Below are 144,179 nucleotides of genomic sequence, written 5' to 3'. Positions count from 1 at the left end.
TGTCATGTTCCTCGTGTCAGAAAAGATAAAGTTCTAGCTTTACCACTGACTGGTACAAGCACAGACACTGCAGACTCCTTCCAAAGGAGGACTTCACAAATCAACAATTACACATTTAAAAAAAAAATAAATAAATCTGTAGAAACGATCACATGTTAGAACAAGCACATTAATGCAAACTTTGAAGAAGGAGTTATTATCAAAGCTACTGTTATTGGAAATTAATCAGCACCTTCTGTCTGATCAGAATCGAGAATTTATGAGCTGTGGTATAATCTAGCACAATAAAATGTATATTACACAATATTCTACAATGCATTACAAGTACTGCTCTGCCCCATATCTGTCAGGCACAACCTAACCTAATCTAACCACATTAATCATATTATATGCTGGTTATAAACCAGTGAGAAGCTCTCTGTGTCAAGGGCATATTTTTATTTCCACAGATCCTTGTCTGGATTTACAGACTGTAACTTGTCACTTCAGCACATTCCTTCATCCTCCCATTCCCCCCTGATCGTCTCATGATATTCATATTTCATCCATCAGCTTCTTTTTTTAGCTGGGTCTGTTTACAGTGCCTGGCTCTGAGGATGCACGGGAAGTAGGACCACAGACAAAAGTGAAACAAGAGACAAACTGTACTCTAGTGTACTCATGAATATGGCCTATGTTATTTGATGTGTCAATGGGTCATATGTAGCTAAGCATTCAAATGATTATTTCTAGAAAATTAGGGCCTGTAGTCAATTAGCAGTTATAGATTTGGAACTCAAATTTGTGCTAATCCTGTAAGGTAAAATAATATTAATAATTTAATTTAATAAAAAAATAATAATAATTCACTTGTGTAAAACAGTATGAGAAAAAATGTTAGCCCATTTCTCTTTAGAAATGCACCACATCACACCACATCACACTGAAGTTGACTCAGAGGATTCAGAGCATTCAAGCACATACAAATGAACCCTGATTCACACACCCATAATCATATACAATACACCCTCACTCACGCTTTTCAGTCAGCAGACATTCAGCTTCACATTCTCGACATAATGATTTCAGTGTACTATTACAGTTCTCCGCACTTCTTTTCCTCCCTCAACCCCCCAGTGTTGCTACTATTTCCTGATGAAGTGTATCGACTTTTTACTTTTTAGAGATTTTTGCTGTATCAGCACTTCAGGTTAGTCTGTTATATCTGTGGGGTTGTTGATTAATGTGAGAAAGGCGGAGAAAAAACTACATTAATTATAAATTTTGTAGCTAGGCCACCAGGCAAGTGGGCGCTCCTGTATGCTGTTTTGGTTGCCTGGAAACCCAAATTACTATGTTAAAAAGTGGTGGCTAACACAATGTAATAACAAAATGGCAAGGTAGATAACTAAGTGGCTTATTAAAGACCAAGAGACACAAATGAATAAATAAATTCCTGACAAAGTTTCTAATTTAGCATATTGTGTTTGCGACCCGACAAATAGTTCAACAAGTCATACAACAGAGCTATTAGCTGTAGTGTTCTGTCCGCACCTTGTACCTAAAAACATTGGGTATGTCTCAATCTGGCATTTTAAGGGCTGTCTCAATCACAAAATCCTTCCAGTGCACTGGAACGTTCGCTCCTTAAAAAATCCCACAATGCACCCAGGGAGCAACAACCAGAGAGCATCGATGCTCACTATGCTCCCTTACTGGAAATGACATCATGTTTTCTGATGTTTTCTCCAACACAATGGGGGAAGAACTCTCAGTCAACTTCCGGCTAAAAATGGTAACTGGTGTGCACTTATATAGTGCTTTTTAACCTTAGCTCTTTTTAAGCATTAGCTTGGAGTGCTTGTTGTTTCTTCTCTCTTATTTTTCCGTGCCACCCTTTCTCTTCCTCTTCATTTCGTTGGAGAAGAAACAAATATGTAATAGAAAGAGTTCAATGGGCCTCGGTTGCTCACGACTTGACTGTAAAAACTCTGCATTGTTTCACTTGGACTCATTCCACTCACTCTCGCTCACTCCACTCCCACTCTGAACCCGGAAGAAGGATGTATTGGCCAATCAGTTGTCTGTAAAACGGATGTACAAATGCACTGTTCAAGTTTTCACGGGTATCCTTCCAGTACAATGGTTGTATGGTATTCAGGCCATGCTCAAAGTGAACACAGCCGATGAAACTATTTTATATATATATATATATATATATATATATATATATATATATATATATATATATATATATATATATATATATTGTATATATATATATACATAATATATAATTTTTTTTGCATAGTGCTGCGGCCATTACTTTGACTGGCCATTCAGGAAATCTCCTGATTCTCCCGACGACCAGTCTGACCCTGTCACAAACTAGATTTAAACTTTAAATTCTCTTGGATCTGCTTTGCAAAATTTTTCAAAATCTAGATTTGAAAAAAGTGAAGGAAAAAAAAGCCCTTTCTTTACTTTCTATAATTTCTGTGAAGTTTAATATTTGAAAAGATTTAGACATAAAAGGTTATGTAATTATATTAAAATATATATATATTTTTGAAATTGCATTGTGAAGCACTTTAAAGCCACTGAAATTTCTTTCACCTTGAAATTTCAAGCAGTTTTCCGTATCAATTCTCTGTGGTTATTAGACCTTGGAATGTATTCCACACACAGTCTTTACTTCTAATTTAAAAAATTTTCAAAGTACCTTTGCACACTTTTTCTATTTCAAATTTTTTATCCTTCAATCCGACTCCAATCTGAGAGCAGGAATGAACTGTTCATCTGTGCCCACCTTGTTTTCACTGCAGCATGACCTCGACTTGAGCTGTAAACACAGGGAGTGTGTATTCATGTAGTTCCTCTGTGGTAAACACTGTACAAAAAGAAAAAAAAACCCACATACAATCCAATTACAAAGAAGAAGCTGAGATTCAGATCTACAGGAGAACACATTATGTACATGCAAACATAATTATTGTACATTTGGCAGTTTGTGAACTCTAGGGATATTTGAATGCCTCCTCACTGTGGTTTAGAGGTCATTAATGAGATCTGTTGGGGGGGGGATTGTGATTCTCTCACTGCTCTGCTCTCCTCTGATAGCAGATAACAGAGCATATTATAACAGAAATGTTATGCTTTGGCACCAAGGAATGACTGGTTCCAAGAATGTTCAGTTTATCAGGTTCTCCTGGTGCATTTATGAACGTCACTGCAATGTTCCTGCAACATTTTACTTGTAGGAATGATTTCCCTTGCGTAGTAATCTCCAGTGGTATCCAAGACTTAGTTTGTAATGAAATTATGAATCGATGTTTTACTTTAAACCTCTTTCATCAACATATTGGTCTGTTTTCACTTTGGTTAATATTTACCTACATTACCCATAATGCCGTTCTACTACTTGCTGATAACGGTCTCCACTAAAATTGAAAAATTTAGGTAATCTCTACCTAAAGAGAGTGATGCAGCATAACTTTAGTCCTTTAGTCTGTCCAGCTCTAACACCTCCTCATCTGTATACTCTGCTCAAACAGGGCTGGGTTTCCTGATAACGAGGAATCTTAGCGAATAATCTTACCTTGGAAAAAAAAAACACATGAGTCAATAAAGAATCAGTTCACAATCCGGAGTTAAATTCAATAAATGAATCAGTGACTTAATTCATCTCTTACATTTAACTTCTTGTTGTTTTCATGTGAATTGATTTATTTGGACACAGTTTTAAAAATGACCTGTAACCCCACACAAACAGTCACTCGAGCTGATGTTCGTGCCTAATACACAAGCACTGCGAAGCGGCCAAACGACACACTACACCACTATATAAAGTACAATCCTGCAGCTAAAGTTAACACTAAGGCAGTGACTCACACTCATGTTATATAACTGTGAGGGTTTTTGTATAGAAATTAACAAAGTACTTAGTGAATAACGAATGGGTTAGGTTACTCACTAATTTACAGAACTAGTTAACATAGTACATTTGTTATGAAGGGTTTTGGGAAACACTCCTTAATTAAAGGATGTTCTTACAGACAGGATGACAAAGTAATTGGAACGGGGAACCCACCTCAGATCAGCTTTCAAAGCGTCAACTTTCATGGTAATACCTCCGTCATCTCCATCACGCTCGTCATCTCATAGACTAGCCACGACGAGTCTCTGGTATAAATCAGCACAACTGTGTCAGCTAGATTGGATTCTGGAACTTTGAGTCCAAAGTTTGCTGTTTTCACTACTTTTACACCGAATTTCTCTTTATTAATATCACGTGGCTAAGAAATGGTGAGTGATTATTCACTTGTGTCTCTTCTGTAAGGGAACACTTACTGAACATTTGAATAGTGTTTCCTGTTAGTGGAGATGAAAAAGCTGCTCCTTTCTCTCTCTCACACTCCCCATGAGTCCTGTTGCCATTTGCCAGATGGCATCTTTCCCTCGCCAAATAATTACCACTCCCCTCTGTGCTGATCCAGGCACATCCTCACTCAGTCAGCCTGTAATCTGATTCACTCAAACACAAACCACATTATTTATCCCAAACCCATGCTGACTCTTCCCACATCTGTAGCTACATTATTTACATTCACATTCCGCCCATTTAATTACTATTGCTAAGACCTGCTGCTGATTCTTTACTAAATATTCAGGCTCATAGATGTGTGCAATTATGGTGGATATCTGTCATCAATGATAACACTTTTGGCTCACTCTGAACATCTGCATTTATATTCTACTGTACTGGGGTGTAACGCAATGGCACTATCTGTATCTGTATCTGAAGCTGAAGTGGGTGTGGCCTAAACCAGAAGTTATTCAACCTCAGCTACATCACTCCAGTTCATAATTCCTCTCAATTACAGATTTGTACAAGACTGTTTTTTTAAAATCCCACTTGTGCAGTTATTATATGTCTTTGTACATGCCGATGATATTTTCGAATAAATTTTGTATGTTTTATTTACATTTATTCATTTAGCAGATGCTTTTATCCAAAGCGACTTACAAAGGAGAAAATACAAGCAAAGCGATATATCAAGCAGAGAACAATACAAGTAGAGCTACCATACAAGATCCATTAATTAATCCATTATTTCCCAAAAATATAAGGATGCAGTAAATGCATTGTGCAATGCCACACCTCAGTGTTACTGAATGTGGTCTTTCTTTGTCCCACAAGGCTTCATATCTGACTGCTTGCTCACTCCAGTATGAAAGTAAAAACCCCCTGCTCGCGGACCTTTTATGTTGCATTCCATTAAATCCCAGTCGCAATGCATACATATAGACTCAAAGAAATTTCCTGTAAACCTTTCTGGCATGCTTTCAAAAGAAAAGAAAAGAAAAGAAAAAAACTAATCGTGCATGTGTGAGTGCAGCTTCTATTCATATCTACAAACGGTGTCCCAAAAGTCTCCCGACATAGGGGAAATTAACAATTTTTAGCAAAATATCTTCCAAAAATTTCGCATACTTAGTTTATATTATAAATATGTATTTTCATATATCCTTTAAGAATGCCTTTGAGAAAAGAAGAATGTATTGAAATCATTCTCATGGCTGGATCAGGAAGCTGTCACAAGGTTGTAATGGACACGCAATTACTTGCATAACAACAGTGTTAACACGAGTTTATCATGAGTGGGAGTGACGATTCCATGTGTGTTTACAAAGAAATAGATCAAGTGTTAATTTCTCCTACGTATGGAGATGTTGGTACACCCAGTATATACGTACTCATTTAAAACACATTATCTGTTTATTCCAAATGACATATTCATAGCCAGTTATACTGTACTGAGAATAAATAGATGCTAAGAAAGTGGGGTTTTTTTCTACTGAGCTAACCTTGCTGTACTGATGATTCAGACATGAACGAAAGACAACACAATACACTGATCTTTCATGTTCGTCTGCTTCACTCTGGCAGCTTTGTCAGACTTTGAGCAATGGATCAAGGTTCCTTGGTATGCACTATGTAAAGAATGACACAATCACTATAAATGTACAGATGCCACCATTAAAAACAAGCTGTCATGTCAGAATATCACATATGAACCTGTCACAAAGCACAGACAAAATCAGGGCTTCTCATCATAATGGGAAATTTAAGTAGAAAAGCAATATATTCCCAAAAGGGCTTTGTAAATAAGACCTTAATAAGTACTAATAATAAATGGATAAGAAAAAAGACACAAAAAAGTATAGACATTAGGTCATTATGAGTATTGTTGACGAACTATGAGGTACTCAGAAGGGTAATCAATTTAAAAAGCCTTTAATATCTCTTGGCTATTCAGTCATAGTTACAGTTAAAACACATGACTATGCGTTTCAGCCATTAAGGCCTTCATCAGGACAAGGCTAAATGGGTGCTCTTGGGCTGTTTCTTCTACATGTTAACAAACACTCACATGATCAGTATGAACATGAGATATAGTCACATTATTAATGTAGAAAGGTGAAGTCATGTGACAGACCATGTTTTCAAACCATATTAAATAGAAGAAACCACACATTAAAATATACGCATACTATCAGAGTAAAACAGAAATAAACTGACAAGCAAAAGAGTATGGATACAAACATCTTAATATTAGTTTCAATACATATTGGAAAAACTTGCATATGATGTGAAACATAGTACCCAGAAGGCTAAATTAGAGACAATTACAAAAGCAAACTGCATTAAAATGCTCTCTATCTATTTATCTATCTATCTATCTATCTATCTATCTCACCACTTGATCACTTGTAAAAGTTGTCTTTATGCACATTCTTTTGCTTTCTTCGCTGTAATATTTAAAAAAATAAAAATAAAAAAATAAAATAAAAAAAAAACCCTGGATATCTAATAACCCAGAAATACAATAATGTGATATCCCATGTCTTGTTATTATCACAAACACATGAAGCAATCTATTTTTCCAGCCTAAAATGCATTCAAATAAGCTTCTGCGGGTGAAAGTGCATTGCCTTATAAAACCTCTGGGCCACTTATTATGCATGATTGTATACAGAAAAGACAAAACAACACAATCCTTATTTCAGCCCAATTAAAGGAGTATAATGAATGCATTCTCGTCTCATAAAAGCTTTGCAGTAATTTTCTTCCCAACATCACAGCAATAAACCAAGTTGCTCCTGCGTAAGCTGAACAAAACAAATATTAAGTCTGATCTATGTGGATTTTGACTGACTGTCTTAGTGGAATATTCTTGGGGAATCCAAACACATTTGAAGCGTTCTCTACAATCTCTTCTCACACAAAACACTGTGGTGAAAAATTAATTTAGACTATTTACAGTCAACATGGGTGTAAATAAAGAGCATTCAGAAGGCGGAAAGGTGATATATTTAGTGCTGACTGGCTTTTTGAAGTAATGTTTGACGATATATGACATTGCTTCAAATTTCAATGAGCAAAAAGGTATGTATTCAGAGAGCCACTGTGTTTACACTGCAATAAAATGAAATCTTAATAAGTGAAGAATAAAGGAAAAGTGATGATATTTCTCAGTAAGAGACCATTAGGCCTTTTCCTAAACATATTTATTCAAACTTAAAATTATCTTATTCTATTGACAAATAATTTTGCTTCTTTCTAGAAATAAACAAATCAAAATTATCTGCCAACAGAATGAGCAAGTAAAAGCATTCGTACTCATTTCAAGCTGGAAATAAGTACTTATAGAAACAGGCTTAATCATCTTATATTTGTTTAGAAACAATCGAATAACGTGAAATATTAGACTCAAAAAAAAAAAGACATCTAAGCAAGTGAAAATATCTCTAATATATTCAAATCTATTTAGTATTTCTTATTATAAGATTACAATAAACCAAATATAAGATTACTAACATTATTTCCAGACATTTATACTCATTTCAAGCTGTAAATTGTCAAGCTGATAATTTAGCTTCTTTCGAATGAAATGAATGCTGAAAATTAGCAATACAGTCTAACAGTAGAACAAGACTGTTTCAAGCTTCAAATGAGTAGAAAAGTCTAGAAATAGGTTTAATAGTCTTATATTTGCTTTACTGTAATCTTCTTATACGAAATAATAGATTGATTTGAAGAGGTTTAAGATATTTCCACTTGCTAAGATATAATATTTTTTGCAGTGAAGTTGAATTTGAATATATTCAAGATATTTTTTACTTGCTCAGATATATATTTTTTTTTTTTGCAGTGTAAAGGCAGCGGTCAAGAGGCTATCGTAAAACCCTGTCTCAGACAACTCTATTCAAGAAAAATCTGGCAACCTCAGAGCTACACACAGGTCATTTTCATTTTGTGAACAGGGCTCATAATGGGTGTAAACTTCAGGCTTCCAAATGATACAATACATCTTTGATTGATTTTTAAGGAAGATTTTAAGTACCAGGGTTATGTGCAAATCACCTTGGTAGCCTATGTATACATCGGTTTAAAATATGAATTCCTTTTTACACACTGTTGTCTGTCCCTTTTCATTATTAACCTATTTATAATTGATTAGAAGCAATAATAATTTCATTACGATTCTTGTTTTGATGCATTTCAGTCGTTGCATTTTAAATCAATGTATTGAAACTAATCTGGCTCACATAGCCTACTGCATGGCCCACATATGGAATATGGCCCACAGTGATTAATAAGTAAAAAGAGGCATTAGTGGTTAGTCACTCAAGTGAAAGATTTAGAACAGTGTGTTCGATCTTATCTGCAACGCTCCGGTGTGACTACAAGGTTTTATTCCGATCAGGAAGGAGTTACACGTGATCCGAATTCTTTAATAGGTCTCAGTCTTTAAACGACTGATGAATTGTATCTGCTGTAGCTCCTGCTCTGTTCTTGGGAAGCTGAGCAGAATATTTATGACTTTTCACACAAGGTACTTCTAAGGGGTCCGCCCATGGCATCCATTTATGGTGTTATTCAAAAGTGAAGTAATGGAAATGTCACGATGGAGATATGGCGACGGATGCAAGTGCAATACGAAAGGCAGAATCAAGGTCAAAGCAGGCAAAAAGAGTCAAGCGATCAGCAAACAGGATCTCAGAGGAGAACCAGAATACAAAAACCAGAACACGAGCAAAGTCACTAAACCAGAACAGCAAAGAAATACAGCGGTTTTGGTAAGTTACAGTGAGAACAACTAAGCATTTCTTCGCAATGTGAATGAAGTTTTTTTTAAAGGGTGGTGTGTGCGTGTGTGTGTGATTGGTGACAGCTGATAGTCATTGGTACTCTGGAGACTGAGAGCATGTTGGTGCATGGAGTTGGGAGTTGTAGTCCATTTCCACCCTGTTTGTAGGTGGCAGTGCATTCTGAGGATTGGAGTTCAAAGTCGGTGAAAACCTGACAGGAAAGCATTTTCTTTCTGCTTCTAAATGATCATTTTTAAGTGAACAACTGAGGAACAGTTTGTTGTTGATTTTTTTCTGCTAAAAAATTCTATGTTATATATTATATTTTGTTGGGCGCACGGTGGCTTAGTGGTTAGCACGTTCGCCTCACGGTGAGTCCGATTCCCACCGTGGGCCTGTGTGTGCGAAGTTTTCATGTTCTCCCCGTGCTGCGGGGGTTTCCTCTGGGTACTCCGGTTTCCTCCACCAGTCAAAAGACATGCATGGTAGGCTGATTGGCATGTCCAAAGTGTCCTTAGTGTGTGAATGTGTATGTGATTTGCCCTGCGATGGATTGGCACCCTGTCCAGGGTGTACCCCGCCTTGTGCCCGATGCTCCCTGGGATAGGCTCCAGGTTTCCCCATGACCCTGAAGGAAGGATAAGTGGTATAGAAGTTGGATGGATACTATGTTTTGTATTATACCACAGCACTGCTGAATTCTCAAATTGGATTGGTCAGAAGGTGTTGTTAATTATCTTTCTTTATTCATTTACTTTATATTAATACACTTGTTTGAATGTTATAATTTCTATAGTAACAGCTAATTCACAGAGACTTATACAGCAGACACACCACATAAATTAAGCAGATTTTTTTTTTTGTTTGTTTGTTTGTTTTTTTTAAATGTGATGCTATGTAACGATGAAAAACATGTAGTCATTGATATGGTGAAGCTTTTTGTAAGAAAAATGCTTATTTAACAATGAAAGGAGTCTCCAGTAACAGTCAGTGTGTTTCCGATCACAGTCTACAGAACAGAGGATCCTTCCTGTTTCTTCTTAACATGACAAGCTGTGTTTTCTTAGTAACTTAACAGTAGAGAGAATATAGAGAGGCTGGCGAGATGCTGTTTATCATTGTTATTATGTATCCAAAGTATAACTTCGGACATACCACAACATGCAACATACATGCAACTACAAACAGTTAAACTGTATGGCGTGTCATTCTTTAATAAATATTCATTGGCATATTGCTGCGGTGTAATAGAAACAAAACACAATTCACATAATCGGTAATCAATTTCAGGGTGGTAACAGTAACTCTGATTCATGTTGAGCTTCATCACACCACCCCATCATATATTGTTTTCCTATAAGAGCATGCCCTGTCTTGTTTTATACATTAAAAAGTCAATTGTAATTGAAAGGGAACGATAAAACACAAGTAGTCCTGCAGATGACATCGAAAAGAATATAAGTGACCCTTCCTTAATTAGCCTACTTAATGACATGTCATTTCTCTTGTGGGGTTTGGGGTAGTGTTACTGGTCAGAGATCTTTAAGGTATTTTTAAGCAGTCTGTATAATATATTATAAAAATAGAACTTGCTGATGTTGTCTTTCTTTTTCAGTTTAAGTTAAAAAACAAAAACAAAATCATCTTCTGTTTAATTATTTTCAGTTATTCATCGTAAAACATATTATTCAGTAAATACAATGCTGCTATTTTGTAAATAAGGTGAAACTAATAGACTTGTAGTTGCAAGAGTGAGGAATGTGTCACTGTTTCCCTGTACTTGAAGCTGTTCCCATGGGAACAAACACCATGTATGTTTTGGTTTCTGTTCTGTCTCTGCCTCGTCCTGTCATTTGGTTTGTTACCCAGTTGTGTACACCTGTGTAGTGTTTGTAATCCTGTGTGTTTCTTTGTTTGTTGAGAAGTCCATTGCTGCTTTATATCTGAGCCTAATTATTTTTGGATTTGGATATTTGTGCACATAATGAGTTTACACATCACCATGCCTTACAGTAAATCTGAACCAGCCAGTGGGTACTGTCTGCTACTAAGTCAATTTAGGGACCCCTCTTATTTTGTTTTTCTCTAATTTTGTGAAATTTTATTCTGAATTTTATCCACCATTATTGCATCACAACATTCATAATCCTGCATAATTCATAATCCTTGTTGAATTTAAGTAGTCAACAAATCATGACATTTCATAGCTCATCCTGCATTATGCAGTTACTCTGCCTCTAGAAGTTCCTCCCTGTGTGCTGTGAATAAAAAAAAATAAAATAAATACTTGCCTTCAAATATCTGATTTTCTCCCACAGACTGACAGGTATTTTGTAGCTAAGATTGGACACCACTGATTTAGAAAATTTTATTTTTTTTCCCAATCCATTAGGTTCATCGATTAGTGAGTCAGGAAAATGATGTTTCTGGTCAGCTGGTTGTAGAAGCAAATCCCACTGTTTCCCCCATTCCCTTTAGTCATACTGTTTTATAGCTATATCATAATCATATCAAGATATTCTAGGTTGGGAGAACTGTTGAACATTATGCTCTAAAATCATCCTTTTTATGTTTGGTAATTTGAGACAGTATCTGGCTGAGACAAAAAAAATATTTTAAAAATTGTGCTCTCAAATACATACAACTACTCTACTGTAGGGTTTATTTCTTGATATTTTTGCTTTGAGGTTATAATAGTGTGTGTTCCAATGGTCTAACCTTTTGCAATGATAATAAGAGTAGTTTTAACTAGGCTTAACTTGTTGAATTCTGTGTTTTATACTGAATTTCGTAGTACAGCTGATTTGTATTCTGAAATTTATATTTCATATTATATGACATGTTAGAGTTTATTTTAGGATTCTTGAAGGTTCATTTCCTGATGAAAACTACAATGAAAAATGTTGCTCAGCGAAAACTATCTTGTTCTGGCGAAAACTATGCAATATGTAATGAAAATAATCAGTGATTTACTGTTACCACCCTGAATTTGACAATTTTCCTATAGCAGCACAACCTTTTATACCTCTTATACAACAGGAATTTGCCAACAATTACTGTTTTTTTATTATTATTATTATTGAAAAATAACATATTAAAGAATTGTAGCTTGTCATGTTACAGAGAAACCAGAAATCCTTCCATACAGAAGACTTTCCTGTGCCCGATAACTTAACATTACAGCTTTACCTATGTGCTTCTTCCCTGAACTGTTGCTATAAAGTTGTCCAATACACACAGTTATATAAGATGTCTTTGTATGCTGTAGCAGTACAGTTTCCCTTAACTGGAACTAAGGGGCCCAAACCTAAAGGTCATGACAGTGCCCCTGTGCACAAAGCGAGCTCCATGAAGACATAGTTTGTCAAGGATGGAGTCATGGATGTGGCCACTTGAGTGGCCTGCAGAGAATCCTGACCTCAACCCCATTGAACACCTTTGGGATGAACTAGAACACAGACTGCACACCAGGCCTCCTCACCCGACATCAGTGCCTGACATCACTTGTAGCTGAATGAACACAAATCCCTACAGCCATCCTCCAAAATGGAAAGCCTTCGCAGAAGAGTGGAGGTCATTATAACAGTAAAAGGGGGACTAAATCTGTAGTGGGATGTTCAAAAGGCAAATATAGGTGTGATGTTCAGGTGTTCTAAAACCTCTCCTCAAAAACTTTCAACTTATGTAGAAATTTTAATTTAGCTAATATACTACATTAAACACAAAAACTACATCCAAATGATGGCGGTGTTAAAATTAGTAAAAATTTTAAGTAAAATTAGAAGAAAGAGCCTGAATTATTATATAATTCTGAACCTAATTTTTCTCCAAATTATACCCTTCATAACGCAAATTATATTAATCACAGTCATTTAATTTAGTTATTTAGTTAATTAAGTCACAGTAATAACTAACAGAATGAATTAACGGGATGTGAATACTGAATTACCATCATTCATTTGTATTTATATACGACTCCATTGAGTGTTACAGTTCACACTTTGTTATTTCCTCATATGCTAAATATTAGTGATGCATGCATTAGTTGCATCATTACGATCAGAAGACAGGTACTGATTCCAGTTGTGTCAGACACAAGCTGTAAAACACTGCTCTAAATCATGCATATGGTGCTGATTAGTTCTGTAACAGCAGCTCTGGTTTTATTTCCAGCTGCAAGCCAAGTGAAAGTTTTATATGAATGCATTTGTTTTAATACATTCGCATTTCTTTCGTGTCTCTGTATTTACATAGGGATTTGTATGGCATATGTGAGGCAGAAGAGTTCTCTGAGGAGCTGTTTATTTAACATTTATGGAAGGAGTCTCCAGTGTCAGAGCTTTATAAAAGTCATAGATGAAGCAGTAATTTTAGGTTTACTGTCAGGGTTTCCTGGAGGGCTTCAGTTTCTCACTACCAATAACCAGCTGTGTCTTATAATCTTTAATAGAACTTAAAAAAAAGATGTTGTTAAGAGAATTACTATTTGTAGCTGTTATACTGTAAGTGATAACGGGAACTATCTGTAACACCTTATATTAAGGCGATATGTACAGTACGTACAGTACGTATTACTTATGAATACATGTTTATAACATGTTATAATGTGTTAAATACATCACTGTAATTACTTATGAAAATATATTACAGTTTGTAGCATTGTTTATGATGCCTTTATAAATTGTTAAAAGAATGCATTATAAGTAGTGCTTGTAACATATTATATCACTGTTATATCTTTTCAAAATGCACTAAGCAAATTGGGGCATGGTGATATAACATGCTATGATACATTATTTACTGTATAATCCATCATGTTAACAATGTACAATGCATAATAAAGCTAGCAATAAAGCGTAATGCATTTTCATAACTAATTACAACTATGTATACAGTGCAATGCCTTATGAATGTATTATGACATGATATGAATGGGTTGATGGTTTATTACACTTATGACTGTCATAGAAAGCGTTGCTGAACTTGTCTTGGAGGCATTCCACAACATTAAATGTAACTCTAAATGGATAAAAGTACAACATATCATTCATTAATAAATAAAAAGTTGTTAGCAGTCACAAATTGCTGTGGTGTAAGAGGAATAAAACACTTTAAGATGTGCTGTTAATGCAAAATAATCAACTACAAGGTAGTAACAGTAATTCTGCTTTATGTCTGGCCATATCACACCATCCTGTCGTTCATTATTTTCCTGTAACAGCATGTACCAACACTGTAAAACCGGATAGTTCATTGAACTCAAAAAAATTGAGGAAACTAATTACCTCAAGATTTTTAAGTTGATAAATCAATTTCTTTAAGCCACACGCACTTTAATATAACAAAAATTTTACTCAAACTTTGTAATTGAAAATATTTTTTTTGTTATATTTAAGTGTATTTGGCTTAAAGAAATTGATTTATCAACTTAAAAATCTTGAGGTAATTAGTTTCCTCGAATTTTTTGAGTTAAATGAACTATCCGGTTTTACAGTGAAAGTGTTTTATTCCTTACTTATCAAATGTCACTCTTCATATTATGATGTCAACATACAGTAGAATCCTGTATAAACTTCCTCATTTATAATTGGGGAGGATATACTATTATAAGAACTAACTAGTTAGCAGGAAGTGAAAAAATAAAAATAAATCCAGAAAAGGTAAAATGGTTCTGCTATTTTTTCCACATAGCAACCTTAATGCAGCAAACAGCTTTTATTTTGTAGTATAGTTCCTCAGGACCAGCTGGTAAATGATCACCATATTTCCTCTGCTGTGCCAAATTATTATTAGTGATTTTGGGGTATGTGATACATTAAAATGATCTTTGTTTTAATTTCCCTGTGTTAATTTTAAACGTAATTTGACAGACAAAACTCACACAACTTGTTTATGCATATTGTACATTTAGGAAAAGGAAAATTCATTTTATAAGCACAGTTTAGTATGTTTTCTCATTTAGCAGGAGGGGAATATTCTGTCAGTTGTTAACTGTGAAAAATGTGCTTAGATTGAATGGTGGATCAGCTTACTGATATAATGTCTGGAAAGGTGCACAGACAATGTGGTACAGCGAAGTGTTTTACCTTTTAGACAATGGCCTATATTTGGGTTGAAAATTGCTGGGGACAAGACAGACAAAAATCCAGGACAATTCCTGTTGTTTTTCTTACTGACTAACAAAGTCATGTGTTTCCTTTCTTACAAGGGTTTGAAACTTTATATTCACTCACCCCGTTACCATGATTGCACTTTTCTATAAATAAGGATACAATAACCATTTTGCTTTTTTGTGTGTGACACAAACATCCGTATTCCCAGGAAAAGAAACTCACTTGAAACTGTGGCGTGTTCATTTATAGTCACCTGGATACAACGCTAGACATTTTCTTAAAGAAGCTACATTAAGAAATGAACACCACAAGTAAGACTGATGTTTATAAAAATAACAATAAAAATTTTGCCACTGCCCTGCTCCGGGTTCTCAGTCATGGTGGTGTTGTTTAGACCAGTGTATGGCTTATGGAGAAGAATTTTCACACAATCTGGCTTGTTAAATGTAATTAGTTAAACTGCATTTCCCCTGAAAAAGCATTAAGGCTTTTAAATTATTACTTCTATATCTTTCTGAGGAAAGAGAGGGGAATGATGATTTTGGTCCATTTGGCATAATTATGTGTGATAATGACTCAAATCAAATTTAGGATTAAGAAAAATATATGTTTTTAGTTGATTGCCTGAAGAGGGTTTTAATATGATAATTTGACAATTTTGCGTCTGTCTAGAATAATAATAAAAAAAAGCTTAGATACACTTACATACTGTTATTTGTATGTTTTGTACCCTTTAACACCTTCCTTATGTTGTGTTGTTTTATTGTCCTTCAGGCTTTGGTCACGGTTTATCCGCTCCAGTGCTGCTGAGTTAAAGTGGCAGAGTTTCTTAGGCCTAAATCTTCCATTCAGGATGCGTGTTGCCGGTTTTGGATTGGATACAGCATCTGATCACTTTCAGCATGTCCACTAAAAGACAGGAAAGTTTGCCCTGCTCTGCTCCTTTCACTCTCAATATGTCATGTTTGGTGCCAATTTTGTTGCACTGTCAGTGATCAGTGTCACTGTGCCCAGCTGCACCACTGCGATTCGATCTCAGCAAACAAACTGGGCTAGCCTGTTTATTGTTTATTGTGTTTATTATTATTATTATTATTATTATTATTATTATTATTGTTATTATGTATATTTTTAAAAATTATTATTTTTTATATATATATATATATATATATATTTATTTATTATTTATTTTATTTTTTTTTAGCATTGCCGCATCACAGCTCAAGGATCCCAAGTTGTTTTTTTTTCTTTCAAATTCTGAGGCTGGGTTACTGTATATGCAGAGTTTCATGGGTATATGTTCTTCCTGTGTCCATGTAGGTTTCCTCTGGCTTCTCTGGTTTCTTCTCATTTCCCAAAAAAATGCTTTTAGGTGGATGGGTTAAAATATAGTAAATTCTCCAGATGTGAATGAGTGTGTGAGTGTGTGTGTGTGTGTGTGTGTATGTGTGCCCTGTGATGGACTGGCATCCTATTAAGAGTGTATTCCTGTGTTCCCAGGATAGAGACATCGGATCCATTGCACCCTTGAACAACCAGGATGAAGTGATTACTGAAAGTGAAATAATAATAATATTAACCATCATCATTATAATTATTATTATTAGTAGTAGTAGAACAAAAAGAAGAAATAGTACTTGTAATAGTAGTAGTTGTATGCCTTATGTTAAAATCACATACATGTCATATATGATTATTATCTAAACATGTTATAGGAGAGAAGGAAAGAGATAGAGTGTGAAGAAAAGAGGAAAAGAGGAAAATTTAAAGCATATATGACTGTGGGGGAATGAGAGAGAGAGAGAGAGAGAGAGAGAGAGAGAGAGAGAGAGAGAGAGAGAGAGAGAGAGAGAGAACCAGCGTATTTCGAGCACACAGTGTGGATAATGATCCAGTAACGATCAGACTGGCAGCTTCTAAGTGAATCACAGCCTTCACTTACTGGAGCTTTTAGCAAGTGCAAAAGTTTGAAACTCACTCAAGCCTAAAAAAAGGCAGGCATTGATAGACAGAAAGCATTGACAATGTTTCTTTATAAACATCTTCAAACATGCATTGATTTCTTTTAGTGAAGGCAGCTCTGAGGACCCTTTGGACATCAATGATGATTTTTCTTTTCCTTTTTTTTTTGCATTCTTTGCATTCGTTGTCATTTGACCTTTTTGTGAAAGACACCTTTAAAAAATATATACACTAGTAATGGCACACACAATGCACAACAAAATATAGATTTACTCAGCAAACTCATCTCAGACACCCACAGTACTGTTCAAAGGCCAACATTTTCTTCAGAACATAAATTCTGACTTGATTAAACTCCAAATGCAAGATTATATTTGTGCAGCATACACAAGGCCAGTGATCCAAGCTTTAAAGTCTCTGCTTCTTTCTGATGTGTCCAATATTTTCTTTATCTCACTCGGCAGCATATTTATTTCTCCCCTCCATTTCTGCCCAGTCATGCCACTCACGATTACATAAACCTTGGAGATTTGAGCACACAGACAGACAGATTGCTCATTATTAGTCTGAACAGGAAAGAGCAGAAACTTGCACAGGAACAAATCATTTCACAGGAAATGAAGCACCCGATCTATCTAATATGACTAAATCCAAGTAATCAAATGATAGTATCATTATTTGGAGCATCAACTTTTCCTTCAGTACATTAGTCTATTTAAGTACACAGCTAAATAAATGAGCTCAATGATAAATGAACCCCCCAAAATCAAAACAAAAATAATCTGGTGTCTTTATGGTGAAATTAATAACATAACTCCTGCTGTGAGCAAGTCATATTAACACTTTTAGTAGTAAATAATTGTTCAACAATCAATGTGGTAGGAATGCAGAAACCAATAGGAAACAATAAATCGTCTTCCTTTATATGGAATTGACACCTTTAGGTGTTGATTATCTTAGGGCTGTGACTGAACAGTGATTGCATTTCACTGTGGCATGGCTGATGAAAGTGAAATGCAATGCATTGGGCAATCGCATTTCCCTTCTGATGTGAACTCTGTGGTTAATTCTTGAATAAAGCAGATCGTTATTCTCTGAAGACATCGAGTGATGTAGCCGCAATGTAATGAAGATTTTGCATTTCAGTGTGTCACGAGTGCAATGACTAATGAAAGTGAAATGTGATACAATGGGGAACTGAATTCCCCTCTGATGTGAGTGTTTAATTCTTAAAAAAAAGCTGATTGTTTTATCACTTAAGGGATCAAGTGATGTAAGAGCAATGTAATGAAGCACTTGCCTTTCAGTGTGGCACGTTGTTCTCAAATGCAATAAACAATATCATCTATGTATTCATTTCACATTTTCCCCCAAGCGTGTTTGCGTTTCTGTTTGGCACAGAGTCTTCCCCATATGAATGTATCTTGGCCCTGTGGTCTGTTGCATATCTAGGGGAAATTGTGGACCATGTTAATGCTGTGTTTATGTTGTCAATATACAGATTGGTTGACTCATAAGCTCTAATCATGCTAATTAAATGCATTTGGGCAACATATTCAGCACAAATTGTACAATCAGACTCTGACAGGATGCATCATATGACATTTTAGAGAGAAAAATGACAGGCATTGCTGTGAAACCATAGTTGCTCTGAAACAGCAAGTGGAAACGGAGAGCTACAATATAAAGATATCCATCCGTGAACTCTGTAGAAGATCAGAAGTCTAGCTTTTAAGGGAGAAGTGTAAATTCATTACTGAACAATGATTGTAATAGGATATGCCAACGCTATGGTTTCCACCAGTCAGTGTGATAAATGTTGCTCATATATCCATGGAGGTGTAGTGGGTGGGTGAATGCAGGGAAGCACTCAGGCATAAAGGCTGGATTAGGCTTTAGACAAACTCTTCATTTTAGAGAAGAGTGTACTGTAGTGCAGTAGGGAGGAACTGAGAGTGTGTAGATCAACTGAAGCCAATGGCAGGAGCGGGGATGACTATATAAGCTCAAAAAAGGTTACTAGGGTAGAGCTTCCAGTACTGTACCAATGACAGTTCCCAAGTTTGGCATAACCTGTCTGGAGCAGTGGTTCTCAACTTTGTAAATTGTAGAATAAATTGCCCAGTTCCCCTCAGTACAGATGCATTTCCTATACAGCGTTCATGGATAATGGTGGGTTGACATTTCCTGTGCTTGAAATAAATTTAAAAAATCACAGACTACTTGGCTATGTTATACAGACCCCTGGGAGTACCTGGTCTCTGGACCCCACTTTAAGAACCATTGGTCTAGATAGTGACAAGGAACATGGAGCATTTTTCAAGTACAGTATCTCTAAGTACTGTCCAATCAAGTTTAGAGTGGATGAATATGCTCTGGCCCAATCTCAGTGCGGTGTGGCAATGTAGCTTAGAGCAAGTTATGGTCGCTGGATATCCTTGTGGTGCTCTGAAAACAACGTGGGCTTTACAGATAAATGGAGTAGTTTTGAAGGCAAGGCTGGCTTGTTAGGGCGGGACAGTATCCAGCCCAGTCAGGATGGTGCTGTTCTCATTTCTTGCAGCATAGCACATAGTCTCACAACAGGCCTAGTTAATCTGTGACAATCCCGAGGCAAGCTCAGGGAGCAGACAAACATGATAAAACATCACTGTTCCCCCGAGGTAAAAAAAAAAAAAAAATGTAGAAATACTAGAACTAGAACTAAATAATAAATATAATAACTTTTATAATGCTCCCTGGGATAGGCTCCAGGTTCCCCGTGACCCTGAAAAGGAGTAAGTGATTGAAGATGGATGGATGGATGGATAACTTTGATAATGTGGGTTGTCATTTCTTTATTTTAACTAAATAAAATTTTTAAAAAATCATAGACCCTTTGGCTATGCTATACAGATCCACCATGTGCAATGAGGACTGTCTCACTGCTACATTGTTGAAACCGATGTGATACACAGACATGGATGCCAGGTAGACGCAAACAGTGGCAAGTGTTACAATATTTCCACCTCTATGGCCTCATTTAGCTTTCTGAGAATCTGCAAACATGGGCAGAAATCATGCTCAGACATTTGCAGAGGTGTCTGTAGGCATGCTTACACATGATATGCAAAATGGAAGAAGAATGTGTAAAAATGAAGAAACTGTCTGATGTTCCATAGAATGTAAAAAAATTTAGTTGTGCTATACCTGAGGTTCATCTGCGGTGATAATCTGTTTATCCTTTCAGAGAAACACGTGCTTTCACATTTCATGTTATTTTTTCACATTTATATATTTGCAAAATGTGTGAAAAATTACACTCTACATTCATCTCTACAAAATTAATCTATAAAAATTCATCTCTACACCTTCTGAAGGTTTTCACTCCTTTCAAAAACTCATTATCGGATTTTGTAACACTTCGTATGATTTTCAAACTTGTCTGTTTAGATTTTGTGCCAGCTCAGGTATGAAACAAGAAGTGAGTATAGTTTGTGTCTTGTCCGAATCCTAACCCTATATGAAGAATTTCTGTAAATTCTTCAATAAAATATTGCACTCAAACCAGTGTGACACTTTAAATATGTTAAAATGTGTTAAAGTTTGATCCATTAACCTGTGTGGTATTCTGGGAAATAATGATACAGTTAAAACTACATCATCACTAACTTATTTTTAAGACCAGGCACCAGAAGCATTCATCTGAAATAGCAATGGAACCTGCCTAATTTGTCTTTTTTAAATCTCTTCTATTAATTGGAGCTTGTAAAGTTTTTATTTAAATAAATAAATAAATAAATAAATAAATAAAGCATAGGTTAATTATATGCTGAATATGTGCAGCAAGTTTAAACTGGAGGTAAAACTAAGCAATGCAAGGTAATGTTAGCTAGGTAGCTAATATTTGCTACCCTGGTATTTTAAGTAGATAACCCAAATTGCTTACTTTAGTTTTGTTTTTGATTTGATTTTTCATTATTGTGACTTACTGGTTCTGTCAATGTTCATTTTAGCAGTTTCTTATCCTCTATCTTGGGTCACATCTAAATCCAACATTAACATAACAACCACAATGAATGCACAATCCAATCCAGTCCAGACATTAGCTCACATTCACTCACCTGCCTATTGAACTCACTTGTTTCCTGTTTACTTCTGTGTTTTATAACAGGTCATTTAGCACCTTTGGAGAGTTTTGTTATTTCTGATCTCAAACAAATGACACAAAATGTATGGTTAGTGTAATGAAAGCACTACGGACTACAGCTGGGCAGATATGTATTTGCTTACTTAATAGCTAAGCTGACATGGGAGGCTAGCAGGCTCATAACCCCATACATTTCTTTAAACAATCATGGCCGGGAGAGGCTGATACTTCAGAGCGATTTTTTTTTTTTTTTAAGACTCCGCTGAGAAAATCGAAAACCATTTTATAACAGGAGAAATATTTCTTGATTAATAAACTAATAAGGATTTCTATTCCATTGCTTTGGCATGATGTGGTCCTGATGCCTTTGATAGGGTATTACAAGACAATCCTTATATGACTGGCTTTTATTTTGTGGTCTCTTTTTGCTGTGAAAGTGAAATCTAATCTGTTAAATTAGGTAATTGTCTACATTTATATGGCCAATGTCAGGCATGTAGTTAAGTTCTTAAGTTCTGGTCTTGATCTTGATATTGATCTGCTGATCTTGAACCCATCTTGTTTTTTGGGCTTATCTAAGGGCATTATGGGCACGTATGCTGTAGCATTACACTTTCCTTTCACTGGAATTAAGACACCCAATCCTGTTTCAGCATGACAATGCCCCTGTGCACAAAGCAAGTTCCATGAAGACATGGTTTGTCAAGGTTGGAGTGGAAAAACTTGAGTGTCCTGCACAGAGCCCTGACCACAACCCCATGACCTCCTCACCCAACATCAAGGCCTCACTAATGCCCTTGTGGTTGACTGAACAATTCCACATAGCAATGCCCCAAAATCTAGTGGAAAGCCTTCACAGAAAAGTAGAGGTATTATCACAGCAAAAGTGGACAGTCTCATATCACAGTAAGTTGCCAAAAAAAGACATTTATTAATAGTTAAGCTATACTTTTTTCAGTTACAGTTACATTTATTGTCTGGGAACATCTAAGACCAAACTTCACCATGTCAACAATTAGATATTTTAAATGTTGTTGTTACATAGCAACGGGTTTTATGTGTTTATTGCTCGGTTATGTGGGGTGTCATACGTGCCTCTATGAATTAGTCATTAGTACCTATAGAAATAATAAAGTATTAGAGCAAGCACATTTCCATAAACCTGTTAGATAAGTGTCAGAGTTGCTGCTATAGAAAATGAATCAACACCTTCTGACAGATTCTGATTCAAGAATTCAACAGTGCTGTGGTATAAGGATAACAGTAAACAGGCTGTTTAGGAAGTCACACAGGAGTTTTAAAGAAAATGTGAAAATTAACACACTGGCTACAACAGGTGAAAAACTACATTTTGTTATCATTGTATTGGTTGCAACTGATGCTGCAGACAAAAGATAAAAACCATAGTATAAGTGATAAGCAAGAATTAAGTGTCCATGCTTGAGCTGATTACATACAGGGTATCTGCAGGTATCAGCACTTCAAATTGAATATTTTTTATTACCATATTCAAAACCTGCAAGTCACTTCAATCGTGCTACACGATACATCAGCTGTAATGGATTGTGTTTATGCATATACGTCCATTTCTGGGTTTAAATAAACTATAGCAGGGTAAACGTCTATAGAGGTATATGGGAGACCATAGCAAATATGCTTTGTGCATTACCATTTGCTCAAACGGTGAAAGAAAAAAAGCATCCAGTATTTCCTGTCCATGATTTTCCAAGTGAGGGAAAAAATATAGAGAGAGATGGATTTCGGCAGTCGGAAAAGAAAAATATGTCGATTTTACCATCACTCCCTCAGCAGCTGTATTAGAAACCCCCTCGCAGCAGTGTGTTGACTGTTTTTTGTAATTTAATGCCAGGGTAATGTAACAAGTAGTGTTATAAATGTTTGTAAAGTAGAAAATATATATTTAACAAAAAACCTTTGCTATTTTGTAATATTACTATTGCACTGAATAATACTTAACAATAATAATACATTTGTATTTGGTGTACAAATAGTAATATAAGAATAGTAATACATTTCTGACTTTATTCACTTTTTTGTGTTAGGCCTTGGGGCATTTATTTTGGCCGAAAACCAGAGGCAACAGTTTTTTTTTTTAATTCACTTCTCATTACCAGTCAGGGGAATTGCTGTAAACCTCTGCCCACAAAAATGTTTGACGCTAAAGTAAATCCAAAGTGAATCTGCCATGTATTATGTTCTAACTGCAAGTTAAAAGAGACACAAACTCACAGACCGCACACACACTCTGATTGCGACACAGTCACACGGCTTTACCATTTCAAAAAGCAAAGAGCAAAAATGAAATCTAAATCTTCTTTACGGTGTCGGCTCGGTTGCATTTTTAAGACCTTTGAAACATGAATTTAAGACATATTAATGCTAATTAATGCGTTATTTGTACATTAAGGTGTTTAAGACATGTTAAGACTTTTTAAGGACCTGTGGACACGCAGAGATAGAACAGATTTCTAGCATCATTTGTTTACGCCACGTGTCTGTTTTGGTTCAAGTCTGTTTTTGTCTCTGCCCCTGTCCTGTCATTGATTCGTTCTCCTAATGTGTGCACCTGTCCTGTGTTTAACCCTTTTGTCGTTTTATACCATGTTATACCTAGTTTGTCTATGTATACCTTGCTCATTCTGTAATTGTAAGTATTATCATGCATTGAGTGTCATCCAAGTCCTGTTTTCGTTGTACTTCCTGGTGTTGACCTTTGCCTGTTTTGAACATTGAGTATGAAATATTTGATTGCTCCCTTACGTTAAATTCATCGCACCGAGTTGATTTTAATCTCTGAGAAGTACAGTTCAGCATATGCTGAGCTCATTATTCAGCCAATGATATTATTATATGAAGTACCTTGAAGTTGATCTGGAAGTGAATTTGAAGAAAATACTTAGCAGCTCTATTTAAATACAAGCCACATCAGAGCGCACTAATATTCTACTTAATTCATTTCCTAAGTCATTTCTCAAAAGGCTTTAGAATTTTGTAAGCATTATATAACAACAAATTCATGCAGTAGGGCAGATTTTAACACATGCTGTTGATGCGTTTTTCAATAGTTTTAAATTAATTGCGTGTTGGAGTTGTGTGAAAGATGATACATGTATGTGGTTTGGGGTTTTTTTTTTTTAGTTTGAAAGGGTTGTGTGCGGATCAGAGAAGGTACACAGCTGCCCTCGGGGCTGAAGTAACAGCAGGTGTCCGTCTTTCCGCCTGCACCACTAATTACGACAGGGTCCTCAATCCAAACGTCTGTGATCACACACACGTCTGCTCCTCTTCTGTTGCTGTTCTTTTTCAGTGCTTCTTTTCAGCACTTCTCTGGCATGATCTGAGAATTTTGCATGATTGTGGCCTAAGGTGCATGTTCTCTTGCCAGCAAAGTCAAGCTCAGTGGAAAATGTTTAATTTTTCAAAATAGTATCATATCACCTGAAGAGAATCTGTAGCTAGATTTACATGCTGTGCACTCTGAATATTAAGCGAGGTGCTTGAGTGTTTTTAATATGGGTCTATAGTAAATAATTATATGTGGGTAAGAAAGATGAGTCAAATTATCTGGGCACACATGAGCATGAATCATTCAAATGCGAGCCACAAAAGAAGTAAATGAATCCCAGGCGTAGTTTGAGCGTTTGCTGCTCACCCCAAGAGTTTGTGGGTGAAAATGACATTTCTGAAAGCAGTCTGCCAAAACATTCAGAAGTAGAGCTTCACACTTGTGTTTATGTTTAAGCTCAATGAGAATTCTAACCACAGTTAAAGATAAACTACACGTATTAACTACATTTAACTGAACAGTGATAAGATCTGAAAGCCTGAGGGTGTGATCCTGTTCTGATCTTCCACACCATTACAACATGTTCGCAGTATTAAATATTAAATATGTTGCAGACCCAACATACGAGCACACAGGAGCTTATTATTTGGCGTGGGAGTAAGTCGGTAATGTAAAACATTTTCAAAATAAATAACTCAGCTTTCCAGCTCACTTGTGCTCAACTTTGGGTTTGTTCTGCTTGCTGCAACACATACTGTATGCTCAGATCAGTGCTCAGGGACAGAAATGGAGAGAGAAATCTGGTAAATATACAATATGTGGAAAAACCAGACTCAGATGTTCAGTGTTAGGCTTTATTTACCCCCCGAAGTTAGTCTTGCCAATTCCTTCACAGTAGCTAACTCTCCTCCTATCACATGACAGCTAGCAACCAGGGAGCGTGAAGGCAAACATGTTCTCCCCACTAAGTCACATGAAGCCAGTCAAAGACATCTTTTAGAAAAGTTGCTCATGCTGCGTGATGGATGGAGGAAAGCACTATCTATCCTCTTCTGCACGACCTCACTGCTGTGATTGACGGGGGTGAAAGAGTACAAATTCCCAACTAATTTTCCTGTCTTAGCTCCCAGCCACAGATAGCTGCGGCATCATTTGGGTTTTTTTCTGTCACACTTTTCTGTTGGAAGCTTAGACTGATTGTTACCATTGTTCTTGCTGAACTGCATCTTTACACAACATTATATTTTCAGGAAGTAAATTACAAAATATATTAAAATTAAAATGATAAAATTTATTTCACATGTTATAAGCATAAAAGTCTCATTTTAGCCAAAAAATGTTTGGTTTTTGTCATTCTTTTTTGGCTATCTGCCAGAATTCAGCCACAGTGACGTCCAGCAGTCACTTATATTGAGCAGGTACTGTGTTTAAAAAAAAAAAAAGTTTGGAACCTTTAGTACTGGACCTGTGGCTAATGGACAAATCACAGTTATGTTTTTGTGGTACTAAAGGTTATGGTATTGAGTCCATCCATCCATCCATCCATCCTTCTTACCTTCCTTCCTTCCTGACTACCTTCTTATATCAGGTTGATGTTGACCCAAAAAATGAAGCAAAAAGGACTCTTATAGCAACAGTGAATGTGGTTACATAACACCAAAAGCATAACTACTCATAAGTACTCACTTCTAACCTTCTGTTTGAAAGTGTGCATGTGTTTTAGCCACATTATACATGTTATAATACTACTACCACTACTACTAATAATAATAACAATTATTATTATTTAAACACTAAAAATGTGAAAACATTGAAAAGGTAAGTAAAAATATAATAGGGGAGAAAAGGAATAAATAATAAAAAAGTGTGTAAAAATAGAATAAATATACAATAATTAAAATAATATAGAGGTAAAGTACATATAATGTGTCAGTTAAAGTTCGTAATAAAATCTAAGCTAGTTATAAAAGCTAAAATGAAAAAAAAATCTACATGTTATTTATATAATATGTTTTTGCAATCTGTAGTCATACTGCAGCCATTGTACATTAAGTAGAATATATGAGAGAAAGGATATTAGTCTGAGACATTATTTACAGAACACTGTGGCATTATTACATTGAATTTGGTTTCACAGTTCTGTCCAAACTTCACCCCTCTCTCCATCTGTTTTCATTTCTTTCCCAGAACATCAGGTGACATAAATGGCCTTCACCCCCGCTGTAGGTCCACTAGATATGAGGGAACCTCCATTGGGGAGGCCATCTGCACACGTGCTTCACTAGCTGTGTGGTTGTCCAGTATCATGTGCTCACAGGTGACAGGTAACACACACACACACACACACACACACACACACACACACACACACACACACACTCTTGCAGTCTTTTTCTGAAGTGCTCTCATGTGCAATTCATAAATGTTCTCTCTCACGGCTGTATACATTGCAGAGAACAGCAAATCCTCAGCCAAACAGTATTAAATGATTGTAAGGAAGCATCCATCCATGTGATCCTTTCTAATAAGTCTAAGCAAACATTATCAAAGCGGGAATCCAAGACAGCAGGCAGACATAATGTGGGCTATTAGAGCAGCCAACCAAATTTGAACTATAAATGACTTTTAAAATAGTGTGATTTGAAGATTTACAAAAAAAATGCAATATCTTCCTACAAGACAAATACTCCCAGGATTTCTTTTTTTTCCTAGTACATATCTTTTCCAGCTTCCATTTTAGGGCTACATCTCTATTGGCGGGCATTTGGATCACTCACTTGGCCATGTCTGATCCTTTTAAGCGGCTTTATCCAATTGGCAATAGACATGTGCCAGATTTGTCAACATTTGCACGGCAGTAAATTTGCATGAGAACATTTGTCTGTGCACGAATTCTGTTCATTTGTATGCACATGAGTAAATTAAAACCAATGAAAACATACTTGAGTGAGCATTCACTTTCCAGGGCCTCTCTGCATTTTCAAGTGGCAACAGAAAGTACAATGCAAAGATACTGACAGTTATAGAGCCTGGGGGAAATACAAACATTTTTAAAGCTTCCCCTTGAATACGTTATACTAGGCATTTAAAAAGCATACACTTTTAACAATTGCCTATTTGTTCTAGTTTTGACCCTCATTTATCCTTTAAGTGCCACCATAATGTTTAAAAAGTGGCATTTCTTATTAATAAAATAATTATAACCTGTAATTCAAATCACAGGTTTATGTGACAAGCTGTATTTTATCGATTAAATTCAAGACAAAAAAAGAGAGAGATCAACTGTTTAAATATGCTATAATATAAGTAATAACAGAAATGAACTTGTATTGCAGACTTTCCACAACATTAAATGTAATTATTGTAAAACGGAAAAATTTTTACGTGTTGTTCTACAATAAATAAACAATTGTTTGTGTTGGCAAATCGCTGTAGTAAAAGAGGAAACACTTTGAGACATCTGTTATAGGATAATAATCAACTTCAGAATGGTAACCAATCCCTCCAGAATTTCCACAGATTTGGGCCAATTGGGCCAAGTCACATCGTGTGACGTCATCAAAGGTGCCGTGTGACGTCATCACAAAGCACATTCAGCCAAAGCTGTCTTTGATGCGTCTTTGAGCACAGCTATAAGGTCTCATTTACCAACAAACATCACTGTGAAAGACCACACAAAACAATTCGTGCAATTGCGATATCGCCAAATTCAAGTAGTTTTCCACAAAAGAGCACAAACAACTCCACAAATTACATTGCAAATTTTTAAACAGCTGCAGCTATGAGAAAAAAATACCTCCTGTAAAATCCTGTTTGGACTGGGTAACAGTAACTCTGCTTCACACTGGGCCACATCATGTTATAATAACCTCCACTCTTCTGGAAAGTTTTTCCACTAGATTTTGGAGTGTGGAGTGTGCATTAGTGAGGCAAGTACTGATGTTGGGCGAGGAGGCCTTGTGGGCAGTCAAGGTTCCAGTTAATCCAAAGGTGTTCTCTGGGGTTGAGGTCAGGGCTCTGTGCAGGACACTTGAGTTCTTTCACTTCAACCTTGGCAAACCATGTTTTTATGGAGCTTGCTTTGTGCACAGGAGCATTGTCATGCTGGAAAATGTTTGAGCCAGGTTTAGGTCCAGTGAAGGGAAATTGTAATGCTACAGCTACAAACACATTCTATACAGTTGTTTGCTTCAAACTATAAGGCAAAATCTGGGTGTGATGGTCAAGCCTTCACATAAAGTGGCCAAATAGTGTATCTACAGTGTAGTGTATATCTGTTGGATTTTTGCAAATTTGAATGCCATGATAACACTAGTTCAGCTAGGACACCCAGTGGCAAAATCCTTTGCCTAATATCTTTTTCAGTGTGTGAACACAGTGTGAAGTCGCTGCTGGTGAACAGGTGTGCTGTAGGGATTTGATATGATCTACATGAACATATTCAGGTTACGGAGTTGCATGATAAAATTCACTGCTGCTAAATTGATGAAGCTAAACCTTGTCAACAAAACAGTATGGAAAAAGGGAGCAAGCAGGAACAGCATAATGCGTTAACACACCACACCAAAATACCCAAGCTCTGTTTTTGAATTCACCATCTTCTAGGGGTTTTTAATTCCCTGCAATTGTCCTGCTGATAGTCAAGCCATGATTTCATGCTGGACTTAAAGCCTCCCATTTAAAACATGCACATGTACTCATAACATGCACCATTTAACCTGAATACATTGTCTTACCTTTACTAGATGAATCAGGATGAAGTGCCTCTCCTCATACTGCTCTAAATGTCTCCAACATGTGAAGCTCTTTAGCAAGTGGTCATTACCATGAATGAAAACACACACTGCTTGATGTGTGCAGATATTAAAGCAGCCAAAAAGTCAATGTAGCTGTTGGTGCAGAAATTCCTAGCAGAAATAATTGCCTATTTACAAAACCACTGAAGTGTTTAGGCACAAATAGAGAATGAAACGTGCAGCCCACATCAGCCCTGTCAATGTGGCACTGAACCACTCTACCTCTAAAACCCATCATTCGCCTTCTGACCCCTACACTCCCTCATCTTATATGAGATTTCCATTACCTTGTCAGAATGCTGCCACACGCCACACTTTAGCTCTGTTTTTCCTGTTGGTACACAGGGAATATTACACCATGTGGAGTTATTTGTGTCACTGTGTTACCTCTTTAACCAGCACAGACCTGGGTTGTAATCTGGCCTGGGTATTCGGGGCTTCAAACCAAACGATTTTTTCTTTAGCCCTGAATAATTCTTCACTTGGAGCAGGTTACTACATCACTGAATGTCAGTCAAAGCAGAAGGTAATGTTGTAATTTTATATCTTCAGTGAACGGAGGCGAGACAAATCAGACATGGTTTACAGGAAAATATGTGGAAATACTTGTATCTTATTGGCTGACAGCTCCCAATTCTGCCAAACGCTAGCTCACACAATCAGTTATAGTGTGAGGGGGAAAATGAATATACGGCAAAAAATAAATAAATATAAATATATATGTATATATATATATGCTGAGCAGGAAAACAATGTGTGTAAATGTCCATATGAATTCCAAGTGACGAACATAATATGAGCAGAGCATAAGCACGGACAATGTACTCTGCATGGCACTGTAGCAGATAAACCCATCAATGATCGCTTAATTGTGTTGTGTTGAACTCCGTTTCTCCATCCAGGGCGCGTGCACAAAAAACTCGCCCCTGAAATATTGTGCTCGTACTGCTGAGGTAGTATGGAAAGTATTAACGTTTTTAATGACTTTCATCTGTAGAATGTTGTATTCTTGAAGAGAAAGGTATATTTCAAGACTGTCTAGTTATATTTTGAAAATGGGGCTACAGAACTTATGCTTGTTGCATTGTTTTATGGCTTTATTAACACAAACACCTATTGTTATTTCTATCAATAAATAATGTTGTAAATGTGAGAGAGTTTCATTTTGAATATTGCAGACTTCTGGAAGAAATGTGTGCTCACTCACATAACTGTGATTTACTGAGAAAAGGTCCAAAGAAATTTGAAATAGAAAAGAAATACAAGCTTTTATCTTTGTCTTAATACCACCTCCATCATAGCAAATTTGTCCATCATAGCAGGGGGAACACATCCCGACAACTGAGAAAGGTACTGTCAGATACTGTTCAATAAGAAAGCTTATACATGTGTCAAATTCATACTGCTGACTTCTTGTACAGATGAAAGTCGTTAAAAATGTTAGTATTGAGCTTTAGGGCTTTTCATAGTTCCTCAGTGGTACGAGCACAACATCTTGGGGGCGAGTTTTTTGTGCATGCGCGCATTTTTCGCCGTTTGGACAGAGACGAGGGTGGGGCTGAGGGAAACCTATCCCAATGGGGAAATGGTGTTCGACACAACAGTTGTTCTTGGCTAGTGACACCAAACTAGCCTAGTCTCATGTTAGATAGACAAAATGTTTTATATTTTATTGGTCTGGCAGTCATGCAAACAGTGATAACACCCGAGGCAAGTTTTATGATAAATACAACTTTTTGTCCAATTTTCACATTTTTAAAGCAATTAGCCCTCACATGCAAGAAAAAAAAATGCATGCAAACAGTCTATTTAGAAGCATGTGATTAAAAGTTTTTTCATGGACAAGAATCTGGGCTCAGCCCCAGATGATTAACAGTCCAGCTTAAATAGCTTAAAATATGAGCAAAGAACACTCTGAAAATTTGTCTTTATTGGTTAACCTTTTGATCTTAAAAAAATAAAATAAAATCACAGACATACTGTGCATTCTCTAATTGATATAAAACAATTGCAAGCACAACACATGTTTATCGAAAAAAATGTCTTTGATGAATATAGGTGTGCAACAGTTACTGGCACCCCTATGAATTCATATGAGAAAAATATATTTGAAGTATATTCCCATTGATATTTTACATTTACACTAGGAACAGGAAATTGTTCAACCATGATTCCTTTTTCACAGGAGTATAAATATGAGGTAACACATGGGCCAAATTCCCTTAGTCATTGGGTAAGAACAAGGAGTATAGCTGTGATGTGCGGCAAAAGGTTGTTGAGCTTCACAAAATGGGAAGTGGCTATAAGAAAATAGCATAACCATTGAAAATGCCCATTTCCACCATCAGGGCAATAATTAAGAAGTTTCAGTCAACTGGAAATGTTATGAATCAGCCTGGAATTGGACGTGTGTCTATATCGTCTCAATGCACTGTGAAGAGGATGGTTCGAGTGTCCAAAAAATCTTCAAGGATCACAGATAGAGAATTGCAGAAGTTAGTTGTGTCTTGGGGTCAGAAAGTCTCCAAAACTACAATCCGAAGTCACCTACATCACCACAAGTTGTTTGGAAGGGGTTCAAGAAAAAAGCCTCTACTCTCATCTAAAAACAAACTCGAGCGTCTTTAGTTTGCCAGAAACTACCGGAACTTCAAATGGGATCGGGTTCTATGGTCAGATGGAACCAAAATAGAGCTTTTTGGCAATAAACACCAGAGGTAGCCATATGGAAAAGTATCTCACTCCCACAATTAAATAGGGTGGTGGCTCTTTAATGTTTTGGGGCTGTTTTTCTGCCAGAGGACCTGGACATTTTGTTAGGATACATGGCATCATGACTGCCTAAGCCAAAATGCCATACACAGTGGCTCTTCTCCACTACGTCATCACGTTACAGGCTGCAACGAGGACAGTCTCCACTATCCAGCGTCCTCCCAAAGAGGATGGGTTCCCTGAAAGATTTCTTCCTTATGTCACCTCACGCTTATTTACTAAGGATCTAAATCTAGATCTGGATTCATGTAAGGCTGCTTTGTGACAATATATTCAGTAAATGTCTAAAATGCTGTATAAATTGAATTGAAACTGAAATATAAATGAATCAGATGTTATGCTAGTGAATGAGTGGGTTAAGTTCAGATTAAGATAAAGGAATAGTGTAACCTGTGGTGATAAAATCTAGACCATCACAACGTTGGCTTCTTTTCATCTATAAGATTACTTCTCCCAGTAGCTGAAGATGTCTATCACACACCCACACACATATTAGCAGAGCAGAGTATTTTTGCGAATTTTTTTAAACAAAAGATCAAAAGGTTAAACAATAAAGACAATTTTCCACAGCCTTCTTTGCTCATATTTGCCAAGGGTGCCAATATTAGTGGAGGGCACTGTACATCGTTCACATAATGTCACTTGAGTTCATTGTGTAATTTCAGGGCATATACTTTCACATGTTCGTCCAAGTGATAACATATAGCATATAATAATGTGTGATTTTTCCGTAAGGAAATAAGGAAGCAGAGCTCTGCAGGGTGATAGTCGAGCCAACAGGACATAAATTCACTACCACGCTGCTCACTCCTGTCTAACAGTATGAAATATTTCTCCCTGGATATTTCAGTACAATGCATAATCACAAGTAAATATCAAACCACAGGAGATATTTGACTTCCTGCAACCTTTTGCAATACATCATACTCCATCTACTATTCTGTGGAACAGAAATCAATTGTAACACATATTAACAAAAATTATTTACTGCACCATTGCTCTTCTATCCAGTAGTAGAATGGCCACTATAGTAAATGGAGAGACAAATAGCTTATTGACCGAGTAACTGGTCTATTGATTGCTTGCTCAATTGATTATTTACCCATTTTACAGGTTTTACCTTTAATTTCTTTTCAAACGTTGATTGTATAAATCATGTTTTGGGGCGGTTATAAGAAACTGGAGAACCTACATGGACACAGGGAGAACACGCACAACTCCACACAGACAGTAACCTAAGCTTGCGTTTGAAGTAAATTTGAATTCAATTTTAATAAAAAATTAAATGCAGTGGATTTAAAGAACCAGCTAGCTATTTCTGACAAAATAATAATAATAATTAAAACACAATTTTTCACTTGAAGTTTTCAATTGAGATTGTTAGCTCTCAATTAACAGTAGCTAACATTAGCAAAAGAATCCTATCAGTGAAAAAATTTTACTAGCCCTTTCATGTTTCCACAATTTTATCATTTTCTATGAAGCATGTGAAAGTGACTCATGGAAATGTGGCAAATATGAAATAATACATACACAATATCAATTAACTACATATCGAGCTACGAGCATTATCGATGCTAATGTCTGTTAATGGTATCTTGATAGCTGTGAAACAATTCCACAAAGAATTCCCATAATTTATTCATCTTGGAAACTTTTGTTGCTGTTCTCCAACAACTCTAGACACACCTTCGTAACTTCCCAGGAAACAGGGGACATATCCCGGACCTTGTGAACGTCCACTTAGGTCCACATTTGGTCCGGTTTATATCGTTCGCTGGCGGACATTCCGAGGACGTCAGAGGATATCAAATAACACACTACTGAATGAGTTAATTTCAGCGAAAGTTCCCTAAGCGTCCCGAATGGCTGCTGGATGTCCTGTGACGACCCTACACATGAACGTTCAAGGGGACGTTCATAGAGGCCATTTAGAGGACATCCTGGGGACCTTTTTTTGATCAGCAGAGTTAGTCTTAACAAACAAATGAGGTGAACATTATTAGGTGACAATGTTTCTGTGGTAAACACTCAGTTATAAGCCTTAACAGAAATCATTTTGGCCTGCGTCTGCTTATTTCCAGTTTGGGTTGGTTTTTTTTTTGTGAATTATGTTTCTTATATTATTTTTCAAGGTATAAAAGATGTACTCTAAAGTGTTCCATCCTAGCGACAGAGATAGAGTTTACTTTAAAACCCTGACTGAGCCAAAAAAAAAAAAATGTAAATGAACAACCAAAAAAAAAGAAAAAAAAAAGCTATCCGTACAATCTGGCAACCCTTTTCAGAAGCCGGGATGCTGCTGTTTGTCGTCTGTAAAGCGGCGCTTTAGCTCAGCAGAGACACACTATAGAGACACGGAGTGTGATGTGAGACACATTTTTAATGACCACAAATATTCTCTCATGGACGCTACAGGATTAATACGCACTGCAACACTGCTCTGGATACATATTTGTCCTAGAATACCGACATTTTTCTCTGTTTTTGTAACCTATTTGTTCTTCTCATCAGGTTAACGGACAGAGGAAGTTTCCTCACAGGAGGATTTGTGTGAGGAGAAGCGTCGCGCGCATCACTCGAGCGTGTTTACTCTCTCCGACATTTTCCAGAAAATTCGAAGAACATTTCGTATATTTTTTTATTTTTATTTTTTATGAGTAAGGAATCTTGTAAGTGTTTTTTAAACGAGCGTGTCGGACCTTCAGCAGGTTCAGTAGCTCTGTGGTGTGTGTGTGTGTGTGTGTGTGTGTGCTGCTGAAGTAGTTCACATCTCCTAGAGAGAAACTCAGATTAATGGAGGGATTAAATAAAGCCGGATATCTTTACAGTCCGTGAGAACAAATCTGGAAGTTTGTTTGTTTGGTTGTTTTTTTTCTTTCCCCCTCGGAGAATATTGCTGAAGGAGCTGTGTGGAAAATCATGAACAGCGTCACGGAGCTTGAAGAAGGACCGCAGCACAAGGCTCAGGTAGACAGCGCGAAATGAGACACAGCCATTTTACACACTCTGTCTCATTTAAACATCATTCTCTCAACACTTTGGTGGTCAGGTTTAATGTCTTGTTTTAGTTGTCCGGAGTGTGAGGTTCATGACTAAGCATGCTTGACTGACTGCTTGTGTCTCTTCTCCTTTCCAGCCTGTTTCAGGATGTAGCCTTACTACAACAGGAAAGCATTGCCTTCTTATCTTTTCAGGGGAAAGTAGCTAATGCAAGCTGAAAAAAAAGGGAGATATAAGTCACCGGCTGACGTCACGGACTAATTTGCATATTAATTAATCGTCATGATCATTTGACTCCCCAAACGTGTTACATCCCTTCTGAAAAAAACAAAACAAACCCCAAAACATTAGAAACCCTCATAGAATTCGTAATGGTTTTAAACGGTTATGTAATGGAAATTGTATTGGTCATAATGGAAACTCTAATGGTCCCTGTGGGTAATTTGCTGCCTTCTATTCATGACATGTTATGTCCAGTGGATACCTTTAAGGACCAAACATGGTAATGGTAATAGTTTTAATGATTAGCAAATGATGGTTTGTAATGGTATTTGTCGTGGAAACTATTAGAAATTTCTCCCTGTGTGTGGTGCCCTGGGATAGACTGGCATCCGATCCATGTGTATTCCCAGTATTCCCAGGATAGGCTAAGGAACCCTAGCACCCTTGACCCGGATAAAGAGATTACTGAAGATGAATGAATGAAAATTTCACCAAACCGTGCAGACGTCGTGTTTCGGATTGTGTCGTGAAACGCAGAGTAACTGACAAAGTGGAAAAATAACACAATGTCTCACTCCTCAATAAGTGCCAAGCATCATATCTATTGTGTACTCGGCGAGAGAAGGGATGTGGGGAGTAGAATCAGCAGTTAGACCAGACATAATTCTGTTTCTAGGACATGTCTGCTGTAAGGGCTGTGTTAGGGTCTGAAATATCCGGTTCTGTACATGCCTCTTATAGTAGCTTCAATATTGTTTCTCTGTGTCCTCTTTATTGACAACCCTTGTTGTGGAATAATGTTTAGTGTATGCGAGAGCTCATGTCAGTGTTTATTGCAGCTTTCTCTTTGATGGTATTAGAGCTGAGGATGCATTTTCTCTGCATATTGACAACTAGGAATAGTGTCTTGGCTTTGCTTTTTACAAAATAGAGAGGGCCATGCTTGATGTATCAAGATGATAAATGAATTGTGACACCCCTGTGTTTCTCTAAAAATTATTATATAAACTGCACTATTTAGAATGCTATTTTTTTTTAGTCTGCTAAGAGAATCACTGTTGGCCTTTACTTTTTGTGTGTGTGTGTGGGGGGGGTGGGGGGGGTGGGGGGGGTAATTTGTGATTTGTGACTGGTACACCCCAGAAAGTTATTTCAAAAATGTTTTTTTTTCTCTCTAGAGTTTCTAGAGGGTTTCCATTTAGAACAGTCAGTTTATCCCTCAGGTGGATGAATAGAGGAACCAATTAAGGTGTTATATTTAATCTATTTTTCTTTGATTTATGTTTTGTTCTTGAAAATGTAACAGACCCTGTTTTGACTATCTTACCCTGTGACCCTATCCTGTTTTGACTATCTACCCTGTAACCCTACCCGCTTTTGACCATTCTACCCTGTCATCCTACCCTGTTTTGACTACCTACCCTGTAACCCTACCATGTTTTGACTATCCTGCCCAATAACCCTACCCTGTTTTGACTATCCTACCCTATAACCATGGGTGATGCTAGAGTCTGTTGGGGCCCTAGGCAAAAATTCTCAGGGGGTTCCTCCAACCAGCGTTCATCACTATAATGTTATATCTAATCTGACACCAACCAAAAATGTACACAATCTAAACTTTTGTATTTATTACAAATGTTCACATTAGAAAATTTTCAAACTATAAATACAAAGAACAATAAAAACTTAAATTAATAACTCCAGGTCAAAAGACCTTTAAAAATGTTAAATAAAAGCATATAACAATATAGAACAACATACACACACACACATATATATATATATATATATATATATATATATATATATATATATATATATATATATATATATATAATCTAAAAACTGAATTTTTTTCTTTTCTTAGGGAACTAAACCCACATTATAAGGCCAGTGCTCATCAACACCCTTTAAGCACTGAATCTACAAATCCTGCTTACTCCAGGTTGCACCATATTGTCTGCAACTTTGTCACTCTGAATAGTCTCTGACATATTTTTTATCGAGAACAGACAATCATAAAGGCCATAAACATCTTCCAGTTTTGAAAATCTGTCATTCAGGCTGTTGAAGGGCTTTGTCCACTAGTGGCAGGAAAAAAAATCTTTGTTAAAGTGCTCATCTGGAGTGGATTGTGTTTCTTCTCTGATCTCACGCAGGAACTGCCGGGTTGTTTTCCGCTGTCTTTTTTCTGGAAATGTTCTGTCAACCTCTAGGTTTTCTGCTGTCTCTCTAGCATTCGTTTCAGAGGGAGCAAGTCCACTTTCTCTGAAATTCCCGAGATATAATCTCGCTGCACTTGTTTCTCTTTTAAGTGTTTCAAGGGAAATACTGGGGCTGCTGCATTGGACACACAGTGCCTTCTCGTTCAGTTTCAGTATATTCTCGTTTGAACCCCTTGTCTATGTCCCATCATGTTGCTCCCATTATCATAGAACTGTCCACGGCAGTCTGTAATGTTCAAGTTGAGCTTGTCCAACTCATCCAAAAGTGTGTCACACACACCTTCTCCAGTGGTGTCTTGAACATCAGCAAATCCTACGACATGTTCAGAGATAGATGCACCAACTGATGGCTCGCGTAGTGCACCTTTGTTTCTTTGTTTTGAATCCTTCTCAAATGTTCGTTCATCACTACATCAATTTGTGCCATCAATTCCACCTGTGATAGGAAAATGCCATTATGTGGGGCAAATAGGATATTTGTATGCCAACGGAGACCGGAGTAGCTTATATCGGGTTACAGAAAAAGGTATCGTCTAGCTGTTTTATCCCAAGTAATTTAACTAACAAAAAACTTGAGAGAATAAATGCTGTTATTCCGCTAACATTAGCTGAGGTATTCTAGGTGTCTCCCCATTAGACTTGTTACGGCTAGACCAAATAACAGTATTCGGTTATTTACTGTTATACTTAAACAAAAAATCGACATTATCTGATCCACTTACCACTGTCTTGCTTTCTTTTTTTCCCTCAATCTCTTTTTTCTTTCTTTTTTTCACTTCCTGATGGAAAAGTGCTCTGCATTTTCCTTCACTGATGTTGTTTACTGAAAATAGTACTGTTTAAAAGTCGATGGGAATGACATGGCGCCCCTTTCAGGAGGTTTCCGACTGTCATGTCATTGCAAGTCGTCCATTGTCACTGCGGTTGCCACATTTTGAGACATTGGAGTAAAGGTTTGTCAGCCCTCTAGGGCCCCCTAACAGCCTGGAACCCCAAGCAGTTTCCTGCCTTGCAAGTTCACCTGTCCACAGAGCCTCAGAGAAGCTTCTGACTCTAAAGGTAGCTCTTCTGCCGGCCCTGACATCTCTCAAGTGAGTAGGAGAGCTACAAGCTCTCTCTGTTGCCCCTGCCTGCCTTGACTTTGCCCCTGGATTAGCTAAGGCCTTCCTATATCCTAGGCTAGATTATATTCCTAAAGTGCCTACGTCTGCTGCCCAGCCGGTAGTGTTGCAGGCTTTCTGTCCTCCTCCGTTCCTCACACCGGAACAAGAGAAATTGCACCTTCTGTGTCCAGTAAGGTCTCTCTGTACTTATGTCCACTGCTCTGGCCAATGGCATAAGGCGGAGCAGCTGCTGGTCTGCTTTGGCGGCGACTTTGATGCTGTGTCGAAGCAGTGCATCTCTAATTGGATAGTGGAAGCAATCTCTATTGCTTATGAGGTGTGTGGTCTCACTACGCCTCTGGGCATAAAGACTCATTCCACTAATGGGGTCACCTCCTCGAAGGCTTTGTCCAAAGGGGTACACTTACAGGATGTGTGTGCTGTGGCGGTGTGTTCTACACTGCACACGTTCATTCGATATTACAGCCTGGACTACACCCCAGGCTCGAGTGTCTTACAGTGACCCTCAGGTTCGGATCTTTTAAATAGGCCATGCTCTCAGTATGACGGAGTAGGTATTCTAGTTCCCACAGCATAAAGCTCACGCAACGTCGAGTTCCCTTTGAAAGGGTATGTCTGGGTTATTTAGGCCTGTTCCATGAGAAGGGAATGAGATAATGAGATTGCGTAGATTTGTCGTACTGGGGCATGCCCGGTAATGGCGTCTTAGCTTCAGATAATAGAGGCCGATGGCGCAGATCACAGTTGCCGTTTTTATATCATGCGACAACCTTAAATGCCATGTTACCTGATCATGGCAGGATGTTACACAAGCTTCAGATACTGGTCACACACGAGGGCGCTTCACACAGCGCTCATGAAACGTCTTGTTCCCTTCTCAGGGAAGAGGGTTACATCATCAACTATTATTAATTATTACACAAGCCCAATTCCAAAAATGTTGGGACACTGTGTAAAACGTAAATAAAAACTGAATGCAATAATTTGCAAATCTCATAAACCCATGTTATTCACAATAGAACGTAGTTAACATATGAAATGTTTAAATGGAGGAAATGTACCATTTTAAGGAAAAAATAAGGTAATTTTGAATTTGATGGCTGCAACATGTCTCAAAAAAGTTCACGGGGGGACGGGGCAACAAAAGGCTGGAAAAGTAAATGTTACTAAAAAGAAACAGCTGGAGGAACATTTTGCAATGATTTAGGTTAATTGGCAACAGGTCAGTAACATGATTGGGTATAAAAAGAGTGTCTTAGAGAGGCAGAGTCTCACAGAAGTAAAGATGGGATAGAATCTGAATGGAAGCATATTTTCCTCTAAAACTTGTATATACACCTTTCAGCACTTATGGTGCCTTTTCCAGATGTGCAAGCTGATCATTCCATAGGCACTAATGCACCCCCAAACTATCAGAGATGCAGGCTTTTGAACTCTCCTCCGTAGTCCTCCTTAGAGGACGCGGCGGGCATGGTTTCCAAAAAGAATTTCAAATTTCGATTCGTCTGACTACAGAACAGTTTTCCATTTTGCCTCAGTCCATTTTAAATGAGCTTTGGCCCAGACAAGATGGTGTTTCTGGATCATGTTCACATATGGGTTCTTCTTTGCATGATAGAGTTATAACCAGCATTTCTGGATGGCACGGCGAACTGTGTTCACAGACAATGAGTTCTGGAGGTGTTTCTGAGCCCATGCAGTGATTGCCATTAAAGAATCATGCCTGTTTGTAATACAGTGCCACCTGGGGGCCAAAAGATCATGGGCATACAATATTGATTTTCGTCCTTGTCCCTTGTGCACAGAGATTTCTCCAGATTTTCTGAATCTTTTCATGATATTATGTTCTGTAGATGATGAGATATACATAGTCTTCACAATTTTACATTGAGGATCATGATTCTTAAATTGTTCCACAAATTGTAGACGCAGTTGTTCGCAGATTGGTGAACCTCTGCCCACCGTTATTTCTGAAAGCCGCAGATACAATTATTATTTTTTTTTATACCCGATCATGTTACTGACCTGTTGCCAATTAACCTCTTTTTTGTTGCCCCCATCCCACCCTTTGTGGTGTTACGGCCATGTAATTCAAAATTGCCTTATTTTTTACTTAAAATGGTACATTTCCTCAGTTTAAACATTTGATATGTTTTCTGTATTCTATTGTGAATAACATGGGTTTATGAGATTTGCGAATCATTTCATTCTGTTTTTATTTACATTTTACACAGCGTCCAAACTTTTTTGAAATTGGGGTTGTACCACAGTGCTGATGAATTCTTGACTCTGATTGGTCAATATATTGTTATTATTATTATTATTATTATTATTATTATTATTATTATTATTACTTTATAACAGTTATTATGGGCTTGTTTCTATAGTTACACCTTACACAGGGACCTGTATAGCAGATACTAGACATAAACAGATTTTGATGAGTGTGACTGTTGATATGGGGATGTTTTCCACAAGATATTTATTTAGCATTTATGGAAGGAGTGTTCAGAATGAGTTTGCACTTTCTATTTTCTCTGCAATGTGTCTCTTATTAAATTCAAGAGAGAGAGAGGGAGAAAAAAGAGGTGATGGAGCGATTGTTTACAGCTGTTATAAGGTAAGTGATAACAGGAGCTTGTTTCATGGATGTTCTGCAAAATTACAAGTAACAGATAAAACAGATATAAACAGATAAAAAATATGCTGTTTGGTCCTTCAGGTAATAAAAAAAAACTGTTGGCAAAATGCTGTGTAATTAGAGGAATAAAACACTTACTGAAAAATATATATTTAATACTCTTTAAATAAACTTTGGGGTGGTACATCACCCAGGGTCACATCACTCAGCCATTCATTATTTTCCTATAACAGCACACCCCAAAAATGTTTTAGTCCTTACTTGTGATGGTGGAAAACAGAACAGTTACATCAATGAGGGTTTACACAGGAAATATAAAACCTATGAGTACATGATGCATTTACTGACCATCAGAGAATTCACTCGCGTCTGTTCCATGACAGACGTCTTCACGCTGAGGAGGAAGTGAGGGATGATGTTTCATTGCTAAGTGCATGAGAGAAGTGCGGGAACGTCCGTTTGTTTCACTTATTGTAACGCATTGGAATGTAAAGTTGAATTAATATGCTTGCAGCCATGCATTATACAAGTCCATCTAGGCAGAAACTCTCATCTTATTCAGTGTGAATATTTCAGACAGTAAGGTGTCATTTTAAGTGACATTTTAATACTGTGATTCGCGTCTATATTGATGTTAGGACATAAAAAAAAAAGTTAATACCATTTACTTGCCTGTGTTCTGAATGCTAATGCCATGCCATATACACACGCTTCTTGGTGCCGGCTCATCCCACATCCCGCTCCTGTTGTACGCACCATAAGTTATTTCAGGGCTTGCTAATTAATCAGTGTGAATTCATCTGGCTGCCTGCTGTTTATTAATAAACTCCTCTCCCACAGGAGACAAAGGGACTCTCATGGGATCAATAACACTTACCTGCAGTGAAGAAGTAGAACAGAATGGCTTAGTGTTTGATGAATGCGTCCTTTTCTTCCGTCTGTTAGGATTTTCCAGTTAAGTGTGAAGGAACAAACACTGCTCTGATGGCATTTTACAGGAAATATATGACCTGCTGTGGTATTTCAACAAGATATTTTACAGGGTTTCAGTACAAGCAGACAGTCATTTTGATTTATATGCTAATATGCTTTCCTTTATAAACAGATGTTTAATTTGTTTAATTGTCCGTTGTCCAACTGGAGACGTGAAAAGTGTGATTTCTGAAATGAAGCATTTGACATAATGAGGAGGACGTAAGCCAAAACAATTCAGGGTGGATGATCTGGCTAATGGTAGAACTGTGTTTACTAGGTGGATTAATTAGCCTGAACGGAAGACAGACAAATTTTCTGCAATAACTTGCTGAGTTTTTGTCAAGGGTGCAAATATAACATCACATTTGCATTAAGTTTTGCATTCTGGGTAACCAAAACATGGCACTGGGCAGCACAAGCTTTTACTTGCCAGTGGTCTAGTTAATAAATGCATAATTTGTCCATCTCTGCAATTACAATTTGTCCGTCTCTGCAATTACTATGAGTTAAGGATGAGGAAACACTCCTCTGAGAACTAAAGAGGATTTCATTGATTCATTTCATTCTTATCTTTGGAGCCATTGTGCATAAAGCTACTATAAGTAATTTTTAAGAGCAGTTTGTCTATGCTTTCTTTGCACCCTGATAGCCATCAATAAATAGATGCTCAGAAGACAAATAATGCCTCTTGGACTGTCCTTGACTCTAGTCAGCATCTAAAAATGCAAGGAGACTGACCTTCCTGTCTGCCTTTTTTGTATGGCTATACAAGAGTAGCCTATAAATGAACAAGAATAAGCTGTAGCTTGATGGCATATCAAATAAGCCTCGGAGTATTGTGGAGGTAGTTTATGCATATTATGGAACCAGTAGCAGGGTCAAAAATGTCAGACCAAAGGTGCAGTTGCACACAACAGACTGCATAACAAAATAGTAGAAATAAAAAGTGCATATTTGTAGCTTGAACATAAATGACAGGTTTATATAATTAAGCTCATTCTAATACGTTATCATTCCTATAGTGACAACTTGTAAGGCGAATGCGCCACATGCTGCTAAAAAAAAAAACGGATAAAAACATGCTGTTATTTAACATTGAGAATCATTGATATTGCCAAAGCTGATATTGCAAAGAAAGAAGAGAGGCTGATAAGGGAATGACTGTTTATATCTGCTGTAACATCAAAGATAACACAACTAGCTTCTTTCGTGCAATGTGTCATGCTTGAATGCAGTCTACATGGCGGTTATAGGAGAAGATTTTTTGATTGTCAAGGAGTTGATTTAATGAATTCAGTCAGCGTATGTATTGCTAAGATTCTTGATCTGGATTCAAGCATGTAACAGCTAGCTAGCATAGAACAAAAGCAAGTTTAAGCAAAGTTATGCTCTACTATCTTTTCTTACCACTGCCCTGTGCTTGTGTATGTATTTGGAACCAAGGCATTTTCAGAGATTTGTGAGAATTAGCCTATTGGTTTCCATTAAACACTAAAATCATTTAGACACAGATGGGAAAATGGTTAATGGAAACTATTCAAATAGTTCTCATTAGGAAGTGTTTTTTTTTTTCAGCTGAAAAGTAGTTAATTAAAGAAAACGGCCTCTTTTGCTGGTTAAGTTTGGTAGAAGTTGCCAAGTACTGCTAATATCACTTACGTCAGCTTAAATTGTGGCAGCTATTAAGGTTTAGAAATTGAACCAGCAGTGTGAATGGCTCCTGAGGCGAAGTAGCTTTTGTTGTAATGAAGTGGCTTTTAAAGCTCTGGCTGTAGACAATCACTGTGCTTTCTATTCATCAGCCCCCTACTACCAACTACAAATAATGCTTTGAGGTTAACTCAATCTCCAGCTTTGCAGACAAAAGAAATACTTTTTTTTTTTCTGACAGAATCTTGTAAGTTTCAAACATTTGTGTGAACATTTCTAGGGAGTGGTTTCCAAGAACACCAAAACAAATGCCAATTAAAAATCCCACTGTGCAGTAATAGTAAGCTTGATTGCATGGCTGGGCGTCATGTGGCATTGTATATGTTATATTGTGAAATTTTTATTATTTTTTTTTTGCCTGCACACATTTTTTTTTCTTCCAGTTTTGTGTTTTTTTTTTTGAGCACAAGCAGTTGCAGCAATACGACATCAGTTTCCTATGTTGCTCATACAGTGACTGAGACCATGAGGATGGTTACTAGGGCTGCACGATTATGGCCAAAATGATAATCACGATTATTTTGATCATGATTATTTATCATGATTATTCCTTGATTTTAGGGACAAGATATTTTTATTGCACTTTCACAATTAAATAAACAGTTCACCTCCATGTTGTGGATTTTCACTTGAATATTCCTAAGTTCCTAATTGTTTTTAACTGGAGCTACTGTAGATACACAAGTAGAAAAAAAAGACAGATGACACACACTAAGTATGATATAAAAAAAACCCCAGAGAACATTCATTTCCCCTAATTGGTCGAGTTAAAAACGAACTGCAAACAAAAATGGACCAAAGAAGACTCAACATGTTGCTACTGCTGGCCATGGAGTCGAAGATTGTTCAAGAGCTGGGCTTTATGTGGTGAAAAGCAAGAAAATGTTTCCCCTTTACACCCAATTGTTGTAAAACATTTGTTGCATGTCGCGGTGCCGGAATCCTTTCTCGTGAAATACAGCCACACTTTAGAGCGCTTAGATTTAGGCATTTTAATTTAAGCACGTTTAATGTAGCTAGTTAACGGTAGGCTACCTGCTGCCATCAGAGCAAGTGTCCCATTTCCCGAGTTGAGCTTTTAAATCGGAAAGTGAAAACATCATGGACACTAGCGTCACTACAAAGATGTGTTGGATTTGTATTATCAGAGCTTTATATTACAAAGCGATTTTGTCCTAGATTTGTTAATGCACATTACCTGAACCACTAAATATTGCTTTACCTGACTTATCAGGGTTAATGCTAATAAATAACGTTTCTTATTAATCTATGTCAATCTACATGGACAGCAACTATAACCGTTATAACCTAATAACATATTACAAATTACATATTAGCAATTTTTTTTTTGCCCCATTAATCAAAAGTTTCTTACCATCAACCAATCGCTGTGGTGTGCCATGTTCTTCGACTTTCCATGTTGTTGTTCTGACTTGCGTTCACATGAATTTTCTCAGTCGGGAAATTATTTTTCCGATTATTCTGACACCATGTGAATGCAGTAACATTTAACTAGGGATTACATGCGGTGATTATGCTTCTTACGTCCGTTTCTGAGCACCAGAAGGCAAATATTTCAATCGACAGTTCAGGCATTTACGTGGCACCGAAATGAGGCATCGAAATCTGCATTCATATAGTCATATAGGTACCGGTGCCATATTGGCATCAGGTTTTGGTACCCAACCCTACTCTGAAGACTTTCCAATAGATTTTGGAGCGTGGCTGTGGGGATTTGTGTGTTCAAGAGCATTTGTGAGGTCAGGCACTGATGTTAGGCAAGGAGACCTGGTGCGTAGTTGGCGTTCAGGTTCATCTCAAAGGTGATAAGAGGGGTTGGGGTCAGGGCTCTGTGCAAGCAACTCTAGTTCTTCCACCCAAACCTTGGCAAACCATGTCTACATGGAGATTGCTTTGTACACAGTGGTGTTGCCATGCTAAAACAAAATTGGGTTACTGTAGGCTTCATAGTTTCAGTGAAGGAAAATCTTAATACTACAGCATGCATTCTAGACAAGTGTGTGCCTCAAACTTTGGGGAAGGCCCACATAATTTTGGCCATATAGTGTATATCTAGTGCTAGCATGAAAGGGATGAATTATGGAACATGTCTACTGGGCACATGCCCAGAGGTACTGGCCACTAAGGGGTCACAGAATCTAAAATAAGTTTGGAAAAGATATTGGTGTGTAGGTCTGAATGTCTAACCAATGAGTGGTCATTTGGGTCCCAACTGTTTTTAACTGGATTAACATGGATAACCATAAACCCACACTAAGTGTGTTGATAAAAAGAAAACCTAAGAACAAAGGAGAAGCCAGGGTCAGATTAAAAATAAACTCAAACTGCACTAAAACTGGACCAAAGGACATTCATCATGCTGTCACTGCTGGCCACTGATTCTGAGCTTGTTAAAGAGCTGGACTTTTATTTTTTATTTTTTGGATCAGCTTGTGAGGTGAAAAACAATAAAGAAGCCTCTTGCCTATGCTAAGACTGCCATCTGAGTATTGCCCAGACTCGTGTGTGCCTTTTATTTAGCATGTGTTGGTTTGCGGGGCGGTCAGGGCTTCCTGCATGAATCACTGGATTCCTGATCCGTATCCGTCCCTGTAGCATGGATCTCAGGCCTCGTGGCTCAGAGTGATGGCTCTTAAACAAGGACTGCGTGTATAATTAAGTCTTACGGTTGTGGTTTCAGTCGACTGATTGTGACTGAGTGTGAAATCTGAGTCTCCAGCTGATGGACAGCTTTTGCTCCTCTGTTGTCTTGTGATAAATATCTATCATAGGAGTGTGATGAAAGAGAGGGCAGAGAAACTCTGACTGAACACACACAGTAAAACTCACAGGAGAATGATTGCAGGACATAAACAACTCTCAGATGGTGATTGTTTATCAAAATGGCATCAATCTATTTCTCTCCAGTAAGTGTCTGATGTTGTGTGCGAGAGAGTGATATTTTTTTATGTTTCTTGGTGCGTTTCATTTTCAAACAGGTATCACGTTAATAATTAAATTAACACTGGTGATAACATGCATATTGTAAATTTATTATTATACATAATGGCTATGTTCTGTTGAAAGTAGTCAACAACCCTCTTCCTTGAGATCTACCTTCCTTCAGGTTTCATCTCCAACCAAAATCGATCACACCTGACCTTCTTAAGGCAATCAGTGCGTTTACATGGACAACAATAATCCACTATTAACCTGATTAAGACAATACTGTGATTAATAAACTACCATGTAAACAGCAATTTTTAATGACCTTAATCTGATTAAGGTTATACTCGAAGTAAACACTAATTGAATTAAGACGTGTGGAGTATTCCTGTTTTAGTAGCATTATTGACGTGTATTACAGACATGTAAACAACTTAATCACATTATTAACATTGTGTGAGTTTTCACCGCATTTTGCGACAGGACATGATCACACACGGCAGTGCTCAACCGTTTTACGACAAACAAGAGAGCACAACTGCATCCCAAACCGCATACTTGCCTACTAGAGGCCTGTAGTGGGGAAAAATACATGTATTTCGGCTACTATATAGACAGTAAATACGCGGCTTGGGACGCAGCCCACAGCTTCAAGCGGTCGTCTGTTTGCACGTACAGCATGACAAATAATTAACTGCACTTAAAGCGTTCGTAAAAAAACATTAAATGAAAACACCCAAAACTGTATACGGTACCATAACGAAGACGAACTGTATACGTGAAATTCTGGAGGGACGTCGGACGGCGTGGCGCAGTGACGTAATGACATGTGACTTTAATCTAATTATGTTCTATAACATATAAAACGGGAACATGACAGGAGTATTCTAAAAGCGACTCATGTAAACACCTTAATCACATTATTATCTTACTCAGAGTAAGGTCAATAATTAGATTACTTCTGTCCATGTAAACATAGTCAATGATTAGATGGTCAAGTGGGCACAATTATTGTTGGAGCTAAAGCCTTCAGGAAGGTAGGTCTCCAAGAACAGGGTTGGTGACCACTGTTCTAAGGCATACCACAGCTTTGTGACCACAGCACAACTATGACATAATGCCAGCTGTAAGACAAATCACGGGTCTATATTAACATGCTTGCTCTAATACATTATTGTTTCTATAGTAATAACTTACACTGGGACTTGTGTCCACACAAATGGAATAAAGAATGTATGTAACTTTTTGATATGGTGATATTTTTTGTGAGGAGACATTCATTTAACATTTTTGACACTGGAGAAGGAGTGTCCAGTGTCAGAAATATGTAGCAGTTAGAGCTAAAGCTGTTGCTTTCATATTTCAGACACAGGAGAGTTGTCAGGATGGAGGATGTTACAATCTACACTTTTTTAATGTAAAGAAATAGAGGCAGGTAAATGAACGATCAATATAGCTTTTATGATGTACTTTTAAGTGATAACAGGAACAAACTCATGGACATTCCAAGACATTAAATGTAACTATAACGGGAAAAAAATGTGTGACAATGTTTTTTAATAAATACCAAATTGTAATCATTGGCAGATTGCTGCGGTGTAAGAGGAATAAAACACTTGGAGTGCGCTTTTATAAAAAAAATAGTTCAATTCTGGGTAGTTATGGTAAATCCTCTTCATACCTGACCATTCCCCTAGTGTCTTATTCCTTACATAGCATATTATTTTCCTTATTCAACCAGTATAATATGGAACTATATGTTAAAATATACATTAGGAGTTATAGGAGTCAGTGATGGAGACAATTTGTTTGGCTTCAGATAAATATACTCTGTTTACTAAATTTATAGTCTGAACAAATTGAATTGACCCCAAACCTAGTAGAAGTGCTGTTCCTGAAAACCGGAAAGCTGATCCTGAATTAGAGTTCCAAATTTAAGCTGCTTTATTTGTCCGGGCCCAGAAACTTTCCCGAAGGACACTCGGTGAAAGTATCTGTCTTTCAGGACCAATCAATGTGAGCTGGAGCTTGAGAGGGTGTTGGATCTGATTTCCATCTGTAAGCACCACTTTATCTCTCAAGCAGTGATGGAGAACAGCGTGTGGTTCCTTCAAGAGCGAATGCAGTAGTTGAGAGCAGGCATGTCTAAACCAGCGTCTTCATTACAGAATGCCATGTGTATGTGTAGTACACCACAGGGGAGCATAAACACAGCTGGAACCTGCTCTACAGCAGTTCACCTTCTGTAATTTGGCTCAGTCTGTTGGCTCTGAAGGATTTGCTCATTAGGGCATTTATATACTGAAGCTTATGTACACAATCATTCCCTTACAGATTTCCTGCACCAGATCTTGTGCCAGAATGAAATGAGTTAACTGTAATTCATACTTGTTAGCTAGCTGTCTATCTTTTGGAGTGAAGATTATGAAGATTTATGACTATGTCTTACAAATACAGTATGTTGCAGAAATCCTGCCAGGTAAGGTAATGTTAGTAGCTGACTAGTAGAACTTAAAAATAAATAAATAAATAAATAATAATGATTAATAATCCTGGCACATACAGTTGCAGTCAAAATTATTCAACCCCCATTGCAAATCAGGTTTATTGACAAACTTTACAGACTTTCTTCTGTTTGTAGTGAACAAATCAAACAAAAGCAACTGAAATAGTTGAACACAACGAATACTTCAAGTGGCTTCCACAAATTCAACTGAAAATGCGACTTATAATGACTTCTCCAGTTTAAAAATTATTGACCCCCTTCATGGGAAGCATCTTTAGTACTTAGTAGAGCACCCTTTTGCTGTTATGACCTTCTGCGAACGAGATGCAGAGCCAGACACCAGCTTCTGGCAGCATTCCTGAGGAATTTTAGTCCATTCCTCATGAGCTATGGTCTCCAGTTCAGTAATATTCTTGGGTTTGCATACTGCAACCGCCTTCTTCAAATCCCTCCAGAGATTTTTTATGGGGTTCAAGTCAAGTGACTGTGATGGCCCTGTAGAATCTTCCAGGACTTCTTCTGCAACCAAGTCTTGGTGGAATTTGAGGTATGCTTGGGATGATTTTCCTGTTACAAGATCCAATGATACCCAGGGTTCAGCTTCCTCACAGACAGTATGAGGTTTTCTCCTAGGATTTCCTGATACTTTAATGAATCCATCTCGCCTTCCACACGCTGCAGGTTTCCAGTAACAGAGGATGCAAAGCAGCCCCAGAGCATCACTGAGCCACCACCATGCTTGATTTTGGACAGAGTGTTCTTTCTTATTCTTCTTTCTCCAGACATACCACTGATCCATCGTGCTGAAAAGTTCCAGTTTTGTTTCATCACTCCACAGAACAGAATCCCAAAACTTCTGTGGCTTACATATAATTTTCTTGTGTTTTTGGGTCAGTAGAGGTGTACGTCTTGACGTTCTGGCATGGAAACCTTCTGCGTTTAGTACGCGCCTTAGTGTGCTCACTGAAACCTTTTGCAACTGTATAGTAATAATTTATATTGCCAGTGAAAATTGACTAATTATATTTAGCCATCTTGTGAGCATGGATGATGCTTCTTTCATTAGCACAAGCCTTTTACTTTTCTCAAGCGGAACAATTATGATCAGTTAAAGGTGATTATTGGTTGATCTTTGTACATAATGCTGATCAGTGATTGGTCATTGGGAACAATGTTAATTAGCGATTGGTTGTTGGCAAGAATGGCGATTAGTGATTTGTCTATGGGAACAACAATGAACAGCGATTCGTTGTTGGGAACATAGACTCTCACAAGTGCAACACAGTCAGGCTTTGTTGAACCTGCTCTTTCGATTCAAAACGAGCAGCTGTGACGAGAGCAGGAAAGCTGTACCAATACCGGAGCCTTTTGCTAGGCTCTTTTTAAGGAGTTAATTGGCCGCCAAATCTAACGAAAAAGTTATTAAGTTGGTAACACTGCTAGAAATAGGCTTATTAATTTGATACCTGCTTCATACTGATTTCATAATGAGAAATTACATATATTTGATGTTCATTGCTAACATATAATTTTCGCCGTGAAAGTGAACATATCAATAAACGGGACAAAAGTTGGTAAGTTTATAGGCATTTACTGGGTATTCATTGTGCTATTTGATGACGCATGACTTTTACAATGAACGTCCCATTTGCGCAATTACCGTTTCATCCAACTGTCAGGCCCAGCAGGCGAAAAGCAGTGAAAAGTTAAAGGGTAATAATATCCAGACATTGTTCCTGTAGTCATTAAAGCAGGACCATTGGCTTAATGGAATCTATTATTGAACTCATCCATATAAGACTCTGAAGCACAATTGTAAACAAGTGTGGGAGAAAATCACAATATTTAAAAAACTCAACTCTTTGTCTTTCCCTCCCACTAAACTCTAGAGCTGAATCTAGACCTTTCATCAGTCATGATGTGCTCTTTACTCTTAGTATGTCATACATTCAGTGTGATGTCTTGATTTCCTCCACAAGACTTTTAGGAATTTTTGATTATTCTTTTCAAAGCAGGTCACATTGGCTTGTCTTTGATGACATCACCTAAAGGAGCTACAAAATGGCAGTGACCTCTGCCCATTGATGTCCCAAGGATGTGTACACTGAACAAACGGGAGATAAAGGGTGGAGCTCAAATTTAGATGCTAATAGGGGAAGGGAAGGGAAGGGAAGGAAAGCTGCTCGCATGCAAAGCCTTTTTCATACCTCTGAGTGACTTTGACAGCTGTCGTCTGGGACTGTGGTCACCAAGATAGAAATCAGGTGTGGACAAACCAATTAGTGCCTGCATTCTACAGCCATAACAAGTTGTCGCTTCATCAGCCTGGGACATAATAGTCCAAAACCAGCATCCTAATCAAGGACACAAAGAGAGCGGCCTCTATACCACTTACTCCGTTACTCCGCTCTGTCAAAAGCTCATCACAATTTTCTTAGAAAATGAGGTAAATCTCATGAGGCATCCATTTTACTTGAGAAATGCAATCAGGAAGAAAAAAAAGTCCCAAATGGATTTCCAAGTGGTTGTTTTCTTTAAACCAGGGTCCAAAGGCAAGACAAATTGCATTCTAGTCATGTACAAAGACAATTACACAAGAATACACCCAAATGCACAAGACACAAGATGATGTTTTGGGGTCTTTTATCACTGAGAAATATTATAGTTTGTGTCTTGTTAAACCAAGAAAGCTTACGTTGAATTTGACACATTTTGCCATTTATATTTTTTTATATAGAATTACTAGAAGTGGTAGCTCAGTGGTTAGGACCCTGAAATGCTGATTGGAAAGTCGTGAGTTCAGATCCCAGCACCACCAAGCTGCCACTGCTGGGCCCGTGAGCAAGGTCCTTAACCCTCATTTGCTCAGTTGTATAAAAAAATTAGATAATTGTAAGTCGCTCTGGATAAGGGCGTCTGCCAAATGCCGTAAATGTACTAGACGAGTTAGGTCTTCTGAAGCCACTACTCTCTCTGCCCTTCATTAGAAACTTTTCATCTGTGCTGGTTTGTGTGAAACTAATTTGCAGCTCTCAGACAAAAAGTCAAGGTCTTGTTACACAATTTCCTGGTATGAGTTGTATTTATGTATGAGTTGTTATTAGTCTTGAGAATTCCTCCTGAGCTGGGTTCGTGTGTGTAAGACATGCCAGTAATCAGTGCCATATGCTTGCATATATATGGAGTACAATTTTTTTTATTTCTTTCCCTTAAGAAGCTAATGCAAATAAGAAAGGAGGTATTTTAAAAGACATTTTATTTTAAACAACAGTGTGTTACAAGGGTGGACAATTCAGTAGCCCTGAATGTTTGCAGAATCTTTGCAGAATCAGGAACACGCATGTTCATGGAAATACTGATGAAAGCAAGCAAAATAAAGTTTGATGCAAGGTCACCTAGCGATTTAACATATTGACAGCAAATAAAAATGCTAGCCACACTTGAATAGTAAGTTTTGTATGCAGTGTAAGGACAGACCAGGCCAAAATGATCCCCAGCAACATGCTGACGTTTTGTTGAGGTCGCAAACACAAGGTGCTACATTAGAAACTTTGTTAGAAGATCATAATGTTCATACAATCACATTATTTTTTCACATTATTGTTTCTTTGGTGCACACTTTGATTCTGTCAGGTAGGGATTGCACCAGAGTTTTGAGATTCCTGTTTATTTTAACCTGATTTTACACTGACAGGCTGCAGTCCAGCTTGACTTTGTGGTACCTTTTTTTTTTTTTTAAATGTTTCTCCTGATCTCTGTGTGATTCTGGTCCAGTGATTGTGCAGGCCAGCTAGACATGTTCCTGGTGTCTAACCAAACACCAAAGGGGATGCAAACACTTGCACTCTGCTGTATAATATATTCTGGTCCCTCTGCAGCAAATATTGATCATAAGAGGACGTGTGTGTGTGTGAATCTCTCATTTGTCTCATCTCTCAATGAGAAGATGGTGACAGAAAGAAAGTAGAAGTGGAGCAGTTTGCTTTTGAGAGCTTGAAGCATGAGAAAGATCTCCCTGTGCTCACTTTAGTAAGCGTTTATCATCTCAAACCTTCTAATTAAGTTGTACTCTCCAAGCTGGCCCTCACTGTCCTTATATATACAGTCGTGTGAAAAAGTAAGTATACCCCATGGAAATTGTTGGCTTTTTTGACATATTTGGACGAGCAAACATTTTATATATATATATATATATATATATATATATATATATATATATATATATATATATATATATATATATATATATATAAATAATATATTTATGGGTTCAACACGTAGGGGTTTCAGAAAGTATTGTTGGCAGACAAACTCTGTTTTATATTATTTAGTTGCAGCAACATCTGATGGGTTTTCCCAGACCACCAAGCATTTGGTCTGTTAAGCACTGATGAAATACAGTTAATCAGTTTCAGTGTGATGCCGCCTTGATTCTTATTACTATCCACTGCAAACGATAAGGAAGCCGTGCGTTTGTAAAGCTATTTTCCACACCACAGTTAATCCATTGGAACTGCCCATATTAGGTATTATATAATCCATATTACAAAGTGGGGTTTATGTCCTTTTTTTTTTAAGTAGACCTCTGGGTAATAAAGGGATGAGTAGTATTACATAGGAGTTGACATAATACAGGGCGACTGATGTTGCTTTCAGGGATTTTGTCCCTGCCCAGGTCTTATTTCCAGAGCAGCTGGAGCTTGACCTTTTTTTTTGCATTTGCATTTGCATTTGCTGTGGTTTTTGAGCACTGTTGGTATGTTTGGATGACACTTTGCTTTCTGTCAAAGTTTCAGAGCTTGTTCAGTATTTATAGCACATCCGATGCATTTCGCAGATAGCTTAAGATTTCAGCTTTTATCAGTGCAGTGCCATGCTACCTGCCAAATGCTGTTATCATATCAGTGTGCACTAGAGCTTGGTTCTCAAGAACGCGAGAGGTCACTCCTCAAGCTTGGAGTTGTACTGCAGCTATAATTACAGCACTTTTTTGCAATGCTTTTTGACCTGCTCTTGTAAACTCTATGTCATGTAAATCTGTACACCAGGGAGAAGAATACACTTGCTGCATATGTTACCTCTCCCCATCAGCCTGTGCAGGTCTGAGAAAGCAGCTGTGTGTGTTAAGGCCTGATAAGAAAAATATGCTCAACATATAAAGACTAGATCATTCTAAGATTAACGTCTCTCTCAAGAAGCTCTATACTTTTATCTGATGATCAGGCACCCTATGCTCAAGTGTGTTTGTGTCACTGATACATTAAAGTAAATGGATGTCATCACAGTTCTCTTGGAAAAATGATATTTAATGTGCTGTTCATACATCGATTGTGTCCATGCTGACATATATATGAAGTTGTTTCATCCAGTCACACATCTGTCTAGCAAAGAAAACAATCCATTATCCAGATTCAGGAACATGTGAGTCTGGAAAAACAAATTCCAGCAGCATTTTAGTTTCTGAACAGATATATAATTCATTTCATATCTAATTCTCATTTCTGAATGCATCTGTAGATTGGTCACTGTATTTCTGTGTTTCAACATGTTCATTCATTCATTCATTCATTCATTTTCTTATGATCATTGGTGGTACTGTTGTGCTTGGTTCCAAGTTCAAAGAGTCGCTGTGCTTTCTTTGAATTTCAGTAAAACTGAGGGGTAATATGTTAATATTGCATGCACATACCATACAGTCCACGTATGTGAAGGAAAAGGGTTTTTGTGATGCTATACCTGTTATGAAGAGGATAACACACAGCAAACGATAACAGATTGAATGAATGAAATGATGAAGGACAGGGACCAAAGCTGTGCTGTAAACCAAACTTCAGGCAAGTAACACAGAGCAAAAACAGAAAAAAATGTACTCAACGAAGAGACAAAGGGGAGTGGAAGTCCACAGGAAGCTGAGGATGATAATCTCCAGATAATCTACAGAAAGAGAAGTAATGGAGAGATACATCCACAGGCAAATGATGAAGATATGTAATCCATATGAAAAGCGATAGATGACGGAAACTAAGCGGTCTGTACTAGTCCTATATGAGACTTGATGGGAAATGATTGACAGTGAGTCTTATAAAGAGTCCTTGATTAGTGTGTGATTGTGTGCAGGTGATAATGATTAGAAGTCCTGAGATAGAGAACAGAACATAGATGGGGAGCCTGGTGTCAGTGTGACATTCGGAGAGGGGGAGCCAGGTGTAAGCATGACAGTACCTCTCCTTCCATGGGCAGCTTTGGAGACCCAGACCCCCCAACACTATGGATGACCCCGTTCACGCAGAGCTAGATGATCAGGATGATTTGCATGGAAATTGCTAAGTAAAGTGGGGTCCAAGATGTCGTCCTGAGAAACCCAAGAGTGTTCATCTGGGCTGTACCCTTCCCAGTCGACCAGGTGCTTGAGGCAACCCCTCCAGCATTGGGAGTCTGAGATACACGGTTCCTCACCCTTACTGGACTCTGTAGAGGAAGGAGAGAGAGGAGAATGATGAGGTTTGCGGAGTGATACATGAAATGAAGGTGCAGTACGGTAGTTGAAAGTGATATGTGACAGCATTAATCTGTTTTAAAATGGTGAAGGGACCAGTGTAGCATGGACTTGTGACACGGCAGCCGGAGCCGGATGTCTCCAGTGGAGAGCCAGACCTTCTGCCCAGGTTGGTACTGTGGTGTTGCTGAACGTCGAGTGTCAGCCTGGCTCTTCTGTCAGCAGATGGCCTGTTGGAGATGGATGTGTGTGTTGACCCAGACCGTCTCACTCTCCTTAAACCAATAGTCTACTGCTGGAACATGAGATGGTTCCCCTGACCATTGGAAAAGGGATGGTTGGAAGACGAGTACCCCCCGGAATGGAGTGAGGCCGGTGGCTGATTGGTGAAAGGAATTCTGGACATACTTGCCCAAAGGCAGGTAGCAACTCCAGTGGTATTGGTGTTGATGGCTATATGTTCACAGAAAATGTCCTACCTCTTGGATCTTTCTGTCTTTTTGCTCATGAGACTGCGGATGGTAACCTGAGGAGAGGCTGACAGTCACCCCCAGGAGCTTAAAGAACGCCTTCCAAACCTTTGAGATGAATTGAGTGCCCCGATCTGATACTATGTCCTCCGGGAGGCCGTAATTTCGGAAGATGTGTTGGAATAGTGTTTCCGCGGTCTCCACGGCAGTGGGGAGGCCCTTCAATTGAACCAGACGGCAGGCCTTGGAAAAGTGATCTACTGCAACCAGCACATACGTGTAACCATTGGAGGCAGGTAATTCACTAATGAAATCTGCTCCTAAGTGTGACCAGGGGAGGTGTGGAACAGGCAAAGGGAGGAGCTTTCCAGCTGGTAGATGGCAAGGAACCTTAGTCCAGGCAGTCTTGGATGAAGAGCCAAAAGTCGCGGGACATGGTAGGCCACCAGTAATGATTCTGAAGGACCACGAGGGTCTGTGCCATGCCAGGATGTCCCGAGCCTAAGGACATGTAGGCAATCCATCAGTTGGTTCTATAATCTCGTAGGAACATAGGTACAATTAGGGGGACACTTGGCCAGAGCTGGGTCGCTGTTACTGGCTTGGGTTATTTGCTCGTCCAGAGTCCAGTGGATGGGACTGACTTATGGAAGAAGGAAGGACTGGTTCGGAAGTGGCGAGGGCTGGCACTGAGGAGTGAATCCGAGAGAGGGCACCGGCTTTAGTATTTTTGGACCCTGGACGGTATGTAACGGAGTTCTTAGTTCCGTCAATGTTTTGCCTGATTGTGTTCACCTCTTCTGCGTTTCATCCTTGGCTAGGATGTCTATTCAAAACCTGCTGTGCTATAGTACCTTTGCAAAGTCTTATTGTGCATTCAAGGCATCAAGTCCAAGCCTTGTTTCTCCAGGGCCTTGTTTTTTAGTTCAGTGCTTTCTGGTTTTGACTCTCTCTTGCTATTTATGACAATTAATTATCCTTGTTTAATGCTTTGCAAACCGTTTTTGAAAACCCTAACAAGACACATGCACTTGATGCAGTCAGTGCCACTGCTGTGATGAGAATGATCTACCACGCAAATATCTGTCAGTGATGGTCCTATGGTGGTCTCTTTCCACTCATGGATGGAGTAGAGGGTATCAGAGAAATTGGGCTACAATCTGCAAATTGATCTAATACAGGGGTTCCCAAACTTTTCCAGGGCAAGGCCCCCCAAATGGCATTAACATTTGACCGGCATTAACATTTGCAAGATGTCTTTAAAACACATTAAAAATACAGACTTCTGAATATATCCCCCCTTTTTTTTAAATTAATAATTACATCTTGCATCTTTACAATACATTACATTAGGAATTGATTGTGTGTGTGTGGTTGTCAGAAAAAAAAAATCATTTAAGAAAATCATGTATTTATTTATTTTTCACACCAAATTGTTGAGGCCCCCTGGGCGCCCCCTGGTGGCCGTGGCACCCACTTTGAAAACCTGTGACCTAATAAACTGACAGCCTAATGCTTAAAATAAAGATATTGCAGTGTATGTGATGTAATGCATAGGGGTGGGAATCTTTAGACCCCTTCAATTCTGTATGATTTTGATCCAACAAGTGCCACAATATAATTATCAAATGATGTTCAATACATTTTGATGCATGTCAATCCTATGCATTATAGCCATTATAGCATTTTTACTGTGTGACTACTTTTTACTTTGAATCTACAGTATAACGTATATAACTGTACCTCTAGTGAGTGAAAATGAGTGAAAACCTGCATTTTCATCACTGGTGTAGGGCCTCAAAACTTTTGTGATTGCAAGTAATTCACTTTACCATTTTCGCTGAACTATCTGGACGTTTTGCCACTTGCTTGAGGGCTCTCAGTTGAGTAGAAGACTAATTTCCCCCAACTCAAGAAAGAATTGTATGTTGTGAAGTTAATCTAATCTTGCCAAGTTTAACCAGGAAAATTCACAACTCTAAATGGATAATAATTTGACTTATGCACACCCCTGACATATGGGAGCCTTGTTTTACTATCCTGCTGATTTTGGATCACAGGGTGAAGAGTACAGTAGCACATGATGGATGGAGGATAATGTTTAATGGGAAACTTAACAACCACTGACCCATAATTCAAGCTCACACTATGAATCGCCACTTTCAGATGGGAAAGGAATTGAGGATATGAATCAGTATGGGAGGTACAAAGGAAGCTAAGGTTCTTTACCACAGCTATTCATCTCCTCAATGAACCTTTTTCTTTTAAAGTGCACCACACTTTATTTAACTTTACATCAAATGCCAAGGTGAGGTGAATCTGTGACTCGAGGCTTCTCTCTGAACCTCTCCTCTCTTTGTGAACCTGACACCTTACCTTCACCTCCCTGAATAAGTAATCATGGCCACTGTAGCATAGTCTTCACTCATGTGTCAGTACAGTTGACCTTCACTTTGCTTCTGCTCTCAGTTGTCTGCTCTCATATTATTTTAACTTTCCTGCTGACACGTAAAGGTTCTTATAATGTTTAGAAGGTGAAACATAATAAAATACTAACCATACACGGTTGAGCATCAGATAGTCACCATTGTCAGGGCCATAGGCGCCATCTTAACAGGAAGAAAATAGCAAGGTGTGTAAGGTCATTTCTCATCAATGGATTTCTTTTGGATGCAATTTGGGGTTTGTTAGTAAACTGCACAAGATGCTTCATCTCTTTTGGATTATGCTCACTTTCACAGATAGAGTTGCCCTAATGAGGCAATCTGATTGAGAATGTGTGGTAAGACTCAATAATTCCTGTACACCAATATTCTCCAGGCAGGCTGACAGAGCTTGAACAATTGTGCCAAGAAAAATGGACAAAAATATTAAGATCCAGATGTGCAAACTTGATAGAGGCATATCCCAAAAGAGTTGCGGCTGTAATTCCAACCCAGGGGCTGAATAATAATAATAATAATAATAATAATAATAATAATAATAATAACAACCGACAAATGTCTACCTTTTTGTTTAACCTATGTGTTACAATAGAAAATATTTGCAAATGGTAGACAATTGCAGCTTGTAGCACAATAGAATTCAAGGGTGTTGAATACATATCAAGGCACTGTATTTAAGAAGTCTTTCTTAAATAGATACAGAAGATTCTTTACTAAGAAGACATTTTGCTTCATGCGATTATTGTTAAAAGTTGTTTAACAAGAAGATATAAAAGGATGCAAGGAAACAAATACATATTGTAATTAATACAATCTTCAGTAAGCTTAAAAGGCTTATACCAAGCAAAACTGAAGCAGCAAGGCTGTTTTTAAGTCTATGGTTTATTAAGCAGCAATGGCATATGCTTCTTAATGAATATAAGCATCTCTGCATTTCTTGAATACAGTCTGTTCCTCTTCTCATCTAATATGTGCACTGCCTGTCAACACTCTTACAACAAGCACAAAGAAAGACAAGGTATTTCTGACAGAAACCGCTTTCATTCCTCTTCCGGAGACCCAGAGGAACTGTGTGTGTTTTTTGTTTTTTTTAGTTGATCATGAAGGTAGACCTTCAGCTCAGCTTCTGTTGGTTCTTTCCTGTTCTAATCATTGCTTTTATCTGCATTGAGAATTTCCTCACACAATTCTTGCAGTCTGATTTCCTGAGCATAATAATTGCTGCAATCAAAATTCTTGCAGTTCACACAACTGGAATGTAGAGGATGGCTGTAATTTCAAAAACTTTTTGCCTCAAACACTAGTGCATAATGTTACACAACTTGATGACCTCGAGCTCTGAGCAATAAAAAAACGGAATATGGTATGATGAGGCAATTTAACCATAGTTCCTATTTTTTTGTTTTGTTTTGGAGGAAGCCAAATGAGGCCTTTAACCCACAATGTCTGCTAGGGATCCATAATGATTTGGGCAGCCAACTCATGGAAATCATTAGGTCCAGTGATTGCTTTGCATGATCACATAACAGCCAACAAATATTAGGCAATTTCAAGGTGCACATTATGCCAACATCCTTTTCTAATGATGTTTCCATATTCTGGGAAAATAATACCACTGTTCATACTGATAAAATTATTTGTATGGCTTGTTGAATACCAGGATGATGGTGTTCAAGAGTACCCTCCATAGCGTCCCCAGAATGATGCTGTTCAACAGGACCGTCCATGACCTTCCCAATCACCAGATTTTAACATAATTGAACCTTTAAGGAAAATTCTGATATGAAAATGGTGAAGTACTATTTCAACACCTCCTAACCACCAGGGGCCAAGAGAATCACCTGAATGCCTTTTTGTATGCTGCAACCTTCACAAACTGACCACATGATGTAGTTTGATATAAATGCCATATACATGTGGCCACGGATTCTTTCTTTTTGATTTCTCCCCAATTCCCACTCGAGCTTCCCAATCACACAACAACTACCAGCTGGGGAGGGTGGGGCAATGATACTTCCTCAAAGGCAATTCATGTATTTGAATTGTTGTTCATACTGTGTCACAGTGCAGCATTACACACTTTTAAATCTCTATCTGGTCTATGCATACATGAGCTCAGAGGTGCCTATGATTGGGTACTGTCATTGATTGACAGGGATGAAAATGTCTACAATCACTCCCACCTTGAGATCATGGCCAACCTTGCTCAATTGCCTCTTGGCCATAGGTGGCTATGGCAGCTTTGCTATTAGACCTCATGATCTTTGTGCGATAGGGCAAACCCTTGTGTGCTCCACTAGTGAGACCTCCTTTCTTCTTCTTGCCTTGAATACGTCAGATGCACCTTGTCCAGATGCCTGTGGGAATCAGAGCTATTCCAGAGCCATTCAGAACTCCATGGCTACTAGCTTCCATGCTCTGTCTTGAAGTTAGCTAGGAACTGTTCTGTTGCTCAGTATGACAATTAGTTCTCAGTTCTTTACTGGGTCTGTCTCCCCTTGAGGCTCAGAGTTTTTCACAACAACCTGTAGGTCAGTGGATATGTGCTGCCAGCATGGTTGAGTACAATTAAGTTTAATTAGGAATTAACTTGGGTTAGTGTGTGCTGTTAATTACTTGGTAAAATGTGCTATGTACCAAGACAGTCTGTCTAAAGTACAATGAAATGCCACATAGTGTTCACAAATGTAAATGAGTTCTCAAATGTCTAAGGTTCATAGGTCAAGACTTGACCTATCTTTATCTTAGAAGACCTCTGGAAGACTTGCTGTACAAGAAAAGACATGTCACTGTATTCTGGTAATGACATACAGCAAACTTAGGTTAGATATTTTGTGTCCTGAAAAAATATATTTTTTTTTCCCCCAGTTGGCCCATTTTGAGGCTTCTGATGAAAACGGATAGATTGTCTGTGCTCTGTTGACTCTTTGGACTCCATCTGAGGATCACTGACATAAAGACCAGGCTAATGTAGTGTAGTGTAACATAGACACAGCATTCTTTCCCCGTGTCAAGGGGTTTTAGATTCCAGTGTAGAATCAGACAACTGAAGCACAAAAACTGATATTAGTGTACATTAAGATCCTGGTTTTCAAAGTTGTGCACTTTATTATTTCATGTTTTTAATATTTATTTTACAGTCTAGGGGGTCCCTTGGAAGTAATTTAAAGTTAACGTCTGAGAACCTCTGCTGTAAGCAAGACTGCTGTGAATCTGTTATATGTATCTTCCAAAAAGTACAGAATCAGAAACTGCTGAGAAAGCTGTGGGGCGTTGTGAGATGAGTTCTGCAGATCTTTACAAAGTAAATAAATAAACAAATTAGGGCTGCAACAACTAATCGATAAAATCGATAATAACTGATAATTAAAATAGTCGACAACGGATTTGATTACGGTTTAGTCGGGTCTGGGACGTCAGTGTGGATAATCCCACATACGTCACGTCACGATGGTGAAAAACGCATTTCTATGAATAAAACACATCTGAGAAACAGCGGAGGTCACAGAGTGAGCTGCTGGGGTAAAAGTGCACGATCCAGGTCGTTCCAAAACATGAGAATGTTTATATTAAGCGCTTCAAACAAACTCGTAAGTGTATTAACGTGGCTTATCGAGTCAGACGCTGCGACAGATGTGTGTGCTGTTTAATGTGTTCCGGACATGTTTTCTTCAGCACAGAAATTTTTATAGCCATATCTGTAAATGTTAGAAATTCACGCCAGTGTTTCTATTTTACATAAAGTCTCGTCCTGACAGCAAGTTAGTCTCCGTTAAACTTCACAGACTGAGCGCGTGTACAGCACGCAATAGAAAGGAAGCGCAATAACTCTGAATAAAATATTCATTTTGAGCAAATATGTTGTTTGATGTTATATTTAGAAACTAAAGTAATCGTGTTTTTTAATGAGTGCAGTAACTGTGATGGGGTTATAACATGTATTGTATATAAATGTAAGAAGTGTCGTACATTTACAGAGTAAAGTAACATGCTGTTGTGTTCAGATGAGTGAATGTGTGTGTGTTACTGCAGAATATTCAACCTCCTACCAGTTCACACTTAGTTTGTGCTTTTGTTTTTCTTTTTTAGAATTTTTAATATAGTGATTTAACGTCTGCTTTAAAGCTTATGGACAATCAGGGTTGTTTTGTTTTTGTTTTCAAAATATTTTTCAAAATCCTTTGCATAATGTATAGCAGAGCCCACCTATTTACATTTAATACTTTTTCATAGCTGTCACGATTTCCCCTTGTGCTAGCGCGGGAGCACGCAGCACGCGCCGAAGTTCGACGTTTTTCAGTGACATTGATTTTGTTGACTTTTGACACGTGTGTTTTGTAATGGTTTATGTCCTGTCTCTGCCATTGAATATTCATTGGTTGTTTCCCTTATGTGTCATCATTGTACACAGCTGTTTTGTGTTTCACCCCTGATTACATTTGTTATTTAAACCCCTCGTGTGTCTATGTTCATTGCAAAGTATTAAGTGTAGAGTGTTTTCCGTAGACCAAAACTTTATTCCTTGTTTCTGTGCCATAGTTTTGATCCTGCTCTCGTCCTCGTATTTCGAATCTAGTTTAGCCCCGTTTGTGCCCGTTTGCAGATAGCCTGACCCATTGCCTGTTTTTTGACTACGCTATTGATTCACATTTGGATTTGTCTGCCTGCCTCTGTTCAATAAAGCTCTTAACTGCACTTGCATCCATCCTCAACCCTCAATACGTGATAATAGCCTTCAATTTGCACAATGTTTGAAGGACAACATTGGGCAGAATGTGAAATAACATATTTGTTCAAAAAAATTTAATCAACTAATCGATTAATTGAAGAAATAGTCGACAGATTAATCTTTTATCAAAATAATCGTGAGCTGCAGCCCTAAAACAAATAAATAAAATAACACAACACAGATAAGCAGAGCCTCGTTCTGCCATGTGGCCATTTTGTTCTCCCTGAGCCTCAGCATTTGTCATCAAATTCTTTTTTTTCCTCTTCATTTGTGAGAAACTGCCATTGTTTGTATATGCACATGATGAGAAAAGAGTTGTCAACTTCAGACACTTAACTGAACTGGAATGGATTGAGCCGCAGGACTTGTATTAGTATCTTCCCTAGTTCTCTCACACACTTTCGCCCTGGGGGGATTTCCCCTTGCTGGAGGAGCTGCACAGACAAAGCATCTTGTGTAGTTTATTATTGGAGCCAAGCTCTCACAGGCCCAGAGCAATCACAGAAATCAGCTTAAAGCCTTCCCTGAAGTCACTAGTAAACCTGCCTGAGCTCGTCTACCAGTGTGCACCTGCAGGCTTTTATACATTTTCATACATTTTATACAGCATACTAATACTACATGCATTTGTACGTATGTAGAGGCATCTCAATAATCCATTTAGCCTCATAGCATTTACTTAAATAGCATTTAAATTCTGTATACTGAGTGTTTTCAAAATAACATTCAAATGTGTGATAATCATCTCTGCAGTTAATGTTGTTGTTATACAATTAAATACAGTGCATCTTTATGCAATAATTGGATCTCAAGCATTAAACTGGCTTTATCTCTCTTTCTCTCTCTCTCTCACACACACACACACACACAGAGGAGGAGTTGTAGTTACCTCCTGTGCACCATCCTGCTCTTCATTGCCGTGCTACTGGCTCTCACGGTAACAGGCACCATCCTCTTAATGAACCATTCCCACGCACCCTCAGGCCCCGATGCTCCACCCCTCATCACTACCAATCAAGACGAAGGTAACGCCCTGGTGACAGTAGAGAGGGGTGATGGCTCCCGCATTAACATCTTCATCGAGCCCAACTGCCCCGACTACAACAGCAACTTCCTGCGACTGGAAGGGGTCCAGACGTCACTGCTGCACTCACTCAGTCACCATGACACAGACCTGAAGTCAGTGAAGGGGCAAGAGCGAGGTCTTCTGGTCCAACTGGCCGAGGAGATCGCTAAGCTTTCGGCCCACGTTAACCAGCTGAAGATGGAGTACAGTGCGCTGAGGCAGGGCCAGAGCAGCATCAGCCAGGAGATCAGCATGCTGCAGACTGAGCAGGCCAGGCTCATCCAGGTGAGACACTCGTGGACTAAGAGTTGATATAATGGGGGAAATGCCTGAAAGTGTACCTACCTGTACTGTACCTACCTAAAATAATATGCTGGATATATTTTGTAACAATTGTAATTTTAAATGAAGTAATGTTCAAAGTTTAATTTTATAAATCAAATCTGTTTGTTTTAATGGAAAAAATATTAGCTGAGGGCAGGAATCGTTTTTTACAGTGTATTATGAAGTTAATCACCGTAAGTGTTTATAGGTTTTGGGTATCTGTCCAAAACTGTGCTCATCTACTCACATAATCATAATTTTTTTTTTTAAATGCACAGATACCAACATCCAATAATCACATAATACTATATGACGAAAGTCATTGTCGCTGTATTTCACAATTAAATATGCGAATCAAAGCAAAGCAAACTGCACACTGTGCTCTGTGAAAAAAATCAAAGACAGCATCTTCCTACAACACCTGATAAAACATCTTAAACATAAATCTCAAACAAGCAATCAACGCTGCTAGGCTTGGGAAAGAAATATCTACAGACAATGCTAGGGGAGTGAAAATAACAGCTCTTACCCAGTATGTAGTACTTCATTTAATTTAAAAATCTGATTGCTTTTTGTTTTGTTTATTGATTTTTTCTCAATGAAATTCGCATGCTGTTTCTACCACTTGCTTCATAACATACGTTACTAAGAATAGACTGAATACACATCATTGAAATTTAGATGATCTAAGTTTGAAGACACACTGCGACACACTAATGATGCCCCAAAATGACATCGGGCCTCGTGTCTGTTTGTCCATAAGCACATGGTGCTGTTTATTTTGTTGTCAATGTTAACAGAACATGGATTCCTTTCCAAGCAAGTGAAAGCTCAGGTGCCATGTTTTGGATGCCCAGAAACCTAATTAGAGTAAAAGGTTAGTTATTGTAATATAATAATGTATAGAGAGCTAGTTAAGATAAGGTAAGATAATACTTTATTAATCCCCAGATGGAGAAATTAGGTGTTAGGTTAAGTGCGTTAATACAGAATTAGGGTAAATTGGGTAATTAAGGTAAAATGGTAGTTATTGTAATATAATAATGTATAGACTGCTAGTTAAGTGCATTAATACAGAATCATGGAAACAAATGAGTAATAGAACAGAAGTTTCTGATGTAGCATGTGTTTTCAGCCATGACAAAAAGACAGCCAGCCAGTTATTGACCAGCATTTTGGCAATGAGCTGTTCTTTCTTCACATCTCATGTATATTTATTTCTCTCAGCTATATAAATACCATACTTCATCTGATTGACTCTTCAGCTAAACAAGTACTTCAAAATCTGGAAACATCTATCTCGAGGAGTTATTTTGGTGGTTCTACTGGGCATGGTGATGATTTGGTGAGCACAAATATAACCTGTAATAGCATTATTTATTATAATAGCGGCTGGCAGACTGAGAGACAGATGGGACCGGCTGCCCAACTGTTTAGAACAGCATTTTATGAATTAGACCAATGAACTAGGATCATACCTTCATTAGATTTCCTCAGACAAACAATAAACACCAGGCTCTGTCAGCTATCAGCCTGGATGAACTGTCTCCCTTAAGCCCTTGTTGTGTGCTTGGTACATGTTCTTTTAGGTTAGGTTTATGATGAGCTCTAGGTCCTTGTTTGAAGGACAGCTGAGTTATACGGTTTACATAAGATGATTTTTCACCGAAAAAAAAGAAAAGCTGTCACAGGTTGTAGCAGATATGAAGCAATGTCAGGATGCAACACAGCAACATTTTAGACAGTGTAATATTTACAGTTCTAAATCTGGGAGCCAAAATACCAAGCTCTGCACCACACTCCATTCGAGCCTCTAGCATGGCTCAACCCACTTTCCATCAAGATACAAGGAAGACATGCATCATGACTCTTTAATGGCACCCAAGTGGTGGAATGGCCTTTCCTTGGATGTCCAGACAGCTGAGTCACTGGCAGACTTCAAATAAAGATTCAAGACCATTCTTTTCACAAAGCTCTAAAATGAGCACCCCCCCCAAAAAAAAAAACAAAAACAAAAACAAAAAACCAGTCAAAACGCATTTCTATTTATTACCATCTACTCGTTAATTTATTGTGATACTTTTGTTACACAGTCAAGTTCCTTAATCCAGTGATTCTCATCCCTTTTGTTTTCAGCTCTTCCCATGCTCTCTTAGCTCCCCCAAATTCAAAACTACCTCAACTTCCATTTCTGGAGTGTGCACATACTGTATACGGGGTATCGCAGTAACCACCAAACACTTGCCGACTGCACCAAGTCTTATCTAATCCACTCCTGCTGTACACATGTTACATCTCTACCTCTGCTTCCACTCCTAACATGTTTGTAACTTTATCTTACATGACTGCTAGCAAACTCGCAGAAGAACTAAACAAAAGAACAGTCTGTTTTTGGATAAGTAAAGCTGTATACTGGCGTGGTAATTAGATTTTTATCTGACTCAGCATACATGATTTTATGGAAAAACCATTCTCAAAATTAAGTTTAGGGGGTTCAGTCTTTTTCTTTCATTTTGGATTTTGTCATATGGACAGGATTAATAAAGATTTTCAGGAAAAAAAAATCTGTTTTTCCACTGTTTTTAATACTGCCATGAAGCTGAAATTTCTTGACTAGGTTTTCATATGGCGAACATTTCAAACAATAACACCCCTATGAGCACAAAAAATAACAGATTTCCCAATCTTAAACTTATAAATTGTCTACTGTATCAACAGACGAAAAGAGCGAAAACTCACCCTCAACCTTCTCTTTCCTCATCCTTTTCTCTCCACATCTTTCAGTCAGCAGCCTCTGGGACACTGAATCTCCAAATTCTCATAGAAACTCACTGTTGCTAGCTTGGGCTTTAGAAGCTACACTCTGACCTGTTCCCCCCCCGCCCCCCCATCAAATCTATAAGATCGATCCTTCCCCTTGGCGTAGGTTTTGTTTCATCACTTCACAGCCTTACTGCAGGAGTTCCTCAGGGTTCAGATCTTGGTCCAGTCTTGTTGGTCATACATACTAAATCACTGAGCAGAGTAAACAGACTTCTTGGCTTCTACTTCCACTGATGTGTCTTCCAAAATCCTTTCAGAACTATTATTTGGTTTGCAGAGTCCAAATCAGAGCAAAATCAATTCTTTTGGTTCAGTTACTATTTGGTTGGGGTGGTATCCTTGGGCTCAGTTTAGCACAGCATTTGTTCACTTGATGCAGTTGGATTAATTCAGTGTCAAATTATGTTCTCAATGCAATCGAACCACATTACAGTTACTACAGCTACTGAGACCACCTTTCTCAGACGCTCTCAGATTGGTTCTCTTTGGTCCGCATCTGGGTGCGAGTGCAGTGCTCTCACTTTCCTAAATGAACTGTACAGAAGATGAAAATGTCTCCGGGTTTGATTCAAACCGACCAACCATTGTATATGTGAAAGGACTGCCTTTCTGATATTTTTTCATGGATGAAAACCCATCACCTGAATCTAAACCATGACAAAGAGATCTGATTCCCCCTTATCTCAAACCTCTCAATCACCACTAGCTGTCCATCCGGCACACAGAATGTTAGAATATCTATGGGATTTTTAGAAAGCACATCACCAAACAGATCTGGCAGATTCCTGTTCACAACAGACTGCTGAGTCTGCACAAATTCTCATACAAGCTCTGGCTATTTCCACACTTTACAACTCTCTATTTGCTGGTCAATTTCATATAATATATCTCTTCTATGGAGCATGAAGAATTCGGCTTCTCCAGTTAATCACACAGTGTCCCATATTTCTCTCATTTAACCCTCTACTGAGGTCACTTTACTTGCCTCCTGTTGAAGCAAGAATTAAATTCCAACGCTTCACAAAAGCTTCACAAGTCAATAGACAAACAAAATACTATATATACCACGGGCATTCAATTAAAATTTGCAAAGGCCAGGTTACATAAAATTCTGACTGAATGGTGACATTATTTTTTAATGCTCAAGCATTAAAAATTAGCTTATGGCTCTGAATAGATTTGGTTTAAGTGCTGTTTTGTAGTGGTGCTTCACGTTACTGCTTTCAATGTGCACCATGGTGTGTGAGGCACATCTGTTTTAGATTTTGTGTGAAGTGTTTTCCTGGAAAATAATTGTTTGTTCATACCTAGAGAAAACTTCTATCAAAATGACAAAAAATGCTGGAGTAAAAAGGTTTATTTTCTCTTCTAGTGTAATATGTGTTTTGAAATGCTGTGCAACATGGTCAGAATAAATGGCCAGATATCACAGAGTTAACTGTCTTTTTTCTGGGCCCTTCCATACCCACTGCTACATCATAAGCACATATAGTATATACAGTAACCACATATACACCAATCAGCCATAAGATTAAAACCACTGACGGGTGATGTGAATAACATTGATTACCTCATTACAATGGCACCTGTCAACGGGTGGGATGTATTAGGCAGTTCTCGAAGTTGACGTGTTGGAAGCAAGACAAATGGTCCAAAGTGACTTTGACAAAGGCCAGATTTTGATGACTGGACAACTGGGTCAGAGCATCCCTTTCCAGACTATCCAGTTTGGGTGAGCCTAAGCCCAGTGTAGCTATAGATTCCTCTTGGCTGACAGGACTGAAACATAATGTGAGTGATTGGCATTAACCTTTACATAAACTGTGAATTTTCAGTTTACAAGATAACAGATTATTCAAGTCTGATGATTGGAAAGCTCAGCTTCAGCAGGTGATCTGTCCTGTAAGACTGCTTAATGTTAGTTAATTACAAGAGCAGACTCATTAGAACGAGCACCTCAGGTTTCCCCTGCAGAGTCTGACACTGTGCATCCCTCTGTAACCTGGTGAGAAACCTTTATCTCTAAGACTCCACCCTTTTGCCCTTTAGTTGGAGAACCGGAAATAAATTTGATGGCTGATTCATCGATCAGTTGCATGCTGAAATTTATCCATGCTGTCACTTTGACTGATCTCCTTGCAAAGCTGCATCTTTTAGCTGATACAAATTACAGGCACATAGTTACTAAATAAAAATGTAAAAAAAAAAAAAGAAAAAAAAAAAAAAGAAGAAAGTTTGTCCTAACTTCTTGTTTTTTTTTTGTTGTTGTTGCTCTGCCAGCAATCACAATTAAACTGGAATAGTAATTTGCTTTCTGAAAATAACAGTGCAGCCTACACTGGCCTAAGACCAGGCCACGCTGATCAACTCGAGGAACATGTGAACAAAATCTCAGAGACTTTTATGGCTTTTAGTACGAGTTTCTTCGTCTTAAGGTTATCTATAAGCTAGAGTGCTCCAAAACAATGAAAAAATTCACATTTAGAAGATATATGTATTCAATATTTACAGTCTGCAGTACCACCGATACAGGTCAATAATTTTGATGACATCATTCTGAACTTCTCATTAGATTTTCTGTCCAATCAAATGCTCTTTAGAATCTGAAGGGTCCCACCCCCAACATTCTAAAAATCCATGGTACAAACTGTCAAGTACAGCTTAGCCCGGGCTGTGAGGTAAGCTAAACACTACTGGCTATTTAAAAAGGGGGAGGAGCCACTCAATATGTCCAGCCCTGACTTCATGTTTCAGTGGAAATTATTTTAACACATTGAATAACACTCCACGTTGCAAGGCACTTCACGGGGAGTTTAAAGATCAAGTCCAAACCCAGACCCAGATTTTTTGTCTGGATGTGAATCTCATCAGAACACATCATCAGTTCAATCCAAATAATCTATTCATTCGTCATAACATTACTAGTACAGGAGTATGATAAGCTTATGCTTTAATATTAAAGGACTAACATGTATGATGGGATGCTGTGTTGAAATAAAAACGCCTAACATTTTGAACACTCATGCTTCTTTATCTCCATAATGACTTCAAATGTCATATATTAGTCCTGAAAATGTCCTGTTTAAAATGACATTTGGTAATAAGAGTAAGCCCTAATAGACTGTAGAGTTCACATCAGAGGCTTACAATCATTCATGCTGAAAGTTTGAAAGTTTTGATTGATTTATTCCATTTCCTCCAGTGCTGTTGTGTTCATTAATCTTTCTTTCTCCAGCAAGCATCAGCCTTTTTTTTTTTTTTTTGTAAGTGGGCGCCATGTTCCACACTCAGATGCCCACTATGTTAGGATGATTATTGATGATATGGAAGTCTGCAGGAAAATAGCACTGAATTTGTCGATGATTAATGGATACAACTCGGTCAGCAAGCCGATGTATTTTAAATAATGTTCACGCAGCAGGCATCAGCGTCCTGCTCTGTGCAGCTGATATTCCATTTACAGAGCAGACTGGGCAGCAGAAATCAAAGCAGGCTTTATCTAGCAGCAGAGCGCCAGCTGAGAGCTGAGACCTGAATTATAAGTGAAATGTCTGAATCCTGCTCCAGTTTTTCATGCAGCACTTGGAGACCCAGATCACCGTATAAGCATACCAGTGCCTCAGGATGAGCTCTGAATTTCCTAACAGTGTACTAGCATTTAAAGAACTGGGTGAGTTGGTACTGCAATAGGCAATAATTTAGAACAACACACTCATTTAAGACCCAAATCTAAAATGTGATTATGTGATGAACTTCTAGCTTAGTTAATATTGCTGACATTCGGATTGTTTAGGATGTTAACAAATAGGTGGGATTTTTATATATATATATATATATATATATATATATATATATATATATATATATATATATATAATATATATATATATATATATATATATATATATATATATATATAATATATATATATATATATATATATATATATATATATATATATATATATATATATATATATTTCTCTTTTATTTTACTGTAGGCCATGGCTCTTTTACTTGAATGAACTTGGCTTGCGGGTCAAGGGAAAGAAAGCACACATGTCAGTGCTCAATGCTTGCAGAACGGAACTCACGTTTCTTTGCATGCTCACTTCACTGCTTCACCTTCAGACCTCTGTAATTTTCCCCTTGTGAATATTTTAATAGCCATGCACTACACAGTACCTTGCAATCATTTTTAATGAACACACTCGCTGACCCTGCTCTGTTTACTTTGGTTCGGCCTTCTCATGCTTTCTATTAAAGATACCATTTAAACACCATAGTCTGAGCTTTGACAGCTGACAAATAGATGTATGTACACTCATCATCTTACTTTATTAGGAATACCTGTACATGTGGAAATGGAAATGCCTTGTTGATAAGAGAGGTCTGAGGAAAATGGCCAGATTAGTAATTAAAATAATCACTCTTCACAACCATGGTGAAGATAAAAGCATCTCAGCACGCACAGTATGGATGGGCTACAACAGCAGAAGACCACATTGGGTTCCACTCCTGTCAGGCAAGAACAAGAATGTTATGGCTGCCAGGCTCACCCAAACTGGACAGTTGAAGACCTGGCCTTTTTCCAATCTTCAACTGTCCAGTTTGGTGCCCATGATAACCTCAAATTCTTGACAGGAGTGGAACCTGATATGGTCTTCTGCTGTTGTAGCCCATCCACTTCAAATTATGATGTGCATTCTGAGATGCGTTTTTGCTCACCATGTTGTAAAGAGTGATTATTTGAGTCACTATAGACTTCCTGTCAGCTCAGACCAGTCTAGTCATTCTCCTTTGATCTCGCTCATCAACAAGGTGTTTCAGCCTGCAGAACTTCTGCTCACAGGATGATTTTTTATTTTTTCTTTGCTTTTTGCACCATTCTGTGAAATCTGTAGAGATTGTTGTGTGTGAAAATCCCAGGAGAGCAGCAGTTTCTGAAATACTGAAACCAGCCCTTCTGGCACTAACAACCATGCCACGGTTAAAGCCACAAAGATCACACTTTTTCTTCATTCCGCTGTTTGATGTGAACATTACCTGAAGCTCTTGACCTGAATCTGTATGATTTTTGCCTTGTGTTGATGCCACGTGATTGAGTGGCCCAAGCCTTGACTTCAACCACAGTGAACACTTTTGGGTTGAATTGGAATGCAGACTGCACACCAGGCCTTGACTTGACATACTGCAACAGGACACTTTCCCCATTTTCTTCCCAATTTGTTCATCTGCCAGTTCCCACCCACTACCCACTTCTCTCCATCACACAACAGCTACCAACCCGGCGAAGGTGAAAGCACTATCTGCTACCTTCCAAACAGATCGCCAAGTTTGACTAGTTTCATTCTGATTGACGAGATAGAGAGACAAATGCCATACCTCCCACACAGAGGACATGGCCAATTGGTTGACAATGGCATCTTGTGGATTCGAACACATGATCTTTTACTGATAGGGTGAATGCTTTCCTGTTGCTTCACTCAGGAGCCATGGAGCTTGTATGAAAGTTAACTGCACAATGTGGTAGTATGTGTGTTGGGTGATAAATTCAGGCTACGGAGGCGCAGGCATCAAAAGGTGATGCCTTGAACCCGCTCCCCTTGTGGCTGTCATGTATTTTTTATCATTGCCTTCTTCCTTATGTATGACAGGTACGCATGGTTGCTGTGGTAACCGGCAACTCAATAGCGTGTGATATATGGACATGGAGAGGCTTGAGCACTGGTCTTCCCACATTCTGCTCACTTCACCAATGGGAATACAAGACACGGCATTTGCATGCGTTCCAACAAACACACACAGAACTGCACATTTGTTGTTTTAATTTTTTTTTTCATGTCAAGCGGAAGTAGCAGAGATAATCTTTCAGACGTAAAGGTTGCTAACTGGAGGCTGGGATTTACACAGACGTTGTGGTGAAGCTGAATCACAGAGCTTGATGTTTAACGAATGAGAACCAGATAGTGAAATGCTACTGAGGTTTAGTCCACATCATTTAGAATTAGCAAAAGTGTTCAGGAGCACTTTTTTTTTTTTTACTTCAAGTTTACTTTTAATAGTTGCTGAGAAAGTAAACGTCTTCAATGCTGCCATCAGCTAACACTTGTGCAGAAATTAATTCAGACATGTGTGAAAAGGTAAAAAAGCAACAGTGTCATGTTAAAATGTGTCCCGAGTCCCCAATAATAATAATAATAATAATAATAATAATATTATGATCTGGGTCTCCAAGTGCTGCATGAAAAACTGGAGCAGGATTCAGACATTTCACAATAATACCAATAAAGGGCGCACGGTGGCTTAGTGGTTAACACGTTCGCCTTACACCTCCAGGGTTGTGGGTTTGATAAACACTGTGGCCCTGTGTGTGTGGCCCTGTGCGATTTCCTCCCCCAGTCCAAAGACATGCATGGTAGGCTGAAGTGTCCGTAGTGTATGAATGGGTGTGTGTATGTGATTGTGCCCTGTGATGGATTGGCACCCTGTCTAGGGTGTACCCTGCCTTTTGCCCGATGCTCCCTGGGATAGGCTCCAGGTTTCCCCGTGACCCTGAAGGAAGGATAAGTGGTATAGAAGATGGATGGATGGAAAAGTACATTTACATAAACAAACAAGTAAACAAATACTTTCAAATAAATCAAAATGAATTTGAATTAATATCAATACTAATTTCTAGGTATTTGCTTTCAGCTGTGAACTTTAGCTGTGAATGATAAGCGGTATAGAAGATGGATGTATGTATAATACCAATAGAATCATGTAAGGGTTAGAATTGATCAAACTTTTTCTGTTTTCCACTATTTTATACTTAGATTTGCTCCGTGGAAAAACTGATGCATGAGGTGCCCCAGGCTATGTAAACCCGATGAACAAAAAATGATGTGGTCAACAATATTGAACTAGTCAGAGCAAGGAGGCGTGTCTACCAGCTTGTCAGTAAATGTGCTTGGATGGTTTGGCTTTGGAGTGAACACTGAAGGGCATGACAGTGTTTGACTTTTAGATGAGTTTCAAAATGTCATGCAGTGTGTAGCATTTCTGCCTCACAGCTCCAGGCTTCCCATTTCATGAGCTCAAGTTACTGTCTGTGTGAGTTTTGCTTGTTCTTGTTCTGTCCAAGTTGGTTTCCTTCAGGTTCTCCGGTTTCCTTCCACTTCCCAAATTGCCCTAAATTGCCTCTAGGTGTGAATGTGTATGTGCGTGGTGCCCTTCAATGGGCTGGCATCCACCCCTGGTTATTCCTGCCTCCAACCAAGTGATAGTGTCCAGATTCACTGCAACTCTGCCCAGGAAAAAGAGGTTACTGAAGGTGAATTAATTAATGAGAACAGCTATGTGAACAGTTTCAGCTACTTTTTCAGTATGAGACAAGTTCTTGAGAGAGTTACACCTAAAGCAATTTCAATCTATGAGATCAATATTAAACTGTTTTTATGTTATGTTTCCAGACCAATGGGAGTAAGAATAATTGAACTTAAGAAAATTTGGGAATTTTCACCATGTAGTTGGGATTTTAACAGTGTGGTATAGTTTAAAGTTTCAGACCTGACTATGTGAAGTTTCTTTAAAAATCAAAAATCAGGTATGATAATTGGCACTATCCAGGAAAAGCGTGAATATTGAAACCATTGTGACCACTGGCTAGATCATTAATACTGTGACTAGTAATGGCTGATATTAGTAAAGACAGGGTACTTTATAAGTAATGGGGAATTTGCCATGTTTGCCTTAGGAAACAACTTTGATTGGCTTTCCCCATTCTTCTGATCATCAAAAAGAAGTAAAAATGTTTCTATGTGGCTTCGGAGTCATAAAACAGAAAAGCGTTCACCCAGTTGTTGGGAGATGCTGAAAATTACCATGTCACCAAGACCATGGGAGTCCAAGGGAGCAAAATTGTCTGTGCTGTCTGGGAGGGATGATGTTACTCTCTTCCTTGTCAATCTAAGTGACACAAACCAATTTATGAGCTCAAGTATGTGGAAGAGGACAGACAGTTTTTTTTTTTGTTATTACTTTTCAGCTGCCCTGCAGTGAAGCATGATCAACAGATTGAAAAGATGCAGTAGCACTCTTCACGTGTCTCTGAGGAACCACATGCCATATGGTAGCTGGTGTGTTTTTGGGGAGAGCTTGTTAGTGGGTGGGAATTGGCTATGACTAAAATTCAGGAGCTAGCTAGGTACATAAGTGAGTAAGTAAGTAAAAAAATCCAATTAAATAAATAAATACATTCGCACAAAAAAAACAAGTAATCATCCATCCATCCATTCATTTTCCATACTGCTTATCCAAGACAGGGTTGCAGGGGAGCCTGCAAGCAAGCAAGCAAGCAAGCAAGCAATCAAGTAAGTAAGTAAGTAGATAGATAGATAGATAGATAGATAGATAGATAGATAGATAGATAGATAAATAAATAAAAGTACATTTAGTTCAATTCCCACCTTGGCCCTGTGTGTGTGGAGTTTGCATGTTCTCCCCGTGCTGCAGGGGTTTCCTCCGGGTACTCCAGTTTCCTCCCCCAGTCCAAAGACATGCATGGTAGGCTGATTGGCATGTCCAAAGTGTCTGTAGTGTATGAATGGGTGTGTGAATGTGTATATGAGTGTGCCCTGTGATGGATTGGCACTGTGTCCAGGGTGTACCCCGCCTTGTGCCCGATGCTCCCTGGGATAGGCTCCAGGTTTCCCCGTGACCCTGAAGGAAGGATAAGCGGTATAGAAGATGGATGGATGGAAAAGTACATTTACATAAACAAACAAGTAAACAAATACTTTCAAATAAATCAAAATGAATTTGAATTAATATCAATACTAATTTCTAGGTATTTGCTTTCAGCTGTGAATTTTTGTCTAACCCAAAATGTTGTTTTTATTAGCGTAGTTTTTTGTTTGTTTGTTTGTTTGTTTGTTTGTTTTTGAACTTTTCTGCTTACACATCCTCCAGATCCTTTTGTTTCACTGTTTGTAAAATGCTGCAGGAATGAAAGATTTAATATTAGATACAACAACACTTACTGAATAAGAATTATTATTGTTGCCTGAATGAAACCAACAGCTTTCGGATGCTCATTTTCTCTGTTGTTTTTCTCACTCCAGCTGATGTCAGAGACTCAGACCAACATCATGAAGGTTGTGAACTCTCTTCGTGACATGCTTGACTCTGTGCATAAGGACGCTGGCAGCGAGAGGGGGCTCCTAAAAGCGGATCTGCTCCAGAGGGCTCCAGAGCGCAGCGGCGTCAGGCCCAGAGGCTGCGCCAGAGGAGACGGTAATGAAAATCCTCATATACTTGCTACCTTAAAGTGGGCAGTCGGCCATAATGAGCCTCACTGCCCTACAGCCTGTAGACTTCCCTTAGGCTGGTCCTTTCTCTCTGCGGCTCTCTGAGTGACTAATGCCTTTCGGAGACAGCATGTGAAAGATAACACATGTTGTGTCTGCTGTGTTAAGATAATAAATTATAATGTTAAGGATTTTTTTATTTCTTCTCTTCTCGCAGGCTCCCAACCGAGAGACTGCAGTGATATCTATGCCAGTGGACAGCGGGAAGACGGGATCTATTCTGTGTTTCCTATTCACTTCCCATCAGGCTTTCAGGTGTACTGTGACATGAGCACTGACGGAGGTGGCTGGACGGTGAGTCCTGCTCTTGAAGGCCAGGGTTCCAAGACACCATTTATTCAGCACACTTAGGCTTGCTTAATTACCTTGATAATTTAAGCTTTTGCTACAGGGAAGATGTCACACTGTGCTTAATGAAGGGCCCTGACTTATGAAACTGAATCTCTTAGATTCACATAAGTAATGTCATTTCACTTTTATACCACAGCACGCCGGAGTGAAATGAAAGTTAATGGCTATGATGTTAAAATGACACAATACCATATCCGTGTAGGAATCTGCATGGAATCTATAAGACTTGATTAGCTGCTGTGCCCTTTTGTACGCGCATGCTTACACATGCCCTTGCATGTCTACGTAAATGGTACTAGCGGTGCTATTTATTGTGCTGATATTTACATTGCTATCTTTAAAACAATTATACTTGTTCTTGTGTGAAAGTGCAGTCACACACCAGCACAAGTGATTGCTCTTTAGCAGCTTGGGTTTAAGCTGCCAGTCTTCCAAGAGGCATTTTACAGTATGTCCCTGTTTTACTTTCTTTCTTTCTTAGTACTTTATTTGTACTACACACGACTGATTCACTTGGATGCTGAGCGGGACTGGAACAGACTGTGGGGTCTGAATTTGGTTTACGATTCCAGTTTTGAACCTGAAGTGTGTCTATGAGCTATAGTGGAGAACAAAAGTCTGAGACCACATTGAAAATGTGGTTTGTTTGTTGTTTTTTTTAAAATTGGAAATAAGCAGGTTTTAGAACTTTGAAATATTTCAAACAAAGAAAGCAAGTGTTCATTGTATTGAATATTTAATAGTCAAGATTCTGCAGTATTTCTAGGTCTCTGTTTAAATGTAAGCAAATGTGTGATATTGGCCATGTTAACAGCGTTGTACAAAAGAGCATATTTTCCTCATGTCTAATCTCTTCTATTGAAGCACGTGCTCAGACGGCACTCGGGTTGATTTGATCTAAAATGGATCATAAGGTTTTGCACAAACTTGTGGAGTCCATGCCAGCTCGAGTATACACTGTCATTAAAGTAAAAAAGGAACATAACAAAATACCAGGAAACTCTGAAATTCATGTCAATATTTAAAAGATTCTACTTCTCACTCAAGTTGTTGATTCAAGTCGGTAAATGAATTAGTAATGATAATTGTTGGCTTAGTGGTTAGCACGTTCGCCTCACACCTCCAGGGTCCGGGGGTCGAGTCCCGAAGGGGCCACGTGTGTTTGGAGTTTGCATGTTCTCCCCGTGCTGCGGGGGTTTCCTCCCCCAGTCCAAGACATGCATGGTAGACTGATTGGAATGTCCAAATTGTCCGTAGTGTGTGAATGTGTATGTGATTGGGCCCTGCGATGGATTGGCACCCTGTCCAGGGTGTACCCCGCCTTGTGCCCAATGCTCCCTGGGATAGGTTCCAGGTTTCCCCGTGACCCTGAAAAGGAGTAAGCTGTAGAAGATTTATGGACGGATGGATGAATATAAGCATACCTGCTTCTGGAAATCCTGAAGTTTGTTGCTAAGTAGTATAAATCATTGAATAACTGAAGAATATGGCGCAACCATGACTTTGTCTAGAGGAGGCCATGTATGAAATTACTCTCCTCACCCGGTGTTCACACTAGTAAGTGACAAAGCGACAGGTGACAATTAATTTCATGCGATATCCCGCACTCACACTAGCAGTGACGTGATGTGACAAAGCAGCTGGAAACTATTCAGTTGCAGTGTTATTTTCAGCGAGGGTTTAAATTTATGCAAATGAGAAGCAATGTGGCAGCTCCCAGTGAGAGTAAGGAACAGTGGTACACTTCTCTGCTGATGTTTGAGAACAGCCCAGATTTTTCCCCTTTCTATTTGGACCCATCAAACATTTTTAATATTTTTGCTAATTCATCCCAGTAATGAGAGAATACCGTCTTATTATAGAAGGTGATGCGCCGCATGGATGCATTTCCTACACAAGTGTTTCGATTCACCAGCTAATCAAAATTGTGTGTGAACTCATTCACGCAGAAGAGGGCGAATAGCATTTTCCTCTGAGTGTGTCACGCCTGCTCTGAGAAAGCATATGTTAGCCCTCAGCCTCCCTGGTCAGTAGCTGGGGAGAGCCCATTTTTAGGCAGTAAGCAACACAGAAACAGAATAAGAGTTATTTGAAGATTCATTCTTCTTCAGACAAATCAGCACAACGTTAGTTCCTATTTGCATTTAGTTCCCATTACCTTACCCATTTAGTGCTTCAAAAAAGAAACTGGTCTTACTACAAAATGAAAATATACTTTACGCAAATGTACCAAGATGTGAGAAGTGCACCATCATCATCTTTCTAGACTTCAAGTCTGCGTTCGACTGTGTCCACTGGCCAGCCCTCTGGAGAGCATTGGAGCATTGTCCCCCGCCTTGTGCACCGAATTCCCTGGGATATTCTCCAGGCCCCCTGTGACCCTGTGAAAATGGATGTATGAATGGATGGATACAAGTATTTGTTTTAAGTCTATAAAATTATCTATGCGGGTGGCTGTTTGAACAGGTAAATATACATTACAGTTAGCTGGCTAGCTTGATGCTAGCCAAAGACTAACATGGAGGCGTCCATGTTTTGTTTTTTTTCCCTTTGAGTTGAACACAAATGATATGGTTCCGAGTTCCCACTTTCCACTTCCGAGGTAGGTCGAATTTCAACGTAAAACACAATGGGGCATGCTGTTATAGAAAAATAATCAACAACAGGTTATAATGTGGCCCAAAGCAAAACAGAGTTACTATTACCAGTGAAGAAGAAGTTCAGAAGTGTTTTGATTCTCTTTATACCATAACAATTTGCCAGTGTTTACAATTTTTAATGCTACTTTTTTATATACATTTATAGTTGCATTTAATGTTGTGGAACATCTATAAAACAAGATAGTTGCTGTTATCACTTATGTTAAAGCAGCTGTAAACAGTCATTCCCTCAGGAACATCTCTCTCTCTCTCTCTCTCTCTCTCTCTCTCTCTCTCTCTCTCTCTCTCTCTCTCTCTCTCTCTCTCTCTCTCTCCTCCTTAAGACAAAAAAATTCAACTTCTCATATTACAAAGAAACTGCAAAGCTCTGTGCCCCTGACACTTTCCTGTGTTGTAAAAGCTGGAGTGTTACAAAGTGCTGACACTGGAGACTCTTTCCCAAAATATTCATAAACGCTTCCTCAAAGAAAACGTCACCATATCAACAATTACACACGTTTTTCTGTTTATGTTGAGCGTCTGTCATATACGTGCCTGTGTAAGTTATTACTACAGAAAGTCTAATGTCTCAGAACAAGCGCATTGATATAAACCTTGCAATTGAAATTACTGTCAGAGCTGCTGTTATAGAAAATGAATCAACCGGTCAGATTCTGACCAGTCAGAATCAAGCATTCAACAGCACTATTGGATAAAAGATGAGACAAACTGTTCTGCCTCAGACATGACCCTAGCAGCGATCCTAAGCCGACAGAAACACACATTTTCTATATTTGCCCACTCTGTCACATCTGAAAAGGGGACATATTGAACATGAGAGCATTTGCCCCACTTGTTCCCTCCTGAGCATATTGTCAGCAGTGGGAGACTGTAGAGGAGGAAGAATGCTATTCATCATCGTTGGCCTCCAGCATTTTTTTTTTTCTGATGAGGATGTGGGGCTTACAGGAGCAGATTGAGTTCAGAGAGCAAGAGGAAAAGGATGGATACAGTGAGGAAGGGAAGCAGACATGAGGCGGTGGTGGTGCTAGGAATGGCAAAGGTGAGAAGGAAGGTGAAAGACGGTGAAGATCGGAGGTGTGACAGAACGAAGGAATTGGAAATTTTTCACTCTCTATTATTCATCCTCTTTAGTTTGCAGCCCCATTCATCGGGTGCATACAAATAAACTGCTTTCATTCTGCTTTTATGTCAATTCCTAGCTTATGTTCTCTTGTGTTACTTTATTAATTAAAAAATTCTTTGCACTCCATTTCCATTTCTGCCACATGAAGCGAGAAAGAAAAAAGATTAGAAAAAAATGACAGAGAAAGGAGCACAGAGGGAGGCAAAGATACACCAGCAGACATCATACATACACAAAATCTGTCACGCAAATGGCTCGAAAGAGAAATACAAGAAAAACAAGAAAAAGGGCTTATGGAAGATAAGAAAAAAGCTCAAAAATTCATTGAAACAGAACATCTCTGTAACAAACATTGGTTAATTGGAGCAGATAGCTTTGGTGCCATAATCAGATGTATAAACATCTGTGGCACAGCTGTGAATGTCTGCAATAATCGTCCTCGCTGTGTCCACACACCCCCCCCCCCCCCCCCCCCCCACCAACCCCATAAAAACTATCGACTGGACATCGTCTACAACTCTAGTCTGTTATCATGCGTATCACAACTTGGCATGTGTTACCATGTTTAAAAGAAAAACATTTTTTCAATGTAAATTCATCTTCAGTGACTCGTAGTGTTTATGCAGATGAGCATCACATAGTCATGGCTCAATTTGGATTTCAAACAAGATATCTGCTTTTAAAAATTAAACGCAAATACAAATGAATATCATGTTTCATGTGTCAAATTTCTAACAACGCTGGTGGATCTATCGACTCTTCTCACTTGAAAATTGCCGTAACATTTCCATGTCCACAATGTTCATGCATAACAATAAAATGTCTGAAAGCTAGTGTGGCCGCTCAGGGCCGAGACAGGCAGAACACAGACATGCAAAGGCAGGCAGAGGTGGTGAAAAAGACTGAGTGTTCATTTTAAGTTTAGGTGCAAAGGTGGAGGTGAAGCGGTGTTGAGGGTGTGTACAGTATGCTGATCGCTGTCTTCCTGGAGTGGGGCATGAGGAACAGGCTGGAGCACCCGTGGGGCGAGACCCAGGAGGCTTGGTGGAGGTCGAGAGTGCCGGTGTGAGGCGCAGCGCAGCTGGGGAGTTTCATGCACTCGGTGTCGTCATCGTCGTAGTCCACGTCTGTAAATAGCTGAAAAAGAAAGAGACGAATCCCTGGACGTGTTTCAAGAAGGAGAACTCGCCCCGCTGCGTCTGTTGCACCCTTTTGTATCTGCTGCTCTTCTTCCAGACGGTGAGGAGAAGCCTCTCCAATCATCTGCTGCCAGCTGTGTGTTTCTGCCGTCCTGCCTCGCAGTCATGTGCACTCTTGCAATCCAAAACAAATGGGATGCTGAAATGGCGCTGTCCGTTCAGTACCCCGCCAGCAGTGGATGTGTGTTAGTCAGATCAGCATCACAACATGAACAAACTCATTCAAATGTCATGTTTGTGATTAGAGGTCGAACCGGTTTTCAGCACCGACAACAAATTTTCTGCCACAGTTATCGTCAAAAATCCACACCGATAGTTTTTGCCTTTGAGAAGGATCCACTGTCATTATGCAGTACGAGAGCGGCCTCTAGAGGCGAAATAAAAACCATCACTGACCAATTTTGTTGTGTTATTGGAAGTGGTTTTTGATGAATTTTGTCTGTCTCTATTTTTATGTTATTTGAATTGTTACTTTTTGGTTCACTTTGGATGCATATATTTTATTTACTTTAATATTTATTAATAGTTAATATTGATTTTAAAAAGTTCAGTACATTTTCATGGTACAGTCAGCATTGTTCGTTTTTGTAATAACGTTCTGCCAGATTTTACTCTGAGTGTTATATTTTCATTCAGTATCAGTGTTAAAAACTATCGGTTGATTAATCAGTTATCGGCAGGGGCTGCCCAACTTAGTTATCGGTATCTGTAAAATCCACTATTGGTAGACGTCTATTTGTGATAAAGCCTCTCTATATTTCTCTCTCCTTCTAATAAAAGGACCAAAAAAAAGCAGCTTATCATGTTAACCAAAAAAATATTCAGATTGTGACGGTTTCACAAGGTTTCACTTGGTCTCATCCCAGCCAATTACCAGATGAACAGCTCCAGCGAGTGTTCACATATTTACAGGTGCAGCTGCATGTGTGAAAGAGGTTCTTTTTGCTCCTCCACACAGATCCAGAAAGCAGGCACTCATTGACAGCATGAGTTTACAAACCTTTTTTTAGACCCTGCATCGTCTGTGATAGGCGACAGGGTGTTTGAAAGTATTTGCACTTCATGTCGAGAGCTCAGTGGCTAAAGGGGATTTTTTTTCCACAAGCTGGCACTCTGCTTTTCCATCGGGTTGATGCCTGTGCTGAACCGGGCTAATAGCATGACCGACTCCTGCTGCACTGTGGGATGTAGCGCTGACATTTGGAGCTTCAGACCTCATTTAACAATGAGGGTCACACAGCGTTTCCGTCTCAGTCGCCTTCTGCTGGATTTCTATCAACTTCTGATTACTTTGTGCTTCGATGCATTGGTTTGCTTTTTCTTGTTTTGCTCGGTCATTGTGCATCGGGGGAGCTGACATACAGCTATATAGTCTTAGACACGTAAAGAAATTTCGTAAAAAAGTGAAGTAAGTAAGTAATTTATTTATAAAGCACATTTAAAGGTGAAATCATCGTTTTTCCTTGCTTGTGCATTCGCTGTATCTACAGAATCCTTGACAGACTTCATAATCTAAACAGCCTTATAGAACAGGCAGAGTATGAGCAAATGCGTGACACACACGACAACATGTACACATGACTACGGCAAGCTTGACAATCAGGTGCTGAAACACAGGAACATATATATTGGTGCTAATCAGGGTGAAAACGAGGCACAGGTGCAAGTGATAGGAAACCTGTGATGTGCTGGGTAATGTGCCAGTGGGTAATGTAGTTCAGCATCTCCTTTGGTACGATCAGGACAAAGACGCTGACAAAACCTTTTTGGAAAACTGAACTTCTCTGGTCTGGAAGGCTTGTTTGTGTTTTACATGTTTGACCATTTTTATAGACACTCTATGGATCACTTATGATCCTGAGGACGGAGCTTCGAGAACATGTGTGGGAATGGGGGAATGGGGGAATTTACTTAAGGAAAAAAATAATTCTAATCTTGAACCCACCTAAACATCTTGAGAAAAAAAAAAAAAAAAAACAACTTACCTAATACACCTCAACCAAAGTTGACCAAAGTGCTATGCTTAGTCAAGATGACATAAAAGCAAGTCAAGAGCATAAAAATGATAACGATAATGAGTCTTTATTGATCACATATACATTATAGCAGAGTGAAATTCTTTTCTTCGCATACCCCAGCATGTCAGGAAGTTGGGGTCAGAGTGCAGGGTCAGCCATGATACAGCGCCCCTGGAGCAGAGAGGGTTAAGGGCCTTGCTCAAGGGCCCAACAGTGGCAGCTTGACCGTACTGGGGCTTGAACCCCCGACCTTCTGATCTGTAACCTAGAGCCTGAACCGCCAAGCTCCACTGCCCCTAAAAATAGGTATAGACAACAAAATATTGTCACAACCAAAACAGATTAAAATGCTAATATATAAGAGTGTGTCTTTAGTCTTGATTTAAAAGCTCGGTGCAGCCACTGCAAAGGCACGGTTACCCTTAACCTTCAGTCGAGATCGTGCAACAGCCAATAGCAACTGGTCTGAAGATGTGTGGAGAAGTGAAGGTTCAAAAACAATGAAACGAAAATCTATCATCCATCCATCCATGCATTTTCTATACCGCTTATCCTACACAGGGTCACTGGGAGCCTGGAGCCTATCCCAGGGAACTCACGGCATGATGTGGGGGACACCATGGATGATGGGTCAGCCCATCACAAGGCATGAGTGCACACACTACAGACAATTTGGAAATGTCTTTGGACTGGGGGAGGAAACCCCCGAAGCACAGGGTGAACATGCAAACTCCATTCACACAGGACGGAGGTGGGATTTGCTAACCAGTAATCCACCGTGCCCCTGAAAATCTATCATAATCCCGAATCCCAGCATATCCCGACGTGTTTTATTACTCTTACATCGCCGTAATTTACCAATGACTAGAATTTTTAGTTGCTTGATTTACAGATGGGCTCATGAGAGAAACTCACAATCTCCTTTTATTGTTTCACTCAATTATTTTACAGAATAATAGTTTTCCTATTACAGTTTAAATTCCTATTCGAATTTAAAAAAAAACCTCTCATGTCACCTTCAAACCTAGTTTTCAATTTGAGACACAGCCCATGACAACAGCCAAGACGACAGTGGAAAGCTTTAAGAGGGACAGAGCTCATCAGTGTGTTTAAAATCGCTGTGAATAACATTTTGTGGTTCGAATTGGAAATCCGAAAGTGTAAACAGTGCCTCTTGCATTACCGTCATGTGGCAAGTATATGTGGCATCATGTGGTAAGTATAAACCAGGCTGCTTGGCTTCAGGGTCGTATCACATCACCCCAGCGATGCAAGGAATAGTCCTTTGGTTATTTGGTCACTTATATAACACATAGATATGTTACTAACATTATAAAACATTCAGTTGTTACAGCGGTCCTGTATGTAAAGCTGGAATTTTTTTTTAATGTAAGGTTGTCAAGGCTTGGAATCGATACAATTCATAATGTGCAGACATTAGTCATGTTAGTGTGAAACCAAAAAATAATGCAAAGTTCTCCGACCTGAAGACTTTCCTGCGGTGGAAAACCGACTCACTGTTACAAAGTGCTGATACTCTCGACTTTCATTAACATTAAACATTATGTAACTTAGAATCATTTGGAATAATTTCTTCTTTCTTTTTTTTTTTGGCACACTGATGAGCTCAGAGGAGAGCTTCATCACAAACAAAACTTCTCTCGGGGAATGTAATGTAAGAAATATATTAAAAGTCTATATAACAGTGAAGAACTACAGGAGGGAATGCATGTAGGAGCAGCAGCATTACAACACCAGCAGATGTGTGTTTCTATAAGTATAGCATTGACTAAGTTATGCAGTTTTTGATTATCAGGCATCAGCTGAACTGGTCCATTTACAAGTCAGTCAGAAAGAGAACCTGATATGGCCTGCAACCAAAGCATTCAAGAGGAAATTACAGCAGAGCGAGTGTCTTTCCTATTTGGTATATTTAAAAAAAAAAAAGGACATGGCAGGGGAATGAAATATATCAATCTAATTTCAATCTAGTCTGAAACTGGAAAGCTTTATATGCTTCCTGCTTCCATTACAGGCTGTCTGTAGGTCTTGTCTGCTCTGCCATTCTGTCATTCCTGGTCCTCTTAGTCATCGCTGTATTGTAGTACATTGTGATGCAGCTCCATTTCTATGACCTTAAAAAGTCCTGGTAGATAAAAAGAAATGGTAATACTCCAATGGGGAAAAGTCTTGCTATACGTTTTCTTAACATTTTTCCATCTCTGTGTTTTCAATTGCGCACAGCCTGTATGTAAAGGGAGTTTCAGAGGTGAACAAATCATAAATTTATTAGCTAGCCCACTCTAGTGTGCTGCACAGTCCCGTGTTTTTGTCGCCTGGAAAGCTAAAATAAAGTTTCAAAAGTATTAAATCATCTTGGCAACCAGCAAGTCGTTGGTGAACGTTTAAGCTATGAGCTGCATCACAAATTGAAATATGATTTGGCTCTGGCTAGTAATTTCCTTTGTCATGTTTAACTGTGAGCTGACTGTGTGTATTAAGCAGGAGAGTTATATGAGAGCTTTTTATTTTCCTAGGTTTTGCCAGTGCTTCCACAATACATGCTTGTTCCTGATTCGGAAAAAATCATCTGTCATAATTTCATGCTAAGTAAATTGTCTAGTAAAAATCTTATTAGAGTCAAATAATGCTTCAGCCAATGTTTGTAGTGCAGCAGTCACTGTGCTGTAGTTACAGCTTTGAAGCATGTAGCATTACCATCCAGTGGATTAAGTTTAAACAAACATGCCAGTTGAAAACTTTTATTTTGTAAAAGTTCATGGGAAGTAGGGTATTGTGTGCTGTGTAGAGGTCAATCGGTTGATCGGTTTTGCTGATTAATCAGCACCGATAACCTGGAACTCGGTAATCGGTTATCGGGAAAAATAGTTTAATAGTCTATAACCAGGTTAACTTGGTTGCGTCCGTTGCGGGAGCGGCTGAGAACCGTCCGCTGTCATTATATGGTACGTGAGCAGCCTCTAGAGCTGAAATAAAAACTATCTCTGCCTAATTTTGTCATGTTATTTGAAGTGTTTTTGATTCATTTTGGATGTCTCAATTGTTTTGTATTTTATTTGGAGTGTTTTTGGTTCAGTTTGGATATATATATTTTATTTACTTTAACATGTAATATATTCCTATTTATATATTTATTTTTTAATATTTATGTACCACTGAGGCAGTGGCTTGACGGTTTAGGCTCTGGGTTACTGATTGGCAGGTCAGGGGTTCAAGCCCCAGCACTGCCAAGCTGCCACTGTTGGGCCCTTGAGCAAGGCCATTAACCCTCTCTGCTCCATGGGCACTGTATCATGGCTGACCCCAAGTTCCTGAAATGTTGGGGTATGCGAAGAAAAGAATTTCACTGTGCTGTAATGTATATGTGGCCAATAAAGACTGAGTATCATTTAATTTAATATTTCTATATCATTTTTATAAAGTACAGTAGATGGTACAGTTTCATGGTACAGTCAGTACTATTTATTTTTGTAGTAAAGTTCAGCAATATTTTATTAAAGTGTTTTTGTTCAGGATCAATTTGAAAAACTGTCAATTTTACTTGGATTTGTCCACCCATGCCTATTCTGCATTCGACAAAACTTGGAAGTGGGACGTGAGAACTCGGGATTTCATAATAATAAGCTAATGTTGGGCATGAAAACAGCGAACTGTACAGTCCGTGTTAAAGATTTAAAAAGCTGCTGATTGATCTAAAGCAAATACTAGTATATGCAGTATAGTTTATTTAAGACTAAAGAAGTGCTACATTGTTTACTGTGGGTGCTGTGAGCAGTCATGTTGATCGAACTTTCTGACATTCTGAGTAGGAATTCCAAGTTGACGGGGCGTTTTCTTGGGTTTTTTTCCTAGTCCCAAGTTACAAGCTAGACATATGCAGCATTGATTATCCAGCCTTGTTATTTATCTAACTGGAAATAAGGATGTTTCCCATCTATCCATACAGTTCAAACTACCAAACTATACCATTGCTTTGGCAACAGCATGCACAACCTCAATATATTCCCCTTGAAAATAAATGTTTTATTATCATTTGTATATGGTGAAAGGAATTAAAAGTGAATTCCCCATATATATATATATATATATATATATATATATATATATATATATATATATATATATATAAATGAGTGTATGACTGAAGGTAAAGTGCCTCTAATTAAATATTTACCATGCCTGAAAAGTGAATTTTAAGAATGTTTGGCCATAAGTATGGCCATGGGTGCACTCGCAAAGTGCTTTTGAGTCGTCCCCCCCCCCCCCCCTTTCCTTCAAACAAACACTTCTCGTTATAGTTTGTGATTTATCATCTTTGTGAGCAAAGACAAAAATTTTGATTCCCATGAAGAACATATTGTGTTCCTTCATCTACTCAGTAAAGCAGCAGGCCTTGAGGACATTACTGCTGTCCAACTTCATTATATATCACCAGTGTCGGTTTCCCGCCGTTACCTTTTAACAGCTCCATTAATCCCAGAAGACATTAAGGAATGAGCTATTTGCATAAATCCGAGAGAGAGGGAGCAATAACAATGTACAGAACTATAGTGCTCTCCTGGCTCTTTCTTTCTGATCCATTAAGCTCATATTCTCAAACTGTATTTTTCGGCACTTTTTTCTTTCCCCCTCTTTTTTTTCTCACTCTCTTGGTAATTAGTTGCAAATTAAAAAGTCAAATTTAATGAAGCCAGTTAACTTGTTGCCAGCCGCATCAAGCATGAGATCACATGGGAATTCAGCATGGCGATGAGAAGCGCCTCATGTCTCTGACATTTGAATAAATGCAAACAGGCAGCCTACTGAGAAATCTTGTTGATGACTGGATGACTAAGCTTTCGTGATAATGATAATGTGCAGATGTTTCAGAAGTTGCTGGGAATTTATTAGCAGCTAGCTATCAATAAACAAAATGCAGGACAGTAAATATAAAGATTATTTCCAACCAAAGCTTGTGGCTTGTAGCTACCCTCTGAGAAAAATCATCATTATTGGATGTGAATCGTCTGTGTGATTATCTGCGTATAACTTAGTGATTAGTGCAATAGCAGCAATTACTCTTTAAAGCGTCAGGCAAGGGTTTTCTCTTTTTTTTTTTTTTGCCATTTTCTGTTAAAAAAAACAACAACTTATTTTAAAGAACACATATTGGGGGTTAATTAAGGTCTTGTTGTTTGTTTAATAAAACCCAAATTAGACAGTTTACAGTTATTACATAGAAAATTTGCCTTTATGTTGAACTGCCAGTGTGGACTGTCAGCGTGTTTATTATAGTTTGAAGGTTTTGCATATATTAGTTTAGTCTATTCACTGACTGATTGTGTACTGATTTTATTTTCTGTTCCATTTATTTTCTTTTTCCATTCACCTTATTCTACTTTTTCCAATATATGCACAATACTAGTTTAAATGTTACACACGCTCACACTCAGCCATATAGCTACACTGATATGCATGTATAATGGATCCTACGCCCATGCTTTTGTGTGTTTTATTTCATACTGCTTGTTCATTAGGCCGGTTTTAAAGGGATACTTTTGTTATACAGAGCTGGCAACCCTAGTGGCCAGTGTTTTTGAATCAACTCTTTGTTGCAGAATTCTATAGCTGATGTCAAATTACGATATGATTCTTAATCCACAATTACTGTACTGTATTCACAGACACTTTTTAGTTTAGTATAGACCTCGTTATGTAAGCTTTCTTTATATAGCGCTAATGATTAATGCAGCTAAAAGAACAGTGACAAGCCCGTGCTATGCTTGAGACTTGTAGAGTAAAGCAGCGTAAGCTAGAACCATTCACAACGGCATGGAGATAAAGTAGTCTGACTGGATGACGTCTCCTATAGGTATTTATGTGTTAATAGTGAAAGCTCTTTCACTGTTAAGAGAAAACCATGGAGGAGTGTGTTATGTACAAGACACTAATTATGGCTGTCCTTATGCTATTCTGAAAATGAATCGATAGTTTCAAATTCATTCATTCAGTCATTGAAATGAATTGACTTGAAATTTCTACCATATATGGTTCTAAAACCTACAGACTTTCCTGAACTGAAATGTTTCTCTTTTCCTTTAACTCTTTTTACCAGAGGCCAAAAAATTTAATTTCCGTCTGTTTTGGGGTGCCCATGTTCAACATTGACTTCATTTGTGATGTCACACTCCACAGTAGTGGTTAATGACACATATGAGCGTAGACACTCAGGGTTATTAAGAATTTGTAGTTTTTCATAAGTATTTTTTTCATCTAGCATACTAGAAATAAATGTTACAATGTTACTGTGGAAATTGAATGCAGTGTTTTATCATCAAAAAAAGCTTTAGTTGTGCTGTCTGTTTTATCTCTTTATCCAGCAGGGGGCTCACACCTCCCTTTCTCATCACCCTGCTCACCAGCAGCTAAACACAGAGTCGCGATACTCTAAATACAGAAACCCAACAGTGTCTTGACTAATCTTATAACAGACTTGTTGCGATAAAATAATTCATTTGTTTATACTGATTGAAAATGTAAGGTCAGGAGCGAAATAGAGTTCCTCGGAATGACGGATCTATGGTTAACATGGGACAACATGATACATTATTAATACAGTGACATACAGAGACAAAAGTCAAAATATACAATAGATACAGAGAATAGACTATGCAATAGACTCTAACTATAGAATAGAATAGACAATATGGTAAACAAGCTAAACGTTAAAAATGTTTGTTGCCTCCTTACCCAACATGGTCTTTGCAGGAACATATCCTGGGCAAGATTACAAAGTCAATAAAAATATTTTGTCACTTCCAAATCAAAATCCACCACCAATCCAGGAGCCACCACAAATCCATGCCCAAACATTCTAGCGATCTTATTCCTGACTGCACCATACCCTCTATCACTCACTATATTTACTGCATACTAATTCACTCATGTCTTAAAAGTTTTAAACACGTGGTTTTTTTGTTTGGTTAATTTTTTTTATCCCCTTTATTTTGTGATGATTGTTTTTTTTCTGTATTGTCATCATCACCTGGGTTTTTGCGCGTTCATCTCAATTTCACTATGTATACATTTCAAGGTTTTGTTACATATTTGCATGTTCTTGTTTCCCATGTCGAGTTGTAGTATCTTCGTTGCCTGCATATATTTCTAGTTCTTACTGTGCTTATATTCATTAAATCCTTTGGACACTTGTAGCCAGTGTTTCGAGTACCTCTGTTTGGAGTCTGTGACAGAAACGCAAAACAAAACATGAAAACAGCGGCCAGAATGGAGTAATCCGTGACACTTCCATTCTTTGCATGGTTTCACCAATGTTCCTATCAGCACATCTGCACTATTTTTTTATCCCCTGTTGTGATATCCAGATTGATTTTGGCCTCTGTCCTTGAGTTTTATCCTGATTCCCCTTTATTGTATGTTTGAGCCACATGCTTGTTCGAGCCACCTGCTTATTTTGCATAGCTCCATCCCTGAGATGGTCTTTTGTGGGGTTTTTCTCGTTGTCTCATAGCTATTATTATTGTTTATTGTTATTCCTGGGGTGTTCTTGTTATTGCCTTCAACTGGTCACGCCACTAAAATGTTAACATCAGTACCAAAAGTACACTCATAGAAAAGTTTTTCAAGGGTTCTTTGGATGGTTAAAAAGGCAAACCCATTTAAACAGGCACTATTTCTGAAAGGATAACCCAAAAGGGACAAACCAAAGTACCATTTAATGCATCTGAAGGAACTGTATAATCCTCTTGAGAGAAGTGTACTTAGTTATGGGCTACATTTTGCTACAAGTTGCTTCGACACAAATAAAACATGGGGAAAACGCTTAGTCCATCTTCAGATACTGCATGCCGTAAGAATATCCGCAGTGCCCATTTATGTGCATGTAGAGTTAAGCATCCTGTGAAAAAGTGGTGAGGAGACATAGCGAGTATCTGCAAAGTTGTTTTCCCCAGATACTATCTGTATAATCCTTGATTACCCAACTGGCTTTTATTGATTTGCTGGTGACAGAGTTGCTCAAGTCCAATCCCATGATTCAGTGTGAAGCATATTTGTAGGTGTTAAATTGTTGATGGGCTGCAGATGGTCCCAGTGATTTCCACTCCCCACTTTTCCCAGTCTCATTTAATTGGACAGATTGCATAATACATGAGTAACCAGTATTTACAAATTATACTGAAGATAAATAACACACGAGTCCTATGTATGTCAAGTCCTTTTTGGAGGTTTGTGGCTTGTAAGCGAAATCATGTATGGGAATGCTGTAATGGAATGGACAGCAAATGCAATCTGAGTAATAATGCTATGAGGTTTGGAGCAATGATCAGTAGAGAGAGCAGGGGAGTGTAGAAAGCTTTATCTCTTCTAAAGATCATATATGTGGAGACGTTGTATGGACCAGATAAACACTCTCCAAGAACTGAAGGCAAATGAGCTAGTTAAAATTCTCACCTTATGTCAGCATCCATAAGATGCTTCAGAAATTCAGAAAAGAGCTCATTTCCTACTCTGGATTAAGGCCCTGATCTGGTTATTAGGGAAAATGGAAGTATAATATGTGGAATGACTTTGCATTTCTGTGCATGAATTTTAATTTCTCAGCCATATGTGCGGCTTTTATATCAAACAAAAAATTGAAGTATAACTTTTTCATGTGCTTTTTAGTGTAAATATTGCCGTTTTATTCATACAAAGACTTGGGGTGTTTAATTAAATAGAATTGGGAACTAAATTTGGAAAAGCATTCATTCATTCTTTCATTCGTCTTCAATAACCTCCTTATCCTGATTGGGTTTATACTGGATCCAGGGCCGTTCCCAGGAACAGTTGGCGTGGAAACACCATGTACACAGTTATTCGCACAGGAGAGCAGTTTACCAGAACCAGTCCATATTGCAACATGTTCTTGGAGGTGCTAGGAAACAGAACATGCAAATACTCCAAACATAGAGTAACCTGTGCCTATAGCGATACTACCTGTTGCCATTCCAGTGTTCAGAATGATAAATGAAATTATATTACAACTTATATGCATTTGCATTGGCACACTCTACTGAAGCATTTGAAATGTCATTAGCTCCAGCTAGAATGGCATCACATTTGACATGTAAATACAGTGCCCTCCACTAATATTGGCACCCTTGGTAAATATGAGCAAAGAAGGCTCCATATGGAGGAATGGTCTCAGATCCCTTGCCATGTATTCGCCAACCTCATCAGACATTATAGGAGAAGACTCAAAGCTGTTATCCTGGCAAAGGGAGTAAAACGGAGACAAAGTATTGTCCTTAAGGGTGCCAATAATTTTTGGAAGGAAGATTGGACAAGCGTAAGGATCTCAGCGACTTTGACAAAGGCCAAATTGTGATGGCTAGACAACTTGGTCAGATATTTCTCCAAAACAGCAGGTCTTGTGGGGTGTTCCCAGTAAACAGTGGTTAGCAGATACCAAAAGTGGTCCAAGGAAGGACAACCGGTGAACTGGTGATAGGGTCATGGGCTCCCAAAGCTCACTGATGTGCATGGAGAGTGAAGGTCTGGTCTGATCCCATAGAAGAGCTACTATAGTACAAATTGCTAATAAATTGCTGTTAATGCTGGTTATGATAGAAAGGTGTCAGAACACACAGTGCATCACAGCTTGCTGTGTATGGGGATACGTAGCCGCAGAGCAGGCAGAGAGCCCATGTTGAGCCCTGTCCACCGCCGAAAAAACACCTACAATGGGCACGTGAGCATCAGAACTGGACCATGGAGCAATTTTTTTTTTTACATCATGTGGACGGCCGAGTGCATGTGCGTTGCCTACCTGGGGAAGAGATGGCACCAAGATGCACTAATGGGAAGAAGGCAAGCCATGTGATGCCCTGGGCAATGTTCTGCTGGGAAACCTCGGGTCCTGGCATTCATGTGAATGTTACTTTGACACGTACCACCTACCTAACCATTGTTGCAGACCAAGTACACTCCTTCACGACAGTGGTATTCCATAATGGCAGTGGTGTCTTTCAGCAGGATAACGCTCCCTGCCACACTGGAAAAATGTTCAGGAATGGTTTGAGGAGTTCAAGATGTTGAATTGGCCTCCAAATTCTCCAGATCTAAATCCGATCAAGGATGTGCTGGACAAGCAAGTCTGATTCATAGAGGCCCCACTTCTTACAGGACTTCAAGGATCTGCTGCTAATGTTGTAGTGCCAGATACCACAGCACACCTTCAGAGGTCTTGTGGAGTCCATGGCTCTACAGGTCAGAGCTGTTTTGGCGGGACAAGGGGGATCTACCCAATATTAGGCAGGTGGTTTTAATGCTATGGCTGATCTGTGTACACTTAGGTGGTGCTCCTCTTAGGGATCTCACACAAAATTTAATCCAGAATATAAGCATTGGTACATTCTTCAACATAAAGTCCAACAACAAAAAAGAACTAAATTCTTGTTGCCACCTCTCTCTCTCTCTCTCTCTCTCTCTCTCTCTCTCTCTCATTTTGGTCCAGATGGATCTTGGCATGCTGTCTTTGGCTTTAATTCAGTGCTGTTGGATCTCCGTGATATTGTCATTGTGTTTACATGCACACTAATAATCCGATAATTATTAGATTTTTGGCAGATACCAAATTATCAAGTGTGCATGTCAACAGTACACTGTACAATGATATCTTTAGCCTAGTAATTGACTCATTCAGCATGTTTATCCCATTAATCTTATTTTTTATTTTTTGTCTTTATCTGTGCATATGCACAAACAAATAGCTGTTCGTCTTTGAATCAAATATATATATATATACAGATGGAAGACAGGTAATTTATTTATTTATTTTTTATTATAACTGCATACCTTGGAGTTTTATTTCTTAAGTTAAAAAAGTGAAACATGCTTTAATCAACGCTACTACTCTAATTGGTTGATAAAATAGTTTATAGTAATGCCTTCTTTATTTGTAGACAAAATTAATCCGATTATTGACTGACCCAGATTTTGCTATTATCTGATTACTTAAGTGTATGTAAATTCATTCATTCATTCTTCAAATTATTGTCTTTATTTTTATTTTTTTTAAATCAGATTATATATTAGGGACGCACGGTGGCTTAGTGGTTTGCACGTACGCCTCACACCTCCAGGGTTGGGGGTTCGATTCCCACCGTGGCCCTGTGTGTGCGGAGTTTGCATGTTCTCCCAGTGCTACGGGGGTTTCCTCCGGGTACTCCGGTTTCCTCCCCCAGTCCAGAGACATGCACAGTAGGCTGATTGGCATGTCTAAACTGTCCGTAGTGTATGAATGGGTGTGTATGTGATTGTGTCCTGTGATGGATTGGCACCCTGTCCTGGGTGTACCCCGCCTCGTGCCCCATGCTCCCTGGGATAGGCTCCAGGTTTCCCCGTGACCCTGAAGAAGGATAAGCGGTATAGAAGATGGATGGATGAACATGATATATTTTGTATTTTGAAAATACACTCACTGAGCAATCACTGGTGTAGAACAATTTTCAAGAGAAATAAAGAGAGTCTGGTGAGAGAACAACTGTTTATAGCTGCTATAACGTAATTCATAATAGGAACACACGTAACTCATGGTTAAATGTATTTATAAATGGATAAAAAGAATCATCAGTAGCATGATGTGCATAATAAGCTGTATATATATATATATACACACATATATATGAAAAGTCAAATGCATATAATGATGTAGCGTATTTTCCAGAAGCATTGTATCACAATGCATGAAGAAAATATTCTTATTAAGTGGCATGTCATTATTTTTGCCTTATTGTACTAATTTAGCACTTCCATAATATTGTGCTTATTTGTGTTGCAGTCTTACAAAAAAAATTTATTCTGTTGATGAACAGATTTCATAAAGACAGAACGCATATATTTATAATAAATGAGAATGCAGTAACTGGGATTAAGAATGCCGACTATACAATGTTTTATAGAGCTTTAAAGGATTTCTAAAGATTAGACAGCCCTGAATTCTAACAAAAAATCGACTGCTCTGCAATTTGGTGCATTGAACGGTCGAAAAACTGCTTCAATAGCAATGTGCATCGGTTTATTCGTTTGTATTTGTCTCTATGCTGTGATGTCTGTGGATTAGAGAGCTGCAGAGGAGATGCCGTGGATTCCATCGTTGAAAAGCTCTGTCTTTGTGGCAGATCGCTGTCATTGATGGAGCTGCGTAATTTGGACTGTGCGAGGAACGACAGAGAGGCTGCAAATTGGAAAGCAAACACAGGCTTTAAAGCAATACTTTCACTCTGCTACCTAACTGTCCTTTTCTCATCACATCTGTACAGAATTGACAGAGTTTAGGGCTATGAAATCTTTGCTCCCTTAATGGACTAGATCGATCGCTGTAGTCTCTGAGTGTCTTTGTTGTGCACTTTTGAAGCACTCAGGTTGCAAAGATGTGGTTTGGGGCTTCCTCATTGCCCTATCCTCAAATTGCTCCGGAACCCCCGGTTTGTCCTCAAATTGCTCCGTAACACCAGAAGAGGTGGAGCTGAGATGATTGACAGTCCTTAGCAAGTGTGTCTTGCCTTCACTGCTCATGAATGGTGCCTCAAATGATGGATTTGCTCAAATGCTGGATTTTGCTGCAGCTTTTTTCAAAATTTGCTTAGTAGAGCAGAGTTGTTGTTTTTTGTTGTTGTAGAAGACTACTTGGCGAAATTACAATTGCACAAAATTATCTCACAGTCATGGTTGTTGCTAAATGGATCTTTTATCTGTTCTCATGTTCGATGCACGTGAATCAAAGAGGGCTTTGTCTGAACATGCATTGTGATGATGTCACATGACACGTCTTGGCCCAAATCTGTGTACACTCTGCGGAGTTTGCTTGATTTTACATTCATTTCTGCGACTGCAAAATCGCGAAATCCTCGAGGGACTGAATAACGGGTTTCATGTATGGAACAAGTGAGGGATGTGAAGTTGTTAAGCACTGTACACCTTCTTCCTTTCTTGTATTTAGAATAAACACTGGAATAAACACTACGGTGCATACTGTTATAGGAAAATAAACAATGATACAGTTGTTCGCTCACTAGCCCCCCCCCCCCCCCCCCCCCCTAAATGTAATAATACAAAAAATGCAGCGTGTTACTGCGTACTGTATGTTAGCATACTGTATGTTACTGAGAAACTAGAAAGTCCTGAAGATGCTCCCTTGACTGTAAACTTACTGACACAAGAGACTCCTTCCATCAATGTAAAATAAACATAAAAAACTTGTTGTTGTTTTTTTTTGTTAAATAGCAAAATCTGTTTATTATTCACCTTCGATTATGTGGACCTATACAAGTCCCAGTGTTAGTTGTTACTACAGAAATGATAATGTGTTAAAAATGAGTGCATACATATTAATCTGCGAATTTCCTTGCAGCTGGAACAAGTGTCAAAGCTGCTGATGAACCTTTTGACCAATCACGTTTGAGAATACCGTAGCACTGTGATGTAATAGTTCATATTATTTGGTACAAGGTCGTCCGTCTGTGTTAAAGCCTTTAGACAAAAGTGAGCGGGAGTACATGGCAACACAGTGTGATCTGCTGCTGAAGCTCATCTGAGCTGAAGGACTAGTGTCAGCTATTGTGTGCTCCGCTGCCAGTGGACATTCATTACAGGGAGAGAAATTGCTTTGTGGACACACTGTGTGAAGGCTGAAGCAGATTTATGGTGGATATGAAGAGAAACTTGAGGAAGGAAATAACACACACCCACGCCCACTCCATCTAATGCCATTATAATGTGTGTGTGTATGTGTGTGTGTGTGTGTGTGTGTGTGTGTGTGTGTGTGTGTGTGTGTGTGTGTATGCGGTCCCCCCCCTTTTACTCTGTACATGAGACGATACAGTCAGCAGGTTTGCTGAGTAGATAAAGCTACACCTTTCTATCACGGCCAATTTCTCATTTCTCTATCTCTCAGAGTCAGGAGTTCCCAAAGCTTTGTTTCATATACTGTAGCATTTAAATGTGTTTTAAATGGAAGCAAGTCTAACAAGGTCCTGTTGAGAATTTTCATATCCGTCCATGTGAAATATTTATTAAAGGCACAAGAAATCCCTTGTTTTTAACTGTCTAAATTTATACTCTAGGTGCAATAAAGATTTCGAGCTCTTCCTACAGTACTTAAAGGTGACTCGCTAAGTAGCTACAGGGATTATTGTGAATAATTAAAGCTCTTTGGATGCTTTGTGGATTGAAGAAGGATTGAAAGAGGGGATTTATTTTGAATCGAAGCACAGCCATTCATTTTAAATGCGGCCCCGAGCACCGGCATGGAGCGCTCGCATGTTTTATTAAGAGTTGCGCTGTGTTTTCCAAGATGTCTTGCCTGAAAGGTGCAGCTCCCAGGCCTTACTGTGGGATCTGGGTTATACGCTGCATATCTTCACAGATAAAAAATGCCTTCAGGTATCCCATAGCTAAACCACACTAATGGCGAAGCTTTACTTTGAAATGAATGCCAGGTGACATGGAAGCTGTCGATCTCTGACACACACACACACACCCAAGGAGACAATGTTATTATTTCTAATTCAAACCAGAGGATGTGTCTAGATCGGTGTGCATTCATTTTTCTGTAGTTTCAAAAAGGAAGATTAGTGCCATGGGGAAGCATCTCCCAAGGCAGTTTTTTGTGTGTCTGTATGTACATTTTGTTATTGCCAAGCACATGAGGAGAACACTATTCGCTCCTCTTTTAAATTGGTAGCCATGTTCTGTTTTTTTTTACTTTCCTGACATTTCCAACAGTCATTGATTCACTCCTTGCTTGTTCATTCATCTTCTATAAGGGCGTCAACAGTCGATTATTGCCTAAATTATGCTTTGAATTCTGCCCAGGTCTTACCTTCACACCCTCACAAATGACTAGTAGCACTTATAATTTACAGCTCACTGGGCAAATATTTCTGAATGAAGTGATGTATCCTTGCATTATTGTTTCTTATTGATCAGTAATGTCTTGTTGAAAAGAAGCTTCCTATAACATTCCTAAATTCCTTCTCTTTTTAGATCTACGCAATCTTTCTGAATTCTCGTATCTGATTCATCAGACGATGTCAGATTTATATAACAGCAACTCTGACGGTAATACTGGCTTTAATTCAAATCACAGCGAAATATGTAATCGTTTCTATAGTAACACCAATTCGCAGGGATATGTATGGTGGATATTTCATATAATCTTAGTCTATTGATAAACCAGTTATTAAATGTGTTATTGTTTTGCGTTTGAGTTTAATGATCGATATGGTGACGTTTTCTGTCAGGAGATGTTTATTTAGCATTTTTGGAAGAAGTATACAGTGTCAGCTCTTGGTTAGTTTCAGGAGGTGAAACTATTCTTTTTAGAGGATGTTGGATTTGCAGTCTCCTCTATAATAAGCTACATTTTCTCTCTTATTAACTTCAGTAAGGGTAAGGGTAGTGATAATATGGCTAAATGGCATTGCAATGAGAGAGAGGCCCAAAGCTGGCTCACATTGGCTTGATTGCTTTTCAGCATTTTTTCATGGAAGGAACAGGAGAGAGGGCTGATTGAGCATTAAAATAGATGCTCCTTTAGATGCTCTGTATTACTTTCATCAAACTGTAAGCAGTGTTTCATTTTTCTTGTGGTGCAGCCAGCATTACTTTTCATCAGTAGGCAAGGTCAAAGTCCTGTTAAAAAAAAAAGCACAGCTTTAGATTTGACCAATCAGACTGAACAGTGAGTCATCTGTTTGTTTGCAAAGAGAGATGGAGAATTGTATTGGTGCATTATTGGTTGCCGTGCAGTATCTAATTCTTATCCTCAATAATGAAGAGTATTAAAGCACTGAATGATTCTCATCCTCAATAGAGTACAGTATCAGGACTGTGAGCAATTGTAATCCTCAATAAAGAACACGATCAGCACCTTGATGAATTCTCATTTTGACTCACTTTGAATGATTCTATTTCTTAATAAAGTACGGCATTATTTATCAGTGCTATCTGTTACTATCTCGTGCGGTGCACTGTCAGGAGGTTTGGTAAATGGTCTGTACTTATATAGCGCTTTTATCTAAAGCGCTTTACACTGTGTCTCATTCACCCATTCACACACACACTCACACACCAATAGTAGCAGAGCTGCCATGCAAGACGCTAATTTGCCATCAGGAGCAACTTGGGGTTCAGTGTCTTGCCCAAGGACACTTCGGTATGTAGGGTCATGTGGGCCGGGAATGAAACCGCCAACCCTACAATTAGTGGACAAACCGCTCTACCACCTGAGTCATAGCTGCCCCATTTAACAAACCTTCATAATGGCTTTGATATTCAGAATCCATAGAACTGAAGGTTATGTATGTAAGTGGAGTACCACCAGGCTACCTGAGTCGCTCAGGTTTACACGAATCGACCAGTGCAACAAGTGGGGAACTTTTTGATAGGCTACCAATGTAGGAACAGAATTCAAAATTTGTGAAACTTTATCACTTCATATCAATATCAATAAATGAAGGCAAATAAGACAGGCAGTACAGTTAGGACAAATGAAACGCAATAGGTTATTTGCATTACTGAATCATTTAGTGAACACCACGCTTACGAGGTGCTCTTTTACCAATTAATCATCAATTTGTTGGCTTCAGCTCTCTGAGTTTTTTCTTTTATGAGGTTTCGTAGGTTTCACTAGCTGCATAAATGAACATATTTAGTAGGCAGTTACTTGCATAAGCATGTGAGTATGAAATGTTTTTGTAAATCTGCAAAATTTACTAAAAGATTGAGAATGTTTTAATATACAAATTTGGACCATTTTGTTACTTGTGATAATGACAGCACATTTGTAAAATCTGGAAGTGTAAAAATACACTCCGGTCATGATTAGATCAGATACACGGTACTGGCTGCACAATTCGCTTGGATTTGATTCTCAGAATATTTCTAACAAAATTTGAGTGAAGACAAATTATGACTGAAAAGACTACTTTTATATATATATATATATATATATATATATATATATATATATATATATATATATATATATATATATATATATCTGTATCATAAACAATGCAAAACAATGTGCATTGTGTCTATATCAAACTAAATCATTCAAAAATTGCTATGAACAGAGATTTAATATTGTACGCATATTAAATAATATGTAAGCAAAAATGTACTACTGATTGACAATATCTTAAAAATAAATACATTTATAAATGCTCTCTGTTACCTGGGGGAAACGATTGATTGAAACATCTAAGGCATAATATTAACCTGTAGTAGAGCTCCAAAATCAGCTAAAATGACCGGCTTCCGTGATCGCTTTCTTGAGCTGGTGTTCTTTGAAAGCTACTGAAGAGTTATTTTTAATGCTCAAAACGTTGTCATGAAATCCTATATCATGTAATATGTGTAGGGTGTCGTCATCCAGAGCTATCCGGCCCAGCGTGCTCTCTATACATTTTAACTCTATGGGTTTTGCAGATTGGGACCTCTGGTGTTCAAACAGTGCAATTGCACTAGATGCATAATAAATACCGCCTCTAGTGAAAACGTACATATAAATATCTTGTTGGGTAATCATTTCATCGTAACAGATTTTTTTTCTTTCAAATGTACATAGTCAAACATCAGATTTATTTGCTTATTAATGCTGTATGTCACAGTGGGGCTGCCCTCGTTAAATAAAGATGAAAATTTCTAATGTTTTTGCCTTCCTTATTTATGTCCCTCAGGTGTTTCAGCGCAGAGAGGATGGTTCTGTAAATTTCTTCAGGGACTGGGCCGCGTATCGAGAGGGCTTCGGGAAGATCACAGGGGAACACTGGCTCGGTAAGGCATTGTTTTATTACATTCTACATATTACAAAGTTATTCTATTTTACATATTACGAAGTTAGCTTCAGTCCAAATGTAATTATTGGCTGGAGTTCATTATCAGCAATCATACCTTAAAAGTTAAAGGCTGAAGCAGGTCTTGTTAACTTCCTGTCATGTCGTGGCTGGTACCATTACCGTTAATTAAAAATAATGATGTTAGAGAACAACAGACTGAATAAATGGCTACTGATGACACACCCAAAACAAATTGCCTGATATTTCCATCCCTGATGTATTGTAGATAATTAAGAAAAGAGTAACTTGGTATAGAATATTGTGATGCACAGTAACACCATTTTTATGCCATTTTTATATGGCAGAAACAGGTGGTGGTGTGTGCAGGGATAGACGTGAAGACAGATGAGATACTTCAGAAGGCAGAGGTGCAAAAACTGTCTTTTACAGTCTTCCCTGAAAATATATTCCTTTCACTTTCTTGCACAAATGTGTGTGTGTGTGTGTGTGTTTCTGATTATCTGTTACTATCAGATACATCTAATATATGCAAGATTAATAGTATTTTCTTTAATTTTCTGCAAGGGTGCCTCCATTTTATGAGGACCACAATTTGGAGAAAGTCACACATTGACAGATTCTGATGCAAAATGGTTCTGTTTCAGGGACGAATCCAGTTTCTTTTTTATTCTGCAAAGTTCCAGGGAAACACGTGCACATTTTCTTAAGACTAAGGCACCAATAATGTGGAATGACAGGTCTGTCACTGAATGTCACTATTGAATGATATTTCCTGCAGCAGGTTATAAAGAAGCCTGGCATCTGACACTGACCCCAAGTCTGCGAAACTAACTGATATTTGTTTGGATGTCCAATAATACGCTCCCTGCCATGGGCTAAAGAACCCAATGGTTCTGCATGATGGTGGAGCTCTAGGATCTGACTGCTGTTTATGATGATGAGTCTGGAGCTCCTCTGATCTCTGATCAATAAGACACAAAGAAGCTGAACGCAATTAACCTATGAGTTCAAAGAGGTGAGCTGGAGGGGAGAAAATAAAGAGTACACAGTCATGAAGATAAGAAAGAGAGAGTGTAGAGGCCACGCTGCCCTCAGCAAAGACAAACTCACAGCAGAGCTGCAGCTCAGCTGTTGGACGGTTGAGAGAGATTGACAGTTGTAGTTGTACATAAGATTATAATAATAATAATAATAATAATAACGATATTTGAAAGATTCATCGATACTGGCACTGATACTGATACTGAAGTCAGTAACCTTCCCAGTATTCAGCAATCATGGGTGCCATGGTACATTGTATTTAACTGTTTTTGTTTATGTAATGAGCTCAGAGTGCTGTGAATTGTGCCATGACTCATGAGGAGACTTTGGGGAGTGAGGTGAAAGGACATGCATGTGTCACAGCGCTCAGTGCTCGCAGAACTGAAGTGCTCTCACACACAATAGTTTCTCAGCATGAACACATTGCTCTACTCTTATCAGATAGGATTGGAGGATTTTTTTTACAAACACAAATCAGCACAGTATCGGACCAGTACCTGATTTCCAGTATCGGTATTGATGCATCCCTAATAACACTACTACTACTACTACTACTACTACTACTACTACTACTACTACTACTACTACTACTACTACTACTACTACTACTACTACTACTACTACTACTAATAATAATAATAATAATAATGGCAATGGTAGCTCAGTGGTTAAGGCAGTGGACTCCCGATCGGACAGTCGTGAATTCAAACCACAGCACTACCAACCTGCCACTGCTGGGACCTTGAGCAACCCCCGTAACCCCCTTAACCCTCAACTGCTCAGTATAAAACGAGATAAAATGTAAGTCGCTCTGAATAAGGGCGTCCGCCAAAAACGCCATAAATGTAATAAAGTTTAGATGATACATTATATGCTAATAAATAACAATAATACTAGGAGTGTAAACCTTCACACAATACAATATGATATTAGTAGTCTTTAATCAGTATCTGTTGATGCAGAGAAGGACTATTTTACGTATCAGAGTTATAAATGAGTCACTTTGCTCGCCTGTTTACACATCAGTTTAAAAATATGACATATTTTTTACACACCAGTTGTCTGTCACATAGACATACTCAATAGGTTTGACAGAGCTAAGTGGATGTCGTTGTAAAAACTCACACACAGAGCTCTCAAACAAACAGTTCTCAAACACATAGCTGCTAAACTGTTAGGTTTTTTTAAGGATCTTGGAGATAACGGTGAAGCGTGATATTGCTCTGTAATTTAATCATTTACGGTAGACTAGTTTAGGTTTCTTATTTAATGAGTTGGTCATTGTTAGTTTAAAAGTTTTTAGTTATTCTGAGGAGGAGATTCGTTGCATGTCCCTGATCTTTCCTTATCTGGAAAGATGAAAAGACATTCTTTAATGCTTGTAATCTGAAACCTGGTCCATTATCCTGAAATCCAGGGCAGTCCTGAATCAGAAGGCTTTGAATTCATCTACACACCTGTGACAAACCACTTGACAAGGTCAGATGTTGTTGAATTGTTGCCTCTGTTTCCAATTGAACCCAATCCAAGGAGATGTATCTTATCATTTATCACTTGGTAGCTCAGTGGTTGGACATCTGACCGTAAGGTTGTGAGTTCAAATCCCAGCACTACCAAGCTGCCACTCTTGGGCCCTTGAGCAAGGCTCCTAATCCTCAACTGCTCAGTTGTATAAATGAGATATATGTAAGTCGCTCTGGATAAGGGTGTCTGCCAAATGCCATTAATGTAATGTAATGTAATGACTTTCTGTTTATAACTTTATGGTTAGAAATATCTTGTAGATAAAATGGTAACGGAGCTGCTTCAGCAGTTCCAAGTTGCTACAAGTGTTCATGCATTAATGAAGCTGATGGCACTTCACAGCATATTGTGCTGAAAGTGACACCTCGTCGCTTATTAGCGACTTTGCTGAATATCCAGTAGCGCCTCATCAGTGGTCCTCGCACCCTCCTTGTACGATTAAACAACAACATTCAGCAGTGTGATTTTATTATGCACTGTGAATACGCACTAGATCTTCTCAGAGTCTTTATTGTCAGTTATATGGGTTTGTGAATTTTTAGATTATAAAGGTGCCTTAGATGAAGTCAATTACAGTGATGTAAATAAACCTGGGTTGAATGTGACTAGAAGAAATAAGCCATCCATTCCAGGGGTGGAGAAATCATAATTTCCTTCGCTAGCCCAAGTGAAAGCACTAATGTACTGTGCAGTTCCATGGTATGCTTGCACAGAAGGCTAATTAACTAGGCTGAAAAACTGAATTATGTGTATTAATACAGACTATACAAAATTAGCAAGTGAATGCCTGGATGAGGCGACTTTATGTAGCCATAGCCTTTATCCTCTCCTGATGAAGACGTTAACAATTGCGATCTCGAACACAAAGTGAGAAAGAGACTTTGGGTGGTATTTCTGCTGTGAGCTGTAGCGTTCTCTTATCAAATGTTATGTGAGGTAGCGTCGCAATTTTTGCTTGATGAACTGTTTTTAAATGTGCGGTGAGTGTTGTGCTGGCATTAGTGACACAGTATGTAATAATGTTTTCAGACAAAACACAACTGAATACTTCAGACAAAACACACCTGCACAATGTAAGCAGAACACACCTGCACACTTCAGACAAAACACACCTGCACAATGTAAGCAGAACACACCTGCACACTTCAGACAAAACACACTTGCACAAAAAAACACACCTGCACACTTCAGACAAAACACACCTGCACAATGTAAGCAAAACACAACTGCACACTTTAGACAAAACACACCTGCACAAAAAAACAGACCTGCACACTTCAGACAAAATAGACCTGCACACTTCAGACAAAACACACCTGCACAATGTAAGCAAAACACAACTGCACACTTCAGACAAAACACACCTGCACACTTCAGACAAAACACACCTGCACAATGTAAGCAAAACACACCTGAACACTTCAGACAAAGCACACCTGCACAATGTAAGCAAAACACACCTGCACATTTCAGACAAAACACACCTGCACAATGTAAGCAAAACACACCTGAACACTTCAGACAAAACACACCTGCACACTTCAGACAAAACACACCTGCACATTTCAGACAAAACACACCTGCACAATGTAAGCAAAACACACCTGCACACTTCAGACAAAACACACCTGCACAGTGTAAGCAAAACACACCTGCACACTTCAGACAAAACACAACTGCACACTTCAGACAAAACACACCTGCACAGTGTAAGCAAAACATACCTGCACATTTCAGACAAAACACACCTGCACACTTTAAAAAAAACAGACCTGCACACTTCAGATAATTGTTCCCACTAACAGCCAGTCCAGAGTATTCTTGTGGGATTTGGAAAAGAGTGGAGAGCATTTGAATAAACAAACATGATATTCAATAGAGAATTTTATTCTCCGGGAAGGATATCAGCGATCTCTGATGCCAGAACTTGTGCTTTCTCTCTCTCTCTCTCTCTCTCTGTCTGTCTGTCTCCCTCTCTTTCTCTCCATCCCCTCCTCCTCCTCTCCTATCTTCTGTTGAAGCACATGGTGTGATCATGTTTCTCCTCCTCTACCTCCTCTCCTGTCTGGTCGACTGAAATCCAGTTCCTGAGATGTACACAACACACTCTGCTGAAAAGCATGGCTACTCACTGTACGCATCTTCTACTCTCTGTTCTCTTCTTCCCCATATCTGCATATCTCCTGCTGTCTGTTTTATTCCGTCTCTTCTTTTATGTGTGTGAGGGTGTTTGTGAAGTTTTGTGTTATGACATTTCACAATTGCTTACTTTCAAACAGCTGGCTGCTATTGAACGACTTCCTTTATATTTCACAGCCTTGCATTTTCAAAGAACAGCTAGAATCTTTTGTCACTCATGTGGAGGTGCAAGTGTGACAAGCAGAGCGTGTTAATACAGCCTGAATATATTAGACGCATAATATACGGTCCCTGGCATTGTTGTCTGAATCACATGAGGGAGGGAGAATTCATTAGACAATTCTAGTGGAAAATTTACATCTGCACACCTTAAAACAAAGACACTTGCACAGCTCTAACAGTGCACGAATGAACACCTAAGGCACATACAAAGATACTCACCTCAGACAAAACACACATACGTGCCTCAGATAAAACACACATACATGCCTCAGATAAAACACACCTGCACACCTCAAACTAAACATACATGCACACTGCAGACAAAAACTCCTACATACCTCAGACAAAACATACCTGCACACCTCAAACAAAACATGCCTGCACATCTCAAATGAAACATACCTGCACATCACAAACGAAACATACCTGCACACCTCAAATGAAACATACCCCTACACCTCAGACAAAACCCACATGCACATCTCAGACAAAGCATACCTGCACACCTCAAATGAAACACATGCACCCCTCAAATGAAACACATGCACCCCTCAGACAAAGCATACCTGCACACCTCAAATGAAACACACCTGCACGCCTCAAACGAAACACAACAACAAACCTAGAAAATACTGCACACCAAAACACACCTTCAGACTGAGATGGAACAGTGTGAGTCAGAATGCAATTCAAGCAGGTTTTTATTGTCATCCCAACCATATCCATGTATACAGTGTGAAGTGTATAGTTTGTAGTAAGCATAAAGTTTAGAAGACAGCGGTCAGTGAGTACAGTCCAAGTAAGGGATGTGAATAATCGTGGTGATTGGCAGGTTTTGAGGAGCCTGACCACCCAAGGTGAGAAGCTGTTACAGAATCTAGCAGTAATAGCCCAGAAAATCTGGTATCTTTTGCCAGACAGCAAGGGGGTACAGAGTGGGGGTGGGGTATTAGCGAGATCATTAGTAATAGCTTAAGAGAAATTAGGTTTTGTCTTGCTAATCACGCTGATTACACCTAATGCAAGAATGAATAATTTTATAATGAATACTTGGCTGTTGATTATTGATTTAGCAGAAAAGTATAACGAGAAAGGGGTGTCATTTGGCCTCTCCTGCGTGTTTTCGAAGTTGATTGAAGGACATTTTATTTGACAATTATGGTTAATATTGGCCCTGAAGTCATGCAGTTTTCATCAAATGTTTAGCTAATAAACATGTACAATAAAATCTGAACCTTCATATTGTTAACCTTGGTTAAACTGCCCAGTGAAACCTCCATCCATCCATCCATCCATCCATCTTCTATACCGCTTTATCCTTTTCAGGGTCACGGGAAACCTGGAGCCTATCCCAGGGAGCATCGGGAATAAGGCGGGGTACACCCTGGACAGGGTGCCAATCCATCACAGGGCACAATCACATACACACTCACACACCCATTCATACACTACGGACACTTTGGACACGCCAATCAGCCTACCATGCATGTCTTTGGACTGGGGGAGGAAACCGGAGTACCCGGAGGAAACCCCCGCAGCACGGGGAGAACATGCAAACTCCGCACACACAGGCCCACGGTGTGAATCAAACCCCCGACCCTGTAGGTGTGAGGCCCCCAGTGAAACCTGTCTGTCTGAATTATTGTTTGCATAGTGTGACTATCAGTGATATGTCAGTGTGAAGTTTACTGAGGCAAAACCAGAAAAGTGTCCATAGCAGGGGCCAAATCACAGTAGATTGGCTAAAGTGGAACAAATCTATAATCGTAAACCGAGGAAACAGGAGATACAAGACACACAAAACCACAGGCTGGTTTCATTGAAGGTATAAAGCATTGCGGTATTTTACAAGGATACACAGAAACACAGAGGATTTACACAAGCTAATGAGAGGGAAACAAGGCATAGTAGTCAGGGATGGGACTAATGACTGCTAAGCAACAAGTGCAAAATTGATGGACTTTTGGACTACTGAATGAAGAAGAGATGGATGGATGGAGTCAAATATTATACTTGTTGTTTTAATGTATACAGTAATATTTTGCTTATTTATTGACAGACAGAACACGTTAGGTCTCAGCTGACATTATATATGAGTCTTCTTGCTTTTGAGTCATTGTGTCATATCACAGCAAACCAGTGACTACATTTCCCATCCTGCACTGCGGCCTATAAACATGGACCACAATTCCCAGAACACTCACATTCATTCTAATCACGCATACCTGCATCCAATCTCACACACAATCACACCACAGTTTAAAAGGACTTTCGAGGCATTCACTCCTTGCAAAGTATTGAGTGTTGTCACCATACCAAGAATTTGTACCCTGTTCCTCGTTTTCTTTCATGTTCTGTGATCTTGTTACCAGTTTCTCGTTCGCGATTCTTGCCTCGCCTCTTTTATGCCTGTTTGCAGATCGCCTGACCCATTGCGTGTTTTTGACCACGCTGTTGTCTCATGATTTGGATTTGTCTGCCTGCTTCTCTTTATTAAAAGCTCTTATCTGTACTTGCATCTGTCCTCACCTCCATTACGTCCAAGATGTGACATATTGAGATATGGAGGTATTGATCAGTGGTGGTTGTGATTTTTACCATTGTAACCAAAAATAAATAAATAAAATAATAATAATAATAATATTAGTAAATCACTGACTCCATAGCTATGCTTCACGAATTCCATTGGATTACATAAATAATCCTGGAAGACGTCTGAGATCTTACTCCTTTTCTCCTCAATACCATTTATTACGTGAATATATTTTGATAAGTGCGAGACTCCATTCGAGCAGATAGAGAGAAAGCACGACAGTAATGCAGTCCCCAGTCAGTTGTCATGCACCGTGAACATATCAGTAGTTATAATGCGGTCTTTATCTGTGATCTATCTGCAATCCTGATCTTCCTGAATAAACCATGACCTCGTTCAGTATTCACAAAGCATATCATTAATCCTCACTCGTTTTTGTTTAAAGCCGCCCCTTTCTCCACTGGATAATACTAAGACACTCCACTTGAATTAACGTCCTCCAGTTTTATGCAGATACCAAGTATGTAAATAAATTTAAAAAAACATACTCGAATTTTTTTCTGCTCCAGTGGAAGTCTTTTTCTTTTTTTAATCCAGATGTTCTGTGGTGCTGTTCTCAAACCTCAACAGTACTTTATGCTGAGAAATGTGATATGTAAATTAAGTGAAAGCTTAGACCATGCAATACTTACCAAACATGATTCGGAAAAAAAAAACTCAAATTAGTTTAGTGTCAAGCTTATCCACCCAAGAACTGATTCTTATGTTTACAGGTCCAGATGCTGAGTGTCTTACTGTGAGATATGAGCTCTGTTTTGCAGGTAACTAGTTGCAGCCTGGTATTAGGATTAAAAAAAATAAAAAAAACTTTTTTTTTTTTCAAAAGGCAATTAATTTCATAGTCTGTGCTACCTTCTGGATGCACCACATGTCTGTCGGTCCCAGAGAGGCTATTTGGTTAGCTGGACGTGAAAGCAGTGATGAACGGTAATGTGTACGATGTGACGTTTTTTGAGGGAAAGAGCAGAAACCAGATGGAGAGGTTAAAACAGGTCAAAAAAGTTACATAGACAAGCTGACGGAATAATAAGATGCGAAGTATCTGACACTCTCAGAATTGCATGACATGACCAATATATTAAAAATGATACTTTTTAAAATCGTTGTTTCTATTACAAATGCATACTTTTTTTTTATGTATATGTCATACTAAATTGTATCAGAAATGAAAACAAAATCTAAGATAAAACAAAGGCAACCTGAGTAAACACAAAATGCAGTTTTTAAATAATAATGTTATTTATTGAGGCAAAAAAGTAGTAGGTGTGGGTGTGTCAAAGAGCTAATGTGTCTGTCAGTCACATGCCAGGTGTTCAGAGACCCCATACCAAGACCTGAGAGCTTACAGGCACAAAACTCTTTCCTCTAGAGAGAGAGAAGGTGTGTGTGTGTGTGTGTGTGTGTGCGTGTGTGCTGAGCTTTTATCACCTTTCTCTCCTCCTCTCCCTATTCATCGCTCTTCTCCCTGCCATTGTGTGACAGAGTGAGAGGAACACCTCCACATATGAGACACTTTTCCCAAAAGCTCTCCCGCGAGCAGCCACACAGACGGAGGACTGTGATTAAAAATTAATGACCCTGTTTTGTTGCATGGAGAGAAAAGGAGAGTAGAGCTGACTGTCTCGCTGCTCCTCTGCAAAACACGTACACACATCTTATTCAAAAAGAACAGTTTTATTCCTTAACACTGACACCCTGTAATGTAGACCAGGGGTACGCTAACTTTTTATAGTCACAGTGACGATTTTTTTTTTGGTTAAAAAAGGTAACGGATCTGTTCAGTACAGATTTATTTTACAAAAAAAAAAAAAAAAAAAATTAAACAAGTGTAAAATGATTTTTTAGCAATCTTTAGAGCAAGAGATTTTTTACTTATTACAATTTTAAAAACGTTTAAAAATATAATGTTTGAATAAACCTTGGTTAATGTATACGGCAAATATGCCAGCATGCACAGCGTAACGCGTGTAACTATGTATGCAAAATGTGTTTTACTTTAGGAAAATATAGTACAAAATGTGCATGAACAACTGATACAATCTAAATACCCTAACTGTAATTATTGTGATTACACCCAAACATTACGCTTTGATTCAGAAGATTATTACACAGTCTGATATGAGTGTGAGATTCTTGTGAGAATAAATTAGACCTCCAAACAAGTGAACTGTTTAAACATCAGCAACGTGTGTACCGTTCAAATATTTGCTACATTTGGATAATAAATCAATGGAGATGTGTATTCTTTTATTCAGGCAAACCCGAGGCTATGAGTGCTCTGGCTGGCTACGCTTGGGGCAAAGAGACCTGTATGATCTTCAAATACATTACCTTTATTTATCTATTTATCAAGGGTGTCCTGGCACATGGTACAATGAAATTAGGTCATATGTTATTGTCTAAAATGACAAAATGATGTTGAAATATAAAATGATACATTTGATAGGTCATTCATATTGTAGCACATTTATTTAGAATCACATGTTGATGTGTATACTGTAATGCATGCAGCAAAGCTGATAGAAGGTTAACCTCTTATGAATGTGGTTAAATAATGTTTTTGTCGATTGATATTATCAAGCAACAAACATCACGCTAAAAAACAAGGGAGATTTCATTCAACCCCATTCAAAATGCAAGTTGCAAGTAAAACTACAAACATTAAATCTGACTAAAGCTTACCCTTAGCTTTTTCTATAATTTCTCTTCTGGTAAACCCTTGAAATGTTAATCATGAGACTGTATTGGATGAAATATGGCCTTTTTTTTGGGTCTAATACAACTGAGATGTCAATACCAAGTTTTCCAATGAGCTAAATTGACTATATACGCTTTGGCACACTGGTTGGGTTTAAGTACACCTCCCTGTAACTTGTGGCAGTAAAACGTTTTTTTAAATAGTATCAATTTAATATATCAAAACGGATTACCAAAGTCAAACAAGAGGCGAGGAAAAATAGAGCAAGCAAGAAAGCTAGACTCTGACCTAACGTTATGAAAAGTATGATAAGGCTTCACAATGCTAAAAACAAACCGCAGGACATCCATAGACAAAAACTTCTCAAGGACTAACACAGAACAGGTGAACACAAGTAGCCAACAAACCGATGAAAGGACAGGGCAGAGACAGGACTAGGACAAAAAGCCAAAACAAGCACGAGTACATGGCATCTGCAAGTATGGGAACCGGGACATGAAGGAGGAAACCACGACATACGTACTGTATAGAGGCTTATTTAGCTTCAATTTCTGCATTTGACAAGAGAAAGCATAGAAAACATGGCACTTTTCAAGGACTTTTCAATAAAAAGTTTCATCTTAGAACTACTTAATATCACTCTTAAAACCTTGTCTGGATAAAACACTCATTCCAAGCTACGATAATTTGAAGACATACTATGTCTAATCTTGTTGATGTTGCAGATGAAATGATATGTTAATGGGTTTCCAAATGCAAGTAACCAGAAATACCTATTTCAAACTGCAACACTGCTAATACCAGTAAATGTCTTAAGACTTTACATTTTCCAAGTGTGGTTCATTATATACTGTAATAGTATAATTGTATATAATGGGTTATGGGATAGTCAGTGTCCCATAAAAAAAAATATCCCATCCCATATTACTGTATAGTGCTGTGAACAACCTTTTAAGAGCCGCCAAAATCCCCAATTAGCCCCCAAACCATTTAAGAGCCCCAAAAGAACGCCAATTAAAAATCCCTGTGTAACTTCACAGACGGGCAAGGAGGAGGCAGGAACGAAAACATAAAGTTTAATAATAAACAAAACTCAAATATAACATAAAGCACACGAACAGAACTGAAAAGTGCACATGTCTCTCTCTCCCCCTTTGGCGTTTCTAGACGGTCCTTTATCACTCTTTCCCACTGATTAGACGACTCAGTGCCAGGTGTGAGTGATCACAGCCTGGCTCCTCCCTCCTCCTCGTCACTCCTACACCCACTCCCACCCTTTCAGGAGGGCGTTCGTGCCCTTCTGGCTGCGTCCTTCGGCTGGCCGGCCCCAAATCCTGGGAGTGAAAGGAGAGATGAGGGAAGGAAGAGGGGAGAGAGAAGGAGCGAGCAGGAGAGACAGCAAGATGAAGAGAGATGAGAGAGAAAAATAAAACACTTCGGTCCCCAGACACGTTGTCATCTTGTCCTCAGCCCTCTGGAACGTGATCCCCCACAACACCGGGTGGATGGCTCCAGCTCCTCCCCTTTTCTGGCGGACGGCAGCCGCACCTCTGCTTCCCCAGCACACGGACGAGAGCACACACAAGTACCTGGTCTTCCTGGAGAATTCATGTGTACACTCCATGCTTGCTCTCTGAAGCCAGAGTTGGGAATATTCAATGAAAAAATAAGTACTGAAGTTGGATGTCTTGATGTCAGAGAGCTGAGTTGAGTCCTTTGGAGTGTTGCTTCGCTGAGCATGCTCTTAACTTAGACACTCAGGTTCAGATTGCGGTTTAAAAGCCGCCAAGAAATGCTGGGGAAAGTTTAGCCGTAGAGCTGTCAAACAGCTAAGGATTTAATACAAGTTAGGTAATGAAGATACCGTATTTAAATGAAGTTCTTATTAAACAAAGGCTTGTGTCAGAACTGTAAGTAAACAGTGTAGAGGGCATGAATCCAGCTGATATTCCACTTCTAATTACTAATTGGCTTTAATGAAAAGATTTGTAATGAACGAGGTACTTTTTTAAGTGCTAATTAAACTGTAAAACTTTTTCTTGATGTATTAAACTGTAATATAATCCGTACCGGGGTCTTGGGGGAGCCTGGAACCTATCCTAGGGAACTCAGGGCACAAGGCAGGGGACACCCAACACATCGCAGGGAACAATTGCACACACATTATCACGTTGTGGACATAATTTGGGAATTCCAATCAACCTCTACAACTCATGTCTTTGGACTGGGGGACGAAACTGGAGAACCCGGAGGAAACCCCCAGAGCAAAGGGAGAACATGCAATCACTGTGCACACAGAGAGGTGGGATTCGAACCCCCAATGTACCCTGGAGCTGCGAGCAAATGTAATAACCACTAATCCACCGTGCCCCCCAGTGGACAATCATATAAGTATTAATGGACAATCAGTATGGTTGTGGATGTTCTTTCTTGGATAGCTTTAAGACAGCAATAGCTAAGAACAGTTTACACTCACATAAATTGAGTTTGATACCAGAAACGTACACATAAAACTCTAGTGATGCTCATAATCATGCTCTTTTTAACACACTAACATAGTGTACAGTTATACAAGTTGAATGATTTATAATCCCACTATCCAGTATCACACAAATGTGGATGGGTTCCCTTTCGAGTCTGGTTCCTCTCAAGGTTTCTTTCTCATCTCAGGTCTCAGGGAGTTTTTCCTTGCAACCGTCGCCTCTGGCTTGCTCATTATTGCACAATTTAAATGATGAGTTTATATCCAGATTTAAGTAAAGCTGCTTTCCGACAAGGTCCATTGTTAAAAGCGCTACACAAATAAAATTTCATTGAATTGAAATAGACGCAGTTTCCCTAGATAGTTTTTTTTTTTGTCACAGATGTCCTTAAATAGTCCATTTTTAATCATAAATAAACGTATGCATGAGTGAATATCTGCATTGACAGTTTCAAAGTAGCCTGAAAAAAAAAAAACATGCACCTGGCAGCACTGCATACACAGCTCCGAGCAAGGCACTGGTTTACACCTGCTTTTGGGAGGCGCACAAAATCACACACAAAACCTGCTGTGGGATAATTTTCCTAAAAGTTAAACGTTTAGTACATCGAGCGGAAATAAGTATTCACTTCCCATTTTAAATTGCCAATTTCCTACAAAACATGCAGCATTTGCCTAATTATGTCTGAAAACGGGTGCAAACAGCTTTGTACATCTAGCCTTCATCTAGCTTAATGCTTCCCTTCAGTGCTTCTTGAACATTCGGTTTTAATTGGTTAAGATTTTGACTCAGTGAGTATAGTTTTCTAGCCTTTTTTTTTTTTTTTTTTTTACCCGCTGAAAATGGGTGCAAACAGTTTAGCAATGCTAATGTAAAGTTCATCTGGCAACTTTTTCATCTAAAAGTTAAAAAATACAGAAAAAAAAAACTTATTGTGTCAAAATGTTACCCAATTAAAAATGAAAGTGAAAGTCTGTATTGAGGCAGTTGCACTTGAGTGAAGGTTAAAAACTGTCCATATTTAAATATATCCAATTATTTCAAAGTACTAGAGTTGTACGCTGAAGTTGTACACAACAACAATGTGCTTGTTAAATAGAAGACAGAGCTGTATATTGTAAACTAGTTATCACTAGACCCTCATAATTATTACATGACTGTCTAATCACACTTATTTGAGTTGATTGGGTTTATTTGAGACATTGCATATAATAGTTCTAGAAAATACATATCGTAATTACACAAACAGTCCTTGCTGTCACGTTTCCACTGCAAAATCGGTTTAATTTGACGTGGCTTCCACCATCATTATTGTCCAACACATTATTTTTCATTTTTATATCATGTGCACACAACACAACAAGCTGCAGGATACTGAATTAAAAGTCATGAAATTGTAACGTGTGCATGAGATGTCATGTTCTTCTATTTTCTGAGGCTTTTTAAGGATAAGCTGACCTGCTATGCTTACAGCTCACTTTACGTGTTCTTCATAATTTTATCCATAAATAATTCTGCCCTCAAAATAAGGAATGTGTCAATGAAGATGCTCTCTCCTCCTTGTCGTCTGTGCAAATATAATAATAATAATAATAATAATAATAATAATAATAATAATAATAAATAATGCGTGCACTATAAAGGGGCAATACTATTTATTCATTAATGGTATCATATTTTTGTGTGCAATATTGTCCTCAAATAACATTCTCTCTTTTTGTTTTGAATTTCAGTGTTGCGGTTACAACAAACTGTCAGACTGTCAGTCAGTGCATTTACATGAACAACAATGATCCACTATTAACCCGATTAAGATGATACTCTGATTAAGAAACTAGCATGTAAACAGCAATTTTTAATTACCTTAATCCGATTAAAGTCATACTCGAAGTAAACACTAATTGAATTAAGACGTGTGGAGTACTCCTGTTTTAGTCACATTTTTGACGTGTATTACAGACATGTAAACACTTTAATCACACTATTAACGTGGTGTGAGAGTTTTCACCGCATTTTGTGACAGGACACGTACACACACGGCATTGCTCAACCGTTTTACAGCAAACAAGAGAGAACCGAAACCACATACTTGACTACTATAGGCCTGTAGTAGGAGAAATACGTGTATTTCGGCTAGTATATAGATGGTAAGTATGCGGTTTCGGACGCAGTCCACGGCTTCAAGCAGTCGTCTATTTGCACTTAGAGCATGACAAATAATTAACTTTCATAATTAAGCCTTCATAAAAAATGTAAATAAAAACACCCAAAACTGTATACGGTACCATAACGAAGACGAACTGTATGTCGATGCGTGAAATTCTGGAGGGACCTCGGACGGCGTGGCGCGGTGACGTAATGACGTGTACTGTTAATCGCTCCATGTTCTATAACATATAAAACGGGAACATGAAAGGAATATTCTAAAAGCGACTCATGTAAACACCTTAATCAGAATATTGTCTTATTCAGAATAAGGCCAATAATTAGATTACTGCTGTCCATGTAAACGTAGTCATTGTCTCTTAATTTATTACTGCTCCTAACTTGAATCATTATCACGCAGGAAAAATGCACTTAAGTTCATGTAACTGAGACACACCTCTGTTTTACTCAAACGCCAACCTGTGCCTGTAACTTTCATACAATTTCTGAAATTTGCTTAATTCCTGAGTTACACCCAAGGTCTGAATACTGATGTGCGGAATTTTGATATTAAACTTTCACTGCACACACTTAACACTGAACACGCCCCCATGTTAGTTTGCACGTTCGCCTCACACCTCTAGAGTTGTGGGTTCGATTCCCACCGCTGCCCTGTATGTGTGGAACTTGCATGTTCTCCCCGTGCTGCGGGGGTTTCCTTCGGGTACTCTGGTTTCCTCCCCCAGACCAAAGACATACATGGTAGGCTGATTGACATGCCCAAAGTGTCCGTAGTGTGTGTGAGTGTGTATGTGATTGTGCCCTGCGATGGATTGGCACTCTGTCCAGGGTGTACCCTGCCTTGTGCCCGATGCTCCCTGAGATAGGCTCCAGGTTCTCCGTGACCCTGTAGGATAAGCGGTACAGAAAATGGATGGATGGATGGATTATATAGTAGGTCTACAATGACAAATCAGTGAGAAATCAGATTTAGGGTTCTAGATTTAACATTTTTGTTTGTTTGTTTGTTTTTTAATGAATGTAGGATTGACTAAGGTTATGAACCTGAATATCTAATTCTGCTAAACAAAGTTGTATGAAGACATTTATTGATTGGATTCACTGGGGTAGGAACTGAATTCTATATGATGATGGTTCTCATGGAAGTTCATGTTTACTGCCCGGCACCATCATCTAAATTGTATTCAGTTACTTGCAACTTTTTATCATTTAGGTTCTGTCATCTGACTCAGCACCATCTCACTCTTGCTTTTCAGGCCTGAAGCGGATTCATGCTCTGACCATTCAGGCTAATTATGAGCTGAGGATTGACCTGGAGGACTTTGAGAACAGCACTTCCTTCGCGCAGTATGGATCCTTTAGTGTGGGATTGTTCTCCGTTGACCCAGATGAGGACGCCTACCCATTGAGCATAGCGGACTACTCAGGAACCGCCGGTAGGTTCTTCCTTTATCTGGACAACTTTAGTATTCAGCAGGTATGGCTGTATCTCAGGCTGAATCTTTTAGATTTATGGAGAAGTAAAGGAAGCTTTCATACTATACTGAAATGTTTTATGGAGTGGTATTGTAAAGATTCCTGCTGCACTACAGAACTGTACAACATGCTAGCCAGTTTTTTTTCTCTCTGAAGCTAAGACCAACCTTTCCTGTACCCTAATTGTAAAAAAAAAAAAAAAAAAAACATTTAGATATCAGGATTTATTAGATGAAAACTCATTAAAACGTATACTTCCTTAATGTGGCATCATACTCTAAGATCATCCAACCACAGACTAAACACTTGCACTACCTGGGGAAACCTCTAACTGGTTAGAACCAAAGATTTGAATGAATTCTGACATGTGCAATGATAGTTTTGTCGTTCGGGCACTGTTTAGTTTCATGAATCAAGTCACGCGTATTTAGACAACTATTTTGCTGCACAGTAAAATCAAGCAAAAGAGAATGTGAGAAAATAGGATTTAAGATCTGTTCAATAATATACGAAAACATCGTATTTTAAGCATAACGTACTGTATACTAGCTTATAATAATATACATAAATACGAGTATGCAGTATACATAGAAATACATTTCATAACCTAATTAATACTAGTATGTTTAAACTAAACTAATTGTTTACTTCATACGTTGTGTACCTATCTTTAGGTATATTTAGAAATGCGTGAATATAAACAAGATAGCATATGATTACTTCAAATAAGTCTACTTCTCCTGCTACACATTTAGTGTACTTCTCTCCATGTGTACATTACTAGTGCTATACTTGAATGCACTTCTTTTTCATAAGGGAAAGGAATGTGCTGAAATGGATTTCAGAATAATATATTATTTACCGTTCAAACAAAATCTGTTCAGTGAATTTCAAACAGTAGGTGGTTTTACTTAGCCTGAGGCCTTTTGGAATCATATTCCTCTTACTGCAGGAAAAGGTGAGCAGTGTGTGCACAAACGTCAGTATCTATAGATGCAGGATCTCCTTTGTGTTACCCTTAAAAGACCCGGTGTAAAGTTTTAGTAAAGTTGGTTACTGGACTCCAGAGAGAACAGAAGTCTGAGGAGATATAAATCAGACACAAATCAGACCCTAAGTATAGGAACTGTCATGAAGATTAGCACACATGTTTAAAGCTTCCCATCCTGTAAATACTGAAAAAAAAAAAAAAATGAAGTATATGTGCTGCTTATCTCAGTGTGGCAGAGAACCTTTACCTATGCTGCCCCCAGGTGCTCTGTCAAGCGTTAATTGGTTTTCTGCAATCAATCTGTCCCAAGTTCCTGTCCTCTGCCTCTGGCCTCCTCACCAGGTCGGACTCACCGGGAGGAGCAGTGATAATGAGGCAGTGTGACACGTCTATGGCATGCCATAAAGGTGGACAGTTTGCTAATTATGGGAGACAAACAAACACGTTATAAATATAAATCAGGAAGAGAGAAAAAAAAAAGTGGTTTCCACTCTGCTCTAATTAACCAGCACACTTTCAAGTTTCTGCAGCACAACATACTGCAGTGATTCCTAGTGGGGTGAATGCTTTAGGGTGCTCACTTGCTGGTTTTATTTTTATTTTTTTTATTTTTTATTTTTCATCAAATAAATGTTTTACAAATACAGGAAGTGTCCACAAGGCAGGCGGAATGCAGTGTCCTTTAAAGAGCCCTGCAGCCAGCGCTTTATTTTTTTCCCTTGTCATAAAAGTTGAAAATTTTCATAAAAGAGTTGAGTGATGTCAAGCACTTTTTCATCACTAGATCTATCAGATGACGAGAAAAAACAACAACATGAGAGACAGAGTGCCCGTAGAAAACCTGCCGGTCTTTCTACTGAGCCAGTTTATGTGATTTATGTTGTTACAGAGACATTTCAATGTCCGGATTCCGACATTGCAATGTAAGTAGATATAAAATATATGAGACGTATGTAAACTATGGTTATGAACAAGTCCTGCTTTAACTCTGGATGCATACCATGGCCGAAGAGCTGTCAAGTTTCACACACACACTCCTAATCTCGTAAATGTTTCCTCCGAAGCTTGTCTAAAATTCAAAAATTGATGAAATGGCAACAAGCCATGCAGTTAATGATGTTCATGGTTTGTTTTTCTTTTTTATACTTTGTAAACAAATCACCCTTATGCGCTTTGTGTTATCTTAATTAGCCTCAGCCCCAGATGCTCCACTAAGACACTTTCTGATTGTACACTTAATGGCCACCCGAATCAGAAACTTAGCAGCTATTGTCTCATTGGCTGTCATACTTCCATGAACTGAGATGGACAAATTCACTAAACAATGTGATAGGAAGCAAAAATATAGTCCCTGGGTTTAACAAAATGTCATAGCATTGCTATTTAAAAGTGTAGCAGCCTGGGAAAACCCTTCACATTGACATTTTCTACTGAAAAACTACAGACTTCCTTTCACTGAAATCTGTTGTCTCTTTTGCATGTATCTCAATAATAAGAACAATCCTAGCTTTTAAACTCTGGTTACGCTCAAAGGCCAATTCTATCCATTTTTTGCTGCTGTAATTATTGGCTGTTTGACAGAATTCAGCCACAGCAGCAGCCAATGGGTTTTCCCAGCCGAATACACGTATTATTCAAGTCTTTTCTTAAAGCATTTTGTGTCAAGTAATTCTGTGGTCTGAAGCTACCACTGAGATGTGAAATGAAAAAAATACGAGGCCAGTGGATGGCAACCCAAATTTTAATGCAGTTGTTTTGCTATAATCCCCTTAGGCTTTCCCTCAGGAACCACATGGCTCCCTTCATTGCTTCTTGTACGGGAGTAATTCTGTGGCGGCCAGTCAGGTTTCTGCAGCTGCCTGAAGCAATAAGACATGATAATACTTTACAGTTTACTTCACAGACCTCCAGTGTAGACAACTCATGGGCCAACTATTAGAACGGCCATTTTAAAGCAAATATCTTTGAGTGCTTTGACCACCCTTTCTACCACCTTAAAATTTATTTTAATGCCACTTTTGTTTCACGCACCAATGTTGACTTTGTCTATAAGAGAGCAGAATTTCAAATCTGATTGGTCAGAAGTTGTTGATTCATTTTCTATAACAGCAGCTCTGACAGTAGTTCTTGGTGCAAGGCAAAGCTCTGACAGTAGTTCTTGGTGCAAGGGAAATCAGAGGTCCATATTATTGCACTTATTCTAAACAAAGGTAAAACATAAAGTTGTGTATGTTGAAGCTAGAGATATTTATTTCATATCTGTGGTAGGAGTCTCCAGTGTCAGCACTTAAGACGTAACAGTCAGTGGTTTTCCACCACAGGAGCGTCTTCAGGACAGAACACTTCTCAGTTCCTTGGTAACATGACAAGCTGGGTTATTAATGATGTGTGAATTTTCATTTTACGATCACTGTGGTATAAGAAGAATAAAACAGTTTGACTCATTGTGAGAAAATAACCAAGTTCATGGTGGTAAGAGTAACTTCACATTGGGCCACACCACACCACCTTATTATTACTTACATAACAACGTTTGTATGAGTGCACACTTCTTGTAATGTGTATATATATATATATATATATATATATATATATATATATATATATATATATATATGTGTGTGTGTGTGTGTGTGTGTGTGTGTGTGTGTGTGTGTGTGTATATATATATATATATATATATATATATATATATATATATATATATATATATATATTGTTAGGGAAGTAATAAAACACATTATTCTGTGCTGGTCTATTTATAAATTTGTGTGCATAATAGCTCATAATCATTTTACTGTAGGTGGGTCTGTCCCAAGACTTTTGATTTTAAATGTGTGGTGTAATCAGGTGTTTTTGTCATTTAGCTGCAGCAGCTCTGAAGCCTGAAATGTTTCGGGAAAACAATTGACTCTGTGCACGTATTAGGAAAGTTCCGGCATTGGCTTGTACATAATCAGCCGTTTGTTACGCTTCGTAATGTTCTATAATGTTGAAATAACTCTGAAAATACGATATTCTGAGAATAGAAAGCAGTACTGTGCTCTCACACGTGGTCAGAATCCAAAATTATCAGTAGGCGTAATTTTCATTTCATAGCTCCATGGTGTTTTGATGTGAATTTGATGTCATGACCAGAAAATGCGCATTCCCAAGGTTGGAGTATGGATTATTTCAATTTCCCACAATTTCGTTTCAGTACACCAAGATGTTAGTTATAGATGGTGACTGGAATGGACATGTCATGGATATTAGGACATTTTAAACAAGCCACACTGAATAAAGCAAAGAAGAAACTGAGATTTATGAGAGCATCTCTGCTTTATGATAGGATATCGCCTTTATTTCTGTAAAAGGTCTGGTGTGATTCATATGTCTGCAGTAAAGGCTGATATCATCAACTGCCATCGAATTCTATTACACTGAGCACAGCAACATTACATTTACCTGACATGCAGTCCATCACACTGCTACGAAACAGCAAATTCACCTGTTATGCCAAATTAAACTTAACTCTTCTCTTCTCCTTTTCTCATTTGTTCTTCTCTACTTATCTACTTTGCTCTTCTCTTCTTATCTCCTTTCTTCTTTTCTTCTCATCTCCTTTCTTATTTTCTTCTCATCTCCTTTGTTCTTCTCTTCTTATCCCCTTTGTTCTTCTCATCTTTTTTGTTATTCTCTTCTCTTCCTATCTCCTTTGTTCTTCTCTTCTCATCTTCTTTGTTCTTTTCTTCTCTACTCTTCTCTTCAATTCCATTCTCTTCTCATCTCCTTTGTACTTCTCCTCTCTTCTTCCCCATTCTTTTCTCTTCTCGTCTTCTTTGTGCATCTCTTCTCCTCTCCTCTGTTCTCTTCTCTTCTCTCCAATCTTTCTCCTCTTTTCTGTTCTCTTCCATTCTCTCCTCCTCTTTTCCATTCTCTGCTCTTCTCCTTTCTTCTTCATATCTGCATAATTTAAACATTTTCTAAGCTAGTGAATAATATTTTAGTGGATTAAGTACAAGGTAAAGCCCTTATTAAAACGATGAGCTTTGACATGATGAATTACATTCTGTACTGTTGAATCAGTCCCAGTTATTATAAGTAATTAAATTTCATAATGGAATGTAATGAGACGTACTAATGTGAGCTTGATTCTCTCCATTCCACATCCCACGTCCTGCCTTTTCTAGCTATAGCTCCCTTTCTCTTGCCGAAAGGTTAAGGACAAAGTCAATAATTGTTTGCAGTATCGGTCAAACAACCACTTCTTCTTGAAAGTAGGTGGTTCTTGGCCATGATTAGTGATGAAACATACCAGACTCTTGACACACAGCTAGACACATGGCTCGTGAGACTACGTCTTCATCAGCTTCAGCTCTAAGTCTGATAACCTATTTTTTTTAAAAAATGGCCAACCACCTTATGACTTTAATACTTTGCAATAATAGGAATCCAATTGTACTAAATAGCCAAGCTCATGAAGCGAGAAAAAGAGAGACAGAGACAGATCTTATTATAAACTAGCATAATTAAAACTTGCATATTGATCCAATTACATACTGGATTATTTAACATCTGTAAGCTTGGTTTGTATTCTGTCTCACATAGGAGAAAAGGGGTTTAATGAATCAAATGTAAATGCAAATCCAATACCTGTGATTAATCTCACTTAATTAATGGATATTAAAAGTATAAATTACAATGGCTAAATGCTATGTCATTTAATCTGTTCTGAAACCAAAGAAGTTAATGTGCAACATTAGCTTCTTTGGTTTCAGAGCAGATTAAATGACATAGAAATTTGCCATTGTAATCAGTAATTAGCAATCAGTATAGTTCTAAAGGCAGAGGCAGAACAAATTTCTCTGTTAATAACCATTGGGGTGAACTCTTCAAAAACTGTGTAATAATTGACCCAGTTATGCCTTCACATTTCTCCAACAAAATATTAATACTACTGGCAAAATCCAAAAAGGTGTTCGTTAAAATAGCAAGCTACCTAACTAACTAACATCCTAATGCTAGTAAAGCATTAAATAGTAGTACAGGTAGCTAGCTTCCTGTGCAATGTCTCGATCAGCTCCCTAGGGTGTGAGTCGGTATATGGTGTACACAAGTTTGGGCACTGGTAAGGACCCTGGCTCACTACACATTTGGACACGATAACTCGATTTCAATTCTGGGAACAAAAAGTTCATTGGAAGGATTTTGCGATTGAGACAGCCCTTAAAATGGCCGACTCCCTGATCAGTGCTCTGAACTACTGAACTAGGGGTCTGATCGAGACATGCCCTTAGTTTTAACACTACTTCTAAAAAGTGAATAACGTTAAATGCTAGTTATCGAGAACGAGTTTGCTAACATCTTGAAAAGAAGAACTTACAATTTATGCATCAAACTTTACAGCACTTATGAATCAGCTAGCAAGCCAAGACAGCAAAGAGCACTGCAAGGATTTTCACTAGCTAGTGGGTGAATAATCAGCTAAACGTAATGGCTGTTTGAAATTCCAATAAAGTTCCTTCTGCCTCCAAGGTAAATTTGCCCTCAAGACAACAGTAGCAGCCAAACGTGTTGTCACTGACAGTTTTATAAGTATGTCTGAAAAGTCCTTCTACATTAATCCTTTTTCACATTGCTTCCTTTATTTGACTTGCTTTAGGTGACTCATTGCTCAAACACAATGGCATGAAGTTCACTACAAAGGACAAGGACAACGATCACTCAGAGAACAACTGTGCCTCCTTCTACCATGGAGCCTGGTGGTACCGGAACTGCCACATGTCCAACCTGAATGGACAGTACCTGCGCGGCCAGCACTCGTCCTATGCAGACGGCATCGAGTGGTCCTCCTGGACGGGCTGGCAGTACTCTTTAAAATTCACGGAGATGAAAATCAGGCCTACATGTGAAGAAAATTAGTGAGCAGGACACAGAATGGAAAAAAAAGAAGTAGGTGTTAGAGCCACTAACTACAGGAAGAGACATGTACAATGATGTTGTGATCTCTCTGAAAACTGTCTTGACCATGATTCTCAGAGCAATTAGCCCAGTCTGAACTATTCCTCACTCTGACATCTCAATGGCACTATAAAGGAAAGAGCACAATTACTGAGACTTTTATCAGTAGAGTGGTGATACTGTGCCCTTGTTCATCGAGAGGAATTGCTCACGTTAAACCAGAACAAAAACAACAACGCGAAGGAATCATTGCATCTATGGAAATGGTACAGAAAAAAAAAAAAAAAGTCCATTTTAATTGGAGGTGTGCTTGATTGCTCGACTGCTATGGAGTGGATTACTATGAATGTCCTTATTAATGGTTGACGGAGCACATTGGACTCTTTTGCAGTACGTCCTGCAAAGTCTTTTAGCAGAATAATTGGCCTCTAAATAGTTTAGTGATCCCCAGAGCTTGGATTTGTTCACTTTGTAAATGGACATCTCCACATTCTCTTCTCCGTGCATAAGGGCAGCGGTAGCCTTTTTCCACCAACAGTGTGTCGGTGCTGGTTCAAGAGCTGTGTTTTTATTTTTATTTTTTATTTTATCACACTTACAGAATAAATAGCTAAATCGGTAACACATCTTTTTTTTTTATCACACTTACAGAATAAATAACTAAATCAGTAACACATCCGCATCTAGCTCAGCTTAAACAGAATTGCTGTTATTGACAGTATCCTTGTCCTACACATACTGGAGATGTTGAAGGATTTGACTATGGATGGCAACACATTGTACTATGATATATATATATATATATATATATATATATATATATATATATATATATATATATATATATATACAGGGTTGTGAGGGTTACTTAAAAAAAATATTCCATTATAGTTACAAATGACTTCACAATATGAAAGAAATGTAATCTGATTATTTTATGATTACTTCAAGGCCGCATATGTAAATAAAGTCAAGAGAAAAGCAATATGATCTAAAATACTTTTATCTAGAGCTTATTTTAGAACTTAAACATGTTTGGAATTGTTTTAATAAAATAAATAAATAAAAGATCACTGTCCCTGATGCGGGTAACTAAGCTATGGTGACCATCTTCTGGTTTTCCAAAAACACCTTTATTGTTTTTTGCCCTCCTTTTAAATTTTTTTGAATGTCCAAGGAATAAGATAAAATATTAGATGCTACGAGTGTACCTTCTGCCATTATTTACACATTTAAATGGCCATGTAGAATGAAGCACTGTGATACCATGAAATTTAAAATGTCCTTCTATGGCCGTGGCCATTATTTCGACTCAGGACAGCTGTCATTTGCTGCTATTGACAAGCAACTGTTTGTACTCAGCAACACTTCACCTTTGAGAGTGGTTAAGAGTAGGTTAATGCTAGAGAGCCAGGAATTTGGCCAGCAGTTGCTGCAAACCTTTTATAATCGACCAATTGGTGTGCAAGAAGCCAGGAATTACAGACAGGGATTAAAGCAATGCAAATATGCGCATGCATGATGCAGTATTAGACCATAAGCACATCATAATGAAACTAAACCCAAATCCTGGAAAAAAAATTCAAATTTAGAAGCTTTTTTTAAGTCCAAAAAGGAGCACATATCCATGAAAAAGAGGATGTATGGTCACCCTAACAAAACACTCCCCAAGCCTGTGTATATTGGCCAGAGTTAGTTAGCAGCAAAGCTTTAGTCCGGATTGTGGTAGCAGGGTCATGGTCAAGGGCAGGAGGAGGAGTCGCAGAGAACTGTCAGGTAATGAGTGAAGGTTTACAGCTGTGTGTGGTTAAGAATGAAGTGTATTGTGTTGCAATGAGTGCTTGTTGACCCCAAGGGCGAGAGTCCATGCAGGCTGAGCTGTACTTGATTGCGAACACACAACGACAGTGGAATTGTGTATGATTGAACAGATACAAATAGAGATATGAATAGGAATTTAGTGTAGCCAACAGACCTATAAACACCAACAAGTGCAAGGAAAGCAGAGTACCCAGAGAAAACATATGGCTAGAATATTGGACACTACACAAAGACAGTATCAGGGTCAGTATTAGGTCATGGAGTCTGGAGCTGTGAGGTAGGAATACTACCTGCTTTACCACTGTGCTATCCACTACATGTCATGTAAACTTAACAGAACATTCAGAATATACATGTATAATTTTCATATACTTTTGATGATAATCACTAATAGATTATTCAATAAGTGATCCCAGAAATATGTACTCATAATTTCACATAGCCTATTATCAGACATCTGATTATATAATGGGTTTGCTCTTAAACCAGTGTACACATGGGCTCGTTCCTAAAAAAGTTTGCCGGATCCCTGACGCAGCACCCACTACAGCATCAGCACCAGCAGTTGGTGGAAAAAGAGCATCACTTGCTAACATTTTTATTCTTTGTCTATCCAGTCAATGTTAAGGTGAACCATTCCCAATCACAACATTTGCTATAGCTTCAGTACTTCTGTTCTTCACTTTGTAAGATCAGATGTAAAGAACAAACTCAGCACAAGCTAACTGATACATTGCGATTGGTCTGAGGTTGAAAATCAGTATGACTTGTAAGAAAATATTAGTTCTACCAGTAAAACTAGTAAAAATGTCTGCTGTTTTTTCCCCATGCTTTGCATTGACACTGAAAAAAAAAAATATTAAGCCACAGTGTTGTGGGCATTTCATCATATTTATGTTAGTGTCATAACTTTGCATTTGTTAAATAATATTGTTAAATAAAAATGATTTTATGAACTTTTTGTCTGTTTTGTTTGAGCATTGTGACATTCTGTGCTGTACTAAAATCTCTGACACAGTGCTTGTTATAGAAGTGTTTATAAGGTACTTCCTTTAGCCAGAGAGGAAAAGTGTGGTTTGTTGATCTTTGACCTCACTAAAGATCGGCCCACTTTTTTTGGTGTAGTTCTAGAGTTTCATGTCTTTCTTTATTTATTTATTTATTTGTTTGTTTATTTATTTATTTATTTAAAACACAGACACTAATTGTGTAATGAGAATTATTCCAGTATACGGTAGGTTGTACCAAGCAGCTCATCACCTTAAAAAGCAGTTCTAAAATCTGATTGGCTGAACATTGTTCAAAACCATTGTACAATCCTTGATATATGCACACCTGGGACTACATCACAGTGCTTGTAAGAAAGACATCAGATACAATACACTACATCTTTCACCTGGAGTGATCCCTGACAATGGCCCAATCCCCAAATCCAACTTTCTCAGGAAAAAATAATAGAGCAGATAGACATGATCAACATCTCTCATGTTTATTTCTCAGGAAAATCATGTCTATCTGCTCTATTTTTTATGGAAATAAGAAAAAAAGAGAATAAGAGAAAAATGTGAAGGAAGGATTGTTCAGGGAGAAATAGACAGCAAGGATTGTCTGTTCTGCAAAGAGAACTGGAGGTATAGTGAAAAACAAATGAGTTATTTTTATACTGTATGACACCAAGAATTGTGTTTTGTTTGTCTTTATATTTTAATAATTATATTATTGATCTTAACAATTTTGCCCTCACACGTCCACGGCGATAGAACTGGATTCAGGGATCTGCTGCTCATGACAACAGATGAATTCGATTTTATTCTCTGTCTGTTTCTCATCGCTGCACTTGTTACTTGTCGTAGAGGGGCCAACACTACACAATTCATGGGCAAGTATATCACACGTGCTTGAAAATATTGGCGCATATGCCATTGTTCTGTCTGTGGAAAAGCTTCAATTCTGCCCATTTTGTTGCTTAGAGACCATTTTGTGTCTAATTAGCCTATACACTGATTATTTCCTGAGATGCCAGTTGTCCAGAAATTAAAATGAGAGTGTTTTTACACCAGAATGTCATCCTTAAATTGTTTTGGAAAAGATTGTTAAAAGGTCAAAATGTTCCAAAAATACATGGAACATCATTTTCCTAATAAATGGAATGGAAAACAACAGCAATTTTAGTCCCATTATATAAAAATGCCAGTCATTTGACTTAAACGCCAATATTTATGTAAAAAAAAGCTACCTCTTTATAATACTAACTTGAAAAATAAATGAATGACTAATTGTCATTTGCTTATTAAAGGCAATGCACTTATTATTAGCTGAATTATTATTATTATTTTATTATTATTATTATTATTATTATTATTATTATTATTATTATTTTACGATTATGACAGATTAACTCTCAATAAGTAGAGCCTAGGGCTTTAAGCTAGGAGTCACTTCCAGAGAGATGAAATCATTAATTAAAGATGTTAATGGTACATTAATGGAATTGATCTGACAGTTACATTTTCCCCTCAGACACTAGTGGAGGTCTGCGAGTGCTATGAGTGTTTTCATATTTTGGCATGTGATGACAAAGCTAATCATCAGCTGGACCATTTCACTAGTGTGAGAAGAATGAGAAGATTTGTCATTTATTTCACTGTGAAATAGAAGTAGTATATTTCACTGACGTTAATGCAGCTCTGATAGCACTATTACTGTTTGGAGCTCATTTTCCAAGTGATAATTGACACATACTGCTAATTATCATTCCAGTAAGGAATGAAACACAACGGGTGTGCCGTTGTGAGCAAATAATTAACGTCTGGATGTGGTGATGTTTCACGTCGGGCCATTATCACTGCAAAGTGGAATATTTTTCCTATAACAGCATGTCTTATTCCTCTTGGACTACGTTATCAACAGGTAGACAAATGCTATTGTGGGACATGCAGGAAACAAACTGTTCAACAAAGTGGAAACAAATATGCATATGAAAAGTTTTAACTAAACTAAGTCAACTCAGAATTGCATTATGAAATAAATCCTGGATCCCACTGAAGATCACATTGTTAATTATAAAGATGAATATGCAAGTTGTGGATTCAGGGTGGATTTTTGCTTTAAACGCTACGTGATGGCTACATAGGGCCTTCATAACAACTGACAAGAAGAAAAAAAATTCTAACAGGCATCACAATATGGCCATTTTGCACATGATATAAAATGTTTACTTCCTGTTTTTTTCCCCCCACTTGTTGGTTTTTACACTTGCACATTAAAAAAGGATCATAAACAAGGTTGATATTGCAAAGTGCATCTGAGAGGATCTTTGGCCTCTTTGCTGAAAATAAGCAGCACTTATTAAAATTCAGTCATGAGAGATGAGTCATCTGAACCCAAGCACTGGCTCAGAGATCTCTGGGCACTTTTGAAAATTATTAAATTTTGATTCCAATTATGCTGTTCTATATTGCAAAGCCAATATGCTTTTCAAAATGTTAATGCATCCTGAACCTTATATGTGACATGGTTAAAGATTGGCTTTATTTTTGACCAAATTAATTTTTGGATATTGGCTCAGTCATGTGTATACAGTGATTGATTTAAATCCTCATAGACTCAAACATCTGAGACTGAAGGGTCTGAGATTGGAAAGCACAAATCAGCAGTGCATTTAGTGAATTTTATTGAAATAATGAGTGATTAAGTCAAAACTTTTAGATAAGTACAAATAATGGCAATATCTTGAAACGAGCAGTTATTAAGTCCAAATAACTTTTGTTTTATTTAAGTCACATTGTGAGAATTAGTTCTTCTGCAGAAATGAAAGTGTCTCTTGACACTTTCTAAAAATATAATTTAATCCATGATGTACATAATTAATTTATTTATAAAACCCCTTGATCTTGTGGTATATACTATGTATTGTTGTAAATATATAAAGTGTGGCTTTATATTGGATGTAGCTGCCATTACAATGGCCAAATTAATCAGCCTGATTGACTGCACATTCGTTTATTTCCTTTTCCCTACTCAAAAAGACAGCTCAAAGAGACGAATGTACAGTTTGTAGGCAATGTTAACCATATCGCCATAAATACCATGTAAAAGACTTTCAAAGCATCAATGATTCAGTGAGTTGGAAAATAAACAAAAGAAAACCTGGTTTGTCACTAATCATGCATGTTTTCAAGGTCATACCAAGTTTATTGATTTTCCACCCACTACAATCTCAGAGCTGTTGCATTCCTGTACTGTTGTTTTGGTCCCAAGCACCTTTCAAAGCAAAGTTACACCCACATTTCCTACTTTTTGGCTTGTAGAAAAGGACTTTGGCTTTAATCCCCTATTCAGTTTAATACAGTAGCACACTATATGGCCAACGTTTGGGTACACCTGACCATCACACCCATGTGTGCTTTTTAAACACCCCACTCTTGAGGGAAGACTTCCCACGATAATTTAGAGTGTGGCTGTGCTCAATCAGCAACAAGAGCATTAGTGAGATCAGGCACTGATGTCTGAAAAGAAGAAGATGTCAGGGTTCTCTGCAGGAGTTCTTATACTACAACTCTGGCAAATCATGTCTTCATGGAGCTCACGTTGTGCACAGGGGGCATTGTCATGCTGGAACGGGTTTGGGCTCCTTAGTTCCAGTGGAAAAAAATATTACAATACTAGAGCATATAAAGACAGCATGTACAATTGTGTACAGTTTGGGGAAGAACCACGTTTGTCCACAAACGTTTGGCCATACAGCATAAAAATTTTCCACCTGAAATGTTTCACTTTCTTTCTAAATCTTTCTAGAACACCACAGTTTGGTGACTTCCCTGCTATAACATTCCTGCTAAGTCTTACTGTATAGTTAACTGCTGCGTGGACTGCAAATGTGCAGGACTCCAACCGCATCACCACAGGCTTGATGGCCCTTACTGTTGTGTGCTTGCCATGTGTTCCATTTACACATTTCATCAGCATGTCTCTGACCTCAGAACACTGTTGTAGCACAATCTCCATGCGTACCTCAGGCTAAATCCATCCAACTATGACATCCGGCCTGACTAAGACCTAAACTGCTGCTTTGCTCTAAGCAAAGCAAGGCAACCGAGTCTCGGAAAGGTAAACAAGTCAGTTATTATAATCATTCACAGTGTTATTAGTGGAACGATGCAGTCAACCCACACGCTCAGGTTTTTAATTTGATATTACACATCACTGAAGGGCTGAGGGTACCAATTACTAATACATAAATTATATAAATACAGTAATTTGATAGTTTTAATGTGTGTTTCTTGTCAGTTAACCATGTATGTGTATAGCTGTACACTGAGAATGGCATTAGGATTTACTGTAAGGCTTTTAGTATATCTCAAGTTCTATCCTTAGTGTAAGAATCTGAGAGTGAGGTGATGTTCATTCATCTTCAGCTAGTAGCAGGTTAAACCAGATTTTTTTGTAAACGATGTTAAGATTAGGCTTTAGGAAAGGTAAGAAGCCATTAAAGAGCAATTACACATCCTGAGATTTTCTGAACTAGTGATAAAGTGGTGAAACATTTATACAAGCAGATACAGTATGGCCGTACTAACATGTAAGTAGTGGAGTTAGTATGTATAGGGGTTTCCTGGTTTTTGCTAGATAATTGCCAGTGCTTTGTGCATCTGCCAATTTTTGCCACACTGTTGTGTTTTCCCAGCCACTTTAGTCAGTATGGCTTCTCATATGGATGCCTGCGCCAATCAGCCCTTTCTGCAACTTTCCCACCAGTTTTTCATCCCTGGATTTGGAGAACCCAGATGGGCAACCATGGTTCCAAATCATCTAGAGCTACAACATGCTTCTATGCCTGTTTTATTCCCAGAAATTCCTCAGTAACCATCTGGACACTGCCTTCATCCAAAACACCTTTGTTCAAGCCAAACTTGACCACATTGTCCTTACATTCCAAGCCTGGTGTAATTCAGCAAATTCCATCTTCTTGCCCTTCTGGGCCACTTTGAACACCCAATCCTCCATCTTCTCACTTTCACTCCTACAGGACCGTTGCTGTACTACAATATCATCCTGACTGCCACATGAATTATAGAACTACTCCTCTGGAACAATGTATTATTATTATTATTATTATTGCTGTTGTTGTTGTTGTTGTTGTTAATCTATCTGGACGTGGTGTCCTCCCCTGAAAATTGCCAGCTCTTTAAAGATATTGCTCTGACTAACGATTCTGTTAGTTTCTGCAGTTGCCACTGGTTTTCTCCTTTCTGGCCTATCACTATAATGTTTCAACAAATTATGTTGATTAACAACTTCCATTACTCAGACATAAACCTGTCAAAGTGAATAAAAGTCAAGTGAAGATGAACCAGAAAAATGGAAACTAACCATTAGTCAAACATCAACCAAGGTCATGATGTTTTATTACAGCTCTTGCTAAGTGGTCTCTGGTGATTTGTGTTGTTACTCCTCTGCTATTCATTCATGCCCACTCACACTGCAGGTGAATCACTTTATTATCACAACTGCACAAAGTGTGGGATGCTTTTCAGACATCTTTGTGTTAAATAGTGCTTCCTACCACATGTGCCATGCTGACTGTTACTTTTTCCACCAACGGTTAGTTGTCATTAACGTGGACTTCATCAATACCACCCAGCTGTGGTGAGTAAAACAAGGATGTGAAATGTGAAAGTTTCTCATCCTGTGAGTGAGTGGACATAGCCAGTATGACACACCAGCTGGATGAGTCACTCACGCTGTTTTATTCCACCTATAGTCTGATACAGTATATTACTGCAACTTGCAATGGAAATCTGCTGTGGAGGGCATATACAGTGTTAAGGCAAATGTTTTTACACATGAAACTTGAGCCTGTGTATAGTTTAATCCTCACCTGAGAAGACCATCTCCACAGTGAAGCACGGTGATGGTGGTACCATCATGTTGAGAGTTACTCTTGCCAGGTAATCTGAATAAAAAAACCTAACTGTATTTCTATTTGACTGCACTATATCAGTACGTAAACAATAGCCATAAACTCAGGTTTTCACTTTCCTCAAAAATGTTAATCGGCTGCTCTTGAGGTTTTATTGACTTGCCATTCTCACCAAGTTGCTGCTGTCAGACACTCTTCAGATATATTTTTAAGTCAAAGAGCACAGATGAAAAGAAAAAAAAAACCCCACATCCGAGTCTGAGGGAAAGAGAGTCAAGAGTGATGGAGAGAGTATTTATGGAGACAGGAGACAAGTGGCTGTCATTTCCCTTTAGATCTGTGAGGAGGGTCACCCTGAGGGACAGGCAGTATTAAGAGGGCTTCAGCGAGAAACTTCTGATTGGTCTTTTGGCTCATTTATCTAGAAAAGCCTGTGAAAAAAACAGGATTGCTGCTGTCATCATGCAATGTGGGGAATAAATCACTGGTAAACGCTAACGTGTGTATCTGTCAGGCCTCCCGCCATTCCTTTTGTATAGCTGACAAGAAAGAATTGCAACGTGTTGTTCTCTCAGACTTTACTTACAAAAAGATTAATGTATTAAGCTTGTGGTAAAAATGCAAAATGGGGATTGAGTATATTTTATCTCAAAGCAATTTCACCCCCACAGATTAGGATGATTTAAAGCAGTTCTTCACAGGTTTATTGGATATCAATCAACTCCACCTGTGTCTCAGAGAGAGTGTATTCTCCTGAGAGGGGCTGGCCAATGCACCAGTTCCAGATCTAATCTATCAGTCAGCTCTCACGCAGAGCTTTTAATACAGTGCTTTGCATAAGTATTCACATCCCTTGAACTTTGCCATATTTTGCATCACATGTAATGAAGCTACACAAAAACTCGATACTACTCAAAAATAAAACTTATGACATGTATAAGTATTCACCCCCAGTTGGAGTTAGAGCCTAAATTAGTTCTGGTGCACTTATTTCCCATTGGAGTCACGTAATTAGTTAAATGGAGTTCACTTGTGATCAATTAAAGTGTCACATGATCTGGGTATAATACACCTTTTCCTGGAAGGCCCAAGAGTTTGTTAGAGAACATACCTAAACACACGGCAAGTTTGATTGTAAAAAATAATATTAATAATTATAATATATTTGCAAATCATGTGAATAACCATTAAATCCCTTGATTAAAAATTGTAGAGAATTTGGCACAACTGTGGCACTGTCTAGAGGAGGTCATCCACCAAAAGTCAATGACTGGGTAAGGAAGGTATTACTCAAAGATGCAATCAAGAGGCCATCAAGGGTAACTCAGAAGGAGTCTGAAAAATCCACACCTCAGATGGAAGGAACTGTTCACAGGACAACCATTGCCTAGACACTCCACAAAGTTGGGCTTTATGAAATCCTGTTTGGGGTTTGCCAAAATGTATGTTGGATGCTCAGCAAACATGTAAAAAAAAAAATTACTCCCTGATTAAAAATTAAACTTTTGGCCTTGGTATAAAGAGCTATGTTAGTAAGATGGCTGGCTAGCTGATGGCTTTATTTGTTTGTTTGTTTATATATTTATATTTTTATTTTCTGCATAGCTAGATTTTTAACCTCTGCCAGGATATTGCTCCTTAGTCTCTAATGAAAATAAGAGCTCCTTCTGTCTAATAGGATGAACCACACATAATCATCCTCAGAATCCTGGGATTAGGCAATGGCGTATTAAACATGGATGCAATTCTTAGGAAATATTCCTATCTGGTATGAATTAAATACAGAAATTCCTCTATCAGTTTGCACACCTGGATGATCATTATGTGGTCCATTTACAACTCACAGAGCATCTAAAACTTGTGTTTGAACTTTAAGAGCTTGTGACAGCACTTGGCAGGTATCACCTAGACAGCACACCTGACATCTGTCATCCTGAGACATTCGAGCACCGTTAATAACTAGAAGAAAAATTGAAAGTGACTTTTTTGCTGCAGCCACAGCCAAGCAGTGTATAACTCATCAAACTGAGACTGTTGAAAGCACAGCATTGCCAGACATGTTAATGAAGATGGCGTTATATTTCCTTACATCATGCTGAATGGCTTCACAAAAACAGGTAATATTAATGTGAAAAGTTTTCAATTTTGGAATGTGCCCAAGGCTGCTTAAACATAATAGCATTGTGATTATCTATCTAATGCATTTGGCTGCTATTGTATATGACAGGTATAATGCATTCTAACAAATTAAAATCAAAGGGGAGAGAGAGATGTGTAATAGTGTGACTAACAGAGACAAAATGTAAGTGATGTTGAACTGAGCAACACTGAACTACATTACCCATCAGTCCCAGCATATCACATGACCATGTCACATGTCCCACTGATCAGTCACACCTGTTCTGTGTTACTCCTAATAAGCATCCCTATTTAAGTTCTGGTTACTGTGCGTTTCATTGTCAAGCTTTTTTTTTTTTTTTTTTTTTTTTTTTTTTTTTTAAATAATATATATATTTGTGGTCCTGTTGGTCCACCGTCCTGTTTATTGCCTTGATGTTTATGCCTAATGTTCTCTATTCTGGTTCTGGTTATCTGGCTGCTCTTTATTTAAATAAGTATTCTACACTTGCATCCACCTTCGCCTCCTAATCGTGACTGCAGGGGAGAAATACAGGGACTCTCGGAAAAATCACATACATTTTACATGTGATTATACATTTTTCATATGAGATTGTGATCACATGAAAAACATATGAAAATACTTTTCAGCTAATCTAACATACTGTACATTTCATCGCATGACTCGCATGCTTATTCACGTTAAGTTCAATTTACTTTTCTGTCAGGGATGAGAAGGAGTTACAGAAGGAGATTGTGTGTGTGTGTGTGTGTGTGTCCTGAGGAAAAAGCAACAGGAAATGTGTGTATCCTGAAAAACAGAGAATGGGAGAAAGAACATGTCAGGTCTGAGAGACTTGTCCTCTGACTCTGCGTCGTCTGGATTTTGTCAGAGGGTGATGTTTCAGTCACCCTCCGTGATGTGATGTGATGTGATGCACGTTTGCCTCAGGGTCCTTGTGCACTTGTCACAGCTCAATTAATGTCCTCCAGTTCTCTAGGACACTTGCATGGACATTCAGACAAACACATTCCACAGCATTATCTCTCCTCCCATAGAAATTTCAACCTCAGGGATTAAACCGATCAGTATCGTGGCAGAATTGAACAGTTTGGATTTAGTTTCGGAAGCAGATTTACTGGCCTGTAAATAATTTATGCTTGGACACTACCCCTATGGTCTAGAAGGCTAATTATGTAAAAAAAAAAAAAAATTCTGGCAAGCTTACACTGTTTAGCAAGAAACTGAGTTGGGTTAGTGCCTGAATATCCTAAATATCCCCCTATCAGAGAGCTGGGTAGGGGTTTCTGACTCCCATAGCTTTAAGTGACATTGTACATTCAGATCACTGCTAATTTCCTCTTCTCAGGCCCCGAACACTAAGTTTTCAATTCAACACATAAAAATAGAGGCAGATCACAAAAAAAAGAGAGAGAGAGAAAATGGCTGTTAATCTAAGGTCTACATCACACCCTTGTGTACACCCATGCACACGGTTCTTATTACAACTTACATATACATTTATAAAACCTATTCTAACGCATCACAGTTTTCAGTGGTGATGTGAAGCAGAAAATACCACCTCTGAGTTTGGTTGTGTTATGACATTTCCAGTCCATTTTACGGTACATTTTCATGAATTCTTTGTTGGTAAGTGACATACTTCTTATATGTCATAGTGACACAATGGTTATGGTGTGGAACCAAGTACTAGGTGGTGACATAGACATATAAAGCTGGTTTAGGCATAATCATTTGGATAATTAGCCAATCTAAGAAAGTGTTTTGTCATTAATCTCAGTATTCATGCTGTTATATTCATATTGTGCTGTTTTGTGTTGTGCAAAATGTTGGTTGAGTGCTTATTGTGAAGCTTAACTCATTAGAAATGTTCCCGTGACATCCTCCAGTCCTCACATGGCATCACTGAAATCTTATGATTGTAATCCCTCATTGTACCACAGTCCTCATACCTACTCTCTTAACCATATGTCTATGTACCCATGTTTTACAAATTAAGAACTGATCAGTATCATTATGTAACCCTAACAAACCAGAAGTACACAAGCCACGAAGGAATGTTTTATAACACAACCTCGTGTCAACCGTTGACAAAAGCAGTCTTTATGAGTGCTGGCATCTGCTGGAATAACCATTTATATAGTTTTATGTTAAGCTGTTATGTATGAAGGCCTTATGTAGACTTACACTATATGGCCACATACATGTGGACCCCTGACCATCATAACCATCATAACCAGATGTGCTTGTTGAACATGCCTTTCCAAAATCATGTGCATTAATATGGAGTTGGTCACCCCTTTTACTCTATAACTCTTCCACTCTTCTGGGAAGAATTTCCATAGAAATTGGAGTGTGGTTATGGCGATTTGTGCTCATTTATCCACAAGAGCATTAGTGAGGTCAGGCACTGTTGATGGACAAGGAGGCCTAAGCTGAAGTCGGTGTTCCAGTTATCCCAAAGGTGTTCAGTGCAGGACACACAAATTCTTGGTCACCAACATCGGTAAAAATAAATAAATAAATAAAGACTTCATGGACCGCGCATTGTGTGGAAAGGCCACTCAAGTTCCTACACTCCAACCTTGGCAAAACATGTCTTCATGGACCTCTCTTTGTCATGCTGGAACAGGTTTGGGCTAGAGTGGTTGGTTCAAATGAAGGGAACTTGTAATACTACAGCATACAATAGCATTCAAAACAATTGTGTGCTTTAAACTTTGGGCAACAGTTTGGGGAAGAACAATATATGGGTGTCAGGTATCCACATACGTTTATCCATGTAGGGTATGTCAAGTAGACTTATGAACACTGCCCTTAAATTAATTGTTACAATCATATAAGGGGTAAAATACTGATCCTTTATGTTAGATGTTAGTTTGGATTTAGAAAGGTTGCAACTTGAAATTTTGGTCATGTTCATCCAATCAGTTAATATTAGTGTTTATATTAGTGTTTGCCTTTCACATGCACATAATAGGATATTTAAATAGTTTAACTCAGGCTTTTGTTCTGTGATATGAATAGTTGCATGTGCATCTTCACCATTAAGAGAGTTTTTAACAAACGTTTTAACCATTAACCAAAGTTTTGTCTGTGTGTTGGGGGGGGGGGGGGGGGGGTTGATGACCATCCTCTCAGACTGCTAGTAGTTTAGCATTGAAGAAAATTCTTTATTGGAGTGACTGCGATGAGGTTTCTATTGAAAATTGGACTAATTTTCTAAAGTATTGCAAAGTCAAGAGCTGCTTTATCTAACGAGAACCAGTAATAAAAACCAAAACCTTTTGGCTGATAATGAGCCTTCTTGAATCTTTTGATAACTGGCTGAACAGTTACTGAATTGAGGAAAATCGCAAGCAATTAGCTGATGTGTGTAAATCGTAGTGCGAAGACATGGTGTTGGAAAGAGGCCTGTTCCACTGTGTCATGCTGAGAATGACAACCAGTTCTTTCAGAAACACTGACTTTTTAATCAGTATTCCTCAAGAGTTGTATGTTAGAAATCCCCAAACTGTGTTGTTATACTTACTTTCTGTGGAAAGTGAATCGAGGTCTTAACAGCATGGAACAAGTGCTTGTGCTTGTCTAAAATGATTCAATAATTGCCGCAATAGAAGGCTTCTTTGGAGACGGGGGGGGGGTACTGCCAAATGACTGCGTAGCAAAACACTCCAGCAGTACTTCACATTTAAATGAAAAGAGCGATGTAAAATTCAGCCCTTCAGTGAAGCTGAACGAAAGTGAATTTTACATATTTAATCTAAAAGAGCTGGTTCCTCAAGTGCCAAATGCTCTCAATGCATTGTCTCCACCACCCAAGAACATATTGTGACCTGGAATATTTAAAATACTTCTTATTATATTTTACACCGCAGCTCTGTGGAATTCTCACATCTGTTGGGTTAGAAGGTGCTGAATAATGTTCTGTAAAAGCAACTCTGCCTGTAGTGCATCTAAAAATCACAGGCTTAAGTTAATATGCTCATTCTGATAGGTTAGCATTTCTTATTCGTCCACATACCACATAGGTTGTACACACCACATGATCTAAAACTACCAACAAAATCCATTTTTAACAATGCACTGAAAATATGAAAAAAACATATATATATATATATATATATATATAGCTGCAAGCAACGATTAACAGAGCCAAGCCCCAAAGGTGCAGCAAGTGCAATGTGGAGCCTGAAGAACACGAAGAGGAGAAATAGAATGTACATAAATGATTAAAAGATAAGTTCAGAAACACAGCTGAGAATAAGATTTACCAGGAAATTAACAGAACAGAGGAATTTCTTTGCATGCCAAGAGGTTAAAAGGCTAGTGCAATGTTAAGCCACAAAGGAAAGCAACCGAATGGCACAAGATTCCAGACAATTTTAAGAACTGGCTCCAGACACGAATCAAACCCAGGACCTTTAGAACTGAAGCTTGTCGTTTATCATAGTGCACCGCACAGAAAATGCACGTTTGTTTTGATGCTGATTAGAGCTTCCAAGGTAAGACTGAGCACACAAAAGCAGTAGTTAAAATGTTAACAGATACTGGATCATTACTTTTGAACAAATATGTATATCAAAATTCTGTTCAGTGAATTTTCTGCGGCTCTGTCCACTGATCTGAGCCAATCTTGGTAAGAATTGGACCGAATTTGAATGAGGCGTAGCGAAAAAACTGAATATTGTACATTTCAAACTGGTGGCTACTGTTATGGATGAAGTCTTAATGTAAGATATGGACTGTGATCACCATGAGGAGAGGAATCTGATTAACTAAATTTCTTTTCTTTAGGACAAAGTGTTCAACAATTATAACCATTTGAATAGTGAATTTTTGAACTAGTGGTGGTGCTTTAGCGTTGGTCCTAGAGAGCCCATAATTGGTCCAGATACTACTCATGGTCATATGTATGAGTGTGCCAAATTTCATAATTTTCCTACTTACAGCTCATAGGGCTGCCATAGACTCCCATTAGGGAACAAGGGGAAGAAGAAGAACAAAACTAACAGATACAATAGGGGCCACAGTCTATAAATTCATGCCCTGTAATGTTTTATTCCTTACTAAACTACTGCATTATTTCTCACCTTGTTCTTAATTTTTCCAGAATTTTCCACTGAATTTAGTTTAAAACTACAGAAATCATTTTCTACTGAATCCACTTGGAAGAACATGTTTTAGTGTTTGGTCAGCAGCTGTGTTAATCACATGGAATAGTAATGAAGCATGGTATATAAAACGGTTCCCTTTTCCTCCACAAAACACACATTCTCACTGTTGCTGCTCTATCGAGTTTGTTCCAGAAACCCCATTTACTTTGGAGGTGACACAACGGGGTCATAAGTGCAGCCATTTCAAAAGATCCAGCATTAATCAGCAGTGGCACTTTTAATTTCCCAGCATGAGATTAAATTAAATTTAAAAAGTCATGCTTTAGTTGTTCTGCTGGAGCTAAAAGGCAGTCAGTCATAGCGTCCTATAAGAGGGCAAATGAGATGAATCAAAGAAAGCATACGGGAACTTTAACATGCGGTGTGAATTATATGATATGAAATGATCAGCTAAATGAAAAAGCAAACTGAATAATAATAATAATTCCATAGATAACGCTTTTCTAGACACTCAAAGCGCTTTACACTGTATGGGGGGGGTCCCCTCAACCACCACCAGTGTGTAGCATCCACCTGGATGATGCGACGGTGGCCATAGTGCACTAGAACTCCCTCCACACACCGGTGTGTGGAGAGGAGAGTGATATAGCCAAATCAGTGATGGAGAAAATTAGGGGCCAAAGGGGGAATTTCACCAGGAACAGGGTTACACCCCTACACTTTTATAAGAAGTGTCTTGAGAGTCAGGACCTCAGTTTAACGTCTCATCCGAAATGCTGTTTTTACAGTATAGTGTCTCCATCACTATACTGGGGTATTAGGACCCACACATACCACAGGGTGAGCACCCCCTGGTGGTGGCCTCCCTAATACCACTTTCAGCAGCAACCTTAGTTTCCCCAGGAGGTCTCCTAAACAGGTACTGGCCAGACTCAGCTTCAGTGGGGCACCAGGTGAGAGCACCATCACCACAGGGCAGAAAAGACCAGAGAATGTGTTGACTCGATTTTCTTACAACAAGTGATAATGCAAATTAATGACAAAGTAGTGGCTCAAACACAATGGAGTGTGCTTTTACAGCAATATAATCAACAATATGGAAAATATATTGGCACCCTGTCCAGGGTGTACCCCGCCTTGTGCCTGATGCTTCCTGGGATAGGCTCCAGGTTCCCTGTGACCCTGAAAAGGATAAGCGGTATAGAAGATGGATGGATGGATGGATATGTAAAATATGCTAGTTTGGTCCATTTGTTGATTGCCTAAAACCGTCGATGGTGATTTATTTTATGATTAAATTCTTGACATTTTTGGTTTAAAATTCTTTCACTGAAAATTGGTCTGATTCAATGGTTTTCTACAGTACATTACCCACAATGACGTTCAACATATAGTGGCACCAATGGGATTTAGCCCATGCTTCATCTCTACCTAAAGAGCCTGATGCAGTAAAGCTATACTCCTTTAGTTTTTTTCAGCTCTCTCACCACTCTCTCTCACCACAGATGAGCGTCTAAATCTAAACTTTTATACCCATACCTCCATCATCTCATATATATATCACTAACTAACCAAGTCTCTGCTGTAACTGCACCGTAACTGCATTGCATTTTGGAACTTTGAGTCCAACCTTAGACGCCTCCACTACTTCCACACTGGATTTCTCTAGGACGTTGAAGGTTACTGGAAAATGGTGAGTGAGAAAAGACGCCCTTTTGTTTTCAGGAGCTAAGAGTGAAACCTAACTGTTAACCCTCATGTGTGATTCCCCCCGCCTTTTGTCTTCCACAATGCAAACTGTTCCTTTGAAACCTAAAATACATATCCAGACAGTGGTAGGGAATCTGCTTTGGCTTTTATACAAGTGAAGTAGCGAGAGATAAAAATATAAGCATTGAGGAACTCAAGTTCATCAGCATTCAGCACAAATGCACTTTTGGCAATCACTGTATATTTCTGGATAGATTTGTCTTAAAAGTTGTATATTTTAGTATTAAGTATGCATGAGTTCAATATCAGTAAGAGTATATTGCTCCAGCATGCATTAGATGCTCCATCTTTTGACTTACCCCTAGCAGGAGTTGCTTGGATTCCATTATTTTTCACTGTCCTTATTCTTTGTTTTTCCAAAGACAGCACACTTGTGTTGAATAACTGTTATACACTCGCCAGCAATTTTATTAAGAATGCGTTGCTAACGCTGGGTAAGACCACACTTCGCCCTTAGAATAGACTCAATTCTTTATGGCATGGACTGAATCTCTCTCTATTTACCACATCCCTCTCTATTAGAGTTAAATCTGGTGACTGTGGAGGCCACTAAAGTACACTGATCTCATGTTCATGGAACCAGTTTGAGGAGACTTCTGCTTTGTGACATAGTGCATTATTGTGCCGAATTAGCCCTTATAATTTTTT

The 144,179-nt window shown here is 38.4% G+C and overlaps 1 protein-coding gene and 1 long non-coding RNA gene across 2 annotated transcripts; both read left to right on the top strand.

Annotated features, from left to right (window-relative positions):
- The first annotated feature begins 34,535 nt into the window (after positions 1 to 34,535).
- On the top strand, positions 34,536 to 126,553 carry fibcd1a (fibrinogen C domain containing 1a). The gene is made up of 7 exons (XM_047155720.2): positions 34,536 to 35,184; positions 64,577 to 65,056; positions 77,022 to 77,193; positions 77,425 to 77,561; positions 102,366 to 102,462; positions 118,608 to 118,787; positions 125,463 to 126,553. Exons 1-7 carry the CDS (start codon positions 35,137 to 35,139, stop codon positions 125,720 to 125,722), a joined length of 1,374 nt encoding a protein of 457 aa, XP_047011676.1. The 5' UTR covers positions 34,536 to 35,136; the 3' UTR covers positions 125,723 to 126,553.
- Positions 126,554 to 126,629: 76 nt separating this feature from the next.
- On the top strand, positions 126,630 to 128,538 carry LOC108265211 (uncharacterized). The gene is made up of 2 exons (XR_001812629.3): positions 126,630 to 127,859; positions 128,072 to 128,538. It is a non-coding gene; the product is annotated as an uncharacterized LOC108265211 (long non-coding RNA).
- The last annotated feature ends 15,641 nt before the right edge of the window (positions 128,539 to 144,179 follow it).

Source organism: Ictalurus punctatus, chromosome 5 (genome assembly GCF_001660625.3).
Source record: "Ictalurus punctatus breed USDA103 chromosome 5, Coco_2.0, whole genome shotgun sequence".
Lineage (NCBI taxonomy): Eukaryota > Metazoa > Chordata > Actinopteri > Siluriformes > Ictaluridae > Ictalurus > Ictalurus punctatus.
Note: the sequence above shows the minus strand (reverse complement) of the source record. Positions and strands in the feature narration are given on the sequence as shown.

What these genes read in the sequence shown, in the direction of transcription:
- fibcd1a (XM_047155720.2), top strand. Translation starts at nt 35,137, where the DNA reads ATGAACAGCGTCACGGAGCTTGAAGAAGGACCGCAGCACAAGGCTCAG. An exon ending in AGCAGGCCAGGCTCATCCAG is followed by an intron (nt 65,057 to 77,021) that starts GTGAGACACTCG and finishes TTCTCACTCCAG; the next exon opens with CTGATGTCAGAGACTCAGAC. An exon ending in CACAGGGGAACACTGGCTCG is followed by an intron (nt 102,463 to 118,607) that starts GTAAGGCATTGT and finishes CTTGCTTTTCAG; the next exon opens with GCCTGAAGCGGATTCATGCT.